The 110006-nt window shown below is 39.4% G+C and overlaps 1 protein-coding gene and 1 pseudogene across 1 annotated transcript; one reads left to right on the top strand and one right to left on the bottom strand.

The window, feature by feature from the left end:
- The first annotated feature begins 33240 nt into the window (after nucleotides 1–33240).
- Nucleotides 33241–106502, top strand: LOC104603165 (flocculation protein). The gene is made up of 12 exons (XM_010267124.3): nucleotides 33241–33591; nucleotides 43550–43599; nucleotides 59985–60103; nucleotides 72470–72830; nucleotides 74652–74840; nucleotides 89096–89378; nucleotides 89491–89606; nucleotides 89747–89807; nucleotides 89944–90025; nucleotides 93899–94041; nucleotides 105735–105825; nucleotides 105970–106502. Exons 1-12 carry the CDS (start codon nucleotides 33330–33332, stop codon nucleotides 106310–106312), a joined length of 2100 nt encoding a protein of 699 aa, XP_010265426.1. The 5' UTR covers nucleotides 33241–33329; the 3' UTR covers nucleotides 106313–106502.
- On the bottom strand, nucleotides 80428–81218 carry LOC148789835 (early nodulin-like protein 14 pseudogene; annotated as a pseudogene).
- Nucleotides 106503–110006: the final 3504 nt, after the last annotated feature.

The raw sequence follows: 110006 nt of genomic DNA, 5'->3' as shown, positions 1-110006 counted from the left end.
AAGATACAACCAAAATTGAAACAAAAAAAATAATGGGAGAAAGTAAGCTTCTTTTCCCTGAAATAAGCCTTCTTTCACCCCCCCTAAATGATTCTAAAACTCCAAATCTCATTCCTAAAGTGCTAGATTTGCAAACATTTGCAAGAAATAAGTGTGAATCATTATTTTTTTTTAATTTTTCAAATTTTGAAAAAATATGGCAAAAAGAATTTTTTTTTTCAATTTTTATAATATCTTGTTATTTCTTTTTTTCTTTAATGTTTAAATTTATGTTGATCTACATTTTGTCACATTCAAAATCACATTTTTTTTTGTGTTATCAGTAGATTTAAGAAAATTTCATGATGGTATTTAGGGAAATATAAATTAACAAAAATTTGAAAATGTAGTTTTTTCTCTGCCTATAAAGACTAAATATGTTTTAGATCTATGGATTTATCTATCATATTATAGAGCAATGGGAGTTTCTTCTTTAATTTTTTTTTATTTTTATATTTTAGAAATAGAAAATAAATAATAATTAATTATAGTTTATCATTTGATCACAACAATTGAATATATTATAATTCTATGGACGATATATCATATCCACATACCAATTGAAATTTTTTCTTTAATAATTAATTTTTGAATATATTATATAATGTTTATTTTTTTTAATTTTTGGAAATAAATAATTGTTAATTATATTTTCACTTAGAAGTTATTCTGATGCATCTTTTATGGTTGGATAAGAGAGTTGGGTTTTTCCCATCCCATAAGACATTAAAACTTAAGAATTATAATTTATAAATTATAGTTAAGCATAGGATTTTTAATGAAATTATAATTAACTACAATACATTTCTTCATAAAACCATTAAAATATATTAGGTTAATGTATATACACCTCATTAAGGTCTTATATTTAGTGTTACTGATGTATTTTTTATGATTTATTAAAGTATTTATAGTGTTTTTGAGCATATCTATGCGTATCTTAGTTTTCTTTGATACGCATACGTATCATAGGTGTATCCCGATATGTCTCCTTAAAATTGCCTTTCCAATACACTTAGCGTTTTCGATACTTTGAACCTTAGTAGAGAGCATTGACCCCTTACCTCAAAAACTATATTCAAATTTACGTAGTCGGTTTGACACCACAGATAATACCTAAAACTGGCCAAAGATGGCACTCAAAATATTCTTAAGAGATGAACGAATGGGTTAGTGCAAAAATGATTCTCAAGGCTCTGAAAATGCAATGAAACCTTGATCAATTAACTCCCGATATGCAATCTTGAATTGATGGCAATTGTTAGTGATATGCCCTAGGCTTCTATGATAATCACAACACGCATTCTCGTCATAGTGTTTTGGTTTATGCACCAGTGGATGTCTCTCTTTAGGAAACTCTAGATATCTATCTTTAACCAAGGCAGGTAACAACTGAGAGTGTGGACAAGGAAGTGGGGTTAACTCATTTTATATTTGTAGAGCTTGTTGCACCCTTGGAGTCTACTGTTGATGCATTGGTGTAGACACCCTAAAAGCAGGATTAGATGAAGTTATGGCTGCAAAGCTAGTTGGGTGGCCAGATATGAATTGTAGTTCACTCCTTCCTTGACACTTGGCTCTAGACTTCTTTGGTAGAGAGGTGGTTGCCCCTACTCCAATCATTAGTGGGTTAATCCGACCATGCCTAAGAGATTCCTCAATTCTAACAACTCCCTTCATTACATCACTTTAATCCTTAAGTGGTTGTGCAACCAACAAAGTGTGGTATGGATCTTTCAAAGTCTTGATGAAGAGTTTAACCATTTTCCTTGGGTATGGGGTAACACAGTTTGAATGCCACAAGATTGGCAACCACATTCTAGCACTCCTAGCCAGGCTTTTTTGAAACATTTGGACCAAAAGCTTCTCATTAGAACTATAATAAAACATATCTCCATAAAAGACTTTCAGGTAAGTCTGCGAGCAACCTTTTCCATCATATTTCCCAAAATCAGGCATCTTAAACTTCTCAGGCAGTTTAGCAACTGGGTATAAACATAATTCCTTGAAGTTTGTGATTACCGAATTATGCACTCCCTTTACTTGTCTCACTTCTTTCCTTAATTTTTCCATGCCATCCTTCCAAGGGGGCTAGGACATAGGAGGGGGTGGTGTAGTAGTGCATTTTGGGTCGTCTTCGCCAAATAGGGTCGAAGTGGGCTGACAGTAGTACTGTTTCGAAAAGTTAACAGTTGATTAGAATGGAGGCTGGTGTAACAAAGTAGTGAACACAAAGGGAGGGGGTGTAAAGGTGGTATTGGGTGTGGTAGATGTCGGGAATGAAGAGGACGTGAAAGGTGGGAAAGATGTTGATGTGCTCGGAGGTGTGAAGGTGGGAAAGGCTCCTGATGCCAGTGGTTGGGTGCTTTGATTTGTTAGGGGATGCAGAGGTGGTTCTAACTAGGTATGTTCTTCACAAAAAGCTGCAAATTAGGTTATTACCTCTTCTAGCTTCTCTTGAAGTATAAGGTAGTCAGTATATTGGACTGAGGTTGCTATCATGGGTTCTAATAAAGAGGCGGGTAAGTACACAAATGAGGAGGTGATTGTAGGATTACTCTGCGAGGAATCAAATTTCATGGCTCACACAATTAATCTAGTTATTATCCATTGGTGGTGTCCTTCTGTAGATGTAACTTGGTCAGTAATGGCATCTTCTTTTGCACACATTTCTCTTCTTCTTCTTATTATTATTATTATTTCCTTTTTCTTCTTTCTTTTTTTTAATAGTATCTCCTCGTTTTTTACTTTGTAATATATATATATATATATATATATATATATATATATATATATATGTTTTATATTATTTTTTATGTTTTTCTCCTTTTTTATCATATATATTTTTCATTTTCCTTTTTTGTATTTCAAATTATTCTTCCCTCATCATTTAGCTTTTAGTAATTTTCTTATTTTTTTCTATTTGGACATTTTAGTTTTTATTTCTTTTTCTTTATTCTCTCTCTCTCTCTCTCTCTCTCTCTCTCTTAGCCTTTGGATTTCCCCTTTTTTGTATTTTGGATTTTTCCCTTTTTTTGTTTTTTTGGATGTTCACTTTTTTATATTTTGGATTTTTCCATTTTTATTATATTTTGGATTTCTCTTCCATTCTTTGTTTTTTTATTTTGGAATTTTCCATGTTTTTATTTTTAGATTTTCCCATTTTTTGTATTTAGGAATTTTTTTGCATTTTCCATTATATATATTATTTTTTCACTTTGTATTTTTCTTTCTCTTTTTTTTTTGATTTTCCATTTTCATTCTTTTTATTTTTTATTTTCCCATTTTTTATATTTTGGATTTTCTCTCTCTCTCTCTCTCTCTCTCTCTCTCTCTTTTTGTTTTGTATGATTTTCTTTGGACTTCCCCTTTTTTGTATTTTTGTATTTTCATTTTCTTAAATTTTGGATTTTTTCTTCTTTTCTTATGTTTTGTATTTTTTTTTGGAATTTTAGATTTTTTTTTGCACTTTGGAGTTTTATTTTTATTTTTATCATTTTTGCATTTTATCCTATTTTTGTTGTTTTTCCTTTCTTAATATAGGACCCTCTAAAAATGATCATGTAAAATTTATCACACATAAGGTGATTGCCCCTAGAATCTAGGCGGCTAGCACATAAATGATGAGCATGGGCTTGGAGTGTGACATCTAGGTCATGGTTGAAAAGGCCACCAGTCTACAAACCTCCACCCTTACAGATTTCTTAGGTTAGTGACTAGTTGAGAGCTTTCCACTAGGCTCACCAGGTTCCTAGTCCTGATGGCCCAAGTGTACAAGACTCTCTCCTAATAGGACGATAGGTTCCTAGAAATCTAAAGATGCAATGTGCAAATGCATGCTTCATTCAATATGACAAGCACTATGGATAAACAAAAAACTTGAATATAAATTGATGTAGGCGCACATGGCCTTGATCAATAACATGCTTGCACGTGTTTGGCGGCGGCAGATAGAGTGGATCCAATAGGGGTGCGTGTAGAGAAGAGGTTGGTGTGCAATCCGGGACTAATGGCACGGTCGCATGCGACGACCTCAGATGACCGCACTCCTCAGGGCCAAACCGCATCCTGATCGTCCGAGCCCACCTACCTCTAGGCGGCCTCAAGTATAAATAGGGGGCAACCCCCTCAAGGTAAACATATGGAATATGGACTTAAGCATTCTTAACTTCCTTTGTGGCCTCGTCTAATTGTTCCCACTTCAGGCCCCGTCCACCTTGTGTTGCACCCATACTAACTTGACTGCCAGAGTCCCCGCCTCGGGTATCAACCCGGGGCCTCTGACGTTCTCTCTCCTTTGCTCCTTACAGGACCAGCCTTTTAGCCCTCGGCCACTCCAGGCCTCGGACTACTCAGCCACACCTCGGCTCAAAAGAAAATTAATAGTGTTGCCCTCAACCCATTTTGACTAACAACAATTGGCGCCATATGTGGGAAACGTCGCTAAGACCTCCCTCAAATTAAATTCACACTTCAAGAAACTTAAAAAATTAACCATTAAGCTTCAGCCAACATGGCAAGAAACAATAGGAATACTCAGAACCTAGTTGCCATGGACTAGTTTCATCAACCAACTTAATAACTTCGCACAGAGGCTGGACGAGGTGGGGTGCTAGGTAGGAGGCTGCCACCCCACTGGAAGCTTGTGGCACCATGGCGAGCACGGGTCTCTGGACCCATTAGCTATAGGCCCAGTCTGATCCAATAAGGTTGACCCCTCAGAGTTCGACAGCAGTCGGTGTGCCAGCCAAGCACTAAGGACATCACAACCGCTAGCAGAAGAGGGGAAGAATCCGCACAGTCTTGTGATCACCATCATAACCTCTGACGAGAAAGTTCCCGGGATGAAGGTGGGCAATTGGGCCACCATAGCCCCCCCTTCAAGTGCTGAGAACCAACATCGCGCCTCTCCTCTCACGTCTTGGACCTCCAAGACCTCCTAAACGACAAGCGGGCTAGAAGAAATGGACATGTACCTGCATCAGAGTACTCGGGGAACAAAGCCAATCCCTACCGAGTCTGAGAGAACCAGGACGGGGACCAAGCTCTCCTCGAACAAAGATTTGTTGACCTACAGAGACAGCTCAACACTATCAAAGATGAGCTCTGCCAAGTCAGAGAAAGCTAAGCTGAAGCCTCGGCTAACCAAAACCATCTATCCGGGAGGATGGACGCCTTCACCCCAAACATCATTCTTCAAGCCTCTCCCGCCGCACTTCAAAGCGCTTGCACTCAAAATGTATGATGGAACGACAAACCCGAACGACCACCTGAAAGTTCGAAGGCGCTCATGCTCCACTACGGGTACTCTGATGCCCCGATGTGCTAGATTTTTCATGTGACCTTCAAAGGGGCGACCCACCGATGGTTCTCCAGACTCACCCCTTGATCCATCGGTTCATGGGAAAAGTTTGCCAGCCTCTTCCTCGCCCACTTCATCAGTAGCAAGGATGCCAGAAGAGTGTCGTCTCATTCATGGCCATTCGATAAAAGCGCAACGAGAGCCCATGGTCCTACATCGATCGCTTCAAGGAGGAGCTCGAAGTCCGAGACCTCAACTCCCTGGTCTCCATGCACGCAACCATCAACAGCCTCATGTTAGGCTTGGCCCTCAAGTACTAGCCAAGACACCGCCGAAGTCTAAGGTGGAATTCTTGAAGAAAGCTCAGAAGTACATCGCCGCCGAGGAGGCCAGGGTCGGCGATTTCCAGGAAGGAGAGGTCAACTGCCATCATGGAGGCCTAGAGAAGAAGAGAAGAAATGGAGACAACCGTAATGACAACAGCAACAACAAGGACAACAAGAAGCCACCAGCCCTGGCCCTGGCTTACAACAAGTATATGCCACTCAACTCCACCCGATCGCAGATCCTCATGCAGGTAGGGAAAGAGGAGTATGTGAAATGGCCTAAGAAGATAAAGAGGAACCCTAAGAGGGGGATCCCAAAGAAGTACTGCAAGTATCACCGTGGCATTGGCCACGACACCAAGGACTGCTATGAGTTGAAAAACAAAATCGATTCCCTCATCCGTCGTGGTCATCTGAAGCAGTACGTGGAAGGTGAGGTCGGTGCCTCATCCTCATAGCAACAACAACAACAGTTAGCTGGCATCATAGACATCATCATCAGTGGCATGGCCTCGGGTTGAGCCTCAGTCTCGGTCTGCAGGGCCTACGCCAAGAAGTTGAACATTAAGGGCTGGATCCCAAGAAGCCGAAGCAGAATAAAGCCTTCGCGTTCACAAATGAGGACTTGAAGGGGATCTTAGTCCCCCATGACGATGTGCTCGTGGTGTCCACTGTCGTTGTGAACTTTATGGCGAAGAGGATCTTGGTGGACAACAACTCATCGGTCAAAATCCTCTTCTATGATGCATTTGAGAGAATGAAGCTGGCACCCAAGCGCCTCCAACCCGCCGACGTGCCAGTCGTTGGCTTCTTCGAGAACATGGTCAGACCTGAGGGAAGAATCACCCTACTAGTCACGGTAGGGACAAAACCTCGATAGGTGACGACGATGAACGAGTTCTTGGTCGTGAAGATTGGCTATCCCTACAATGCCACCATCGGGAGGCCGATCCTCCATGCACTAAAGGCAGCCATCTCCTCCTACCACCTTGCCCTCACATTCCCCACCGAACATGGCATTGGAGTCGTTTGAGGGGATCAACAAGTCGCCCGCCAGTGCTATGTGGCAGCACTAAAGGGCATGAATAAGGAGACCCTGCCACTTGAGAGTTTTGACCTCAGGGAGGAACCAGTGAACCGAGGCCAACCAATTGAGGACCTCGTCTCGGTCCCCCTGGACGAGGCCGAGCCTGAAAAAACAATCCGCGTTGGGTCCAACCTTCCCCTAAAAAGCCTATCAAAACTGGTAAGTTTCCTCAGAACTAATGCCAACTTCTTTGCTTGGTTTGCCGCTGACATGCCTAGAATTAACCCTTTGTCCATTACTCATAGGCTGAGCGTGGACCCGAGTTCTAGTCCGGCTAGGAAGAGAAAGAGGAACTTTGCACCAGAGCGATTTAAGGCCATGGGAGAAGAAGTTGACAAGCTACTCGACGCCAGTTTCATCTAAGTGGTACACTACCCTAACTAGTTGTCCAATGTGGTTATGGTGAAGAAAGCTAATGGGAAATGGCGGATCTATGTTGACTTTATAAACCTAAGCTGAGCTTACCACAAAGACAGTTTTCCTCTGTCGAGAATAGACCACCTTGTCGATGCCACCATAGGGTATGAGATACTTAGATTTATGGATGCCTTCTCCAGATATAACCAAATAAAAATTCGCCCCGAGGATGAAGAAAATACATCGTTCATCACCGAGCATGGCACTTATTGCTACAAGGTCATGCCCTTCGGCCTCAAAAGCGCTGGAGCCACCTACCAGCGCCTCATAAACAAAGTCTTTAAGCACCAGATGGGGAGAAATGTCGAAGCCTATGTAGTTGACATGGTTGTTAAGAGCTTGAAAGCTAACTCGCATACCTCAGACCTAGCTGAGACCTTCAATACCTTGCGGAAGCACAACATGAAGCACAACCCCAACAAGTGTGCCTTCGTTACATCAGGAAAATTTCTGGGCTTTGTCATCATGCAACGAGGTATAGAGGCAAATCCAGAGAAAATCCAAGCTATAATAGACATGGCGCTACCTTGGTCAGTTAAGGAAACCTAAAGGCTTTTTGGCCTAGTGGATGCCCTTAGTCGCTTCGTGTCGAAGTCAGTTAACTGTTGTTTGCCCTTTTTCCGAGCCATTATGAAATTGAAAGACTTTCAGTGGACAAAAAGTGATAGTGCACCTTTGAAGAACTCAAGTCTTACCTTGCCTCGTCGCCCCTCCTCACCGAGCCACTCCCAAGAAACGTGTTCTACCTATATTTCTTGGCCGGTGATGAGGCCATCAGCTCAGTATTGAATAGAGAAGATGGAGTGTAGAGACCAATCTACTATGTCAGCAAGGTTCTCTGTGACTTTGAGACCCGATACCCCAAGGTAGAAAAGCTAGCATTCGCCCTAGTGGTCTCAGCCATGAAGCTTAGACCATATTTCCAAGCCCACACCATCACGGTCCTAACCAACCAACCCCTTAAGGTAGTCCTCGCCAAACCAGAGGCTTCAGGACAATTGATCAAGTTGGCCATCAAGCTGTCAGAGTTTGACCTGCAATACCAGCCAGGGCCCACATTCAAAGCATAAGCCTTGGCCGACTTTGTGATGGAGTGCACCTTTAGCCGATCCCTTCACCGAGCCCCAGAAGAAGAGGAGGAAGAAAGGCTTCGACCGGTCAAAGGACCTCAACCCACTTGGAAGTTATTCCTCCATTGGTCATCCAACTCTAAAGAAAGTGGATTTGGCCTCATCCTCCTTACCCTAGACAACACCGAAGTAGAATACATGTTGAGGTTCAACTTCTCGACATCCAACAATGAGGCCGAGTATGAAGCCCTCCACACCGAACTACAGCTCACAAAAGACCTTGGCTTCCAACATATTGAGGTCTTCAATGACTCCTAATTGGTGGTGAACCAAGTAAACGATGAGTACGAGGCCAGGGTGTTAGATAGTTTTTGTATGCCCTTAGCTTCAATCAGAATGATGTACATTATGAGTTTATTGTAAATAAATAAAGTACATATTTGATTCATATTCCTTTGGTATGTTTCTGTGCAATACCCTTAAACTGGACACATAATGAGACTTGTGTTAGTTTAGAATGTTCACAGCCAGTGGGTCGGTCTAGGGAGACCTATCCTGATAAGGCTGACACTGATGTGCCACCAAGTCGGTTGGGGTGGCCTGTCTCAACCACCAGGGTGAGACCCTAGGCACATGTAGTGTAGGATTAATTGAATCTTTGAACCGGACCAGATTTCCAGTATTGCCCTGGACCTTGGAGATTAATGGGCAAAACTGGAAAGTTACACCCGACCCCTAAACTCGATTATGATACTACACTAGGTGTCAAATTGGGCTGTCTTTGATGTACCATCAGTGAGATCCTTAGCGGGGGTTAAAACCTGAGTATGTTGGGGCTGTCTGAGAATTCATCTGAGTGGGTGATCATAGTGACAGGATCAGCCCCTTTGTCAAACAAAGGTAATGATCGGGGATGCACTCTCTCTAATGGAAACCAAGACTGCCGGCAGCCGATTTCAATCGTTGAGATTTGTTTTGCAAAATATATTTTATATGAAATATAAAAGTATATATATATATATTATCATTTCTTAAATGTTTGCAAAGGTTTTAATTCCTGGGATCCATATAAGCACAGAGTGCAACATTGTTCCTTGCAGCCGAGGGAGAGGTTCTCTCTTGTCAGGCAGTGTTTAATCATTATGGGCTGAGAGGTTAAGTGTAAGACCATTGAGGATTATACCTGATGGGCTAATCTTGCATCTACCCACAGTCCCTGGGTGTTACAAGGTGGCTTGGCCCAGGGACCACTTAGGGTAAGTGTTGGGCCCATAGAGACCATATGATGGGTTTTAGGGGGTGCACTGTCCATAACAGTGTATTCGGCCAGGCCTTGTAACAAAGGCTGGGCTGAACCCATGTGGCTGATGTGTAGATCAATGCTTGGGTCCCACGCCATACAAGGAAGCCCAACTGGGCAACAATTAGGAAGGCTAGGTGAGCACATAACCTTAATGGGCCTAAAGCCCATTCCGAACTGGGCTATTTTAATGAGTTAAATGTGAGGCAAATTCTGAGATGGATTAGTAGATAGGATAGGGTCTTAGCCCTATCCACTCAGAGAGTCCAGATCCGAATGTGATTCAGATTTGGAAACCTCCTAATGAGATTAGGAGAAGGTTGATCTAATATGCAGATAAGATAAGGGTTTATCCTTATCACCTAAAGGGATGTCTGATCCAAATATGATTTGGATCAGCAACTCCTAATAGGATTAGGAGCTGATCCTTTAAGATTACAAAATAAGGAGGGGGCGGCAGCCTTTAGAAAAAAATAATCACATCCTCTTAAGAGCTTAAATCACAGAAGGAAGAATTAAGCAACCCTGCGAAATTCTTTCTTGCCGCCTCCTTGTTGTTGCCGCCTACCCTGCCAGTTCGATCTCCAGTTCAATGGGAGAAATCAAGATTTGATCTTGACATCAGTTCCTTGTGAAGGGACTGATAGGAAGTTGTGCTCATGTGCCATCCTGCTATTTCTTGCGAAAGACTAGGTTCTTGGAGAAGAACACTGCTAATTCTGCTCCATCCTACACTGCGCCATCTTCAGTGGGAGCAGTCTTTGGATCCTTCTTTGGGCGTGAACACCTTCGTTGGGAGATATTATTTCTCCATATCAAGTATAATCCTCTCCTACTGCTTTTGTTTAGATCTGGTTCAGTTTACAGTTCAAGATTGATCATTGAAAATATGATTTTCTAAATAGGGAATGCGATTCCCAATTGAAGGGAGAGAATCCTTTTTTGAAATTCGCCCACCTTACTCTACATGGTTTGGGCATCCTTACGATGGATCTCTCATCCCTTCACAGGGAACAAAGCATGGCCAAATACCTAGCCAAGGTGCAAGAGCTCACCTACCACTTCCAACACTTCTCCTTGCGACAAGTCCCACGATCCATGAACATGAGGGCTGACACCCTATCAAAATTGGCAAGCACCTCCGACGCAACTCTCGGCCACACTATCCGCGTGGAGAAGTTAGCTCACCCTACCATTGAAGAAGTCCAAATACTCCCAGTACGGGCAAAGCCATCCTGGATGGGTTCTATCATTGCTTTCCTCCTGATCGAGTAGCTGCCCGATGACAAAAACCAAGCCAGGCGAATCCGATGGTAGGCCACCCACTACACGTGCTTCAAGAGATTTACAAAGGCAACTGCAGCAACCACCTCAGAGGTAAAGCCTTGGCCCAAAAAAGCACTAAGGCAAGGGTATTTCTAGCTAACAGTTTGGACGGATGGAGTCGAGTTGGTGCGGAAGTGCGATCAATACTAGAAACACTACAACATTTCCCACCGGTTAGCAATAACCCGGTCGGCCCTCAGTAACCCTTGGTCCTTTGCCAAGTGGGGCATGGACCTCCTCGGCCCCTTCCCTTAAGCCATTAAAAACAAAAAGTACCTCGTCATCGCCATCAACTACTTCACTAAATGGGTCGAAGCCGAGCCGCTGGCTACCACCATAACTAGAATGATATAAAATTTCTTCTAGAAGAACATCATTTGCCGTTTCGACCACCCCCACATGCTAGTCACCTACAACGGGAAGCAATTCGATGGTGCGAGGTTCCAAGAATGGTGTGCCTCCCTTGGCATTAAGCGGCAGTACACCTCGGTAGGCTATCCCCAGACTAACGACCATGCCGAGGACAGCAACAGGACTATCCTAGAAGGACTAAAGACCAGACTTGACAGATCCAAAGGCCTTTGGGCTGATGAACTAAATAGTGTCCTGTGGGCCTACTGGATGGCACCTCGGACATCCATGGGAGAAACCCCATTCAACTTAACTTATGGCACCGAAGCCGTCATTCTAGCAGAGATCGGCCAGCCGACGCTTCGAACCGAGGTGTACAGCAAAGCCAAGAACAATGAAGAACTTAGAACAAACCTGGACTTGTTGGAAGAAGTTCGAGAACATGTGCAGATCAGGGTAGCAGCCTTTTAGCAGAAAGTATCCCACTAGTATAACTCAAGGGTGAAAGAAAGACATTACAAAGAATGAGACCTCATTGTCAGAAAATTCATGGTGCCCGAGCCCGATGTAGGCAAGCTTGACCCCAATTAGGGAGGTCCCTACAGAATCAAGCAAGTTGTCGGCTCCATCACATTTTGGCTCGAGCATTTGAATGGAAGACCAGTCCCTCGAACATGGAATTCAGAAAACCTCTTGATGTATTACCAGTGAATGTACTCCCTATTAGCTGAACAATGAGTACAAGTGCAAAGTTCCTCCCCCTCGGTAGAATGTCTTAGTATACATGTTCTTATTTTTGCCAAGTAGCCAAGACCCATTGGCCACACGACCAGCCGTACACCCTCGGTGGTCGGGACACACGGTTCCTTACAAACCATACGTCCACCCCGCCTTCGCACCATGGCAAGGAACGACAGGGACATCGGCTATAGGCATCGGCCAATAACCCCAGCCTATAATGAACAAGCACTAAAAATAACCTAAGTGATTCACCAAATAGGAAGAGCATGGTGACCTCGGCCAGGCATAGCTCGGTAGCCTTGGCCGTCCAAAGGATCACACCCTGATGAACTCCTAAGAAAGTCAAGCTAGGTCGGCCAAGGCATACACCTCGCCCCGACCCCTTGGTGGCAACAAGCCACCTTGCCACCTCGGATCCACTTGCTTTGCAAGGGCAAAGGTCTAGAGAGAAGCAACCTCAACACCTTGGCGACTCATCCCGACCTGGCCCAACCAACACCCCATGGGGATAAAAAGCAGGCCAAGAGAACTAAGGACATTATCTCCTATAAGCTCCCGGAAGCTCATGGCTGGCTTAAAGGAGTTGGAGCTGCCACCCATTTTTTAGAGGAAATAGACCCTCATTTTTCGATTCGAGAAACGACTTACTTGCCTTAATAGTGACTCCGTTCTCTGCCAAGGAAAGGCATTGAACCAAAAGGCAGAAGGGAGGTCTAATAGTGCAAATGGTGTTGAAATATGGTTGAATGCATGGCACTGGTACTGTATGTAGGGTTCCTATCAATACAATCTACACTATAGGGTCCATGAACTGCCTCTCTTCTTCAATGCAATGAATGCTATTTCTTGGTCCGCCTCCGTGTGGTCGTATGGGCTCCTAGTGATCCTCATTGGTTGTTGCTTCTATTGCTCTGCTTGAAAGGTGATGTGTCCATCATCAATCAACCTTTGAATTGCATACTTGCCAACACCTATCAGTTATGTGCCCTGAGCCTTGGTGGTAGGCGCAGTGGGCATTCTCATTGTACCCTCTTGGCTTAGGTTCTAGCGTTGTCTTCCATGTCAACAAACTCAAGTATCCTTCTTTCACCAATGCGGCCAATAACTGAGAGCAAGGGTATGGCAGGGGGTAAAATCTATCCTTTTCTCTTTTTGGATACGTGGGTTTCAGTCTGTTACCATCGGCGGCTGCTGGGGATAGGGTGGCTGGTATGGTCGTGGAGTTGGCATGGATGAAATGGTTGGGGTGTGAGAGGTGCTGGCGGTGATGGTGTAGGTTAGAAAAATGGTAGTTGGGAATTGCTAGAGTAAGTGGCTACAACAAAATTAGGCCGAACTTGTTGGTGAGGGGATGAGGAAATAGCATGTACTTCACTTTCGAACTTCTTGATGGGTGGTTTTCTAACAATGGTTTAGGATGGGCCGTTTCCCCTAATTGAGGGAATGATTCTTCCTTACCTTACGACTTCCTTGATCCTGGTGGCCCCCATAACAACCTCATTGAAATCCTTAAAAGGTTGGGCAAACAACATTGAATAATACTGCTCACCTAATATTTTTATGAACATCCTTACCATTTCTTCTTTAGGCATCGGATACCTCAGCTTTGATGCAATTTCCCTCCACCGATATGCATACTCAAGAAAATTTTCTCCTTCCTTAAAGGAGTTATGATCCAAAAAAGCTTCAGAAACTTGCTTCTAGGACTTCCTCTTTGTAGGGTCCAACATGGCGAACTAGGTTCGTGCATCTCCTATCAAACTCTTTTGGAACACTTGGATAAGGAGCCTCTCATTTGATCCATATTGGAACTTATCTCTATAGAAGATCTTAAGGTGGGTTTATGGGCATCCTTTTCCATCATACTTTCCCAATTCGGACAATTTAAACTTCTCTGGGAGTACTGCATTAGGGTATAAGCACAACTCTTTAAAGTCCATAGTTCCCAGGTTAGGAACCCCTTTCAGTTTTTGGATTTCCTCCTTCATTTTCTCCATTTATTCTCTCATAGGATCGTTCATAAGCGAGGTTGGATTGGTTGGGAGGATAGACAGGGAGAAACGCGAGTCTTCTTCTTCAAAGTCATCAACTTGGTTGACTACTAGAGCTGTGGGTTGCTTGGTGAAGATGGCAGGTTGTGGCATTGGAGTCGGCGATGTGGTGCCGACGATGAATATGAACGGGGTAGGAATCCAAGTAGTGGTGGGTATGGAAATGGTTTGAGCTTGGGCATTGGTTTGGGGGTTAGTATAATTTCTTTCTAAGAGTGAATCCACTCGAGTAGACATTTCTGAAAGCCTTTCTTGAAGACGGAGAAAATCACTATATGAAATAGTAGCAGGTGTAGCGGTTTCCACATTGGTCATGTCTTGCTGCCCTGAGCCCTCCGTGGTCGTGCCTTTGGTTGCCATGGTGCGGGCAAAGGAATGGATTACATTTCTATTGGTTTTCGTGTTGGCCTAGAGTAAGTCAAAAAATTATTCACTGGTTGCAAGAGAGAAGACAAAGAAATTGATTTTCAAAATTTGATGAAATTGATTTGATTTTTTTTATTCTTTATTTTTTATTTTCTTTTTCGATTTTTTATTTTGATTTTTTTCTTATTTTGATTCTATTTGATGGGTTGATTTGATGAATTTTGTAAACTTAATTTTGGTTCTTATGCTTTGATTTTGATTTTTGATATTCGATGAATTGGCTTGGAGAATTTGATGCTTTGATTTCAATTTTTGATATTGGATGAGCTGATTTGACAACTTAGTTTTGATTTTAATTTTTGTCATTTGATGAGTTGATTTTCCAAATTTGATATTTGAAGAGTCGATTCAATGAGTTTGATGATTTTGTTATTTGACGTTTCATTTGGTGACTTTTGGTTTTGCTGACTTGATGGTGTATTTTCCTAAAACAGTTAATGTGCAGTATTTGAGTGATACAAATAATGGCCCATAACAAAAAATAGTTCCTTCATTAATATTCATTACATCCACTTTTTTTCCAAAAAGAAAAGGAAATACAACAATCTTGATCAGCTGGAAGGAATGTCAATGCCATAATAAGTCAAATTGCCTTTGAATATCGCCATTCGATTTGCCACTGCATTGTATATGCTTCAATGCGGTTGACTATCTCTTCATATCTAATGTTGGCACTAGTAGACTCGTTGCTAGCTTGATAGAGCTGGCGGTGAGTTTTCTTGGTTTTGACTTTCAATCTTTGCTTCTTTTGAAGTGCCTCTGATAATTTCTCCATTGTTTCAAAATGACTTGCTTGGGCTTCACTTAACTTTTTCCTCTGACCTTCCGATCTCTCTTTTAATTCCATAATTTGTTTCCTTAAATCTGACTCTTCTATTTTCATTTTCTGATTTTGCTTGATGTGCTCTCTTATCTACTTCCTTATACAACCATTGCGCCTCCCAATCCTTACTTCTTGCTCCTCATTTATCCTATTTTGCTCATGAAGTTCTAGTGCTGCTTTCAAGTATGGATCATCTAAAGGGCGCTAAAGGTGACAGGAAACCTTGACTGCCCACCCAATCCCTGTATGCATGATCACACATTGGCTTGGAGGTTGGCAATAGAGTAGAGAATTCCCTTTTACTGAAAACCCAGTGCTCTTTGAACTTCCTTTCCATGTTCCCACAATACTTGATAAAATCAACCATGTCCCCTTTGATGTCATCGATGTTTAGAATGAACTGTAAGAAGCCTAGTTGCCTTAGGATTCGTACTGGGACGTATGGCGTTGATCCATATAAGCCTACTAGAACCATGCTCTGTCTTTCTTTTGCGGCTAAGTGAGGTTGATTGCACCCTTCTTGAATAGACAACCCAATGATCCAATTAACCTTTCCTTCCGCAGCCCTTTGCAATAACACCAAGTTTTGTTTTTTTGTCAAGGCTACTGTTTGTGGGTTAGTGCTCAATATTTCTTTTACCTTGTATGTGGGTTGAGATAAAAACTTTCCAGTGTGGATAACCAAATGTGGTAGATGTTGTATCAACTACAGTTGCAAGATCTGGAGGAATCCGTTGAATGGCCATGCTTTATGTTTCTGCAACATGGTTAGACCCCTCAAAATTTCTGCTAAGGTCATGGGAACCTAGGTGACTAATGATCATTCTTTGATTTGACGTAGCACTGTGACTAGTCTTGCATGAATCTTTTTGCGGTCAAGTGGGAAGAGGAGATGTCCTATGATGGCCATGAACAATGCAATTTTCTATCATTCCCTATTTTACTCTGGCTTATTTAATTTGAGGATTTGGGTGTTGCAATTTAGAAGAAACTGGATTGTAGTGGATTCTTCGTTTGTCGTCTGTAGTTGAGGCTTTTTGTATGCTAAGAATTGGCACAAGTCAACTTTTTACCCCTGCTTGGCAATTGGGATGGCAATCTCATCTTCAATGGACATTCGTAGGAGATAAGCTACCTCTTCTAATGTCGGACATATCTCAATTTCTCCAAAATAAAAGGCCATTTTTTCTTGATCTCAACATTCGAAAGCCGCCTTAAGCATTGGCCATTCCAACAACACTAGAGATAAGTCCATAACATTTTCCCAATGGGGTGCCCCTCCAATGGCTCTAATGTCATCCGCTTTTGCAAGAACTTTATGGGGTGCACAACATCCCAGATATTCGAAAAAGGTTTGATCCCTTTTTTGTCAAAAACAAGAAGAGGGTTACTGGCCATTATTATAACATTCTTAGTTTTTAAATGAAAGAACATGAATACCAATGAAGTATCGTTTAATACTAGTTAAAGGAGGATTAGACCTTTAGTCATACTTGTACTTACTAGATACCTCTAGACAACGATTATGCAATGGAGCAGAATATCTTTTGGTATTGGTCAAAGGGATGTTAGGTCCTTTACCATACACATACCTACTAGACATCCTAGATTTCAAAAACCACAGGGCAAAGCCAAAGTGCACTAATTGAGAGATGAAGTATCTTTTGATATCGGTTAAGAAAAGGTTAGACCCTTGCCATATGCATACCTACTAAATACTCCAAGAAATAAGGAAGGCCAAGATGATCTTTTGATGCTATTTCTCAAGAGTTAAACTCTTAGAGTTATGCATTTACTTAGCCTTGAGATGGGCATAGAATAGACAATAGTAGAAGTCAAAATGGCATTTTGATGCTAATTCTCAAGAGTTGAGCTCATAGAGTCATGCATCTACTTAGCGTTGAGATAGGCACATGATGAAGCACATAAGAGGTAAAAAATTGGCCTTTTGATGCTATTTCCCAATAGCTAATCTAATAAGGGCATGCATCTACTTAGACTTGAGGACAACAACCATGAGTGGCAAGATAAGCTTATTTAAGCATTTCTAATGAGAACTTTATATTTGGTAAATTTATTGGATTTTAATCTTGATTTCAGATTTGATTGAGATTTTAGACTTTGATCTTGGGTGTAACATTGATAGTTTAAAGGGTACTTTGATGTTTTCTTAGATTAGGATTTTCTTTTAAGGGATTTGAGGTTTATTTTGATCTTACTTCCAAGAATGGCAACCACATAGTGCAACACTCTTAGTATCATAGTCCTAATTATGTTAAGGTCATTCTATCCAACTTCCATCTAAGGCTCCTATGTATGGGCACTCTAGGAGCAATGCATAAAGTTGTTGGGGAAGTTCTAGACTTTAAGGTTCCAAAAAGGTTGCTAGCCTTCAAACCTCCACCCATGGGCAAATGGGATTCTTCAGTTGGTAGCTAGTTTGAAATTTTTGGGGGATCTTTTAACGACCAAAATCCGGGGGCACACACCTACTACCCTTCCTTTAATAGGTGAAATGGGATTCTAATTTTATTTACATAAGAATGCAGCCACATGTTTAAGTATTCAAGCAATCCTATAAGTTTTTAAGTGGCCACATTTGGGGATCTAGTAGCAGTTAGGTTCTCTCAATGCTTTAAAACAAAGAGAAGGAAAGAAACAAGGAACAAATGCAATTTACCGCTACCTACAACTAAACGAAACACATTCAGTTATAAAGAATGCAAAAACTATAAATTTTGAGAGATTACAAGAACTGTATGATTTTTTTGCTAGACCGAATGCTGGTCACAGTAGGCACTTAGTGCACTATGATAAGGGTGCAATGCAATAACAGGGGGTGGAAAGGGTAGATGGGTGCGATTTAGGTGCGATAAGACTAGAATACTGTGTGACAAACAGGAAGGAGGTGCAATGAGCATGTTCTAGTTTGCAATGAGGTTAGACTGAGTTGTGATGAGATTGGATTGAGTTTCAATTCAGAGCTTCTAGGTTGAATTGAAGGTGCGATGAGCTTCTGGGTTGCGATGAAGTTACGGGTTGCGATGAAGTTATGGGTGGCGATGAAGTTATGAGTTGCAATGAAGTTATGGGTTACAATGAAGTTATGGGTTGCGATAAAATTCTGAGAAGGTGTTATTCGGATTTCTGAAGTGTAATGAAATTGTGGAAAGGTGTGGCTTTTGGCTTTTAGGCTAAGATAGAGATAAAATGAGGTATGACTTTGAAGAAGAGGTGTTTTGGGTAGAACTCTAGTTGCGACTTCAACAAAGGTATAATCCTGGATGGAGTTTTAGGCGTAATTTTGGCCTAGTGAAGGTTTTGGGCATACACAGAGGAGGTCACCTACACCAGAGAATGCTAAAACGTGGTTTTGAATTGCGCTAGGAAGGTCTATCATGCCTAATTTTCTTGAGGTGTGATTTTCAATTGCCAACCAACAAAAACAGCCTAAGCCTTATAGCGCACAACAGCTGAGCACGAATTTGAGTCAAAATGTCTCTCCACAAAGATCCTTAAAGTCTCCCAATGGAGTCACCAACTATGAACTCCAGAAAGCTCATGGCCGAATCAAAGGAGTTGGAGTCGCCACCCATTTTTTAGAGGAAATGGGCCCTCATTTTTAGATTTGAGAAATGGCTTACTTGCTTTGATAGTGACTCCATTCTCCGCCAAGGAAAGGCATTGAACCAAAAGGCTTTGGGTTCCAAATATTGAGAGAGGGAAGGTGTTTGGCACCCCTCTCTCTAATCTATGTAGCAGCCCACTACGGGAGTAATTAAGGCTAAAAGTCCATTAAAACACGAACTAACAAGATTGCTCAAAGCTCCTGAAATCTGGCAAAAATGATTTCAACTTCACCCATAGTTGATTTGAGGTGATGTTATTAGGTCTTAGGTACAAGTATCCCTAACACCCTCGCCTCTCTACCTCTTTTTCTCAATCCGGAGGAAGCCGAGAATGCAAGATTCCCAAGATTTTAGGGGTTTAAGCAACCTAAAACTAAACTAAAAGCAAAGATATGGTGGAATGAGAGGCTTACCTCTCATTTACGACCTTGAAACAAGCTTTCCAGTAGCTGACAGGATTTCAAATGAAACTTGAGCAAGGCAGGAACTAGGCTGGGTGTTTCTGGTGTTGAGTCTAGAAAACAGGGGATAAGGCTTGAGCTTGGCTTCAAGGATTTCAGGGTGTCAAGCAAACAAAGTATGTTATAGGAGTTGGGAAACTTTCTTCCCTTCAAGCTTGAGCTAGGCCTCTATTTATAGAGAAAATTGAGGGAGATGGGACTGAAACTCGTCTAGCTACAGTGTATGTAGCTCAGTAGAGTTTTTTCACCACAATAGGTAAGGATTTTGAGAAAGAGGTGGTTACTTATGGGTTTTGTGCATCTAATGAAGGATTGGAGTGTGCCAAACATTACAGCCCCGTGTTTGGGGCTAACAATGGAAAAAAACAAATTTGAAAATTTTTAAATGATATTTCATCTTTTCTTGATTTTATGTAGGGGCTTGTTTGGCATTTTGAGCCTTTTAAGCCTATTAGGCTCAAATTCATTGGTCCAAATGTTTAAAGGGGGTTAAGTAAGGATCTGACATCAGTCCCCTCCCACTCAAGAAGCTAGGTTGAATAGCTGATGTGCCAATTCAATCTCGTGCATCAAAATGGTATCTCTTTAATTTAACGGTCCAATGGATGAATCTGGCTGTAAAATTTGGTGTGGTGGGGTTTTTAAGGTCTCTGAACATAGTGGTGAGTTCTAATTAGAAAAATGGGGTCGAGAAGATTGAGATCTATAGCTGATAAGTTCGGATTAATAAGATTTGCTGAAATAAAATCTTTGTTTAATGAAGGGTCAAACAGTGGAATTTTCGGAGGAAATTTGATGGGTATGCATTTTTGAACATCCTAAATCCGATGGAAGTGATGAATCTTTGATCAAAGGTGTAGATTTGCTAGTTCAGTTCAGATCACATTCTTATGGTTTTCCAACCAATAAGAGGGTCTGAAATGAAATCTTACTTTTTCAAGGGTCAAATGGAAGTGTTTGGTCGTGAAATTTGTGTGCTAGAGTTCTTTGGGTCTCTAAACATGGTGGGGGTCTAATTGGTCAAATGAGGTTATGATGATGGAGATTTGTGACAGGTGAGTTTTTAATCAATAAGATTCGCCAAAACAGAAACAAGGTTGGATGTTTGGTCAAATGAGGGAATTTTGGGATAAAATTTGGTGGGTCGGTATGAATCAGGATTATGGGGCTATTGGAAGGGTTTGATTGTGTTAGGTATGTACAAATCCTGGAATGTTGGCTAAATCCAAGAATTCAAGGTTGAAATCTTGTGTGATTATTTGTTAGAGGGTTTTGTTTCACGTGATAGATTCTGATCGAGGATCAGGTATGGTGATGTGGCATAATCAAGACCATCAAAAGGGAATCAAGTAGGTTTAACGGTGGACTTATAGGCATTTGGGCAAAAATTTGGTTTCTTAGGGTTTAGGCATGTTTTAAAGTGATTGGTGTGGTCCAATCAGGCATTCAGAATGTAGGAAATGGGTTAAAGAAGGAACTGAACCAAAATTTGGTGCTAACAGCTCCCTTTCCTCCCCGCCAAGGGAAGAGGCCCCGACCACCTCAGTGGCATAGCTCAACCTCTAACTCGATTTCTTAAGCGAACGACACAAGTTTCACAAAAAGTATGTTTTAGATGGAGAGGTCGGGCCCTTTACAAAAAACACACCAAACAAAAAATACAAGCAGATAGAAAAAAAAAAAAAAAATAGAGCAGCTTAAGTGACATCCTCGGTGGTGGGGCAAGAACCTCGATAACCTCAGCAGCAAGGACAGCAAAGTACTCGGCAGTAGGACCTTTAGCCAGTTCACTGGGAAGTCCGGCGCCAACCTCAGTACCTCGAGCTTCATGTCCTTGATCCCTTCCAAGTAGAAGCCAGCCTCATAAACGGCAAGGCAGCGTTGATAATCCTCCGTCATCTTCCAGATGTCTATGACATCCTTCGCCTTCTCCTCGGCCTCCGTCGCCAAGGCCTCGTTGCGATGAACACGCTCGAGCTCTGAGTTCTTCAAGGCCTCTTGAAGCTCGGTTGTACGGGCCTTCTCAACCATGAGGTCCTCCTCCAAAGTCCTTTGGACCCCCTTCTCCTCATCAAAAGCCAAGGTGAAGGCATGTCAGCCTCGGTGACCCGCACCTCGAGCCTCTCCTTTTTACCCTCGACCTTCTTTAAGTGATTGAAGAGGAGCCTGACTTGGCCATCCAAGCCGACGAACTACTGGTAGACCTACAACAAAAATACCCTCATCAGAAAGTTAAAGCCAAAAAGAGAGAAAAAGACAACGCCAACTAGAGAAGCGACAAAAAGAAAAGCATACATTGGCCAGGTGGTCCAGACCGTGGTCCTAGAGGGCGGCGGGGTTCCTATTCATCATCGCTAGACGATCCCCCTATGGGATCCCCCCCTTAATCAAAGCTCTCGCAACCCCCTTGGTGTCAAGGCAATCCCCCTCTCGGACATACCACTGGGGGCAAAACACCTGCGTAACCAGTCCTCCTTCTTCCTGTGGCTCCAATGAAGACAGAGGAGTGGAAAAAGACCCTATCGTGGCAACCTCGGTGCAACAACGGCCTCTCTCCCTCGCACACCGCCCTCGGCTGGATGGTCCTTGTCTGACAACCTCTTCCACAGAGGGGGTTGAGGTGCATCAGTTGGCCTCTTCTAGCCAATCTCCCGCTACCGGCTCCTCTCTTGCCTAGATCAGCCCCAGGTCAAATAGAGCCTGAGGTCAGGGCATCCTCTCAGCAGGTGTAGGCCCTCTCGGCATTTGCCTCCCTGCCATGCCCTCGCCTAGCACTTTCTTATTAGTCTGGACCCTCTCCAACAATAGCCTCTTTGCATCAACTGGCATTCTGCAAGAAAACGAAGTGAGTGCTAGTACCTCCAAGAAAAAATGAAAGACCAACATGTTAAAAGCTGACAGTAGGACTTCGCTTACCAAGGCGGGCGAGACTGAGCCAGACGAAAACCAAGGGAAGCTCCTCCTCCACTAGGGTCTTGGCTCAGATCGTCCCCAACACGAGAATGTGGGTTATCACGTTGTCTTCATCATCCCGAAGGAAAGGTTGTGGCTTCTCGATGGGTAAGTGCATCTCCCCCCATCCAGCATCCACGGCCGATCACTGGTGTCGGGAATCCTATGCCTGTAAGACTGAGGGATGTAGTACTTCCTCGCCAAGGCCTTCACCTGCTTGAAGTCAAGAACACTATCCTACTCTAAGTGTGGCAAACGCCTTATGTTCACCCCTCAGGCCACGTAATTGGCCATAGTCCTCAGGCTGGGCTCAGGGACTTCCTTGCTGTCAACCACGTCAAGTGACCCCGAAGACCCTTTAGCCTCCCTCGACCTCGTAGATCCGATGCTCTCATTGGGAGATTCAATACCCCATCGATTGCATTCAGAACCTACCGGGGCAGTTCCCTCCCGCTGCACCTCGATCTTGGGCTCACTCGTCGTGCCCCAGCTGCAACTATAGTCAACAGACTTTGGAAGGAGCTTACCCCAATAAGTTTGGGAGTTCATAGTATTCTGGGCTAGAGTAGCTAATGATACAAAGTCTAGAAGACTCTAAGGAAAGCCGAGGTCTCTCATATGCAAAGACAATAGGAAACAAGGGCACTTGGATGCGAAGGAGACTGGAAGCAAATGTGACCAAGGCCCCAATTTAAAGGAAAATGGATGGCTAGATTGCCTCCAATCCAACGACCGTCTTTGTGGTCCTATCCGGCGACCAACACACGTCGCTTGCCTCACGAAGACGAAATGACACCGGGTGAACTAACTAGTCTACTCGTTGCATCAACCAGTTTGCCCAACGGTGTTGAACCGGAGAACGCGTAACCCAGCTGACATGGTGCCCATCTTGCCTACGGACACAACCACATAACCCATCTCGCACACGGCTCCAACTCGAAGCCTGTCCTGGACACGGTCCTACCCCACCAACGCAGGGACCTATGGCGTGTATAGTCTACGGCTGTCACTGAAATCCATTTCCCACACGGATTACGACCTATCAGTAGTGAAATGAGACCCTCTCTACACACGGCTAAGTCATGACCACCACACCGAAAGTGATCCCCTTGGCAACTCCGGCCGAGGCCGATGCCACACAGAGACTCACCTCAGTACCAACAAGAAGCAAGATAGGGGAAGGACCTCTCTCATCCATATCTGGCACATACACCGAAGCCGAAGCTGAGGCCTCCAGACAACAAGAGCCTCCACGACACCCTTCAAAGAGAGGAGCAAAGATCAAGTCAACGCCACTGCACGCCATGCCAAGTTCATCTTCAACAAGCTGAAGCCCTCATCAAGAAGGCCCAAGGGCGCCTCCCAACATAGGCGACACACTCTCTTCGACCGAAGCCGAGGTCCTCAACTCAGACCCCCACCACAACCTCGAGAGTGGGGGGCAAATGATGTAAGTGCACTTGGCCCTAACCAATAACATGCTTGCATGCAATTCGGGACCATGGCATGGTCGCACTTGGCGACCTCGGATAACTGTGCTCCCCAGGGCTGAACCGCATCCTAACCATCCAAGCCCACCTACCTCCAAGAGGCCTCAAGTATAAATAGGGGGCAACACCCTCAAGGTAAACATCTAGAATCTTGACTTAAGCATTCTTAACTTCCTTTGTGGGCTCGTCTAAGTGTTCCCACCTCAGGCCTCGTACACCTTGTGTTGCACCCATACTAACTTGATCATCGTAGTCCCCACCTCAGGTATCAACCCGAGGCCTCTAAAGTTCTCTCTCCTTTGCTCCTCGTAGGATCGGCCTTTTATCCCTCAGCCACCCCAGGTCTCGAACTACTCAGCCACACCTCGGCTCGGAAGCAAATTGATAGTATTGTCCTCACCCATTCCGACCAGAAACATAAATCATAACCTAACAATTCAAGAAAAGGACAAGCTTGAAATAAGCACACAGTTGCAAAAGAACAATAAGAGCTTTGTCAATTCCAACACAATCATATATTCAATATGAAACAATGAACCAGGAAATAAACAACTTCAATTGTCACTAAAAGGAACAACTTCAAGCGATTATTTTGATTAAAGAAAGGAAAACCTAACTTTTCTAAGTTATGATCTACACCACACTTATTCTCAAAAGACATGACATCCCATAATGTAAAAAACAAGAAAAACAAAGGAAAAAAACTCATTGATAGAATCCCCTTTTCCATTTGGTTATTAGGCCTATGTTCCCAGGTTACCACTAAGATGTTCAATAGAGAATACCCCTTGTGGTTCTAAAATCAATACGCTTCTATTGTCCATCCCTTGGCTACGCTAATCACAGTTTGAGAAATAAAAATTATAATCCTTTGAAAAACCAGGACAAATCTTTGCAGTTGAGTCTTGAGAGCATGATTCTTAATATGCAAACTGATTTGGAGATAATCAGCAAACCAAGTGTTGTGTATGGGCCCGAGTGGTCAAGGAGCAAATTGGACGGTTGATAAAAGGGATCCCAATACGATCCTGAGGGGCAAAGAAAGCACAATGGCCGGTTTTACATCTGTAGGTAGGGGAAGAAGTGGTGGCCCGCCATGGTAACCAATTCTCATAGTTTGAGTAACACCATGATGTTTGCTCAAAGCCTATGACACCACACTGTTTATTTGTTTAATTCAAAGCTAAAAGGGGGAATGGACCAAAAAAAAAAACTAATATCTTAATTAATGGCAGTCAAGAGATAATGTAAAGAGCTCTACCTTGAAAGTTGACACTTAACTTTTAATCTCGTCCACCTAGGGACGAACAATATCAGATCCAAACATCAATATCTCATCATGGGGGAAGAGAAAAAAAAGGATATCTGTAGTTTTTATTTATGACATACCTTATTCTTCACCGGGTAAAAGAAACCTTGCTGACAGAAAGGGTCTAAATGTTATTTCTAACAGTCATAATCTACTCTTCAAAAAAAAAACCAGTCATAATCTATCATAATAGCGGAAAATTATTCAGAAGTCAGACTAGTTAAAACCCTTATTTTCTTGGAAAACAAAACTGATTATCAGATCTAAAAGGTGTCAAACATATAAGCTACAGCCAAATAAAAAAGATGGCCCACCTCAACACTCCAACTCAGGATTTAGAGATCAGGATTTAGAGATTTACTCTGATCGGGGTTGGTGTCTTATTATTGAAGGGAACTCTATGCTATAATTGAATTTAAGTAAAACACAAAAGTATTAGACAAACACCAACCCAGCTTCTGAAGTTCCAATAGAAGCAAATAAGCCATAGAGGTTTCAACTATGGACACCATTGAGAGGTCAAGTCTGGCACTAAAGCTCAAGTGGGCCAATTGACAAACCAGTTTAGACACTACAAGTGTATGACAAAGAGCCCAGATCAGCTTCACCGAATTCCCCATCATTGGTTTCCTTCCAAGTGAACTCCCATAATTCCTGTAAATAATCCTATTCAGTTCTAGGTTCAAAGTAGAGGAAAAGCAACCTCTCTAGTCGACCCACTTTGTATTTATATTGAATAAATTGAGTAACAAGAAAGATGTTATTGTCCCATACAAGTGATGGGACACATAACTTAAACTTTGAATAAAATAGACCTCTCACTTCTAATTAGATAAACCAAAAGATCAAAATACCCCTATTTCTGTTGACACTAACAATCCCCCTCAAGCTGGAGAGTATAGTCATATAGTGCCAACTTTTCACATATATAATCTACTCTGCCCCGAGACAGTCCCTTTGTAAAGAGATCTACCCACTACTTTCCTGAGTTCCCATGAGATGTAGTTATCACTCCACTAATCACTTTTTCTCTTACAAAGTGGCAATCGACTTCAATATGCTTCGTTCTCTCATGGAAGACTAGATTTGCAAAGATGTGTACAGCAGCTTGATTATCACAGTATAACATCATGGGTTTGTCAACTGAGAACCCCATCTCCTGTAACAAGTTCTTCAACCATACTAGCTCACATGTGGTATGAGCCATAGCCCTGTACTCAGCTTCTGCACTGCTTCTTGCCACCATTGTTTGTTTCTTGCTCTTCCAAGTTGCCAGATTGCCACCAAGGAAGGTATAATACCCTGTAGTTGATCTCCTGTCTGATACAAAACTAGCCCAATCAGCATCTGTATACCCTTCTATCTCAAGAGTTCCTCTATTTCTCTATAGCAAACCACGACCTGGAGCACCCTTCAGATACCTAACAATTCTTAGAACTGCTTCCCAATGAGGAATCCGACGATGTTGCATAAACTAACTCACCATACTTATAGCAAATGATATATCTGGCCATGTAATAGTCAGATAGTTCAATTTTCCCACCAACCTCCAGTACCTTCCAAGATCATCAAACTCTTTACATGCATCAATACTCAACTTAGCATTTGGTTCCATACTGTCACGACTTGTTTAGCACGTAACAGCCATGTTTCTTCAATTTGGTCAATAACATATTTCCTTTGACATAAATTAATTCCATGCCTTGACCTTGCAACTTCTATTCCCAGGAAGTATTTCAACTTACCCAAATCTTTCTTATTGAAGTGGTCCTGTAGGAAGTTCTTCAACCTGTCAATCCCATTACTATCACTCCCAGTTATGACAATATCGTCTACATACACCACTAGCAAGATTTTCCCATTTTTTGATTCATGGCTAAACACGGAATGATCCACCTGACACTATTTCATCCCAAAGTTCTTCACTACTTCACTGAATCCACCAAAACCACACACGTGGAGATTGTTTCAGTCCATAAATTGCCTTTTTAAGTCTACAAACCTTACCGTCCTCCCCTTGGGCAACAAACCCTAGTGGTTGCTCCATATATACCTCCTCAATTAGATCATTGTGTAGGAAGGCATTATTGATGTCAAGTTGCAAGAAAGGCCAGTCATACATTACTGCTAATGAAATCAAGACATAAACTGAACTAATTTTAGCCACAAGAGAAAATGTCTCCATATAGTCCACATCATACAATTGAGAATAGCCCTTGGCCACTAACCTAGCCTTTAATCATTCCACCATGCCATCTAGAAGATACTTCACTATGTAGACCCACTTACATCCAACAACATGCTTACTGGGAGGGAGAATAGTAAGTTCCTATGTGTAATTGTGTTGTAAAGTAGACAATTTCTCTTCCATTGCTTGTCGCTACCCTACAGAGGTATGAGCTTCCTGGACAATTTTGGGAGTGGAAACAGATGATAGCAAGGATATAAAGTGGCGATGGAAAGCAAAAAGGTGAGCAACCCTAGAGAATCAGATGAAGGTTTTTCCTCTCTCACATGCTTTACCTTTTTCTTGGCCTTTAAGAACACCTTCACCGACTTGGCCTAAGGCACATAGTTCTCACCATTCAACTTAATAGATGTCATTGAGCATTTAAGTAATCTGGAGACATCATAGCACCTGTTTTATTGTCACTTCCATCTCTGGTTAACACCATCTTAACTAATTCTCCTCACTTCACAAGGAAATCACTATTATAGACAAGGTATTCTCCTTTGACTATTCAACACCACACCATACACTACTCAACATAATATAATTATCGCGATACTACTATTGTCAAGAACTCAACAATTGAAAAACCTATCCACAAATAGCCCTCTTTGCATCACCAAATAGAGGGTATCTAGTACACCACCTCAACAACCACCACCACAATAGCCAGAGGCATATTCACCTCCGAAAACAAAAAACGACCACTCCTTTTTGGCCTCTTGTCGAACTTCCAATCAATCTAGGAGAAAAATAAAGAAAACTGATATGGCTGGTGGTAAACTCAAGAAGAAGAAAGGGCGATGTGTAAGGAAGAAAAAAGAAAAAAACTGGTGTCTTATTGCTCTAATACCCTGTAAATAATCCTATTCAGTTCTAGGTTCAAAGTAGAGAAGAAGAAGAAGAAGAAGAAGAAGAAGAGTAGAAGAAGGGTTCGGCAAGTAAAGGAAAAGTCACCTCTTTAGTTGACCCACTTTGTATTTATATTGAATAAATTGAGTTACAAGAAAGACAGTATTGTCCCTTACAAGTGATGGGACACATAACTTAAACTTGAATAAAACAAACCTTTCACTTCTAATTTGATAAACCAAAAGACCAAGACTTTCCAAGTAGGATCGTATGATTCTAGGTCTGTTCTGAGAAGACCAACTAATTCTAGCTACCTAAAATGGAACAGGCTAACTAACACCTCAACAATGGTTATGTTCAGTCTGAGATTAGGCTAGAAAACATGCTACCAGTCTACCAGAACAATTTCCAACAACCATAAAAAAAATCAAATTAAGGCCACTTCAGTTTGCCTATAGCTCACTTCCAGAGGAGACAAGGGTGATACAAATGACTCACAAATGCAAGATCAATGGGGACTCTGGCTTATGAAGCTAAAGAAACTCAACAATGGGGACCCATACTTCCATATGTACAAAAGAATTCAAGTCCTCTCTCAACCCAAGTTGCTATGTGCTCATAGTAAAAATTAATGACACCTCTCAGTACCCATTTCAGCCTAAGAAAAAGTTCATTGCTAGCATGCCCCAACAATCTTCACATGAGTGTGTTGTCCATCAATTACAAAACTACAGCTTCCTACCAATATGTCATGAGATTGGTACAACAAGCAACAATAGTCATAGGCTGCAACAAGGATCGTTTCTCAAGCATCATAAAGCTCAAATGGTTAAGCTTAATGGCTGAGGTAAGGGGGTCCAACATGCTCTTTCAAAGTTCAAATTTTGGACTAGGAACCATGGAAACTTCAGTCTGTGAATCATTGAATCCTTGATTAAATCCGGAAACATAACCAAAGGCTTCCAAAGCAAAAATCACCTTACAGGAGCCAAACATGTCTAAGATTGGAGCAGAGTCGGAAATCAATGAACAACAAATAGATTTTCATTTCATTTTTTTAGAAAGGAAGAAAAGAATATAAACTTGCGCCTGGCATGAATTGTCAAAGATCAATCACATTTTTCATGACAACTGAGCTAGTAGGTTATGCTATGAAAAACTAAAGTCTTTTGTTCCACCAACTATAGATGCACTCAAGGAACAAGATTACTCTTTGGAAATTTACAAAATTTTCACTTAACTTGGATATTAACTCCTAAATGAAAAAAGAGAAAATGAAGTAAACAAAGCTAGAGCAGGATAACCAGCAATTGGAAAAACCACTACCCAGGCTTTTGAAGTTTTCTTCTCTCTCTCTCTCTCTCTGAAAAAAAAGTTGACCACCTGATTGCCCACTTGCTCCCTAAAGCCATCTTTACTGTTACGCCCAAATAATGTCTAAACCCAAGGGGAGAGAATCTGAATTACTTTAAACGGTTAGCCATTGGAGACATTGCATTGTAACCACACTTGTTCCAAAATCCGATCTAAGTTTGAGGTTGCAATGTGAATAAGAGGCTTCCAGTAAGACAAAGGCCTGGATTCGAGAGTGAAGGCTACCCAGGAACTACTGCTATTTCCATGAAGTGCTTATCTTTTGTAGGTTCTATTTCCCTTTTGTTGAACAAAAGGATCTTTAAACCATCTTTTTTTCTCAAACAAAAAAAAAGACTCAAATTCTGATATGCAGATATAAATCTATGACTCAGAGGTTTGGGCAACCACTCACATGTTCCAACACAAGTGCTATCTTAATCTAAAACAAGTCATAACCAATAAAAAAAATCCATACATTATTTAAGTTGGTTCTTACCTAAAAAGATAACTACATCATTTCTAAGCAAGGAACAAGCATTCAAGAAATTCCTTATTATTGTATCATGCAGGCCAACAATAGAGAAAACTAGATTTCAAGTAGTTAATTAAGAAACTTACATCTTGATGGCCAAGCAATAGCAACATCTATTCCTATTCTAGGTTTAGATTTAACCACTTTCAAAACCAAAACCACTTTAGTTTACTTAAGAAAATTCAGGTAGAAAGGTGAAGAATGAAATGCTATATTAATCAATTTGTATGTCAACTCAAAATGTGACTAGAAAACTTTCATGAGTTTGAACTACAATCTAAGAGCAACTCTTTGGATTTAAAACAGGGAACAAGATAGGCACAACACCATCTCTCTTTCATATGACCACAATACCAAGATAAGGTAACCACTTATAGGTATCAGTTAATAAGTCTTCTTGACCTGGAGAGGCACCATAATTTAGGATAACATTTAGCCAAATTCTGTGCTAGAAGAGGTCCAAATGACAAGCTCCAAAATTAATTTTAGAATAAAAAATCAATTGGGTCTATATTAAATTTTCATATATAGAAACTACAATGCATAAGAGATAACTACAAGATTAGAAGTCTCTGAGTCCAACACAATTAAAATGAAACCAAGTCAGGAGCATCATTCATAGGGTGATATGAATCTTAAATTCAAGATAATCTTCAACCAAGTCTAAAATGATTCTTTTACCAAAATCATAAGAGATGCCACATCTTAACTCAAACGGTATGAATTAACTATAAATCAGAAAACAAGGCTACTAACAATATTAAGACTACAACAAGAATGAAAAAGAAAACAGATTAGATTAACTCCAAATTCAAAATAGAAAAACAAATAGGGAAATGGCAGTATACACATAACTCTCAGATGTCCCCAATGGAGTTGCCATTTTGTGAACATTAGAAAAAACTCTAGCAATTCACTTCATGGCCGAACAAATGGAGTTGTTGGCCAAGCAACACTCTCGGGTCGTGAACCATACAACTAATGGGTGCAAAGCCCATAATCAATATGATTAATTTAGATGTCACATGACAGTTGGACATGGGTGAATATGGGTTTGGATATGGGTATGGAGCACCCATTCTCTTAAGAGGATATGACCTATTTCTTGATAGAGTCCATATCCAAATAAAGATTTGGATAAACCTCCTAATTCGATTAGAAAAGGTGCTCCATAAAGGATAAAAGAAGACGACGAACTGCTCCAGAATACTTTACAATTCAGTTTTTTCTCTTCTCCTCTTGTTGCCCAAGAAACCTTAGTTCGATCTCAGCTCTTAGGACTGATCTTGATCACTTCTTTCTCTGATTTTTGCAAGAAAAACATAAAGTAAATTCATGCTCACCTCCCCAGTTGGATTACAGTTTTGTTGAAAACTGCATTGCTGAACCAACTTCATTTCAAGGTACGCGATCTTTAATGGAAGCGGGTTTTAGGGACTGATTTGGACTTGAACTACTACCTTGGGAGCTACATTTGTGGAATCCTTATCAGGTATACATCTCCTACTGTTTGGTTTCAAATCTGATCCGATTTTAGTACAAGATCGATCCTAGAAAAAATGCAATTTTTTAAAAATCAGAGAATTCAATTCCCATAAGGTTAAGAATTTTTTTGAAATATCGCCAGTCATCTAGCATGGTTTGGCCATCCATATGGTGGATCCTAACCTTCCTTCAACATCCACCTCACAACACTTGCAATTTGTATTGGGAACATCTCCATTCTTGTATGTTTTTTATAAAGCCCAAAGGTAAATTCATTAATCAAGCAACAAAAATCTCACGAGTAAGTACATTAGAGAGAAAGGGAGGGGATGCTCCTAATGCATTGATAGATGTTCCCAATGCATACTAGTAGTGTTATGAGGTGGATGTAGAAACCCATTTTGTGAAGAGGAATTCACAATTCGTTAAATTGTGATTTTTTTTGGGAAAAAATTATGATACCAGAATGACATGGTACCATAAGAGTATTGACCAATCAAAATGCCCCGTGAATTTTGACGAAAACCACTTGATGGGGTCACTCTAATGTACTAGTTGTTTGGTTATAAGGCTGCATTTGACTCTGGTCCATATTTGTTGGTGTCTGGATGGAGTATAGATGAACATCAAAAATCAACATAAAACCTTACTCACATCAAGTTTTACAAAATTGGCTTTAATCAGTACAAGGCCCGTTCAAACATTGTTTGAACAACCTTTATAGTCTTGCATTGGGAATACCTTTATACCTATGTACTTTTTCATGGGAGATATTCCCATTGCAAGGCCATAAAGGTTGTTTGCTGGTAGGGGTGTCAGTGGTATTCAAAAATCTGATTTTGTATTTGAGATTCGACAATCAAATCAAATTTGGATAATTCAAATATCTAACTTGTCGAATTCGGATATCCTATTCTTACCGAATAGCTAATCAGATTCGAATTCGGATATGATCTTATTCGATTTGATAAATATCTGAACTCTACCAATTATTTAATTCTTATATATAATATATAAAAATTTTAAATGTTTTATATAATTTATATATATATATAATAATTAAATTGTATAAATAATTTATATATTTATATACTTTATATAAATAAAATACTTATTTTATATATTTATTAATTACCTAAAATAATTAATTAGTTGAATTAGAATCAAATAAAAGATTCAAATATTTAATCAGATTTGAATTTAAATATTAATTTTCAATATTTAACGGATATCAAATCGAATTTGGGTATCAATTTTTTTTAATCGGATTCAAATTCAAATATTACCTGACTCGAATTCGATCTGTTTACACGCAATACAATTTCGAATATTTACATCCATAATCACACTTTCTAAATTCTAACTCTACTACTTTTACTTTTACACCGCAGCGGGCGCAGCCTTAGCATTTCCGGTATCATTTTTTTTTCGGTATTCATACCATGTCTTTTATTCTGCAAACTAAGGCGAGTGCAAGCCTGCAACTGCAAGGAAATCCGGACTCGGCTTAGCGTGGGCCGTGAATTACATGCGTCGTCCGTGATCTATATTGAATTTTGTGTTGAGATCCTGCCATAAGTGAATTTGCCAATTAAAATCGGCCACTTGTCCCCCATGTTTTATTCACACGTGTCATTTCCTACTCACGAATAAGGACAGAACCGTGATTTATCAGACAATTGATCACCAACATTTTTCCGTTTGTTCCCGTACTCTCTCCCTCTCTCATACATATTACGGTCCCTCTCTCTCTCTCGCTCTCTCGCTCTCTCGCATGGCTACAATTTTTCGACCTCGCCGGGCGGTGGAGGCCAGATCGGGAGGGAAAATCCTACGTGGCAGGCGAGTTGCAGGCGCAGCGTCTCCTTATGCTCGGCCAAATTCTCCTTCTCCACCTACAGAAAACCCTAATTGGCTAACAGGACTCATTTCTCCTGCCACCCGTATGATCGTAAATGGCGCCGGGAAATTTATTTCAGCCGTCTTTGGTTCTAGCAGCTCGTCGTCTTCATCTTCTGGCAGTGATTCGGGTTCCGGTATATTGTTGCTTTTTTTTTTTTAATTTCTCCGTTATTTGAGTCGCTTGTTTACCTTCCAGAGTTTCAATTTGCGGCGTCTGTGGTGCAGTTTTAGGGTTCTTGCTTTGTATTTACTTCTGTATGGAAAAGATTCTTGAATTGTTTCGTCTTGTTTTTGTAATTATTTAGATTGCGTTTGTTTCTCCGTAAAATGGGTTTGAGGTTTTTCAGGCTGAAATATTTATGTGATATTTTCATCTCTTTTACGATGAAAATGTTCTTCTGCATGCCATTTGTATCAATACATATACGAGAGTTGGAAAATGACATTTTTTCTATAAAGGAGTGAAGATAATAGCTAAAACATTGCACTCTGGAAAAACTTATGCCTATTTTACGAAGAAACAAACGGAGTCTTAACGGTTCCTGGTTTTGGACCGGAAATTAAGGGCGCAAGATGCTTTTATTTGTCCATGTTTCCTTTGCACACTTACTCAACTCTGAAAACGACATTGAACTCTATCCCCTTTAAATTGTTTGTAGACACGCTATATGGTTTGTTTTTCAAGATCTTTTTTTCTCATTAAGTGGGAAAGCATGAGGATTTTGAAGGGAGATAATTTTCCACTTCTTTCTAGGGGGTTTTGAGATCAATGTAAGAAAATTCTGTGGTGGAGAAATTCTTTCAGGATTGCACAAAATTTGAGTTTATTTGGTACTTTATATATCCATAGAGGCGAGAGGCTTTGCATTACCAATTATGAAGAACTTTTAATAAGTTTTCAAGGCACAGTGTACATGTAAATGCACATGAAAGGACTAAAAGAAATGGGAACTCCTGGCCAAAGGTGCATGGGAACTCCAAAGCAAAAATAATCTGGAGTTGTGTGCTGGGAGGTTTGGAAGGAAAGAAATAAGAGAATATTTGAGGATAAAATGAGAAGCAACAAAGATTTGGGGGCTGTAATCAGTTCAAGGATTGTTTTCTGGGTGTTAGTTTTGCCAGAATTTGAAGGCCTTAATAAAGAGAATTTTGCAACTATCTATCAAAAAAAAAAAAAAAAAGAGAATCGTGCAACTGAATTCTGGAACACTTTGAGTTCAGCTTGTATGTGATCTTGGTTTGAATAAAATTACCTTACAAATTCTAGAACACTTTGAATGTTTAATTTTGATGTCAATCTCTGTTGTTTTGCTTTTTGATTATCTATAATTTGTTAGTGGGGTGACTCCTTGTCAACCAAACCTTGTATTTTGCTATTTTCTGAATAATTTTTTTTCTTTATTGATCTACAAAAAAAAAAAAAAAGATTAGAGGTTGTTTATAGTCTTGTCATTTCTTGGTCTTGGTGAATGGAAAAGGTATATACTTCTTCCTTACTAAGTGAGGTCTAAGGCAAGGCAACTCTTCATTTCCTTCTTGTTAGCTTTGGTGGCTGATATGCTTGGTAGAATGAGAACTAGAGCCTATAGACTAGGGCCAATTCGGGGTTGTGGGGTGGGCAGGGAGAAAACTAAAGTCATCCATCTATAGTTTGTGGATGATATCATAATCTTTTGTGGGAAAATGAGGAAGGTGTTTGAGTTAGGAACCCACAACTATAAATTGTTTTGAGCGAATCCAAATCTAAAGGTTAATATGGGAAAGAATTATATAGCAGGAATCAACATTTTTGATCAGAAAAGTTAAATTTTATTAAGCATTTTATCAAACTTGATGTTACAAATCTGTAATCTGTGGGTAAGTTACCCACATCCATAGAAATAATAAAAAACAACTAGAACTGCATCCCCCAAAGCCAGTCTAACAATTTAGCCCAAAATAATTGCTGCCTATTTGCCCCTTGTTTAGCTAAAGCATCTGCTATGCCATTTGTATTTCTTCTCACCCATTTAAAAGTACATTTAATTCCCTTGTTAAGCTTTCAATTTCCCTAATTCTGTGCCTGTAAACCCAAGGATTTTGGCTGTGATATTTTGTCCAGGAAATAACCACCAGAGAGTCCCCTTTCACATCTAGCAACTGAAAACCAAACTTCTTTGCAAATTTCAGCTCTTGAAGCAGAGACAGTAATTCTTCTGTCAATGGATCTCTTCCTTCCGTGATCTCAATATGTCATTGAAACTTTCCAAGGGTTTTTTTTACCCAATTTGCAACTTTTATCTTAATGGTTTCTATGATCTCTGACACAGGCTTACTCTTTTCATTGAAAATTTTCCTGTTCCTTTCTTCCCAAATAGTCCAATCAAGGCTGATCTCATTGCTTTCCACAGAATCTTTCCTCTCTTCTTCAACTGTCTCAGGAAGTTTGGATCAAAGAGACTCACCATGACCTAGGGAGGAGTCCTCTGCAACCAAAAAGAGAACAAAACTGCTCCCAAACATAAAGCACAAGAGCATAGTGAATAAACAAGTGGGAAATACTTTCTCCACTAGCTTTGCAAAGGCAACAAATGCGAGGGAAAAGACATTTGTTTGACCTTCTTTTCTGCAGAAAGACACAGGTATTTAACTTCCCAAGAAACACTCCTGAAAGGGCCTGAATTTCTGGTGGGATCGGCTTGCTCCAAACTTCTTTAACTGGGTGTTTAAACCCTAGGTGGTAGGCTGAATTAGGTTATTGAAAAAGGAAGCACATGTGAAGATGCCATTGGTAGAAATTGCCCAAACCCTTGTGTCCTTTGTTCTTTGGTCCAGGAAAATTGAATCCAGCTTGGCCAATAGGAGTGTATTAGAGACTCACATTCCATCTCCGTAAGACCCCTTCTAAAGCCAAAGTCCCAGTTCAGCCCAGAGTTGTTGAAGATCACAAATTTGGAAATGGGTTCAGATTTATAGTTTGATACAGAAAATAGTAAGGGGAATTGGGTCTTTAAAGGTTGTTCTCCCAGCCAAAGGGCTTCCCAAGATAAGACTTTGTTCCCATTTCCCAGGGAGATGTCGAAGATAGGGGCCACTTTTGCATCCCAACCATTTTTCGACCGCCCATGTATACTTTAATCACCTTGTGCCAGAGCCTTTCTTGTTCTAAGGGAAATATCAAAAGTCATTTTCCTAGGAGAGCTATATTTTTCGGGAATCCGGACTAAGTTCCCTATACCAGCCCCCTTTTGTCCTTTGTTCTACACACCTGCTCCCATTTCACCAAAAGATCGTTCTTTTCATCTCCTGGTTCCCATAGGAAGTCCCTCATCATCTTCTCCAACTTTCTTGCTATTTTGAGTGGACAAATAATAAACAGGAAGGTTAGCCAATGCAACTTTGATTGAAGTTACCCACCCATGGAGATATGATTTCTCTTCCACAAAGCTAGATTTTGAGCAGATCTCTCTACAGCAGGAATTAACATTGAGTGAAACATTTATTTTTCTGAGAAAGAGTTAAGATATTGTGTTGAAATTATACTGTAAAGAACAAAAAAACATATATCTGTCCAGTATGCTCCATGTACAGCCAGCAACTATACAGAGAAGCCACCCAAAAAACTAGGTTCTCAAGACTAAATACAAGAGACAAGCAGACTCTGATATTAAATAAACAGGGTATGCCATAATCAAAATAATGATGATGTGGGATGCGTTTGAAGGAATCCTTGGCAGACAGCCAAGAATGCAGAGTAGCCATAGCCCAAACCACCACATCATCTAAAGAGCAGAACTTTCCTTCAAAAATCCTCCCATTTCTTTCTGTCCATAGAACCCAACACACCACATGAGAAATAGCACTCTAAAGCACTTTGCCCCTACCACTTTAAGCCCAGCAACTTCTGGGAAAATAGCAAATCAGGAAGAGAACTCAGCAAACACCAGCTGACACTCAGCAGGGAATAGAAATGACTGAAAAGTTTATGAGCAGCCTTACTATGAATGAAAGGGTGATACTTTGAGAGGCATTTGCCATGAGTGCAGTCCAAACCAGGAAGGGCACCTCTATTGAATCTTGCTGATTTGGGTGTGGATGTTGAATCTGAAGTAGCTGGCACAGTGCTAGCAGGTCTGAAATCTCCCAATCATTGAGTTATCTTCTGAATTTAGGACACCAAATCATCTGCCACCATCACACATCCCTATCCTCAGCTATGAGAAACAATGAAGGGAAGACCTCCATTAAGGCAGAGTTGTTACACCAAGGGTCTTGCCAGAATCTTATCCTTCTACCATCCCCTACTTTCAGCCTCACCACTTGAATGAGAATAGGAAAAACCTTCTCAATCCCTTTCCAGACCAAACAACCAACAGAAGAGGGAGTAGGCCCTGGGTCCCAACACTGTTTCTTGTACCAAATTTCTCCACAAGCTTTAGGGCTGAGAATTGAAAAGCCAAAGCCACCTCCCTAATAGAGCAGTGTTAACTTGTCTGAAGCTTCTCACACCTAGGCTTCCTTAGGTTACTGGTTTGCAAATAGTTTCCCACTTAACCTGATGAATTCTCTGCTCACCTTCCTTCCCACACCAAAGGAAACCCCTTTCTATTTTCTCCAGCCTTTCTGCCACATGGGTTGGGATTGGAAACAGTGATAAAAAATGAATAGGCAGGTTTGCTAATGAGATTTTTAACAGAGTAATCTTGGCTACCTTGGACAGATACCTAGACTTTGAGCCCCCCAGCCTCTTCTCCAGTCTTTCCACAACTTGGTCCCAAATGGACTTGGAGGAGCATTTTGCCCCAACTAGAAGGCCCAGAAAACTTTATGGAAGCTTTCCGACTTTATACATAAGTTCTGAAGCAAGTTCCTGGATGTCATTGACTTCCCCAACAGGAAAGATTTCACTCTTTTGGAAATTAACCTGTAATGCTGAAATCATTTCAAACTAGAGCAGAATCATCTGAAGATTGTTCAACTGCTCCTCAGCCTGAACAAAAAATAGTGTCATCCACATACAGCAAGGGAACCACTGTCCCTCCATCTGCCACTCGAAAGCCTTCAATGTATCCTTCAGCCAAAGATCTTCTAGTCATTCTAGCAAGGGCCTCCACCATGCATATAAATAACAGAGAGAGAGTGGGTCTCCCTGCTGGAGACCCCTCGACCTTTTAAAATATCCAGAGCATGACCCATTTACAAGAATAGAGAATTTAGCAGTAAACTCTGATCCAATTCCTCCACTTCTGCACAAAATTCATCTTCTGCAACACTGAGTCAAGAAACCTCTAGTTTACGTGGTCATAAGCCTTTTCCAGATCAATCTCACAGACCAGCTCTTTCCTCCCAATCCTTAATTTCGAATCCACCAGTTCATTGGCAACTATGACACATTCTAACAACAACCTTCCTGGCAGGAAGGCCCCCTGTGAACCTGTGATGATATCAGGAAGTACCTTCTTCAATCTGTTAGCAAGTGTTTTTGCCAGCATTTTATAAAAATATCCCACCAAACTTACGGGTCTGTAATCAGAGATATGAGTAGGATTTTATACCTTCGGAATCAATGTTATATATGAGGGTATTTAGACTACATTCCAAGGAAGCTCTGTCATGGAAATCACTCAGGGCTTCATTACATCTGGCTTCAGAAAATCCCAACATTTTTTGAAGAACAGCATAGTAAAACCATCATGTCCAGGGGTCTTCTCCCCTTCCAGACTCAAGATAACCTCCCAAATCTCCTCCTAGAAGGGTTTCTCTAACTCATCTCTCTGCCTACTGGAAATAGCATCCAATAAACTCCCATCTAGACCAGGATGCACTTGTCAAACTTCCTTGTATAACTTTTTATAAAACTTCACCACCTCCTTCTTAATGGAATCTTCATCTTCGATGACCCTTTCCCCCACCAGAAACTTCTTCAATGTATTTTCCCTTCGGAAATTTGCTACTACGTGGAACTATTTTGTATTTTTGTTTCCTACCTTCAACCAAGAAATTTTAACTTGTCGCCTCCATTTGACTTCTTCCTGATAAGCTACCTTATCAAAACATGACTTATCCTCAATCTTGGCTACCTTCTTCTTTTCAGAGAGATTCACATGCTCCTCTTTCATGTCTAGCTCTTCAATGGTGTTTAATATCTCTCTTTTCTTTACTTCCACCACCTTGAAACAATTGTTCTTCCATTCTAAGATTTTTTTCTTTCAGTAAATGTAGTTTCTTGGCTAAAATGTGAGATCCTGAGCCTTCTACCTCAAAAGACAACCACCACTCCAACAAAGCTTTAAACCCAGCCTCCTGGAACCATAGATGCTCAAACCAAAAAGGGCTTGGCTTTCTCCTCATACCCCCCCGCCCGTAACAAAATAGGTCTGTGATCAGACATTTGTCTAGACAGAGCTTCCTGATATAGGTTAGGGAAACTTTCCTCCCACTCAGTTGACACTAAGAACCAATTAAAGCTAAACTAGGGTAGGGTCACTCTGATTATTAGTCCAAGTAAACTTAGCTCTAGTCAAAGGTATATCTACAAACCATGCCTGTTAACAAACTCCCCAAAAGCTCTCATTCCCATAGAGCTCCTCAAAGCCCCTTTCTTCCCCTGTGGAAGCCTAATAATATTGAAATCTCCACCTCTACACCAGGAGAGATTACCCTTACTCTGGGTCCTGCCCAGCTCCTCCCAAAACACTTGCCTTTTGGATTCTTCATAGGGACCATAGACCCCAGTGATAATCCCCTTGAAATCTCCTGTCCCTAACACTTCAACGGAGACAGAGTATTCCTCAACAAGAGAATCACATATTGTGACAGTGTTGGAGTTCCAAACCACCAGTATCCCCCTTGCTGCCCCAGAAGGATTTAAACATCTCCACCCGCACTTCCCATCCCCTCAAACACTTCTAACCACTGAAACCTCCACCCTATTCAGTTTTGTTTCCTAAATTAGGATGACATCTGGCCTTTGCATTTTGATTACTGAAAAAATGATTACCCTTCTTAGACCTGAGCACAAGCCACGCACATTCCATGATAATCTTCATTGCAACATATAGAAGAAAGAGGCCATTACCACCTGACAAGATTCCCTGAGACAACTAAAACCTCCCGACCTTCAAATGACTACTCTTCTTAGTTTTGGCATTCACTTTGTCCCTTCCCTGCAATTTCCTATGTTCAATCTCTCTCATCTGCTTCTCAAAACCTATCATTGAGACACCAAGGAATTCCCCAAATTTCAAGTACTTGGAAAGCATCTAGTTTGAAACTAACTCACCTTCGGACATTGTTTTAGGCCGTTGCCACGATGTCCATTCCTCCTTCTTAGACCCATCTTCCATAATCTCCCCTCCTTCAGCGAAGCTATGTCTCGGGAGCCATACATCATCGACTCCTCAGACTCAACAATAGGAAGCTCCTGGGAGCTCTTATGCTCCTTTACCTTCTCCACCCTCCCTTGCATTAACAGTTCCACAAATTGTAGTGGAGATGTCTTCCCCCTGTAAGTCGTCACAACTCACATTGTAAGACACACTTCCTGGGGTCTGCTAGGGCTTCTTCTGAACTTTGGAGATCCCAAAATGCCAACCTCCACCGGTTCTTCATCCGTCGGTGAGTCCTGTTCCTCCACCACCAATCCTTTCCCTTTTCTTGTAATCAACCCTTCTTGGACCCCCTGTTGCTTCAACTGGAAATTTCTCCCTTCAGAAATCTTGATCACCCCTGGGTCCCTTCCAAACTTCTCCCAAGAGTTCTTTGAACTTTCCTGGTTCTACCGAGGGCCTGGCCAAAGTATTGGTTCGACTTGTGAACCAGGCCTTCCCAGGAGGCCTAACAGCTGGAGGATTGTGGGCCAAACAAAGCATTTGACTTTTGACCTCCCCTTTCCCCTGACATCATGCTCCTCTTCCCGGTTACTGTTTGAACCCTTGGGCCGCCTCTTGTGTTTAAAGTTTTGGGTTTTTCACTTGGCTTGTTCATCTCTTCTTGAACCACCTGGGATCCCCAAATCCAACAGACATTCATTCCCCTGTTAATGCCTTTAATTCCTCCTTACTAGGCCAGAACTTCTTTGTTGGTTCATTTGAAATTTGAACCTGAATCTGCCTGACCGCAACCAGGTTCTTTGTTCTATCATCTGATTTTCCCTGTTTGACTCAATCAATGGTTCACCTATTGTCTTCTCCAACCTGACAAGCAACTGTGCCTGCTGTGCGTCACCTGCCATTTGTTTGACCGAAATTGACCCCATCAACTACTCACTCTCTTCTATCTCTACGACACCCTCCCTATAGCTTGCAATCAACTCATCCCTTGTAATCCTCTTAGCTGATTTGTGCATATCCATTGTTGGCCTCACCAATGGTTCCAGTTCTGGCCAGATATGAACAATATACACCACTTCACCCACCTTTACATCCATTGTTGCTAGAATCTCTCCCCTCCACACCACCTATGTTCTCACCCATTCACATGTCACCAACTTGTCCCTGGAGTCGTTTGTGGCTAAGAAACCTCCACAAAAATCCCCTATCAGAGAGATAATTTCCGGAGTCCATAGAGCCAGCAGGAGACCATAGATACACACTCTAATCTTCGGTTCATAGTTGTCCATCCACGATGGCTCATTGGAGGTACATCCTGCACAAGCAGTCTGTTTGTCTAGTAGAAGCTTGTTTGCTCCCAAACACCACGACGAGCCATGTAGAATATGCTCTGCTTCCTTCTCAAAGGAGGCTATGAACAGAAACAAACCATTCACAAGCTTTTTAACCTTCACCTCCCCTGCAAAGCCCCAAACTTCTTCAGTCCAATTCTCCACTGAAAAAATGCCAGTTACTTCTGCCGCAAATCTATCGACAAGGAAACCCTCCAAAAACTTCCTTTGAAGGTTCACACCTTTCTCTGCCGTCTTGATTAAGAAAAATCCATCATTGCGGAAAAACCTGCACTCACCATCTGTTGGCCAGGCTCTAGTCTCAGTCACCTCTTTGAAGGAGATCCCCTTTCTCATTTTTGCTTTCTTACCACCCAGTCGTGGTGGTCTTCTCCTTGACATTCCATCTTGATTCCAACCACAATCAACCCTCTTCTCTGACAGCCAATCTCTGGCCTCAGTCCCCCTCCATTTTTGCAGGCACTTTAGGAGTTTGGTAGCAGATTGAACCCTCCATTATTTAGGTTTTCCTCTTGGTGGAGATCCCAAATCATCTACCTTTCTTGGATTAATATCCAAGATCATCTTCTTGGGCAGCAAACAGCATAAAAATTTTCTCCAAAAACCATTTAAGAGCTAGGTGATTCAAAAGGTTGATTATCACTATCAAATCTTCATGCAGTTTACCGATCCTACAACTGCATGGTTTTTAACCCTGGAGTTGACTGTTCTGTTACCAAGTTGTGGATCAATAATCAATTTAGTCTAGAAATCTAAAATTGATTGTGTGATTGTGGAAAAGAATATAGAAGAAGAGATAATCGTGAAAGAAGGAAGAGAATTTTGTGGATGAGTAAACGACAGAACCCCTGGCTGACAATAGTAAACAAGTAACAAATAATACAGCACTCTCTTTCAACAGCTTAGAACTTAGAAGATAAGCCAATGTTTTAGCTGATTCTTTGGCTATGCAAGTGTTGAATCTTGAATAGAGAGCAAACATTTTAGGCCTTTAGGGATAATTATAGGATATTACATTATAGTAAAAAAATAGAAAATGGTTAGATAACAACTTCTAGTCTATGTTTGGGGTGTTTGACACTAATATGTACATATTCATTATTTTCAATCATCTTCAATGAAATTTATCTGCTAACAATTAAAAAGACCACCTAAATATTTTGAGCGGGTGGATGTGGATCTTGGATTCAAACCACTCCATTCAATACCCTTATGGCTAGCTCTTTTTCTTCTAGTGTTTCTTTGAATTTTGTTTGAGAAAGGTCAATTATACAAGTTGGATAATTTCCATTTATTGCAGCATCTAGTGACATTATCTATGCATTATCTATGTTTTCTTACCATGATGGTAGTAAGTATAATTAGAACTTCGTTTCTGATTTGTTGCTTTTCTGTACCACTTGGTGCAAAAATATTATTTGTTTATGCAGATGATGAAAATGATGATTGTTCTACTGAAGGGGCTGAGGAGTTGGATCAGGTAATTGCATTATCTACATGTGTCTTTACACATGCATGTTATCATATGGGCTTGTTAAGAATATGGCTGGATCATTTGTCTTGGGTTAGCTGAATTCATATCTTAATTTAGGCAAAATTCTTTGCAACTAAATTGAGATGAAATAGGACATGGAATAAGTTAAGAGCAAAGGTGGGGATGGTAAATGGGCAGGTGATTAGATAGTGTGGGTTAACTGGTTAGTTAAGCTCAACAAAGATAACAGTTTTTTCTTTTGATCAACAAAGGAATTTCATTAATTAATTAAATCAGAAACTTAGTAAAGCTGTTAGAGCATTCCCACCAGATTATCAAAAAAGAAAAAAAAGAAAAAAAAGAGCATTCCCACCAGCCCTGGTTACATCGGATTGCAATTTTGCCCAAATTAAAAGAGGTCTGTCAACTCTTTGTTTTGCTAATACATCCTCAATCCCATTTGCAGTTCTTACCCAGCTGAACTTAGGATTAATCTTCTTTTCTAGGAGATCAATTTCCCTGAAAGCATGTCTATAGTTCCAAGGTGCTGAGTTGACGTTCTTGGTCCAGAAATGACTAGTTGTGAATCTCCTTCAATTTCCAGATCCCTAACACCAAGCTGTACTACTAGTCTCCTTCATTGTAATAGAGTAATCATTTCATCATTAACCGGGTCTCCGAAGTCATTTGATCCTGAATACAAAGCCACTTGCAATCCGTGGTGGTTTCTAAATATTCCTCCTATGCCTGCCCTTCTCAGATTGGCCATAGAGCTGTTATCAAAGTTTAGCTTCAACTTATCTACAGCTGGAGGTTTCAATTCCATTCTTACACTGTCCTTATGTATTCCTATTTGTGTCACTTCAGCCCATGTTCTTACTATGTCATTGGTTGAGAATTCTCAAAAGAGCTCCAAGGTTGTTATCCAATGCACGGTTCTAACTGTTATTGTCTTCAATCAATTCCTTCTTAGATCTACTATTATCATTAATGCTGTCTTTGGTTGCAGTGGAATTTGATTTGCACTAGAACAAATGCATGGGAGTGCAAATGAAAAAAATGCAAATTCTTGTTTAATTTTGTTTTGGGTTTTATTTGATTCTGTTTCATGTCTTAATTTACTTCATTTATACTGCAATCAAACAAAATAATCTAAATTTTGAAAAAAAAAAGTCAGAGTTTACACTCAAATCGTTTGCACTGCCATAATTTTGTATCAGTGCAAATTTATTTGCATTGCAACCAAACACAGCCTAAAGATTCTTTGGTTTCTTTCTTCCCAAATAGTTCACACCAATGCTGCTCTTACTACCCTCCACATAATCCACCCTCGTTTTTCTTTTGCTTCAGGAAGTTGGGGTTGAACAAGCTTACCATATTGTTGGGGAACCCATCTACAACCAAAGAGAGAGCAGAAGAATTCTCAAATGCAAGATACAAAAGAATAGGATATTAATAAATGAGGAAGGGTCTCACCACTAGCCTTCTTTTCCGCAGCACGTCACAAGTGTTAATCTTTCCAAGGAACACTTCCCATTACAAAGGTTGTACTTTAGGAGGTATAGGTTTGCATCAAATTTCCTTCACCGAGAAGTTAACCCCTAAAGAGTCTGAATGGACAAGAAAGTTGAAAAAGGAGGCACCAAAGAAGAGGCTATTAGGGGAGGGAGATTAGGTTCTACCATAAAAAGTTTTGATCCGAAAAGATATTTTCCAACTTTGATAGTAGGAGAACAAAGGAGTCACTCATTATCCTGTAAACCCCTCTTGAAACCATAATCCCTGTTTAACCGAAGTGCAGATGTCATACCAAATGTAGAAATAGGTTCAAGCTTGTAGTTGGAAAAAGAGTAAGGTACAAGAAAATAGGAAATTGCATTTTAAGGGGTAATGGCCTGTTCGTTTCCTCTCAACTCCTATCTCTTAAGAGGAATCTTTTAGCTTTAAGAGAAAAATGGTTGTTCTTTTCCTCTTATCTCTTAAAGTGCAATCGTACAACATTTTGTTTTCCAATGATACCCCAAAAAGACAAACAAAAACTCTCATATATGGGGTCAAAATGGATATTTGATAATTTTCAGAATTCAGAACAACATTCTCTGCATTCAGAGTTCAGAGGAAAGAAAAGTTCACCAATACCAATATACCTCTTAATGTAATTATTGCACTTTCAGATGTTAGACTTCAGAGCAAACGAACAGGCCCTAAGTCACCAACCGAAAGATCTTTCCTAAACAAGACTCTATTCTTACACCTTATATCAAAATGAATAAAATTAATAAAAGTTGGTAGTAACTCAATTATTGCTTTCCTATGGTTGGCAAAGTGTGAGGCACCAATTTTACATCCCAGCCATTTTCCAAAAGATCATGAATGCTTTTAATGACATTCTGCCATGACCTATCACTTTCTGTTGGAAATCTCTAAAGCCACTTTCCTAGTAGAGCTATATACCTCTTAGTCAGAGTCCCAATGCCTTGTCCTCCCCATTCCTTAGACTTAAACACCTATGCCCATTTTACCAAGTGATCTTTCTTTTCATCACCTGGTTCCTGCAAGTCAACCAAGAGAACGGGTTTATCCCTCAACTCTTTTAGATTAGGAGTAATAGAAATGAAGCCTTTTTATATCATAGAAATGGATGCTTGAATTAAATTTACTTAAGCATAAGCACATGGTTGATGAAACTTACTGAGACACACGATTTTGCAATACAAGTTATTCTTATATGATTCTCTCTTCTTACAAAATGAATTGGTAACCAAAATAAGTTTAAATGTCTTTGTACCTACCTTATTTATAGGCTGTTTGGTTGATGTGGTTCTTAGCCTTTTTTTTTGATCAGCAAAAAGACTTTTATTAATAACAGAGAATTATTGAATTACAATAGATATAGGTTGCAATAGTGCATTAACCCAATCTATAACCCAATCTACGGACACATACAAAACAGTTATAGTTCAGCCCAGTACAAGGTAGGTCTATTTGCCCCCTGTTTTGCTAGGGTATCCGCCAACCCATTTGCAGTCCTTCTGACCCAACCAGACTGAGAGTTGGACCTCCTTGCGATTGTGTCAATTTCTCTGTAGATAAATTTGAGCTTCCAAGGTGCTGATGTGATGTTTTTAGCTCAATAAATGACCAGTAGTGAGTCTCCTATTTCTAAGTCTGTTGTTCCAATCTGCTCAGCCATCTTTAAGCCTTGAAGTAGAGCCAAAGATTCAGCCTGTATTGAGTCACCAATACCTATTGGTCCTGAGAAGAGTGCCACAACTTCACCTAGATGATTTCTAATCACACCCCTGCCCTTCCCGGGTTACCAAAGGAACTCCCATCAAAGTTTAGTTTTAATTTGTTCATTGCAGGTGGTTTCCATTCCACTCTCAGATCTTCTTTGGGCACATCTGTTTGTGCTACTTCAGTCCAGTTTCTTAGAATGTCATTCATGGAGAAGTTTTTGAATAGTTCCATGGTCATCACCCAATGTGCAGTTCTGATTTTTATGGTTTCAATGACTTCCTCCTTTGCTTTGCTTTGCTTTTTTCCGAGAAGAGTCTTTGGTTTCTGTTATAATTTAGGTCTGCCTTAGAGTTTGGCCTGACTGAGTTCAGTTATGTAGAAGAAGAAAAAGTGATAAAGAAAGAGAGAGAGAAAGAGAGGAGAGAATTCTGGTTCGAACTGAAAGAGTTAACATGACTTCTCCCAGTCGGCCAGTAAGTATTTATATTATTATTAAAACATAACTGAAAAGACCTATGTGCCCTTACTTAAGTTAAGAGCACATGTTTCAACACAACATTACAGATCAGCAACATCAATCAAGGTATAAAGACAGAAATACCCCTACGCTAACACTCCCCCTCAAGCTGGTGAGTATATATCATATACTCCCAGCTTGTTACATATGTAGTCCACTCTTCCCCGACTCAAGCCTTTTGTAAATAAGTCAGCCCACTGATTTCCTGTATTAACATGTGTAGTGTCTAGTTCTCTATTCAACACCTTCTCCCTCACAAAGTGACAGTCAACCTCAATGTGCTTGGTTCTTTCATGAAACACTGGATTAGAGGAGATATGAACTGCAGCCTGATTATCACAATAGAGCTTCATTGGAGTGTTAATGTTGTATCCTACTTCTTGTAGAAGATTCCTTAGCCACACTAATTCACAAGCGGTATGCGCCATAGCCCTATATTCTACTTCTGCACTGCTTCTTGCCACAACCGTCTGCTTCTTACTTTTCCATGTCACCAGGTTACCTCCCAGAAACGTGCAATAGCCTGTAGTAGATTGCCTATCAGACATAGAACCGGCCCAATCAGCATCAGAATACCCTTCTATTTCAAGTTTTCCCCCACTCTTGTATATTAAACCGTGACCCAGGGCCCCTTTTAGATACTTCACAATTCTCAGAACCGCATTCCAATGAGGAATCAGTGGTTTTTGAATGAACAGGCTTACCACACTAACTGCAAATGAGATGTCTGGTCTGGTAATGGTTAGGTAGTTCAGTTTGCCCACAAGTCGTCGGTATCTGCCAGGGTCTTCAAACACTTCACCCATATCACTACTTAGCTTGGTATGTGTCCATGGGTGTTTCAGCTGGTTTGGCACCCAACAAGCCTGTTTCTTCCAGCAAATCAAGCACATACTTCCTCTGGCACAGGTTAATCCCATACTTGGATCTCGCTACCTCTATCCCCAAGAAGTATTTCAGTTTACCCAGATCCTTTGTCTGAAAGTGATCCTGCAGATAAGTCTTCAGCCTGTCAATACCAATGTTATCATTCCTAGTAATAACAATATCATCTACATACACCATCAACAGTATTTTTCCTCCTAGAGAGTCATGACTAAATACAGAATGGTCAACTTTGCACTGTTTCATGCCAAACTTCTTTACCACCTCACTGAACCTACCAAACCATGCTCGAGGAGACTGTTTAAGCCTATATATAGCCTGCCTTAGTCTGCACACTTTACCATCCTCCCCCTGAGCAACAAACCCTGGAGGTTGCTCCATGTAGACCTCCTCGAGTAAGTCACCATGCAAAAAGGCATTATTGATATCAAGCTGATATAGTGGCCACTCATACATGGCTGCAAGAGAGATCACAACACGAACTGACCCTATCTTAGCAACCGGTGAGAATGTCTCTGTGTAGTCAATGCCATAGGTTTGGGAGTACCCTTTTGCAACTAATCGCGCTTTCAGGCGTTCAACACTACCATCAGGCATATACTTAACTGTATAAACCCACTTACAACCAACAACTTGCTTCCGAGGAGGAAGAGCAATGAGGTCCCAAGTATGATTATGATGAAGGGCTGAGAGTTCTTCCATGGCATGGCAACCACCCTAGAGAGGCAAGGGCTTCCTGGACATCTTTAGGAACAATAACTGATGATAACAAGGTAACAAACTGGCGATGGGAAGCGGAAAGGTGAGTAAGAGAAACATAATTAGAGATGGGATGAAGGGTGCAAGTACGTTTACCTTTCCACAAAGCAATGGGTAGATCAATCTCAGATGCTAAGTGGGGGTCTGGTGCCGGATTCGTCGACGGAGATGTAGCCGGATCCGTCGACGAAGATGTAGCCGGAGTAGTAGCTGATGCACGTGGGCGATGTGTATACACATGACGGATAGGTGGGCGTTCAACTAGTGGTGGCACCAGAGGCAAGAATTTGGTCACGATTGGAACAAAGGGAGGAGGATCAACAACGGGAAGTGGGAGAGGAGGAGGTGATGAGGAGGAAGAAGCATCACCAGACCCCAAAAAGAACGGAGTAGACTCAAAGAAACTGACATCAGCACACACAAAGGACCGTCGAGAACTAGGATGGTAACACCTATACCCTTTCTGGGTCCGAGAACAGCCAAGGAAGATGCACTTGAGAGAACGGGCATCAAACTTGTCGTTCCCGGGACCCAGATTATGGACAAAACAGACACACCCAAAAACTCTCGGCGTAAGAGGAAACGGAGACAAAGTGGGAAACAAGACCTGAAACGGAGACTGACCATCAAGGATGAACGTGGGCATCCGATTAATCAGAAAACAAGAGGTAAGCACTGCATCACTCCAAAAAGGTTTGGGAACATGCATGTGATGCATTAGGGATCTTGCTGTTTCAAGGAGATGGCGATTCTTTCTCTCAGCCACCCCGTTTTGTTGTGGGGTGTAGGTACACGAGGTCTGATGTATAATGCCGTGTTGGTCCAGGTATTCCTGAAATGATGATAAATATTCGCGGCCGTTATCAGAACGAAAAACTTTGATGTGGGTACCAAATTGGTTACGAATTTCAGCATAAAATTTTTGAAAAATGGTAAACAATTCACTTCTTTCTTTCATTAAATAGAGCCACGTCATCCTTGAAAAATCATCCACAAAAATGACAAAATATCTATCCATTATATGACATTACTTTATAAGGACCCCAAACATCTGAATGAACTAAAGAAAAAGGACTTGACACACGGTTATCAACCCTAGAACTAAAGGGAACACGATGGTGTTTTCCAAACTGACATGACTCACAATCCAAAACAGAAAGCTGACTCAAGGACGGAACTAAGGACTTCAAGACTTTGAGCGACGGATGACCAAATCGGCAGTGCCACTGGAGAGGAGAAAGAGATGACTGGAGAGCTGTTGAAGTTCTACCACCACCACCGTCAAGATAATACAGTCCACCTGCTTCATGCCCTCCACCAATCTTCATCCCCGTCTTGAGATCCTGAAAGACATACATAGAAGGATAAAAGGTAATGGAGCAGTTAAGTGATTTGGTCAGCTTACTAACAGACATAAGGTTAAAAGGCAATTTAGGAACATACAAAACTGATGAGAGGGATACAGGATCTAGGTCAACATTACCAACACCACAAATTGAGGATGTGGAACTATTAGCAAGGGTAACAGATTGTGATGTTGAGCAATGAGATAAGGAGGAAAACACACCTGGAGTTCCAGTCATGTGATCGGAGGCTCCAGAGTCAATGATCCAGGGATTGGGTGTAGATGCCAGACAAGCCATACCTGAGTGAGCAAAAGTCGCCGTGTTCTGCTGTGATTGGATAAACCTCTCATATTCATCACAGGGAACACTCACCATCTCCTTCATGGGACCATCTGTGGATGTAGGAGGCAACTGGTCAGATGAATGATTCTCCTGTCTAAAGTTGGAACTTGAGTCACCGGTCGCGGCATGATTGGCCCAGGTTGAGGGAGGACCATGTAAATCATAACAATAGTTGATGGTATGTCCATCCATACCACAATGAGTGCACTTCCTCGGGCCTGAGCTATGTCCTCTACCACGGGCTCCCCCTGAATCTCTGCTCCCAGTACGACCACCACCACGATTATAAGTAGACCCACCATTGCCACTTCGGCCATATGCAGAACCACTACCAACACCACGGCCAGACTGAGCTCCCCGAGCTCCACCTCTACCACCACGGCCTCTCGATGCAGCAAAGGCAGATCTATCTGAGATATTAGAGTTCTTAGTAGATCCGATAGAAATCCTCCGAAGTCGAGCAAATACCTCTTCTAGGGACGGAAGAGCTGATCCCCCTAATATCTGAGCCCGTACTAGTTCATATTCAGACTTTAGTCCCACCAAAAATCTAGTCACATCAAGCTGCTCTCTCTGTTGTTGCTGAATCTTGACATCAGAAGTGAGAGGATGATAGACATTCAACTCATTACGTATGTTCCTCATGTTGGCATAGTACTCCTCAAGACTCTGATTGCCCTGTTGCAGATTAAAGTACTCTTGATAAAGTTGATAAACTCTGGTTGTATTGTCCTGCCCCGAATACAATTTCTTCGCATGGTCCCACACATCTTTGGCAGTATCAAGGAACATGAAGTTCACACTAATCCTAGGTTCCATACTGTTCCACAACCATGTGATGATTTGAGCATCCTCTTGCTCCCAGTCTTCATACTCGTGAGAGTCAGAGGAGGGTTTCTCCTCTCTGATGTGTTTTACCTTCTTCTTTGCCTTCAGAAAGACTTCAACGGATTTAGCCCAATGCACATAATTCTCTCCATTTAACTTAATGGAGGTAATCTGAACGTTCAGGTAGTCTGTAGGCACCATCACACTAGGTTTATAATCCTTATCGTCTCCCATTATGTTATCACCAATTCTGCACATTTGCTGAATTCTATTATCATTGAGATCTGCACACTACACACCACTAGGTCACACCTGTCACACTGATTGCAGCACTAATTGTTGCTGGAATGTGTGCTCTTTACACCACAAACCCTACTCCTACAACTACCTGAAATCTCACCACTATATGATCATATCTCTTCCTTCAAAATGCACAAAGAAACCAGCATAAACCCTAGCCTTACTGGCCGAAACCCTAGCAAATGGTCTGAAACACACCTCCTATTTATTCCATAACAGATATCATGCACTGAAATCCCTTACCTTATCGCTGAAGTAACACCCATGCGAGCAGGAGAGCAGTCCACACACAACAGCTGCTTCACACACAACAGCCACACACAGTTCGGCCCTCTATTCTTCCTCTACTAGGAGAGGGCGATCTCAGAAATCACAGCAACCGACCACATACAACCTGACTGGAGACATAGAGACCCCCAAGGGAAGAGGGCGATCACTCCTTTTCAGCCCTTTCCCTTATCTCCAATCGAACACAGAAAAAAAAAGAAGAAAACCCTAGATAGGGTGCACAGAGAATGAACCCTAGGCAAGCAGAAATCTAGGCAGATTTAACCTAGCTCTGATACCATGTTATAATTCAGGTCTGCCTTAGAGTTCGGCCTGACTGAGTTCAGTTATATAGAAGAAGAAAAAGTGATAAAGAAAGAGAGAAAGAGAGAGAGAGGAGAGAATTCTGGTTCGAACTGAAAGAGTCAACATGACTTCTCCCAGTCGGCCAGTAAGTATTTATATTATTATTAAAACATAACTGAAAAAACCTATGTGCCCTTACTTAAGTTAAGAGCACATGTTTCAACACAACATTACAGATCAGCAACATCAATCAAGGTATAAAGACAGAAATACCCCTACGCTAACAGTTTCTTTCCTCTCATATAGCCCATACCATAGCAGCTCTTGCTGCTTTCCATAAGCACTTTCCTCTTTTCTTCTGTTGCCTCATGAAGGAGGGGCTGAATAGACTTACGACATCCAGTGGGGGAGCCCATCTGCATCCAAATAGAGAACAAACAATTTCCCAAATACAAGAAACAAAAGAGTAGGATAAAAGTAAATGGGGTAGGGTTTCACCACAATCCTTACAAAGGACACACACATGAGGGGAGAGGCATTTGTTTGACCTTTTCTATAGCACATCACAAGCGTTTACCTTCCCTAGGAACACTTCCCAACAGAAGGCTTGTACTTTAAGAGGGATCTGTTTACACCAGATTTCTCTCACTGGGAAGTTCACCCCCAAAGGATCAAAGTGAGTGAGCAAACCGAAGAAAGAGGCACAAGAGAATAAACCATCAGGAGTTGGGGACCAAACAATACTATCAACTGTAGTTTGGTCTAAGTAGACCTTCTCAAGGGTTGATAACAAAAGCAATAGGGACTCACATCATTTTCCCTTAGCCCCCTTCTGAAGCCAAAGTCCCAATATATACCCAAGTCTGAAAGCATGCCAACCCTAGCAACAAGTTTGTTTTTAAGGTTTGATAATGAGTAGAGGTCTGGGAATTTGACCTTAAAAGGTAAATCCCCAACCCAAAGGTCTTCCCAGAATAAAACTTTATTGCCACACCCAACATCAAACCTGATAAATTGAAGAAAGGTTGGTAGTACCTCAAGGATTGCCTTCCAAGGGGAATTTTGAGCTAAATTGGATGCTAGTTTTGCATCCCAGCCATTTTCTCTTCACCATGAATGCTTTTTTGAACTACATGGAGGAATGGTTTTAGCTTTTTTGAACTATCCACCAGGTACACAACTCTATGGATTTGTTTTGTGTTCAATGGTTTCAATCCTCTCTAACACATAAGCCCTCTATGAACCTGTATTGGAATTTTCTTAGAGTGACTATCCGAGGTTTTGATTTTTCATTTAGAAATTACCTAGATAAGGCATACTCTATATAAATCGCAAGTGTTTTGGAAATGAACCTTGTCCTACAAATTCAGGGTGGCAAGAGGAAAACGTGGGTCCTTAATAATGTATAGAATCTATAGATTAGGGGTGATCATTTTCATCCTGTCCTGGGTGCAGCCCACATCGAGCCTACAAATTTCCGGGCCTGGTCTGGGCCCAACACTTTAGGTTCGACCCAGTCTTGGCCCTGCTTACACACACATAAATAAATAAATAAATAAATTTATTTATTGTGGACAAATAAATCTATTTTTTCACTGCAATACCAATTTCGGAATTTTTGGGTGATAGGATACTGCTATTATGTGTTTTTTTTGTTTGTTTTATTTTTCTAGTTGTAGGTGTCTTAAAAAATAGGATGTTAAGTTTTCTATAGATTTACTATTATTTCAAAATTACTTTTTATGGTAACTTTCAGACTTACTTTTTTTTTTATTTTTTATTTTTTGAGAAAAGGTAGCATTCATTTCAAGGTGGGTGGGGGGTGGGGGGATGTAAAGGAGCGAATGTACAAAATAGAAGCAAGAAATCAAGAATAGGCAAAGAATTAGCACTATACCGAAAAGCCTTTTCCTCTCCAGATTTAGCTAATGCATCAGCTGTCAAATTCAATTCCCTTGGAATCCATCTAAACAAGCAATTGAAGGAAGCCTCAAAGGGCCCAAATCCTAATTGGAGGCCCAGCCAATGGAGTTCCTAGAATCTTCTTCAACCGTAAGAGGTCTGGCCAGAATAGACTTGGCAACCCTCAGACCAACCAGCAAAGGTCTAACTTTAGCTTCAGAAGCATCTGCAACCCCAACATGCCCACTAAAAGCCCGAACCACACTGCCTTCAATTTTGAGAATTAGAGCACCAATGCCAGTCGCCCCCAGATGACTAGGACCTGATCTGCAACTGCTATCAAGCATCAGGAAAAAATCTGCATCAGACCTTGGATTGGGAGTTGGCTGAGATGAAATCAACAGAAGATGTTTGCAAGATTTGAAAATTTCAGATATAGCTCTACCTCTAATATATTCCAAAGGGATCGACTTATTCCCAAAACTTCTCAACTTTTGGACTTACTATTTATCTTAATCCTCATAATTACTATTTTTTAGTTAACTTTCTTACTTGCATTTTACTATTTTTAGCAATTTCTGCTGTCATTGGGTTAGTTTTAGTAGGATCAGGAAAGTGCTATTAGAGTTGTTTAGTGGTTAGAGTCCTTATTTAAATGTCTTAGGGTTATTTATAGATTGTCTTAGTTGGGATGGTCAGTTGGGAGGGATAATATGCTAGTCACTCATTTACAGTTTGCAGACGATATTCTTATCTTTTGTGATGGAGAAAACAGGGAGGGAGTGGAAAATCTGAGGTTGGTTGTGAAACTCTTTGAGAGGATGTCTAATTTGAGGATTAATTGGTCAAAGAGTTTATTGGTTGGAATTAATATTGAAGAGGATCAAGTGAGAGATCTGGAAAATTCCCTAGGCTGCGAGAAAAGTGAGTGGCCAATGAAATATTTGGGTTTACCCCTTGGAGATAACCCTAGATCTGCTAGCTTTTGGTCTCTGGTAGTGGAAAGGATTGAGAAACGGTTGGCGGCATGGAAAAGGAACTATATCTCATTGGTTTAGGGGGGAATTACCCTAATTTAATCAACTTTAGCAAATCTCCCAGTGTACTATATGTCAGTGTTTAGGATGCCACAAGGGATAGTGAGGAAAATTGAAAAAATCATGAGGGATTTTCTCCTTACATTCCTAAATTTTATCAGATATGACTTGTCTACTGGTAGCAAAATCAGATATTGGGAAGATGTGTGGATCGGGGATATTCCTTTGGGTGAGAAATTTCCTTCTCTTTATGACCTATCCAGGTTTACAAGTAAGCCTATTTCTGAGTTCCTAAGTCAACCTGTAGGTACATAGTGGTCACTAAGACCCTCAGAGTACAAAAGGTGTCAAACTAATACTACACAGACGCCTGCGATGAATCCAAAACCCATTGCACGATTGTGATGAACTCACACTCGGGACAAGTCGCGATGAACTTTGGCTAGCACGAATCTGCGATAAAGCTAAGATAAATATGGGTTTGCGATGAACCCCGAACACATACGGATTTCCGATGAACCTGAACACACGTAAAACTGCGATGAACCCGACACCATCACAGAACTGCGGAATCACGGTAGAACAGGAACAGATACCGGTTACATGTACGTCTTTAAGTTATGCATGCGAGTTTAATGAAAGTACACCTGCCAAACGATGACGTCACCCACGCCATGTCAATACAATAGGGTCACATAAGGAGAGAATCCGGAAGGGATAGGATTCTTTAATAATGATCTCTTAATAAGACCTCCTTTCCTAATAGGAGAGATTCTCTTTCCTAACAGGAAAGAACTCCTTCCCTGATGGCCTTAACCCTCTCTATAAAAGGGGGAGACAACATAATCATAGCTTTGACCTAGGGTTTCTCACAAGGGGTCTCTCTTCTCTTCTCTCTTCCCCACGTCCTCTCTCTTTCCCACCGCCATCTCTGGACCTTCAGAGACTTGACCTTCATAGCCTTACCATGGTGCCTACACAACCATCTCACCTTCCAGGGTTGAATTGGAACTTTGGATTTAACAGGAACCTTAGAGAGTCTGAACTTCTTGCAGTGTCCAAGCTGTTAGGATTGTTGAGTTCAGTTCGTTTGGGGGAAGGTGGGTCAGATTCTGGAATTTGGGGTCCTAATGCCAAAGGGTCCTTTTCTTGTAAGTCCTTTCTTCATTTGATGGTTGCCGCACAACCTTCTTCTCATTTTCCAGTCAAAGAAATTTGGTGCCCTCCTGTCCCCCCTAAAGTCGGTGCTTTTTGTTGGGAAGTTTCTCATGGTTGTATTAACACCTTTGATGTGCTTCAAAGGAAAAGGCCAAATTGGTGCTTGTCCCCTAACTGGTGTGTCCTGTGTAAATTGAATGGTGGACTGTTTTCCACCTTATATCTTGCCCTTTTGTCAGTTTTATTTGGAATTGGTTTACTTCCCTTTTTGGGTGCAGGTGGTCCTCTCCTGATAGGGTGGAAGGCTTATTCAACCTTAATGGTATCAGTGGTATGACAAGGAGGGGAAGGATTCTTTAGAGATACACTAGAGCAGCAATTCTCTAGACCATTTGGGAGGAAAGAAACGATAGGATGTTTGAAAGTAAAGAAAAATGCAAGGAAGCTCTAGTTGAAACAATAACTTTGAGGGTGGCTCATTGGGTAAAAAGTTTTAAGCTGTTTTAAGCTTTCAAGGTTGAAGATTTTTTCAGGATGTGGGGACTTATTGCTGCTTCATCGTCTATGAGACGACAGTTTGTTGAGACTTGGTCCCCTCCAACAGAGGATTGGAAGAAGCTAAATTTTGATGGGAGTTGTGTGGGTAGCCTGGGCCTTTCAGGTATTGGGGGGCCATTAGAGACGATAATGGTTCCATCATTGCCCTTTACTCTGGTCCTGTGGAGGTAGGTGATGTGACAAGGGTAAAGTTTCTAGCTGTAGTATATGGGGTTGAGAAGGCTAAAAAGTTGGGGATCAATAGACTGATCATCGAGGGAGATTCAAAAACTGTTATAAAAATGGTTGCAGAATGGGGAAGGGGTGACATGGCAGTTGAAGAATGAATTCAAAAGATTTAAATGGATGTCAAGGAACTTGTCAAATCAGGTGAGATGGGTAAGGAGATCTGCCAACAGTTTGGCAGATAGCTTAGCAAAGCAAGGGGTTCACAGAATAGATATGTTTTGGGCACACTTGTAATTTTGTACTGGGCCAGCTTACTATGCTGATTTCTTTTGTAACTTATTGTTGTATCCTAAAGTTTTTTAGTCAATAAAAGAGTAGAAATCACTGATTGCAGATTTAGTCGAATTTCTTGTGAAGGGAAAGAAGAGGAAGATGAAGATTTCAGCAGTAGAGAAGAAAAGAGTAGGAAGTCAACCAGGATTCATAGATTCACCCTAGCCACCAACCCCTCATTATATTTATACTTAAAGGATGAGATATTACAAGGATGCCCTTAGTAGGGCGGCTACTAATGTAGCTGAACAGTCACAACTTAAAAACATAAACTAATGGGCCTAAAGCCCAACAACTTCCTAACTAAATAAATTAAAATAAGAATAAAAACAACTAGGCCCAACTCAACAAAAAGTTTCAAAGTTATTGATAAAAAAAAAGATTGTCTTAGTCATAAGGCAACTTGAAGATGTTTTGGGTCAGTTTCCTAGTTGAAGTTGGAGACTTGGAGTCTGTAAAGGGACATCTGAGTTCATAATTGAGTCTTTAAATAGAGTTATTGTATTGGGAGTTTAAGAAGAGTTGATTTGAAGAAATAATTTGAAGAGGGGAAGAATTTATGGAGATGCACAAACTTATTAATACTAATCACCTCTTTAAAATCTATTAATACAACTTTATTTTTGCTGATAAAAAAATTTATGGAGATGCACAAGAGCTGCTGTTTGTTGGACAGTTTGGGAAGAAAGGAATCTTAGGTTTTTCCAGACACGGTTACCAAACAAGGGGCCTCTGTACTCTTGTCCAGTTTAGGATTTTGGGATTTACTGACCACCCTAGGGAGAACTTGCTGCAAGGAGCTAGACTTGGTTCACACTCATTATTTCTCCCACAAGTCTGTAGTTTATCCCCTCTTGGATTATTTTTGTGAGTCTGCAGGTGATCGTCCACTATTAACTTATGGACACCCTGCCCACAGCTTTGTATTTGGTTTTGTTCTCTTCGATTAGGTCTTTGATTATCCTCCCTAGAAACCAAATTGTACTCAATTTTGTTTGAACTCCTGGACTGTAGAAATCTGCAGAATAGAAGTATTTTCTTCTTTTTGTTCTTCCAGTTCATTGACAAAGAGTAGAGCTGTATTGGAAGTATCCTCTTCGCCTTCCCTTGCTTCATTATCCTCCCCCAAGCTGCCAACCTCAGACTCAGTCTTAGACACATTGTTGTCATCCTCCGATATATTGCAGTCAACACCAACCTCCATCTTACTCCTCAATCTCCTCTGGTCGAGCCCTAGAATATCTTGGGTTCGGGTGATCCTCTGTTTGTTTACCAGAATCCTCTTCTTTGTTCTTACTCCTGGGCACCCACTGTAATGATTTCTTAGTTGAGTTCTTCAAACCAGCCTTTTGTGTGCACTTGGGGAAGAAGAGAGACCACTATTATGGTCTCCCATCGGAGTCAAAGAAACCCGACTCACGTGACTACTTAACATGTCACATGAGCCGGTCCTCTCAGCTTTCTCATTAGAATGGTTCAACTCTACTTGTCTGGCTGTAAACCCGGTTGGGTTCGAGAGGGTTTTTAATTCCTTCTTAATATTAGGTGGATCCCACCTGATCAAAGCTGGCCCCTTTTTTAACTACCTAGGCAAAGGATAAATCCTTGTTCATATTCTCCCTTGGTTCAAGATTTTTTGAAAATGATTCTTTTTCAGGACCAACAGCAGAGAGATTTTTTGGATTTGACTTTTTGACTTCCATAGATAAGCTGACATTTCCTCTTCCACCTTTGCCCTCTCACCTCCTTCCATGTTGACTCGAACATGTCAACTCACCATCGTCTTTTTCCTTGGAGCATGCTTCCCACAACGCCAATTTGACCTCCGTTAGCAGCCACACCTTCCTCCACAGTCCATCAGAGAAGAGTTGCACAGATCCAGGGATGTCATCTGGTTGTACTCCTGCTACCTTCACCTTTACTGCATGCAAATCATGCATCTCAAAGCTCTCCATGATCCCACCCAATGTCTGAACAATCCTGTTGATGATTGATTCCTTCAAGAGGTTGAATGGAAGCCCCATCAGTTTTATTGCAAAGTTTCTCTCTCCAACCTCTCCCTCATTACAGGACATTTGCTACTATTTGACCACCACAAGTCCTCTGTTTTGATTGACATCAACTCCATTGTCTCATCGTCCACATCAAGTCAAGAATTGCTCTTTCTCACTAAAAGGTATTACTGCTGCCTTGGAACTAATCTTCAGCTTCTCCACATCAAGGATTTTTTCTGAGGGAAGTTGATTGCAATATGTAAGTTAAATGAATGGTATCAATGAATTAGGCAGCAGGGGCTAACCTATTAAGAGTCGTTCTGGCACAATTTTGGCTTCTGTATGCCATTCTTTATTTCATAAATCTATAGCATTTATGGCTATGATCATGAAAATTTTATGAACTTTGGTTTTTCTAATCATGCGATGTTGACTTTTTTGCATATATTAGAAGAATGAAAAGGCACTTGAAGAGAATACATTTGTCGAGAAGGAGCCACAACTTATAGTAGAGAAAAGTGAAACCAAACTTGCAATTGAACGAATGCTTATGCAGGAGACATTTTCAAGGTAATTTAGATTTCTATTGTTTCTTTGTTTGTCTTGTTTCACATTATAGTTGCTTATGTGGGACAACTGAGTGAAGGCCATGATTTCAATGTTTATTTGATTGTGATTGAAACTGCCTGGATTTTGAATTGTTATTTTTCAAAGATGCACTACATGAAAGAATTATAAGATGTATTACTTACCAAGAAGAAGTACCCAGCAGAAGGCATAACCCTTTTACCCATGTGGGAAAGAGAGCATAGTGTTACTGAGTATTGAGTGGTAAAAGAAAATACTCATGTTTGTTTTTTCAAGGTAAACTACTTGTGCAAGTTGTACATGCCGTCAAAGATGCATATCTGGGTGTATATATGCCTCTCTTGGTTATCATTGACTTTAAAGGGTATGCTTTCTGTAATGTGGATATGTATCACTTACATGATACTCATTTCATGAAAATTTCCTCTTTTCTTTGAGAATGTAATATCTAAAGTATTTTATTTGAATAGTGTTGCTGGCTGTTTCGTAAACTTGGATTTTTTGATAATTGTTTTTTTATTGCAAAACGAAAATGAATTTATTTAAAATAGAAAAATCTCAGTACACGACATCAACATGAAGGTGTGAAAAGTGGATATTGAGGGTAGACTTGAAGGAACTTCTAAGGAAGGAAGAAATCTCTTGGAGGTGAAAGTCTAGATGCAAATGGTTTCGAGAAGGGGATGGTCATACAAGTTTTTTCCGTTCTCTTGCAAATGGGAGAAGAAGGAAAAACTTTATTACTAAGGTATAGGTGGATGGGCAGGAGACTAGAAGAGAAGGCGGATCATTAAAGCTTTTGTAGACCATTTCAAAGCCATTTTCTCTAGAGTGGTTGAGGGTAGACAAGAGATGCTAGGCCTTGGACTAGGCTAACAAGTGATCAATCCTGGGCTTTCTACAATCGAGCAAATTAGAGAAGCTGTTTTTTAAATGGAAAGATCAAAGTTCCCTGGACTGGATGGGTTCTCTTTGGCTTTCTATCAAGACTGTAGGGAGTTCTTAAAACATGATTTACTAGAGGTCTTTGAGGAGTTCCACCAAAAAGGGAAGGTCTCACGGTCTCACCAGGAACAAATGCCACCTTTATTGCACTAGTACCGAAGAAGAAAGAGGCCACATCACTAAGAGATTATAGACCTATTAGTCTGGTGGGAAGTTTGTACAAAATCTTAGCTAAAGTGTTGGCAGACAGATTGAAAAAGGTCTTACCATCAGTGGTTTCACCATTTCAATGGGCCTTTGTGGAAGGCAGGCAAATTGTAGAACAAATCCAAGTGACAAATGAGTGTGTATCGAAAAAAAAAGGAAAGCCAGGGGGGAAGATTTCATTTGTAAATTTGACCTAGAGAAAGTCTTTGGCTATGTGAATTGGTCTCTCTTTCTTGAGGTTATGTACAAAGTTGGTTAGTGGGAATGATGGAGAGTGGATCAAGGGATGCCTGAGCTCGATGCATTACTCCATCCTAATAAATGGAGCTGCTAGAGATTTCTTCGCAGCAAAATGAGGCATTAGACTGGGGGACCCCTTATTCCCATTCCTTTTCACTCTAGTCGCAAAGGTGCTTGGCAGACTTGTTAGGCTGCAAGGTTGGTCAGCTGCCGTCTAATTATTTAGGGTTGCCTCTGGAAGCCAAATGCAATTCAAAAACCATTTGGAATCCAATAATAGAAAGAATGGATCAGAAATTGGCTACTTGAAAAGCAAGGTATCTCTCCAAAGGTGGAAAGGTAACACTTATCAAGAGTGCCCTAGCAAACTTGCCAACACACTTCATGATCCTATTTCCTATCCCTTCGGAAGTGGCAGAGGTTTTAGAAAAAAGAAGATGAGACTTTTTGTGGGTGGGTTGGAAGGATTCACATAAATATCATCTTGTTGACTGGGGTCAGATTTGTAAACCCCTATCAAGTGGGGTTTGGGTTAAGGAGATTAAAATCCTTCAATCTATCTCTGCTAGGAAGTTGGCTGTGGAGGTTTGCTGCTGAACCTGACAACCTATGGACAATAGTAATAGCAGAAAAATATGGGCTGGATTAAAGTGGTTGGGGTAGTGGTCCACCCATGTCAACCTATGGATGCAGTCTGTGGAAAGGTATATGCAAAGCTTTGAACCTTTTCAGAAGGGAAGTTAGATTTAAAGTTTGGAATGGGAGAAAGATTAAGTTTTGGTTGGATGCCTGGACAGGGGAGAATTCCCTTAAGGATATGTTCCTACCCTGTTCAATTTGTCTGAAGATAAAGAAGCAGTGGTAGCAGATGCTTTTGTGTGGATACCGTTAGAAAGGACTTCAATGATTGGGAGATTCAACATGTGGGGACTCTTTTGGTTTTGTTTCAGTCCCAGGTTTTGAATTTGCAGACTGGGGATGCACTAGTGTGGAAAGGGAACAAAAGTGGGGAGTTTTCAGTTAAATCCTTCTACAATGCCACAAGGGTTTTTGCTTCTATTCTTTGTAGCTTATTAGGAAGTGTAGTACTGTAGTCACATGTGTTCTCTTTATATTTTCAATCCTCATCATGATTCATTCATGGCATTATGTCATTCATCAAGCATTTCCATAAAGATCAATTTGGGACCAAATCAAGGTGTTTTTCGGTTTCTGTTAGAATTTGGGATCAAGTTTCACTCATAACTTTTACATAAGTTTTTAAACTCTTTTAGATTGAAGCAAACTCGACCTTTGTTAGTCTTTCTTTTTACAAGCCACCAACTTATAAGAAGACAATTACAACAAGAACAATAAAATGATAGCAATTTTCAGTATGTAACAATAACAACAGCAACGAGACAACAACAATCACAAGAAATGGGTGAAACCAATGTAGATAGTCCTTATTTCACTAGGTGAGAGGGAAGTAAACACAAAAAAGTGGAGATATCCAATGAGGATAAGCAAAACAAAAATGGAGAAATGACCAAAACAAAGAAAGACAAATAAGAAGCAAATCGAAACCCTAGAAAATCATTCCAGGAAAAGTGGAAGCTTAGATCTGCGACAGTGAAGAAGCAAAACGAGATGTAAGCTCGGATTTGAACCCTGAACATACCTGGGGCAAAGCTTTGGCAGTGTGGCGAGTGTCTTTCTCGTTCGAGAGGAAGAATACAAATGAGCTAGTTTTGGGTTAAAAACAGGGGAGTATCATGTCTTTTCAAAATTATTTGGGGGTATTTTCGACTATGGGCCAAATCTGAAATGCGTTAAGTGTTGGGCTGCAGTCTTACCGTTTCAGATCTGAAAAGGCATTTCGGATCATCCTTTTAGACACAAACCCAAATGCGTTTGAGGTCTGAAGAGCAAGTTTTTAGATGTGAGATGTCTGAAAAGTGTTATCAAATGCCTCCTTAGTCTGGAAAATACAGCTTTCCCAAGAAAATGGCTATAGAGATTTCCACTGGAATGAGAAAGGCTTTAGCACAAGGTGATTGTAAGTATACATAGGCGATTAGACAATGGCTGGGATGCAAAAGTAGCCCCTCACGCTCTATCATCATCTCCCTGGAAAGCAATTCAAGAGGTTTATCCTTTCTTCCTCAATCATATTCAATTCGATGTGGGAAATGGGAACAGGGTCTTATTTTAGGAAGTCCTTTGGCTAGGAAAACAACACCTAAAGACTCAATTTCCCTTGCTATTTACTTTTTCAAACTATAAATCTGAACCCATTTCCCTTACTTCTGGGAACATGTGTGGTTGGGTGACCTTCCGCTGAAGGAACAATTTCCCTCCCTTTTTAGACTTTCTATCTTTAAGGATGAGCCTGTGTCTTCCTTTTTGTTACCTTCTAGCTCAATTTCAGGTTATGCCTGGATCCTGGGGTTTGGAAAGAGTCTTAGGGAGGCTGAATTAAGTAGTGTTTCAGTTTTACTTCACTATTTGGATGGGGTATTCTTGAACCTGTCAGAGTCAGATTGTAGGATTTGGTGAATTGATTTTTCTGGTTCCTTTTCTTGTGCTTCCTTCTTTTCTGCTTTGACCCAACCTTTTAATAATTCATGTTGGCCTTTCCGGTGAAGGAGGTTTGGAACAAGCCTATTCCTCCTAGGGTAAGTGGTTTCTGTTGGGGAGTTTTCTTGGGAAGAATTAATACTTGTGATCTGCTTCAAAGAAAGAGACAAAATTGGTGCCTTTCCCCAAATTGGTGCATCCTTTGTAAGGCTAATGGTGATACTATCTACCACTTATTATTTCCTGCCCTTTTGCTCTTTCTATTTGGGAATGGTTCTTCTCTTTGTTTGGGTGCAGATAGAACCCCTTGCTGAATGTTCAAGGCTTGTTTGATTCTTCCTTTGTTAACTGGAAAAAGAGGACGGGGAGAACCCTTTGGAGGTGTACAAGAGTGGCAATATGATGGACAATATGGGAAGAAAGGAATCAAAGAACTTTTTCAGACAAGGAAAGGAGCAGAGAAGCAATCATAGAAGCCATTACTGTCAGAGTGATCCATTAGGTTATATCCTTGAGAAACTTCGGTGACATTCCCACAAATGACTTGCTTAGAAAGTGGAAGGAGGTGTCTGATTCTTCTCTCCCAAGAGCTGTTATTAAGGTCTGTTTGGGCTCCACCTCCTAGCAGGTTTATTAAGCTGAATTTCGGTAGTAGTAGTGAGGGGAATCCAGGCCCTTCAGGTATTGGAGGTTCTTTTTCGAATGAGGGAGGTGTTATTGCCCTTTACTCTGGGCCAATAGATGTGGGAGACTCCTTGAGGGCAGAAATCTTGGCTGTGATGGAAGGTATCCAAAAAGCCAAGGAGCTGAATATAAGAAGGTTGATCATAGAACAGAGAACAGAAGGTTTTGGGCAATTTCTACGGATGGCATCTTCACATGTGCTTCCTTTCTCAATAACCTAATTCAGCCTACCACCTTGCGTTTAAACCTCCCGGTAAAAGAGATTTGGAGCAAGCCAATTTAACTAAAATCTCAGGCCCTTTGTTGGGAGATCATTTTTGGGAAGTTTAATACCTGTGACTTCTTTGCAGAAAAGAAGGGCAAACAAATGCCTTTCCCCTCATGTTTGTTGGTTTTGCAAAGCTAGTAGAGAAAGTATCTCCCATTTGTTTATTCACTGTACTTTTATGCTTCGTGTTTGGGAGCATTTCTGTTCTCCTTTTGGTTGCAAGTGGACTCCTCCCCAGGATGTGGTGGGTCTCTTTGATCCAAACTTCCTGAGACAGCCAAAGAAGAGAGGAAGTATCCTGTGGAAAGCAATGAGAGCAGGTCTGAGTCGAAGATCATAAGAACCATTAAGATAAAATTTGCACATTGTGTAAAAACCTTGGAAATCTTCCATGATTTCTCCTTTAATGGCATTTTGAGATCATGGAAGTGGCAAATTCAACTCAAGAGAAAGAAAGGGTGGTTATGGAATGGAACTACCAACACCTAATGCTGTGAAACTAAATTTTGATGGAAGTTTTTTGGGAAATGAAGGCGGGCTGGATTAGGGGGTGTATTTCGAGGTACAGAAGGTGAGATACTAGTACTTTATTCCGGTCCTGTAGAGCAAGTTGATCCATTGACAGAAAAATTATTGGTTTTGTTTCAAGGGCTGAAATTCACAAAGCAGTTTGGTTTTCAGAGGTTAGAAGTGGGAGGGGACTCTCAGGTGGTTGATTCCTGGACCATGGCCAAACTCCTCAGGCTTACTGTCTAAGGATCAGGGAAATTGAAAGTTTAACTAGGGAATTGAGTGTTACTTTTAAATGGGTGAGAAGAACTGCAAATGGCATGGCAGGTGCTTTAGCTAAACAGTGGGCAAACAGGCAGCACTTTGGGCTAAATTGTACGGCTGGTTTTTGGTCACTGCAGTTCTAGTTGTATTTGGTTATTCCTATGGGTGTGGGTAAATTACCCACAGAATTGTAAACTCAAGATTTATATAATGTTTAATATAATTTACCTTTGCTGATAATAAAAAAGGCAACATGTTAGTACAAACTAATCATAAAGGCATAAAGGAACAGTATTTCGCATTTCTAATAAATCCCAGAACCTCTCTCCAAATTCTGATCTGGAAGCTTGAGCTAAATCTGGCAGCACCAGCACGAAATCTACAATTAGTTTGCCATTATGAGCCACCATTCTTTCCACTCTTTGGGCCTTGTCTTCAAACAATCTTCTGTTTCTTTCCGTCCAAATGCCCTAACATACCGCAAAAGGCATATAAATCCAAACTAAATTAGCTTTCTTGCCTCCATGGAGTTTTGTCCAATTAGAAAATCTCTGCCAGGTTGGTGGGTTCCTTGGGTGAAAATGTATTAATTCAAAAAGAGTGGAAAAGAAGCGTTAAATGAAATCAGCCAGCGTACATGATATGAACAGATGGCACACTTACTCATCATCATAGCACATATAACACGTACTCCTCATTGTGTTGGTGAGTGGCCATAGCTCGGGCTTCAAAAGCTTTGAAGGGATTGGACAAGGGGATCCCCTCTCCCCTCTTCTCATCATTTGCAGGATGGATATTCTGACCCAGTTTTCTTAGAGGATGGTAGAGTTGGGGCTGTTGGAGGGTTTTGGAATGATCTCTAGTGAAGGTTCAGGTGCTGCATTTTTCTGATGGAACAATATTTTCCTTGGAGGTTTCTCGAGTCCAACTTACTACTCTGTCTGGAGTCCTAATGTGGTTTGACCTAGTCTCAGGTTTGAAAATTAACTAGGGAAAGAGCTCCATTATCCCAATTGGTTAGGTGGAGAGGTTGGCTGAAGTTCTTGCCTGTAAGGTAGATTATCTATCATTGAAGTATCTTGGCCCGTTACTTGGGGCTAGGAGTTTTTCTTCTACTATCTGAAATCCAGGTTTAGAAAGGATGGAGAAAAGGCTGTTCTTGTGAAAAGTAAGTATTTATCTAAGGGGGGCAAAGTTTGGTACTTTGGTTGGAAGTGTGTTGAACAGTATACCAACTTATTATTTGTCACTATTCCCTATTCTTTCAAAAGTTGCAGAAGGATTGAGAAGATGCAAAGAGACTTTCTGTGGCAGGTTGGAAGGAAGAAAACAAAAGCCACAGTTTGGCGGGAACCATAGTTGCCTAATTGCCTAATTGCCGAACATTTTGTACTCAGTGTTATAAAATACTTTTATACTCTTAATCTTTTGAGTTTATAATTATAAAATACATTATTTTTTTTTGATCAGCAAAAAAATTTTATTAGTAACAGAGAAAAAGTTACAAACAGTTACAATAGTTATAGGTTGCATTAATGCATTAACCCAGTCTGCAAACACATACAAACAGCTATAGTTCTGCCCAGTACAAGGTAGATCTCTTTGCCCCTTGTTTTGCTAGGGTATCCGCCAACCCATTTGCATTCCGTTTGACCCAACCAAACCGAGAGTTGAGCCTCCTTGCAAGTATGTCAATTTCTCTGAAGATAAATTTGAGCTTCCAAGAAATGACCAGTAGTGAGTCTCCTTCTATTTCTAAGTCTGTTGTTCCAATCTGCTCAGCCAACTTTAGACCTTGATGTAGAGCTAGAGATTCAGCCTGTATTGAGTCACCGATACCAATTGGTCCTGAGAAGAGTGCCACCACTTCACCCAGATGATTTCTAATCACACCCCCTATGCCTGCCCTTCCTGGGTTACCAAAACAATTCCCATCAAAGTTTAGTTTTAGTTTGTTCAGTGCAGGTGGCTTCCATTCTACTCAACTTTTTTGGATACATCTGTTTGTGCTACTTCAGTCCAGCTTCTTAGAATCTCATTCGTGGAGAAATTTTTGAATAGCTCTATGGTCATCACCCAATGTACAGTTCTGATTTTTATTGCTTCAATATCTTCCTCCTTTGATTTACTTTTTTTCAGAGAAAAGTCTTTGATTTCTTTCCTCCCATATAGTCTATACTGTAGCAGCTCTTGCTGCCTTCCATAAGCACTTTCCTCTTTTCTTCTGTTGCCTCAGGAAGGAGGGGCTGAATAGACTTACCACATCCTGTGGGAGAGCCCATCTGCATCCAAAGAGAGAACAAAGAAATTCCCAAGTACCAGAAACAAAAGAGCAGGATAAAAGTAAGTGGGGTAGGGTTTCACCACAGTCCTTACAAAGGACATACACATGAGGAGAGAGGCATTTGTTTGTTCATTTTGTGTGTTTATATACTAATTTCTTTTTATTATTTTCTTATTTGTTAGGATTTAATCAACACAGACATTACTAAATGCTGTATTGAACACTCAAAGACTCCAAAACTTGAACCAGTAAGGAAGAAATTAAAATTTTGTCTAATCAACACATTTTCTTCTGCCACTTCTTCTTCCACCTTTTTCGTTTTTTCTTCATATAACAAAAATAGGGGTTCAGCCTATATATTTTTGAATTTTCTTTTCTTCTTTTTCTTCTCATGAATATGCTGATTTTCTATACTTTTAACATGAAGTTTATACTTTTCTCATGAAAATTGTGGATAATTATTAAGGAAATATGGTTATAGAACCTAGGGAACTATGCTAGGATATATGTCTTTTACTTGAAAAAATCAATCGCCTAGGCGACTAAGTGACAAGGTGCTCCCCTGTTGCCTAGCCTTGTCTTGGTGCCTTGAAAACTATGGTGGGAACAAATCTGTCTCCCTATTGAAGTGGATAGGCTTGGCATTAAGGAATCAAGGGGTTTAATGTTGCCTTTCTTTGTAAATGGATCTGGAGGTTTGGAGTTGAGTGAGAGGATTGATGGAGGAAGATAATTGCTGCAAAATATGGTGTGCCCTTAGGAGGCTGGACCTAAAATGATCCTCTTCCTTCCCATGGCTGCTCTTTATGGAAAGGTATTATCAAAAATTAGAATGCATTCTCAAAAGGTACCTCTTACAAGCTAGGTGATGGGGCACAGGCAGGCCTTTTGAACAGCTGTTCCCACAGTTGTGTTTGCTGGCAGACAATGAAGAAGCTTATGTGTCTGAGTCATATCAAAGGCAGGGTGGTAATGTGGCTTGGGTTCCCAGATTAGCATAAATTTTCATGATTGGGAGCTAGGGAGTGTGGTGGAGCTGCTCAAGTGGTGCTGGAAGCGGGATTTTCTCAGTCGGATCTTTTGCTAGAAACCTGAGACCCTTCGGTCACAGAGCTTTCGCTTGTAAGCTGATTTGGAGGCCATCTGTACCTTCAAAGGTTAGCTTTCTGCTTGGTATTCTGTATCAGGGAAATGCCTAACAACAGATTGATAACCTGCTAAAAAGAGGTCTGCAGATTCAAGACCAATCTTGTCTAATGTGTGTAAAAGCCCTGGAAAAGGTGGATCATCTCCTTATTCACTGCCCTACGGCTCATGAAATCTGGCTGCACTCCATCTGTACCTTAAAAAGTTAGCTTTCTGCTTGGTATTCTGTATCAGGGAAATGCCTAACAACATATTGATAACCTGCTAAAAAGAGGTCTGCAGATTCAAGACCAATCTTGTCTAATGTGTGCAAAAGCCCTGGAAAAGGTGGACCATCTCCTTATTCACTGCCCTATGGCTCAAGATATCTGGCTGTGCTGAGAGATGCAAAGCTATTACTGGGTTGCATCTCAGGCTGTTAGTGATCTTGGGTACCTCAGGGTTTGAGCAACAAAGGAAAGCTTGTGTGGGGTATGCTTGATGCTGTTGTGTGGACCAGTGTTTTTGAACCATCGTTGACCTGGACGATTGGACCATTCGGCCTGGAAACCGTCCAGGTGACCAGTTCTGTTTCACCCTTAACCCATTCCTGGACCAAAAACCATTGATTTGGTCAGAGAACTGCTGACCCGGGCAGTCGAACCATCGACCTGGACAGCGGTTTGCAGTTTAATAAAGTTGCAAGGAGATCAGAGGGGAGAAACTGAGATGAATAATCTCAGATCTGAGATCGCTAGATCCCAGATACAGCAGAGAAAGAAGAAGAAGATTGCAGATGTTGACCTGGACGGTTGGACCGTTTGGCCCGGAAACCATCTAGGCAACCAGTTCTGTTTCACCCTTAACCCGTTCCTGGACCAAAAAACGTTGACTTGGTCAAAAACTGCTGACCCGGGCAGTTGAACCATCGACCCACCCAGACAGTGGTTTGTGGTTTAATAAAGTTGCAAGGAGATCAGAGAGCGGAGATACTGAGACAAGAATGATCTCAGGTCTGAGATCGCTAGATCCCAGATACGGCAGAGAAAGAAGAAGAAAAAGAAGATTGCAGATGTTGAAGAGAAATTAGATCTCAGATCTGAGATCTAATCTGTGTTTCTGTTGCCACTGCCTCGCTGTTGCTGTTGCCATCGTCATTGCCAGTGAACGCCAAATCCTCCTCTTCCTTCCCTTCTTCCTTATTTTCTTTCTTTTCGCCCTTTCCTTTCCTTTTTTTTTCCTCTCTTCTTCCTTTCTTCCTTTTCCTTTCTTTCTTTCCTTCTTTTCTTCTTTCTTTTTGCTCAGCTGACAACCAGCCTCTCTTTTCTCATACAAGACTAAAAGTCTAAGAATAGGTAATAATATTTGCCCTAATAATCAAATCGTCCGAACCGGTCGACCCGGACAGTTGAGCCGCTGACCTGGAAACCGGTGGCCACAACAGTATGGACCGAGAAACAATAGAATTTTCAACAACACATACAAGTTTGAGGAGCTAACCAGGATAACCAGTTGTAAGCTTGGGTCTTGGGCTGCTGCCACCAATGACTTATCTAATCTGTCCATTGTGCAATTTCTGCGATCTGTTAGCCTATGGAATGATTTATCTTTGTCTCTTGCAGCCTGGCAGCTCATTGTGCCTGCCCTGTGTTTGCTTATTGTGGTGGTTACTTTTTAGTAAAATTACTTCTAAGAAAGGATATATTTAGAATGTGCAGTTTGGAGAGGATTTAGGAGTCACACCATTTTGGGACAAGATGATGGAAAGTTGATTGAGATGGTTTGTTTGGTCATGTGACATTGTGAATAGATGAACAATGACTGTACTGGTGAGGGGTGACTTGGTAGCATGGTGCTGCTAGAAGGTTCTAAAGATCAAAGGGAAGACCAAAGTGTGGATTAAATGGTAAGTCATGATTTAAGATGCTTCTTGATAGAGCAGAATGGTGGGAAAGGGTTCGTGTATCTGATTCAAATAATTGGGATTAAGGATGAGTTGAGTTGAACTTTAGTCTATTTATTAGTATTTAAAAAATATGACAAAAACCAGAAGATTAACATATAAATTGCCGTGTCTTTTTGAACTTTAAAGATACTCAATTGAAACTACATTTGTATGGATATTAGTTTGAGTAGAAATGAACATATATAACCATTTACAAGCATGTTTGTACTTTAAAATTTTTGTACTTGTATATTGATTATGTTTGTATCAACATTTCTCGAAGTTCCACACAAACATTCAACATTCAATTTTTATAGTTCTTCCGTCAAAGTGGAAGTCTTAGGCATAGTTGTATACCATGTTCTATTCCTTTGGGGGGGGGAGCAATATAATGTTTTCTTGGGGATTCCTTTATATTATACTTTTTTTTGCTTTTTTTTTGCATACATGTTGGTTGCCTTCTTAGGCAAGGAAAAGGAAAAGAGCAAAGAAGCACTGCATCATATGTTGTATACTCTGTTCTGTTTTATTTGTTCTCTAAATATATCATATTTAGCAGTATTTTTTCTGTGTTGATCCTTTGTGTTGATTTTATTGACCTGTTTCTTTGATTATTTGTTTGATTCTTATTACCTGAAAATTCATAGTCCTAAATATGCCTTTTTACTTGTTTGATTCTTGTTAATAAAATTTTTCTGTATCTATAAAAAGAACTTTCTACTTTGCTGATAGGAGTTGATTATATTGTATGTGGAATATGGAAATATATGATTTGAAGTGATATTGCTTCATGGAATTAATGGTATAATGTGTGTTTAAATGCAAGCCTCATTATAATTGGCCTTGTTTCATAATTTTCAGTACAGACCAGTAAGAAATTGAAAATATGGAACACATTAGTATGAATCAAAATCAACAAATCATAGCTCTTAATAAATTTTTATTTAATCATAAAAAAGTAACTTTTTTTGTCAAAAACAAAAAAAACCTGCCTAGGTGGTTCCTATTCTCACCTTGTCACCTGAATAAGTATGGTCTTAGGCAATTTTAAAAGTTCCCACTAAATGCCCCAGGAAAATCTCCATTACCCAATTTTTCCTTGAAATGGAATTTGCTGACCTTGTTTTTGGTCTAAACCATGCACAAGAACCAGTCATGAAAATGGGCAATTCCTTTTGTGGTTTAATTAGATTTGATAAATGATACAAAATTGCTGCAAAATATTTATGTTTATATTAGTAAAAAATGGTATTTCATTTAACATCTGCTTTTAATCTTTGAATTTCTGAATGGATGTCTTGGTATTTATTTCACCAGGGATGAGTGCGATAGATTAACAAAGATTATTCAATCACGAGTTGTAGACTGTCCAACCATTACAGAACAAGATGGAAGACAAAATGAGTTGGCTGACAGAATAATTGGAAGTAGTATTGCTTTGGCAGGTTCTTCAGAACTGCAATGGCATACAAAAAATTCATCCGCTGCATATTCTTTCTTAGCCGATAACTATAATTTGTCTCCTAGGGCTTCTTCACTTGAAGGAAATGTCACCAGTCTACGCAATACAGCTGTTATGGAGGCAAAGAAATGGCTAGAAGAGAAGAGATTTGAATCTAGTGCAAAGACAGTAGTGGACCATGGAACCTGTACTCTGAAACCTATTAAACAACTAAATGTTAGTAATTCTCTCCTATCTCTTTCTGTTCCTGTTTATCTTAATGGTAGCCTTATTAGTGAAGCTAGATTGCATGGATTAGTTCTCAGCTAACTTTCCTTCAACTCTAGTAAGCAACTACATGTCAGCGATTCTTTGCTTTCTCTTGGAGTTCCTATATCTTAGTAATTAGCTTATTTGGAAGCTAGATTATTAGGACTTGTTCTCAATTTGCTTTTCTTTTTGTTCTGCAGTACTAAGTAATTCCATCTACTTTTTACTGTTTGGCTAATGTTGCTTTAGGTTTGTTGATGTCTTTCCTTGTTCCATTTACATGCTCTAAAGCCAAGTGCAGACGATGTCTTGCAGATATGATGCTTCTTCCTATGTCTTCCATATCTTTCTAAGGATTGTCCATCCTCCTGAAAGCACTTTCTCATTTATCTGAAACCTTCTGCCTGTGGTCGTATGGTATTAATATTTGATTACGTTTCTTTTACAGGAATATAGGATATGGCATTGAGTATTTAAAGATTGTTTTTTCATAATTAAATGTCCTTTTCTTCAACTTGTTTACTTGTGACATTTAGGAGCTAGGGTACAGCACCGGTTTTCAGAATATTGTGTGTTAAGCTACTCACTACTCAGGGAACTGGGTCATCTTTCTGGACATTTAAATTTGAGAAATCCTTACCTATATGCTTTGATATTGAAGTTAGGCATATTTTTATTTTAGCATTTTCTAAGATAAAATTGTCTATGGTATCTGGAAGATCTCAACATTAATTTTTCTATGTAATATTTAATTGTTCAATTCTATCCAGTCAGGCTTGTGATTATTCTCAAGTAGCCCCCTCTAATTAGCTATGAGTTTTTATCTTTAGGAAGCATGGAGTTGTGTTCCTTTTGCAATCTGTTGGGAATTATGGTAGGAGAGAAACAGAATAATTTTTGAGTACCAACAAGTGTCATAACCATCTTGTCTCAATTATTAGGAGAAGAATTTTGGACTGGATCATGATTCTTCAAGGATTTGTAGATGATAGTAAAGACTCTTTTGGGATTGGTTTATGGTGAGTCTTAGAGTTGGAACTGGGGGGATGAAACTAGTTGTTTGTTTTCTTTGTTTATGTAACTTTTTTTCCTTTTGCTGGGTCATCTCTCAATATCTCCTAGTTGTACTTGTATTCCATCTTTTTTCATTAATAAAATTTATTTTCTTATTACCAAAAATTGGAGGCGTATTTAAAGATTGTAGAAGTACATATTGTAGGATGGTTTTCTGGTTGATATTGGGTGGATGAGAAATTGTAGGATGGTTTTCTTGGTTGAAGAGAACCTTGGTTATCTTTTTGTGGAGATCTGATAATTCTTTTTCTGGAAACCTTGCTTAAAGGGATGTGAGGCAGTGATTTTTTATTGAGGTTCATCCTCTCTGGCATGTATTTTTTTATTGTTTTTTTCCGGGGCTGTCATGTTTTGGGGATTGGGCATCCCGAGTAATACTTGTTATATTTGTTGAAATTTCTGGTGTAGCACATGAATTGAAGATGATGATAGGTTCTTCTAGCTAGTTTTTTTATGTTCTGCATAGAGATCAGTATTTTCAATTTATTTTCAGCAGCTTCATAGAAGTATTTATCCTATATTAAGTACAAGAATCTGACTAGGTTGTCTAGTTCAAGTGTAATCTGAAGATTCTATGCAAGTTATTCTTCAGTCCTCCTACCCATTGCTGATACCTCCTCGTTGAATTTTTGCAAGTTTCATTTGTTTCAAGTTATTCCTTTTCAAGAACTATCTCTTGGTCATTTCTATTTAATGTTAGATAATCCCACTCAGGTTGCTGAAAGGGAAGTTGAAGTTGGATCACCTGTGGATATGGCAAAGTCGTATATGCGTACCAGACCTCCATGGGCTTCTGCTTCTTTTAGCCATTTGGGATCCCAAAGTTCATCACCAACTGCAGTATATATGCTCAAGGAGGGAACCCCATTTACAACTGATGCTATTTCTTTGTCCTTATCTAAGGTACTTACTACTATAATTGCTGTCATACTTTTCCAAAAGTAGCAACTCTAATATGGTCTTATATTCGAGTTTAATTTTTGGGGCCATTTTGTAGTCCTTACCATATATAATTGCATTTGCATCTATAATGTGTGGTAAATATGCTATTGAAAGAATACTTAACTTTATATTGTAACATGATATAATGCCTCTGTTTTCTGTCATGATCTGTACGTGACTGGTGTCTCCCCACACACTTTATTTTATTAGTGTCATAATAAGGTGTATAATTGTATATATATGCTCATTTTAATATTATTATATTTTGAACATCTTCATTTCACCGTGTTAATGGTTAAGTCCTAGCGAAAAATAAAAGAGAAGAGAAGAAGGAGAAGATAGAGAGAAGCGACTAGAGAGAATCCAATATTTCTCCCAACTGACCAACTCTTTATTTATAGGTTTTGTGATCAAAGATACAAAAGGAGAAAGCTGCGGCTTCAAGTTTTCCCACCTGCGATCTCTCTTTCTTCTCTTTTCTCCTTCTCTGGGCTGCGAAATCTGAGGCACACAACCTGGTAACTGCGGTACTTTTTTATTTTTTTTATGACTGCCGCAATCCCTATTACAAGTGTTAGGAAGGTGCGGCTGCCCTAGGATATCAGTCTAATACTGCTGTCACCATGAGTGACAGCCCTAGTCGTGTGGTGGTGTTTACCCTCTATTGAGTAGTTTCAAGAGGGTTTGTGTGGATGTTTTAGTTGTTGTGTTGCTGTCATGGTGACTAATATCTCTGAGTTGTCAGTAGTGGTGTGAAAAGAAAGAAAAAAAAATTTGCTGAAAGGAGTGGCCGAATATCTCTGACTGGTAGTTCACATCAATGTTTTTAATCTGAATGGTAGCCGAGTCTGCCTGAATGGTCGTTTACATCAAATTTTTGATCTGAATGGTAGCCGAATCTTTTTGAAACATCAAGTTCTTGATCTGAATGTTAGTTTACATCAAGTTTGTTGACTGCTTGTGAGACTGTTATCAGTGTTTTGGAGACTGCTGTAGTGTTGCCTTGACAGCAGTATTTGTTTGGTGACTGAGAATTCAGCATTAGAAATAGGTGTTGATTGGGGGATATAATGGCAGCAACTGGAGATGGTGGTAGTGATCAGATGATAAAGAAAGAGATGCCGTGTAAACATTACCAACACCACAGATGGGAGAAGAGGAGCCATTGGCTAGGGTAACAGTTTGAGATGTGGAAGTTTCATAGAGAGAAGAAAACACACCTGGAGTCCCGACCATGTGATCAGAGGTTCCAGAGTTAATAATCCAGGGAGAGTGAACTATATATGTAACAAGCTGGGATTATATGACATATATTCTCCAGCTTGAGGGGGGTGTTAGAGTTGGTCGAGTAAGGGTAGAGTAGTCTTTTCATCATGTTTAAGTTGTATGCTGATGTGGCATTCCTGATATTATTTCTGTAGTTCTCTTGTCCCATACTTAAGTGGGGGTAGTTTAGTCATTGTACACTAATTACAACATAATGCATATTATGGTCGACTAGTAGGGTTAAGCCTCACTAGTTCGACTATTTCTTCTTCTCTCTCTCCTTCCTTGTCTACTGGTTTGAATTGCTGAAACACCAATAATACGAGAGTTGAGGTAAAATGGGGTAAGCAGGTCAGCTAATACTATGGCTGATTCTTTGTCCAAACAGGGGGTTTCTAGTGAGGATCTTTTTTGTGCTACATTGTAACTTGTTCTAGTATATTGGAAAGTTGTACTTAACTAGTGTGGAGAGGTTGCATCTCGTGCCTCTCCTTGGGGACATTGTACTATTTATCATTGCTGATTAATAAATTTATTTCAATTATCAAAAAAAAAGGTAACATAATTGGAAATGGGATGAAGAGTACAACTACGTTTATCTTTGCACGAATGCAATGGGAAGAATAAAGTCAAAAGGAGGAGAAACAACTGTTGGATCTATTGATGGAGAAAGAACTAGAGGAGTGGGTGCTTGTTGGTAGGTCTGTCAATGATACCCAAAATTCAGTGGCTCGATCCAACATCCGATCCGATTAATAATCAGATTGGATTTGGATTTGACTCCATCTGATTCGATTAAATTCCGAATCTGATTATGTTATAATATTTATTGATCTAATTATATAATTATATTTAAAATTATAAATAAATATATTTTTATATATCATTATTAGATATGACTTTATATATAATAATAATAATAGGTATGTTATATTTACATTTATTTATTATATATAAAAGTTAGAAAGTAATTAACTTCTTAATTTTTTTTTGTATTTGAATTTGAATCCAAGGTCTTCAAATCTAATTGGATTTTGGACTGGATTCATATGCAATTTTTTAATAATTGGATCGGATTTGGATTTTGCTGAATCTGATCTGAATCCAATCCGATTACAACCATACTTGTTAGTGAGTATACACTTTGTGTGAATGGTGATCGTTCAATAGTAACTTGCATTGAAGATGAAGGCTTGGACACAACTGGAACTGCAAGAATAGGATCTGGAAGAGGAAACATGGGTGGTGAGGAAGGAACATTGGACTCGTAAAGAATGGAATCGATTCATAGAAAGTGATGTCTGGACAAATAAATGAGTGCTAGGATTTGGGATTATAGCCAAGAGAGATGCATTTCGTGGAACATGCATCCAACTTATCCATCCTAGGCCCCAAATTGTGAACAAAACATACACAATAAAAAATTGTAGGAGTAAGAGGAAAAGGGGACATTGTGGGAAGCAAAACCGAGAAAGGAGAACGACCTCCAATAATAGACATGTGCATCCGATTGATGATAAATCAGGATGTAAGTACATCATGGTAAAATTCTTTTAGAATATTTACATCATGTAAAAGGGACCGAGTAGTCTCAAGCAAATGGTGGTTTTTCCATTTAGACACCCTATTATGTTGTGTGTATGTGTAGGAAGTTTGATGAATAATAATACCATGCTATTCCAAATTAAGCACGACTTTCAGCATGAAACTTTTGAAAAATGGAGAATAGTTCACTTTTTTCATTCATAAGATAGAGCTATGTCATCCTTGAATAATTGTCAACAGAAATTACAAAATATTTGTAACCATTGTATGACACAATTCTATTTGGACCCCAAATATCTCAATGGATCAAAGCAAAAGGGCTTGAAACTCGACAATTGACTCTAGGAGTGAGGGGAACTAGATGATTTTTCTTGTACTGACATGACTCACATTCCAAGGAAGAAGGATGACTCAACTCAATGTGGGAATAAGTAACTTAAGTACTTTAAGAGATGGATGACCAAGCCTGCAATGCCACTAAAGAGTAATGATTTTTCTTGTACTGACATGATTCACATTCCAAGGAAGAAGGATGACTCAACTCAATGTGGGAATAAGTAACTAAGTACTTTAAGAGATGTATGACCAAGCCTGCGATGCCACTAAGGAGTAAGAGAGGACTGAATTTTAGACCACTACCATCAAGATAATACAATCCATTAGCTTCATGCCCTCTACCAATCTTCATCCATGTCTTGAGATCTTGAAAAACACAAGGAGAGTGGTAAAATGTGGTAGAACAATTAAGAGTCTTAGTCAATTTGCTAACAGACATAAGATTGAATGAAAATTTGGGTACATATAAACAGAAGATAAAAATAATGATGAAAGGTCAACAATACCAACACCACAAATAGGGGAAGTATAACCATTAGTTAGGGTAACTGTTTGGGATGTGGAGGACTTAGAGAAGGAAGAAAACACACCTGAAGTCCTAGTCTTATGATTGGAAGCTCTAGAGTCGATAATCAAGTGGGAAGGTTTGAATGCCAAATAAGCCATACCTGAGTAGGCAAGGGTGGTAGTGTTATGTTGTGAGGAACCTAAAGAACATTTCCATATTCATTATGTGGAACACTCACCATTTACTTTGTAGATGCACTTATAGATGTAGAAGGTGTTTGGTTAGCTTGCTGATTTTCACTGATTTCACCACCACCACTTGTCACAACGTGGTTAGCCCATGTAGATTATAAGTTCATGACAACAATTAGCAGTATGCGCCTTTATTCCACAGTATGCGCACTTCCTAGGACCATTCTTATGTCCTTTACCATGACTTTCTCTTGAATCTCGATCTCCACTACACTCACCAATATGGTTAAACAAAGGACTATCTCGGCTTCCTTGAACTCCACGACCACTTCCTCTATTCCTATGACCTCCCCCTTTTTCCACTGCAAAAGCAAACTTGTTAGAGATAGTAGGACTCTTTGAAGGCCCAATAGAAATCTTATGTAGTTGGGCAAACACCTCCTGAAGAGAGGAAAGATCAGCACCACCTAATATTTGTGCTCTAATTGGCTCATATTCAGGGTTTAGACCCACTAAAAATCTAGTGACATCAAGTTGTTCCCTTTGCTGTTGTTGAATTTTAAAATACAATGTTAAGGATGATATTCATTAAGCTCATTCTGAAGGTTTCTTATACTAGCATAATACTCATCAAGGCTTTGATTTCCCTACTACAGATTAAAGCACTCTTGATACACCCTTGTAGTGTTATCTTGCACATGGTCTCAAATTTCTTTGGTTGCATCTAAGAATGTAAAATTCACACTAATTTTAGTCTCCATGCTATTCCATAATCATATCATAATTTGTGATTCCTCTTATTCCCACTCACTATACCCTTGAGACTTAGCTGAGGGTATTTTTATCTTTCACGTGTTTTACCCTTTTCTTGGCTCTAAGAAAAACTTCCACTGACTGAGCCCATAGCACATAACTCTCACCACTTAATTTGATAGGTGTTATTTGTACATTCAATATGTCATTTGATAGATGTCATAACTCTCTCCTGTCGTTTACATGGGTTTATGAAAATAAAGCCTTCAATTACTAATACCACACTACACTGTTCAGTACTCACCACATTGTACTACTAGTAGTCAATTGTGGCTGAAATACACACTATCGTAGGTTTTGCAACAAGATTCACTGTTGATCAACACTGCTAATAGGATTGAATTCCACTCCTAATTGGATTGAATCACCAGTCCAAAAACAAGGTATGGATGAACCGTTCACTAACCAGCCCTCTTCGAGTCATCGAGTAGAGGGTTTCTATGAATCCACTGAAGTAATTACTTCAGCAACTACTGGAGGCATGCTTACCTTCGAGCAAGAGAAAGAGAAAAAAAAAGATATAACAAGCATCAGTTTGTCTATAAGAAAATTATGTCTGGCCCTAGTCATGGCTTTGGTGAAGAAATCAGCGATTTACAAGCCAAAAGAAACATGTGAGAGATAGATATGGCCAACAAGGGGATCTTTGATGAAATTGCAGTCCACCTCAATGTGTTTTTGTATGCTCTTGGAAGACAGGAATGGATGCAATCTTGATAGCACTCATGTTATCAGTGAAGAGTGGAATGGAAGACGAGTGGTCAATGTCCATATCACAAAGCAAATCATTGAGCCAAATTATCTCACTGCATGCAGATGACATTGTTGTATATTCCGCTTCAGTAGATGACTTAGAAACATTTTTTTTTTTTCTGTTCAATGTATAGAAATCTCGTTATAATCTTAGTAATTGTGACAAACTCATGCCCAAAAAATTTCGAGAAAAATAACCAATAAATGAATTAAATAATCCCCTCAAGTGGAAACTTGAGATTTCCCACCAAACCTTCCTCTTTTCAGAATAAAACCATCCCCACCAAGCTCCCAAGTACAACCATCAACCCACCCTTCAAGCTTTTAGCATTGCTTGTTGGAGGCTTGGAGCCACAATGGGTTCCTCAATTTCTTCTGGAGATGGCGCCAAAGAAAAGCTAATGAACCTATTTTTTGAAGAAAGCACAATCACAATCAGATTCTGCCCCTTCTCATAGTGTCCATTGGCTCCGTTGATGAAATAGAACAGCCCTGATTGTTGTTGCCATCCTTGTGCTCAGCAATGGGGCTCAATATGTTGCAGCTTGAGTAAGTCTCCTTTGTCACTCGCAATATGGAATCCTTGTTGGTGTTGTACTTCCAAACCAGTGGGTCACCTATTAGGAAATGAGCTACTTCAACCCATCAATTGAGATGGTTGGACTTAAGAGGATGGGATATTCCATGCGTCGGTTTTTCTGCCAACCAAGATTTCTCTAGCTTCTAAGAAGCTGAAGAGGAGAAACACCAGCACAAAAGATGAAACTAGATTTCTAGAGAAAGCTATCATTGATTATCTCTATCTGGGCAACACAAAGCTTAGTTGTCTCAGAGATTGGATGAGTGGGAGTGAGAGTAGAATCAGTATGACTTAGAAATAGTTTGTTGCTTCTTGCATTTTCAAGAGACTAAGGAATCTCCTAGAAAAATACACCAACCAGTAGTAGAGTGGTGAGTGTCAGGACAACCTGCCCAATCAGCTTTAGCATAAGCTCTAAGCATCATAGTTGAAAAGGATGAGAAGAAGCGTCCATGTGACAATGTTCCCCTAACATAATGGATGATCTGAAGAACAATAGAGAAATGGGGTTGACAAGGAGCAGAAACGAACTTACTTACAATCTGAACTGCATAAGAGATCTTTGGCCAAGTCATAGTAGTAGATAAGACTACCCACAAGCTGCCTATGTAGCATCCAAAAGCAACTAACCCTCATCTTTACTTAATTTGTGGTTGAGTTCAAGGGAGTCTCAACTTGTTTAGAGTCAGACAAACGAACCATCTGTACCAAATCTGAGGCATACTTCTTGTTGATTGATAAAATACCCTTGAGGATACTGCTGAATTTCTAGACCTAAAATGTAAGTGACTGGACTAAGATCTTTCATCGTAAATGTGGCACTGAGAATAATGTGGCATTGTTAGGGAATTGGCTTTGGAGACTACTTGCAGAGAAGGATAAGCTTTGGGCTAAGATGCTTGTAGGCATTCATGGGTTTGTAGTCGATGGTTGGGATGCTAGATTATTGATTGCGATTACCAGAGTTACCCCTTGGAAGGCCATCCATTCTATCCTCACCTCTATCTTGCCTTTTGTTGTCAGGTATGACCTTTTTTCTGGTAATCTCATAAAATTTTAGGAACAGATTTGGGTGGGTAACCTCTACTTGAAAGATAAATCCCTCTATAACCTCTCCTTGAGAAGTGGGGGGGGGGGGGGGGGTAAGGGATTTAGAATTGAATGCTATTTTGGACTTGCTTCATATCCTTTATGGGGCTTACTTGGATTCCTCGAAACCTGATAGTCGTATATGGACCTTTCTTCCTTCGGTATCTACTCCTGTGCTTCCTTTTTCAGGACTCTTACTCAACCTTCTGATTCCTTTTCTTGTTAAGGAGGTGTGGGGCAATCCCATCCCTCTCAAGCTTGGAGGTTTTTGTTGGGAAGTCTTTCTGGAAAGAATCAATACCTATAATTTAATCGAAAGGAAAAGAACCAATTGGTGTTAATCCCCTTAATGATGTGTTATGTGTAAGGCCAATGGAGAGACTTGCTTTCACTTATTAATCTCCTGCCCCTTTGCAACTTTTCTTTGGGAAGGGTTTTTTTCATTGTTTGGGTGTAGGTGATTTCCTCTGATGAAAGTGCAAAGCTTGTTTTCTTCTACAGTTCTACCTTTTTAGGTGGCCAAAGAAAAGGGGAAGAGTGTTTTGGTGATGTTTGAGGGTGGCAGTGAGCTACACCATTTGGGAAGAAAGGAATGCAAGACTGTTTTCAGGTAAGGAAAGAACTAGAGGGGCTGTCGAAGAAACAATCATAGTGAGAGTGATACATTGGGTAAAATCAATGGAGCTGTTTGCTGCTTGCTCAACAGGTGATATTATAAAAAAATTGGAAGGAAGTGGCCAGGTCTGATTACCATAAGTCCATTGTAAGCCCTAGTTGGTCTCCACCAATGAATGAATAAAAAAGGCTAAACTTTGATGGAAGCAGTGTAGGTAATCCAGGTCGTCTGGTATTGGATAGGTGTTTAGAGATTGTGAAGGCAGAATTGTTAGCCTGTTTTCAGGCCCAGTTGGAGTAGGGGATTCTTTAAGGGCTGAGGTGATGGCTGTCATGGAGGGACCGCAAAAGCCTAAGGATATGAATCTAAGAAATCTGGTTATAGAAGGTGATTCAAAGCTGTAGTGGAGTGGTTGCAAAAGGGAGAAAAAGGATTTTGGGTTTTTAATAATGAAAAGAAGAGATTCAAGTGGTTGACACAAAATATGGATGTGAAATTCAGTTGGGTTAAAAGAACTGCGAATGGGTTTGCTGATGTGTTAGCCAAACAAGGGGTGGGAAGGGATCATTTATTCTGGGCTCAATTCTAATAGCAAAAGTCTGCTGTCGAGAGTTAAGAATGTTTCTCTCCTATTCTTGTAATTGTTTTATCATAATTCCAATGAATTCGTTTAGCTGAAACATCTCCTCCAAGAGATTGGATACTTGGTGATAACTCCTTTGAAGTTATATTGCAACAACCAAGATGTTGTTCACGTAAATCCAATCCTGTGTTTCTTGAGAAAACTATTCACATAGAAGTTGATTGCCACTTTTTAGATAGAAGTACTCAAAGGGTATTATATGAAGCCTGAAAGTTGAAAACTTTACCAAGAATTTGAATTGGGTGAGGGTGGAGTATGTAACAAGCTGGGATTATATGAATATACTGACTAGATTGAGGGGAGTGTTAGATGACATGGGTATAAGGTAGTAATGCAATTTTGTTCTTTTTATTATTATATTAGTACAATAGTAATTATAATTGAGTGTAATAATAGGGCCTGCTCGTTTGCTCTAAAGTCTGACATCTGAAAGTGAAATAATTACATTAAGAGGTATATTGGTATTGGTGAACTTTTCTTTCCTCTGAACTCTGAATGCAGAGAATGTTGTTCTGAATTCTGAATGCAGAGAATGTTGTTCTGAATTCTGAAAATTATCAAATATCCATTTTGACCCCATATATGAGTGTTTTTGTTTGTCTTTTTGGGGGTATCATTGGAAAACAAATAGCTGCATGATTGCACTTTAAGAAATAAGAGATAAGAGGAAACGAACAACCATTTTTCTCTTAAAGTTGCAAGATTCCTCTTAAGAGATAAGAGTTAAGAGGAAATGAACAGACCCTTAATCTCTTTCCCATTGGACCAATCTCTTTTTATTATCCCTTTCTCTTCTATTTCTTTTTCCTTTCTTGTAGATCTAATACCAGAAAACTTTCATCTGAAAGGAAGACCTCCGTAGACTTGGCCCATGGTTTGTAATTCTCCCCATTGAACTTAATGGAAGCCATATGCAATGCTGCACTACAAATAACACGCATGGAACCAACAACTAGGTTTAATCTTACCCCTTCTAGATGTTGTCATAGCTTAGTTTAATCATCCACACTGTAATGAACACTTCCCAAAACAATTCCAGCGACAAGAACAAGGAGAATGTTGACTTCACACCAGTAGCAAACCAATTCCATCTCCTTAATTGTTCTCTTTTCCATACTGGCTGCCACATACTCAAGTCTTCAAAACTGATCACCATTAAAAGGTGTACCTAGGCGCATAGGCGAGGTGAATTTCAGGGTATGCGCCTCGCCTGGGTCCTAGGTGCAGCCCTTTCAAAAGGCGCACGCCTGGTGCGCCTAGGCATGCGCCTTGCGCCTCAGCCCAGGCGTGCGCCTTGCGCCTCAGCCCAGGCGTGCGCCTTTTGAAAATTTGACGCTGTTTTGCTTTTTTTGAACATAGCGTCTAGGCCCTGGACCCCTGTGCCACGCCTCTCAAGGCAAGCCCAATTTGGTAATGTTGTTCATTCATTCATCCTAATAAAATGTTTTCTTAAAAAGCAATTAAAACTATAAAATCATTATTTTTTGTGTGAAAACTAAGAATTTAAGACCTAACGTGGACTTGTTTGGGCTTGCCTCGAGGGGCGTGGCACGAAGGCCGCTCGTAGAAATAGGAATGTATATGTTTTACATTACATTAGCTACGTGAAGTAATGCAATTGAGTGAAAAAAGAGATTAGAGGTTTTAAATGCTTGAAAATGTTTTATATGTTTGATTTTATTTTTAAATTCTCATTTGAATATGCTTTACATCTTATGTTTTTGTATTTTAATTTTAAATAATAGGTTTTTTAAAACATTAATTTAAAATTTAAGTTTATATTTTTATTAATATTATGTTTAATATATTTTTTTGAATTTTCTGACCTTTTTTTTTAATTTTCAGCATATTTTTATAAATTTATGCCTTGCTTCAAAAAGGCGTGCGCCTTGCCTTGTGCATCAATTGCAAATTGACTCCTGCGCCTTTTTTGCGCCTTGTGCTTTTAAAATATTGGTGTACAGACTATTTCCCTCTTTGATAACATCAATGCAGGGTCTAAATAACCAGACGAACAACTCCACTGTCACATATGGTCACTGTAACTATGCAGAAAAGAGAAAAGAGAACTTTCTCAAGGCTGCAATTGAGAGAAGATACTAATCTGCAGCAGTGAAGGCATGCCTTAGGTGCACCTAGGTGCACAGGCGAGGCACATTTTAGGGAAGGCGCCTCGCCCAAGTCCTAGGCGCAGCCCTTTCAAAAGGCGCACACCTGGTGTGCCTTGCACCTCAGACTAGGCGCGTGGATTTTGAAAATTTGACACTTTTTTGCTTTTTTTGAGAACCCCCTTTTTGGTAATGTTGTTCATTCATTCATCCTAATAAAATATCTTCTCAATAAGCAATTAAAACTATCATAATTTTTTGTGTGAGAACTAAGAATTTAAGACCCTAACAAGGACTTGTTTGGGCTTGCCTCGAGGGGCATGGCACAGAGGCGGCTCGTAGAATCAGGAATGCAATTTGTCACATTAGCTACTTGAAGTAATGCAATTGAGAAAAAAGAGATTGTGGGTTTATATGCTTGAAAATGTTTTATATGTTTGATTTTATTTTTAAATTCTCATTTGAACATGCTTTACATGTTATGTTTATGTATTTTAATTTTAGATAATAGGTGTTTTAAACATTTTATTTTAAAATTTAAGTTTATATTTTTATTAATATTATGCTTAATAATTTTTTTTGAATTTTTTGGCATTTTTTGATTTTTTATCATTTTTTTGAGCCTTGCTTAAAAAGGTGTACACTTCGCCTTGCGCCTTGCGCCTCAAGCACAAATTGACCCTTGTGCCTTTTTTTGCGCCTTGCACTTTTAAAACACTGATCTGCAGAAGAAAACTCATAGAATTGATTCTGCACTCTTAACACCAATTCTACCATGGATCTCGGACCTTAATCATACATGTAAGTAATCATAGGCCATACTTAACCTGTTCATGGGCTGGGCATGGGCTGGGCTTTTGCCAAAATTTGAATGGGCCTGTCCTGAAGCCCGAGCCCGGCCTGTGATCAGGTCTCCACTCTAAACACAATTATAGGTTGCTGTGATCAGTCCACAACCCTTTCTAGCATCAACTGCCGGTCACAAGTGATACTATGTAAATGGTGTATACTGTTAAAGGAAGAGGGAAAGTGAAGAGAAGGGTGAGAGAAGTATAGAAATAACAACTGGGAGAGAATAGGATGGTATCCCGCCAGTCAACCACTTATTTATATTTTTATGATACTTCAAAAGGACTGTTCTGTCAGGTCTCCACTCTAAACACAATTATAGGTTGCTGTGATCAGTCCACAACCCTTTCTAGCATCAACTGCCGGTCACAAGTGATACTATGTAAATGGTGTATACTGTTAAAGGAAGAGGGAAAGTGAAGAGAAGGGTGAGAGAAGTATAGAAATAACAACTGGGAGAGAATAGGATGGTATCCCACCAGTCAACCACTTATTTATATTTTTATGATACTTCAAAAGGACTGTTCTGTCCTTAATGAAGTGGGACTGAACTTAAACTATTCATTATAATAATAAGTAAAGAGACCAAACTACCCCTCTCTCACCTCTTACAGGTCTAGGTTGGAATCTATAAAAGGGAATTGAAGCCCATATATTGAGTCTATAACAAGAGCCATTGTAATTTAAATTTTGGAGTTAAATGAATGGAACAAAAGTTTGTTTCAGAGTTACTCTAGAAGTCTAGAATATGAATTAATCTTCTTTTTTATATCCTCTTTTTCTTTTAAATGTGCAACCTTCCTTCTCTTTCATTGTTCTAGTTTTAATCAGAATCTATTTCTTTCATAACTCATATCTTTAATCCCCCTTCTTTTTGCAACATATTCGCTCCAATGTGACATCTCCTTCTCATGCTACCTCACAAAGACTACAAGAAAATGTTTATGATGAAAGAATCCTTGTTGATGTAATGATCTTCAGTCAAATGATTGCCAAATATTAAGGTCCATTAAAGAAAGTTGTTTCAGTGCTTGTTTTTATTATCCCTAAACAACATTTATTTGGAGTGAATGCTCCTCTCTTAAAAATTTGACCAGGTTCTGTCTCTTTTATCACATTATATAACATGGCTATCTTCCCTGTTTTCTTGAATCATGATTCTGTCTTGCCTGGTGAGAAAACCTGCAAGGCCCCCCAATCACTGAAAAAGATTTCAAACGCAGTTCACCATTCAATTAATCCAACCTTGAACAATATTGTCAAAAGTAAATGAATGTGCACCTTGTGCAAAAGCACTGCTAGATGCACTTACCATTCCTTACCAAGGGTGAGATGAGTCATTGTAAAAGCGTATGCCTTTCAGGCCCAACCAAAGCACAGGGAGAATAAAATGCCACCTAAATGAAGGCCTCTTTACTTATTTGGGGTCATCAAAAGAACATTATTTTTGGATAAATAACAAAGACTTTTATTAATAGATATTAATAAAGAATGATACAAAAGGAGGGCTAAAAATTCTTAATCCTCCCAAGAATACAGTTCAGATTACAATATTGCCCAGAAAAAATTGACTCTTCCCAACCCTTGTTTGGCCATTGAATCTTCCAAGGAATTGGCACACCTCTTAGTCCATTGAAACTTGATTTCCATGTTTTGAGTGAGATGTCTTTCTTCTTCTCATTTAGAAACTTCCACAAACTAGAATCATCCTTCATTAGCCAGTTTACAGCCAATGTAGAATCACCTTCCACTATCAGTTTTCTGATATTTAACTCTTGAGCTCTTTTTAACCCTTCCAAAACAGCTAATATTTCAGCTCTAAGAGAATCCCCCCATCCAATAGAACCAAAATACAATGCAATAATTCGACCTTCACCATCCCTGAAAGCTCCCCCTATACCCGACGGGCCTGGATTTCCTTTGCTACTGCCATCAAAGCTTAGTTTAGTGAACCCCGAAGCTGGAGAGACCAAACTGTATAGTCTTCCTTGGAGCTGACCAAGCCACTTCTTTCCACCTTCTGATAATATCTCCTTCTGAATAGTTTTCAAAAAGTTGCAAAGTCTTAACCCAATGAACCACCCTTATGGAAATTAGTTCAATGATTACACTCTTATTTCTTTCTTTCTCATGAAAGGTCCATTGATTCCTTTCCTCCCAGTCTGTCCAACATACAGCTGCTTTTACACATCTCCACAGAATTTTCCCTCTCTTCTTCAGCCCCCTAACAGTAGTAGAATGGAATAGGCTTTGTACATTTGGGGGGGGGGGGGGTCCACCTGCAACCAAAAAGATAAAAAAACCAACACCAGATCTCTGAAACAAATGGGCAGGAAACCAGTAAGTGATAACAATTCTCACCATTATTCTTACAAAGGATGCACCAGTGTGGGGAGAAACACCAATTAGGCCTTTTTCTTTGCAAGTGTTAAACTTTTCAAGGAAAGCTTCCCAACAAAAAGCACTAATTCTGGGAGGAATTGGTCTACCCCAAACTTCCAAAACTGGAAAAGGGAGTCCAAAAACAGGTGGGGAATGAGCCAGTTCTTTGAAGAAAGAGGAACATGAGAATACACCCAAAGGAGAAGGGACCCAAATCCTACTGTCCCTCCTAGATGGGTCAATATCCACCTCATCTAGGATTTTTAGCAGGTCAGAATAAAAAAGAATTACATTGGTTTTGAGTCTCTTAGAGGAACTTTGGGTTGCTTGGACAAACATGATTTTTAAAGTAACCAAACCGATTTATTATCAACTTCCAGTGATATGCTAGACCTTTGAACATGGTGTGAACAATTATGACTAATTATATCCTGACAAAAGGGATACATGTACTAGGTGCTGGTTATATTATTTTCAAATTCCTTCTGATGTTCCATTTACCTTTTTCTTTGTTTTTCACTTGGGTTTGGCCAACAGAAAAGGAATTCTCTTGCTACTGGCTCATGGGATCTTCTGGATGAAATACGAAGAGTGCGTTTTAAGGCAAGACAAAATATTTTAGGACCTCTTGAGCCCAAGAAAATTGATCTGTCTGCTGAAGCTATAGAACATATTGGTGGCCAAGCTTCATCTGAAGCTCATGAAAGCAATGCAGAAGGGGCTGATAAAATCCAGGTCTCATATTCTTTGTCAGCCACAAAATGTGTAGACTCACCTGTTAACTTGCATGTAGGATTGGCTAGTAGTGATGTCTGTCCAGGTTTGATGCTTTTCCTGTCTACTCAAAATTCTTTACATATATTTATGTTGTGGAAATATACGCAACAACCTGTTTGCAATATTCTTTTAATGTGAAGGCATCCTATATGCAGACAATTTGAAGCATGGAACATCATCAGCTAACTTGGTTTTAGAAACTTTATGTGATGGGCCAGTAAATAATTCTTTGTCGACTAGTCTGGATATCCACATTTGCAACAATAATAAGGTATCTAGAACTAGATTAGAGCTGTTTCTTAATGTTGTTCTAGTGGGTTGATATCAATTGAAGAAAATGATTTTCCAAATTCTGAACATACAGAACTTGACCTTAATCTGCAACTAATTGAAATCATCTTACTTATGAAGGATATAGAAGATGCACAGAATAACAAGGAAGTTCCACATCCCATTCTTGTGCAACATGATGGTAATATTCTATGCTGTTAAAGTGCATCACAAGATTTCTTGTTCTTTGAGTTGTTGGTGCTTTTTCTGTTTTCTTGTTCTTTAGAATTCTCTTACTATAGCTATGATTTGTTTTTATGATGAACCTTCTACATTAGGTCCACAGGATTCCTCAGTAGGAGCATTGAACTCTGTAGTAGAAGTCCATTCCTCTGCAGATATGAAGCCTTCATTGAAATGGTTAGTTCTAATTTCTATTAACCTAGATTTCCTGAACCTATGATACTTGGATACCTATACAGGATGCTGTATGATGTCGGATACTTGAATTTTTAGCATAAACTCCATGTCCATCACTTTGTCCAGCCTTGTTGTATCTGAGCAACATAGACTTGATCCTGGATTGTTCCTTGCAATTGGAATGTATGCAACCATAACTTTTTTCCCCTCTTTTGGGTGGTATATGAGGGGATTGTAACGTTGTAAATAAAAGGGACAACTGTCTTATATGGAGTTGCAATAAAACAAATCTTCTGCTATAATTTCGTATCTAATCCAAAAACTAAAACGGAAAATATAGAGGAAAAGAATGAAAAGAAATCAACTAGTGCATAGGACTGATAAGGGAAGGGGTTGAACCATGGATCCTCCATAACTTCCTTTTGATAGGTAAGAGAAATATTTTGTTTTATATAATATTGGTAATAATACATCTGAAACCCCAAAATATAGTAGTTAGCCACAGCTAATCACCCCATAACATAGAAAAAACACCACCTTTATCTCCCTGGAACACAAGACATTTAATCCCCCAAAATTACTTCCTAATCAGAGAGGCTTTGATCTCTTGTTGCCAGATCATATGCCTAATTCCACTGGATGTCTAGGTGGTAATAGTCAGGACGAGTTGTATGGGTTCAAAATTTCTGTATTCATATCCTTTTGCTTTTCTCTGTTTTGTTTTTCCCCCTTTGGGGTCTTTCTTCTTGTCCAAATTTCTTCCCTATATTTGATGTAATTGAGTAGTTCACTTATCTTCCCTTTGTGAGGCCCTGATTTTCTTTGTGATAACCTAATGAGAAGAAAATTGAAAATAAACCATAAAAAGAAGTAAAATAAGAAGAAGAAACATGCTAACATGTTTTATTTCAATGTTTTAAACCTGTTGTTAAGCCGGACAGTCGAATTGTTGAATCTGTCACCTGGAGGCCAAAACAGTCAGGTTCAACTCCAAAATCTATCAATACCAAAAAAAAAAACAAAAAAGCTTATTGACTTGGTCAAAACCAATTCATCCTGGAATATTAAAATGCTGAATCATCCAACCCATTCTATGGGTCATGGTTTGTACAGTTAAACCTAAAAATATTATTTATATGTTAAAAATTAATACTTGCGCCACCTTCTTCTTCTTCTTCTTCTTCTTTAAATTTGTTAACCAATAATTTGACTGTGAGTGTACAACAGGAAGGAGGTCAGCTAATGGGATGAATGATTCTCTAGCTAAGAAAGGATCCAATAGGGATCAATTATATTGGGCTCAGCTGTAATTCTTTTTGTGTTTTTCCAAGTATTGGAGGTGAGTCTCACACTTCTCTTGGGATGCTTGTATTGCTGCATATATTGATTTCTCTAATAAAATTGAAGTTGCTTATCCAAAAGAAATAGATAAATAAAGGAAGAGTATAAAAGAACCCTCAGTCATATCCCTGTTTCACCAAATCATACAATAATATATCCATATACCAACATGTAATGGACCTATATCTTTGCACCTGACCAATCTATAGCTCAATATGTACCTCTACACTCCCCCCTAAAAGTCAAGATGGTGAATCTTGAGTTTTCCAATCATATGCAGAAGCAGACTATGAGCACTGGCTGGCAGGAGATGAAGGAACTCAATCACTTTGGTTCTGTCTGTTACACCAAAAAATGCATCAAGAGATGCTATAATAATGGATAATAATGGAAATAATAAGGTGGCTACCAAAATAGACCCTCTTGGACTGAATGAATTAAGATATGAAACATGATAGCTGACTAACAGATCAATACGAAAAGATCAGATGGAATCTGATAACAGCTCAGTTTTTATCTCAATTGACACCCAAGTCAAAATGTCAAATTCAGCTTAATGAAAAGCCCGTGATGCCCGACCAGATCAGAATTAGTGTACTTAACAGAGAACAATTGCAAAAACATACTTTAAAATACCTTCTTACATAATGGATTAGGCCTGAGAAAACATCTTTAACTGATCATACAGTTCAAAACGCTGTACGTGTGTGTGTAGTGCCAAAGTTCACCAAAACATTCCAGAGAAAAGATCTCCAGAACCTTGTGATCACACATCAAATCATACATAGTATGTCATATTTTTCAGATATCACATTAATCAAAATAATGTGCTTTACAGGTTACTGTTCTCAGTTAACTGAAATACCAGTAAAAATACTTTTATATTGTATCCCAAGAAGCAAATGGATACCACCCTACTATGTCCTGAATTCCTGATCAAATAGCAAAATCTGGATCAGGTTTTTCTGGCTTCCGGTACCTTTTGGAAAATCAACTATCTATTTGATCCTATCAAAACAACCAGATAATGAAGGAGATTGATGTTGATACTGACATTGATGCTATAAATTTTCAATAATGGCACTGAATAGAACGGGACACTGGGATATGATTCATGTAGCCAACCCATATATTTGAGACAGAGCTTAGATGATGCTGATGATGAAGCTTTTGTTTTGCATTTTCATGGACCATTGCTGGACTATTTAAAAGGTTATTTCTAAGACTCAAGATGCAAATATTGTTAGAAGAAAGTGGTGGTTTTGACTGATTCCAAGTCAACTACAGCTGCAGAATATTGGAAACTCTATCTTGTCTAATTGGATTGATCAGAATTTTGGGTATGATTGTGGTTTTATTAAACTAACATCTCTAGAATTTCAGATCAGTAAAAGCAGTGATTTAAAAGGTGTGCCTAGGTACATAGGCAAGGCGCATTTTAGGGTATGCACCTCACCTAGGTCCTAGGCGCAAACCCTGGTGTACCTAGGCGTGTGCCTGATGCACCTTGTGCCTCAGCCCAGGTGTGCGCCTTTTTAAAATTCTGCGCTTTTTCCTCCAAGAACCCCCTATTTTCTAATGTTTATTCATTCATTCTAATAAAATATCTTCTTAAAAGGCAATCAAAGTTATAAAATCATTGTCTTTTATGTGAGAAATAAGAATTTAAGACCCTAACATGGAATTGTTCGGGCCTGCCTCGAGGGGTGTGGTACAAAGGTTACTCATAGAATCAAGAATGCAATATGTTTTACATCACATTAGCTATTTGAAGTAATGCAATTGAGGAAAAAAAGGGTGTGGGTTTACATGCTTGAAAATGCTTTATATGTTTGCTTTTATTTTTAAATTTGCATTTGAATATGCTTTACATGGTATGTTTATGTATTTTAATTTTAGATAATAGGTTTTTTTAAAACATTTATTTTAAAATTTAAGGTTATATTTTTTATTAACATTATGTCTAATATTTTTTGAATTTTTTGCCTTTTTTGGTATTTTTTAAATTTTCTAACATTTTTTTTTTATTTTTTAGCATTTTTTGTAATTTTGCACCTTGCTTCAAAAAGGCGCATGCTTCACCTTGTGCCTTAGGTGCAAATTGGCCCTTGCGCTTTTTTTGTGTCTTGCACTTTTAAAACACCGAGAAAGGTTTTGAAGGTAGAATTTAATTGTTAGAGCATGACTGTTATTTTATTCTTTTAACAAAGGGTAAGTTGAGAGTTTTGAGGTCATATGAATTGTTTTCATTAATAAAATTTATTGTGTCAAAATAACCAGGTCTAGGAAAGTGGGATTAAGATAATGGAATCTGTTGACACTTGGTAGGTTTTGAAGTCCATTAATGTCTTGGTTTTGTCAATAGTCCAGTTCTCAAACAAACATGCCTAATTATTCTTGCATTGGTGTGGTTTTCTTGGCATTAAGTGGTATTAAAGTTCAGTCCATCTCTCTCTCTCTCTCTCTCTCTCTCCCTCCAACAAACATGCCTATCTCTTCACAATTTTATTTGTTTGGTTCCATACATTGCAGTGATGACAATGAAGTTGATGGCCTTGGTGAAATTCATGGATCTAATCTAAAGCCAAGTCCTCCAGTGAAAGAAACTGTACAGGCTGAGTGTTCTTCTGAACCACATCAGTGTTCTGCTCTGAAGGAAATTCATCCTACTGTAGGTATGTGCCACTCAGCATATTCTCAGTTGTTGAAAATATTTTCATACCAAAATGGTTTGAGTATGACATGAATTTTATTTTTGCAATTCTTTGGCAGTAGTAAGTTTTTCTTTTTAACATTATTCTACTTTTTAGGTATTACTGAACTGTTGTAACATGCTATTAGCCATTCAGTTGTAGACCTTTAATTCCTTGAAGGTGAAGTAGTTGTGATTGAGGACATTTTGGGGTAGACCATCTTTTTTCTTATGAAAAGTTGTAGAAGGGTTTTGGCATTTGGTGGTGGGGAACTTGGATTTTGTTGCAGTTTTAGTTATGGTTAAAAATGAAAAGGGGGAAAAGGGGGAGAAGGGGGAGTTGATAACCGAAAGGCAATTAGGGAGTTGAGCCTGTATCAATCTACATTAGTTTGCATAGAGCTAATTAGGTACTTATCTATAAAATGGGTTCATCACTTTTAAGGCACAACTTTGATTGATAAGACCAGCAATTGGAGAAGATGTTATGTAGGACAGGGAGGAAACACCCTACTAGGGTGTAGGTGGGGGGTAAGAGGAATTAAAGATCTGAATTATGAAAGATATTTCAATTATAAAATTGAGAAGACTGTTCCCATTGGTTGGTGCGAACAGTAATTTTTAGGGGAAACCATATGACCTTAGAGAGAGAGGTTCTCAAGGCAGCACCTAGGCAGGTGCCTTTAGAGAGTTGCCTTGCCTAAGCAGCTACATATTTGTGTATAAGGCATTATTTTTATATTTTTTTTGACTTTATGATATTTATAATATGGGTTTGACTATGATACCTGAAAGACACCATACTGGAAAAACTTATAACCAATTGATTGGTATAATAAAACTTGGAGCTTGTATTTTGCCTCATCACTAGATCAAGCGACAACTGATTGTTTCTTGCTTTTCCATGAAACAACATTGCCTCCAATTAAGGCACAGTAACCAAATGAAAATCTTCTATCATCAACAAACCCGACCTAGTCTACATTTGTGTAGGTCTCAACTTTTAGATGTCCATTGTTGGAGTACAACATTCTTTTACCAGGCCATCCTTTCAAGTAGTGCAGGATTCTATTAACAACTTGCATGCGAGAATAGTAGAAATTAGAGATAAAGAAAAATGGAGAGTGGAAATGGCAATAGGGTTCTGGCAGGGCACCCCTCTCTATCCCTACCCCATCCTTGGTAGGTTCGGGATGGGGCACCAGGACGAGGAATCCTCAAATTTTCCCCGTCTCAAGGCAACCACCTAAAAATAATCTAATCATTGGATATTTTACAAATAAGATTATGGGAATTTGGGATATTTTATGAATTGAATTATGACAATTTGGAGGTGCTTTAGAAATAGAATTATGGGATCCTAGCATTTTAAGAATTTGGGGAAAACTTGGAGATATTTTAAAAATCAATATTAAATCTAGGGATATTTTATTAATTTTCCATCAGGTTTGGGGAATTATATGCAAACCCCATCCTTGTCCCATCTTTGGTTCAGGGCAAAAATATTTTCCCTGCCCTGCCCTTTCCCCTTTAAGATTGGAGAAAACCGGTCCCATTCGGGGTGGGTCCCAGGTTTTATGGGGAAAATTGCCATCCCTAAATAAGAGAAACAAGACAAAAAGGGTGTAGAAAGTTTTTAGGGAAGAGAAAGAAAAGAGAAGTTTGGAAAAGGGGTGCCAAAAGTATTATGGCCACCCCACTCACTATTATTTATATTAAAAACTAAAAGTTTATACAATGACAATAATGCCCTCACTAAGGTGGCTATAACTGTAGAAGAACTGAAGGGTAGTTTTGTAATTCTATTGTACTTTATTATTCTTTCTTGTACTGTAATAGGCGTGTACTTTAGTGTACAACTCTTTAGTTCTCTTTGTATGGACAATCTTGTCTATTTACCTCAGATTAATATAAATATCTCTTTTCTGGGTTGGTTCGATTAGATTGATCAACCCTAACAGATCTGAACCTCTGCCGCATCTCTTGCTCTTTCACCTTCTAACGGATTGACATGGTATCAGAGCAGGCAGCTTTTTGATCCTTATCTCCTTTTTTATCAGTTTGAGAACTTTAATCAGTCAATTGACTCTGGATTGTTTCGATCTCTCCATAGAACTGTTCTCTATGTTTTGCGCATCTAGGGAGAGAGATTTCATTAGATTTCTCTCGTATGACATCAGTTTGCAATAAGAATTGAAAGGAAGTGTCACCTAGGGCCTCTCACCATATTTTGAATTTTTCATCGAGATCTGAGAAGTTTTGAGAGATACATCTCTTCTGGGCGGCTGCATCCAGACTTTCCTTTTCTGGATTGTGTATCAAGTTTTCTCCATTTGTTGGAACTTGGACAATTTTTTGGTGATTGTAAGAGGTTTCTATTATCAGTTTTTTTGACTCATAGTTTGATTACTACTTTATTGCTTGTTTTGATCAGTCTTTACTTTGTTTCCTTTTCATTATGGCTCTGGAAAAGAATAAATTTATTTCTGTTAAGTTCGATGGGAGCTATTGTGCTCTCTGGAAGTTTCATTTCCAGTATTTTGTTGAAGGGAAAAGCATGTGGGATTACATTGATAGTTCTACTTCCATGCCTGGCACCAGTGATGTCAAAGGGCTGAAACAATGGAGAACTGAGAATGCTCAGGTTACTTCATGGTTACTTGGGTCTATCCCAATGGATGTCAGTATTCCAATGAGAGGTCTCAAATCTGCCCATGACATGTTCGAATACCTTGAAAAGGTATATCAGCAATCGAATATGTCTAGGCAATATCAGATTGAAATTGATATCTTCTATGTTCAAGGGGAGAAGCGGATTCAGGAATACTATGCAGGATTTGTAAATCTCTAGACTAAATACGAATTGGCTCACTTTGGGGATCTGTCTATAGACTATTGTGTGAATACTATGAAGAAGCATCGCAATAAGAGAAAGACCATGCACTTTTTGATGCACCTCAGGCCTGATTATGAAACTCTACACTCCAGTATTCTCAATAGAGAACCAGTGCCTGAACTTGATGCAATCCTTGGATAGTTGTTAAGGGAGGAAACTCGTCTTCTTACTTTGTCTGCACTAGATCAGAAGAAGGAACATGGGATTGATACAGTGTTTTTGGCTACCAAACAGAAGGGTAAGAAAGACTTCTCGAAGTTGTAGTGTTATGAATGCAAAGAATACGGTCACGTGGCATCCCACTACAAGAAGAAAAACTTTTGCACCTATTGCAAACAGGAAGGACACATTATAGCAGAATGCCTGACTAGGCCCCCCAATAAAGGACAACATAAGGCTTATCAAGCCTCAACTGAATCTGTTTCTACTGATACTATCGCCTCATCATCAGCTCACAAGCCAGATGCTCAGGGAAATCTGACTGAAGAAAAGATTCGTGAGCTCATGTCTTCAGCTATTTCTTCAGTTTTTTCTGCTTTTGGACTGGCTGGTAAGTCTGCTTTTTTGTGTTCATCTCCTTGTCACATGTGGATTATTGATTCCGGGGCCTCAAATCACATGACTAAGGCCTCCTTCGGTCAGTCTCCTAAACCTCGCACCTTTGGTAACCATATTATTACTGCTAATGGTGATTCTTTACCTATATATGGTTGTAATGGTTTATCTTTATCCACTACTAAGACCAAATCCTTACATCTTCCCAAAACTTTCTTTGTGCCTAAACCGACTACTAGTCTAATCTCTGTTGGGCAACTTGTTGATGATGGTAATAATGTCTTATTTACTCGTGATGGTTGTTTTATTCAGGACCAACACATTGGGGAGCTGAAGGGGAAGGGGCGTAGGCTTGGGAGGCTGTTTGCTTTAGAATTCTAGACTAAGATATTTTCATTGGATTCTTGTTTTCTATTCATTATACCTAGTTCTTCTATTTCTTCCTATAATAATGTGTGGCACTTATGGCATAGAGTTTGGGTCACACTCATTGCTAAAAATTTGGATTATTTATTTTGCTCTGGTTGCTTGCCTATGCATACTTCTTCAGTTAAAAATGTTGATAAATCTTGTTTAACTTGCTGCTATGGTAAAAGTCATGTTTTACCTTTTCCATCTTCTATTGAACATGCATCTACACCTTTTTATCACATTCATGGTGATGTGTGGTTGTCTCCAGTTATTTCATGTTTGGGTTATAAGTACTTTGTGTTATTCATTGATGACTGTACTCGTTACACATTGGTTTATTTTCTTCGAAAGAAATTAGAAGTCTTCTCCATGTTTAAGAACTTTCATGCATGGTAATGACCCAGTTTAAAAGCACCATAAATATTTTGAGGTCAGATTTAGGGGGAGAGTACTATGATGGTGAGGTTGGTGTGTTTCAAACCTATCTTAAACAACATGGTATTCAGTCCTAGAGATCTTGTCCCAGTACTCCTCAATAGAATGGAGTATCGGAGCGCAAGAACCGACACATTGCTAGTATGGTGAGATCCTTGATACAAGACTCTCATGCTCCCCTTACCTTCTGGGTGGGGGCGACTTGCAATACTGTTCACCTCATCAATAGTCTTCCTACACCTATTCTTGAAAATTCTTCTCCCCATCAATCCTTATTTTATCACCCTTCAAACCTATCCATACTTCGTGTCTTCGGATGTGTTTGTTTCGTCCATCTCCCTCCCCATGAAGCACCAAGCTAATAGCTCAATCAGTTATGTGTGCTTTCATGGGATATAGTACGAAACACAAGGGGTTTCTTTGTTATGATCCCAAAGTCTGTCGGTTGCGCATTTCTCGCAATGTCATCTTTGTTGAGAATCTTTCATTCTTTGAACATATTTATAAATTGCCTGCACCATCCATTTCTATTCTTCATAACTTTGGATCTACAGGTGATTCTCCATTTTAGCCTCTTTAGACGTATTTTTGGAAGCATCTAGTTCGCCCATTGCTTATCTCCTCCACCTCAAGCAACAGTGACTAGTCATTCATCTCCATCCAACACTACTGTAAGTGCTGATTCTCCCCCCTAGGATTTACCTTCATCCATTCCTTTCCGTCGGTGATCTTGTATTTCTTGTTCACCTGATCGCTATGGCTTCTTTTTGAGTCATAGTTCCTTCTTAGCTGTTTTGTCATCCATAGATATTCCCAAGTCTTACAGCCAAGCCGTAGCAGTTGAGCATTGGAAAGATGCTATGGATTTAGAGGTTCAGGCTTTATTGGAGAATGATACATGGAATCTTGACTCTCCTCCATAGATGCCTCCATAATTGGTAGCCAGTGGGTTTACACCGTGAAACTCAAATCTGATGCTACTCTAGACAGATATAAGACCCATCTGGTCACTCAAGGCTACAAAGAGTATGAAATTGACTATGATGAAACTTTTGCACCTGTGGCCAAAATGACAACAGTTCGTTTGCTACTAGCCATTACTGCTCTCAAACAGTAGACAGTTCACCAGATGGATGTCAAGAATGCCTTCCTCCATGGAGAGTTACAAGAGATAGTTTATATGAAACCACCTCCTGGCTATTGTGACAATCCTCAGTTGGTGCGTAAACTAAAGAAATCTCCATATGGCCTTAAACAAGCTCCACGAGCTTGGTTTGATCGCTTCCGTACAGTAGTGTTGGAGGTTGGTTTTCAGCAGAGTGCTTCAAACTACTCCCTCTTCACTCTCAAGCGAGCTTAGGGATTGACTCTTCTTTTGGTCTATGTTGATGACATCCTTATTACTAGAGATGATGTAGATAGTATTAACAAACTCAAACTTCTGCTTAGTAAATCCTTCAAAATGAAGGATCTTGGGCCAATAACATACTTTCTTGGACTCGAAATTCAAAGATGTCATCGTGGTTACTTTGTCAACCAACAGAAATATGCTTCTGATTTGGTGACTCTTTCTCGCTTGACTGACTCTAAACATGTTGATACACCTCTGGAGCTTAACCGTAAGTTGAGTAAAGATGAGGGTGATCTCCTTCCTGCTGCTACCCTGTATTGACAACTTGTAGGTAGGCTTATCTACCTAACCATGACTAGACCGGACATTTCCTATGCGGTTCAGATTGTGAGTCAGTTTGTTTTTGCTCCATGTCAGCCTCATTATTCTGCAGTTCTCCGAATTATTCGTTACAGCTCCAAGCTTATGTAGATGCAGACTGGGCAGGTTGTCTTGACACTCGTCACTCTACTACTGGCTGGTGTATATTCCTTGGTGATTCTCTGATTTCTTGGAAATGCAAGAAACAACAAATGGTTTCCAAGTCATCTACTGAAACCAAGTACAGAGCCATGTCTTCAGTATGCAGTGAAATAATCTGGCTTAAGGCACATGAATATTAATCACTCATTTGCTATTCCTTTGTTTGTTGACAACATGAGTGCAATCAAGATTGCAACCAATCCCGTATTTCATGAGCGCACTAAACATATTGAGGTGAATTGTCACTTCATTCGTGATCTTCTCCATGCAGGCCACATCTCTCTCCCACATGTTTCATCGGGTCTACAACTTGCGGATCTCTTCACCAAAGCCATGACCAAATCCTGATATAATTTTCTTGTTGACAAACTGATGCTTATACCCCAACATCAGTTTGAGAGGGAGTGTAGAAGAACTGAAGAGTAGTTTTGTAATTCTACTGTACTTTATTATTCTTTCTTGTACTGTAATAGGCGTGTACTTTGTGTACAGCTCTTTTATTCTCTTTGTAAGGACAATCTTGTCCATTTACCCAAGATTAATATAAATATCTCTTTTTTGGGTTGGTTTGATCAGATTGATCAACCCTAACAGATCTGAACCTCTATCGCATCTCTTGCTCTTTCACCTTCTCACGGACTGACAATAACTAGAACCACTAAAAATGAAATAAAGAGTTGTCTGACCCAATAGAAAAAACATAATAAAAATAGTTGTTAACACTCCCCCCTAAAGTTGGGAATAGATATCAATCATAGTTTTCAAGGCACCAAGGCAAGGCTAGGCAACAAGGGAGCGCCTTGTTGCCTAGTTGCCTAGGCAATGGATTTTTTTAAGTAAAAACCACATATCCCAGGGTAGTTCCCTAAGTCCCATAATCATCTTTCCTTAATAACTATCCATAAAATTCATGTTTAAGTCTAAAAAATCAACATATTTATGAGAAGAAAAAGAAGAAAGAAAAGAAAATTCAAAAAATGTAGGGGCTGAACCCCTATTTTTGTTATAGGAAAAGAAGAAAAGAAAAGGTGGAAGAAGAAGAAGAAGAATAAGTCTTTGAGGGTTCAGATTTTGAGTTCCTCCCTTATTGGTTCAGATTTTGAAGTCTTTTGAGGGTTCAATACAGCAGTTAGCGATGTTTGTGTTGATTACCCAGCAGTTGGCGGCTGGGTAAGGTGAGCCTCCAAGGGCAACTTGTTGCCTAGGCACCTGCCTAGACAACTATGATGTCGATCATTCCCAACTTGTGTAAATCATGCTCAAGCTTGTTTCTAGTGGTTCCCTTGGTGAGAACATCTTCTAACTACAATGTAGGTGAAACATTAGGCAAGCAAACTTCTCATGAGGTGATCCTTTCCCTAATAAAATGTCTATCCATCTAAATATGGTTTGTATCATGTTGGACAGGATTGTGGACTACATAAATTGCAGCCTAGTTATCAAAATACAAGTTCATAGGTTTCTTTGCTACAATGCCAAGTCCTCCAACAATGATTGAAGCCACAACAATTTTGAGACACTATGGGCCATGGATCTGTATTCACCTTGAACACTTTTCCTCCATCAACACTATAGAAATGATGGCCCGAAAGGGCCTTAGTTTCTTTCTTTTTATTCAGTTATGTTTATGTTTTATGTTTTTGAGTAGTGGGCCTTAGTTATGGGCCTGTTTTTTGCATTTTTTATCAGGGTAAAATACAAGACTCCCCTAAAGTTTTTGACAATTATAAAAACCTCCCCTATAGTTTCACTTTAACAAATACCTTCCCTAAACTTTTGAGAAACTCAAGAAAAACCTCCCTTCTGTCACCTTCCCAGACGGAAAACGTTAGACTGATGCATCACTTTTTTCCAAATATTCATTCTACCCTTTTATAAATTATTTTAGATACAAAATTACTGAAATAACCCTATTTTAACTCAACAAAAATGTTAGAAGATGACGTTAAAGGATGTTTTTGTCAAGTTAAAATAGGGTTATTATAGTAACTCTATATGTAAAATAATTTATAAAAGGGTAGAATGTGTATCTGGAAAAAACTGGCGCATCAATCTAACATTTTCTGTTTGGGAAGGTGATAGGAAGGTTTTTGTCTAGTTTCTCAAAAGTTCAGGCAATGATTTAAAAGGCGCGCCTAGGTGCACAGGCGAGGTGCATTTTTGGGTAGGCGCCTCGCCCAAGTCCTAGGCGCAACACTTTCAAAAGGCGTACGCCTGGTGCACCTAGGCGTGTGCCTTTTGAAAATTGTACGTTTTTTTACTTTTTTTGAACCTAGCGGCTGGGTCCGGGGGTGGAGCCCCGGACCCCCGACCACGCCCCTTAAGGCAAGCCCAAACAAGTCCATGTTTGGGTCTTAAATTCTTAATTCTCACACAAAAAATAATTCTCCACTATTTGCTAATGTTCATTCATTCATCTTAATAAAACATCTTCTTAAAAGGCAATTAAAATTATAAAATCATTATTTTTTGTGTGATAATTAAGAATTTAAGACCCGAACATGGACTTGTTTGGGCTTGCCTCGTGGGGCATGGCACAAAGGCGACTCATAGAATTAGGAATGTAATATGTTTTACATCACATTAGCTACTTGAAGTAATGCAATTGAGGAAAAAAGGGATTGTAGGCATTACATGCTTGAAAATGTTTTATATGTTTGATTTTATTTTTAAATTTTCATTTAAATATGATTTACATGTTATGTTTATGTATTTTAATTTTAGATAATAGGTTTTTAAACCATTAATTTTAAAACTTAAGTTTATATTTCTTATTAATATTATGTTTAATATTTTTTTTTTTGCAGTTTTTGAATTTTTTGGATTTTTTTTTTATTTTTTGACAATTTTTTGCATTTTTGCACCTTGCCTTGTGCTTCTTGCTTCAGGTGCAAATTGGCCCTTGCACTTTTAAAACACTGAGTTTAGGGGAGGTATTTATTAAAATGAAACTATAGGGGAGGTTTTTATGATTGATAGAAACTTCAAGGGAGTTTTTTGTATTTTACCCTTTTTATTATTGTTTTAATGCTGGCCACCCTATTAATTAGACTCAGATTACAATTAAAGAATAAAAGATATCTTTGGAGGCTGGATAGAGGGATTGAACTACTCTCTTATTCCTTCCCTTTTCTTCCATCTTCTTCCTCCATTACTTCTATCTCTTCCAACTTTTGCAATCTTTTTCTTCTCTTCTATTTTTCCTATTTTTTTGTAGATTATTGCAAGTGCAATCTTTTTCTTCTCTTCCATCTTCTTCCCCTTTTTCTTCTCCCTTTCTCCCATTTTGTCAAGCCCGGTGAAATTCCTAATTTGGCTGTTTGAAGAGTAGTTTTGGCCTTAGGATAATAAGCCTTGACTAGTAACACCTTGTTTTGATTTTTTTTTTGTCTCCGTTTGGCCACTGGAGCAAACTGGAGGTGAGATGAAACACTCCATAGATTCCGGATTGGTCCAGGAGGGTCTATGGAGACTCTGTTGGGGGCAACTTCAGTGAGAGTTTTGTTGTCCTTGGCATTATGACTGACCATTATATCAGTTTGATGTTAAAGATGCCTTCTTAAATAGAGATTTGACTAAAGAGGTTTCAATGTTTTAAAACAGAGGTGTGACGTGAGGCGTTCCACTACCTAGAGGCATGAGGCATAGTTCAAAATGCTAGAGGCGTAAGCCTCCCGAACACATGGAGGCGTAAGAAAAATATTATAGGAGGAAGGGGGGATCTCATTTTTTCTTTATTTTTAATAAAAATATTTTATATTAAGAAAAATAAAGATGCATAACATTAGTTGAAAGGGGGGTCTTGTCGAAGCAGATGCAAATGTATATTCTATCAAATAAAAAGTATATGATCATCTATAATGACACAATGTGATCATCCAATAATCAGAGTTTAAAATTTCTTAACAGCCATAGAACAAATCATTAGAAAGATGAAGAGAGAGGAAGATGGGCAAAACCTTTGTTTCAATGGTTCATTGCTTCAATGAATGAATAAATAAAGAAAATAATATGCATACCTGACATAGATGTGGATCATACCAAGTGCTTCAAGCATTTGACAATTCAAGCCTATGAAACTGTTGATGTAATTGCTTCTCCAAGTTGTATCACTTTAGGTAACCAATGTGATGTTAGGTGTCTATTTTCATAATCCTATGAGGTTGGACCTTTATGGTCTATGGAGGCATAGAGCTGGTAGGCAGCAAAATAAGTGATGTGTCTCTCTCTCTCTCCAAAATAAAGAAAAAGGGAAAAAAGCAAAAGGTCTTTGCTTGGAATTTTGTTTGGGGTGTTAGAGACTAGTTGAACTCTTGTTGCTTCGTCAGTGGCAATTTTGTTAGCTGACATCCTATAAGAAACAACTAAGGATTTAGGTATTCAAAAGGCCTTTGTTCTTGTTTCTTTTAAAAGTTAATATATCGTTATTAGCACACAAGCAACAATAAAGGATTGTTTGAAACTTAATAGACGTTTATAAAGCTGTAAAATATATAAGGATATACAAAAAAAAAAAAAAAAAACAAAAAACAAATACTTGGATATCAGCTTAAAAAGGGGGGCAAGCCTGGGTTGCCTGTGCCTCGGGAGTGCACCCTTTGGAAGTGGTGTCACCTAGATTCAAGTGAGGCACATGCATTAAATGACACCTTGCTTTATGCACCTGGGTGCACTTGAAGAGCATCTTTTTTTTTTTTTGAAAAAAAAAAGGAAAGGAAAAGAAAAAGAAAAAGAGTAGCTGATATCATTAATGTTGAAATCAAAATTGTTGGATGGGCAAGCTAGGCATGATTAATATCCATGCTCAGCTTGGGGGGAATTTTGAGACTGATACAAAGCAGATCAAAATTAGAGTGGGTTTTTCTTTTGTATAATTAGTACTAATTTAATGGGAAGTCTAGTCTTTTTACTGTTATTAGGTGGGTTGTTATTGTAATTTTCTGTTTTCCCATGACATGTAAATATGAGGACTGGTAGCCCTAGTATTTACTTTTCTTCTTTCCTTTGTTCTGCTAGAAAGGATTTTCTAATCACAACAGAAATAAGAGTAGAAGCTTTGTTAGTAACCTTATCAAAAAATTTTCAAATAAGTGGCCATATTAAGAAAGAAATAGAAGATATATGGAATGGTAGAAAAAGAACTAAAAATGGTTACTGTCACGACTGTTGGGTAAGAGATAAGCTTCTTTCCCTGCCATAATAATCATATGAACAAACCCTTGTTAGAGATCATGTATTGGGCTGCCTCACTGACACCTAGTCCCTTTAGGTCTCTTGATCTTCCTTCTAGAAATTGGTATTCATGTATTGCAGGATGGTGTGGATGGATCTCAGTTGTGCACAAGTGGATGCTTTTTTTCAAATTTGTCTCATACCTTCTTTTTAATAAGTTCTATCAGATATCAATAACAGAAAACACGGAATGAAAGAACATCTTTTATACATTTGTTTCACAGCATTTACCTTAATAAAGTTTGTCATTTCTGATTTCTGAGTGTATTTGCAGATTCAAGATCACAGGATGGAAATCATGAAACACAGAAAGAAGCAAATGGATTGGGAGACAGGTTTACTGCCAACGGTTCTCCAGCATCAAGGTGACCCTTCCTGTAAAGGCATCTCACACCATTTTTTTGGTCAGTATCTTCTTGGCAGGCAACGGCAATGATCTTTCTACAGGATCATTACCTTTCCTGCATTATGTAACTTGTTCTAAGCAGATCATGGTGGTGTTTGTTCAGTTGGTCTGTAGGATTGCATGCAGATTACAACTTGAGACCTTCTGATGAAGGAGGTTCAAACCCAATTGATTTAAGTCATGACAAGTTGGATAACATCCCTGTTGAGGAGCCCTGTGAGCTTTTGAGTGAAGCTTCAATGGAGGTGCCAATTGCTGAAGAAACCGATAGCTTTGCTAGTGGGTCTTGGAACAGTTCAACTAGGCAATATGACGAGTCATTACAGAGTCAACCTCAAGTAACTGTAAACCACAATCCAGAACGGAGAACCAACAGCAAGGTTGAGAGGCAGCAGAGAAAGAGAATTGGGAGATACAATCGGAGAGGCAGGGGAAGGGGGAAATAATGCAAAATCGTCTCTTGTATGTACCCTATTGTATTATTTAGTGTACACTAGCCTGATAGATGCAAGGTTGTATAAGAAGCATGCATTTCTGTAAGTTATTAGAATTGATGTTCATTGGTTAGATTGTAGGAACTGTTGTGGTGAGCTCATTGTTTACAAGGAGTGTTGTACTAATCAAATGTTTCAACCACGTGCTACTGGCTCTAGGTCTCCTGATTTTGAGTTTGTATCATACCATTGCTCTTCAGTCTCCTTATTTTCCCTATTTTGCTGGTAAGTGGTAACATACTATTAATTCATGCACCATCTCATGGTTGGATCTAGATTGTAATGCATTAAGAATACATTGAGAAATCTTCAAAATATGCAACATATGGGTGCATATCATGCGAGATATATCATGTATTAGGTAAGGTTTAAAACATTGATATAATACATTCCATATCAGACATTGGTATGAGGTGTATCCTATCGGTGCATTGGATGTGTGGTACGCTAAAACAGTTGAGCTGGATTTTGAGTTGTATGTATTTATTTAAAGTGCTACTATATTGGTGTGAGCGTTGGAAAACCCACCCATTAGTTAATAAAATGAAGGTGATGAGACTTCCGAGAATGATTTTCAAAACTGTTTTTTGTTTCAATAGTGATTCTAAAGCCTGAGGCATGACTACACTAATCGGATGGGAGAGGGAAGGGGTTAGCATTCTTCTCTTGGGTCCAATAGGTGGGGCCTACATGAATATTCCAAATAGGCACAAAACTAAAAGGCAACTATCCAAACAAAATAATAAACTAACTAAAAGAAAACAAACAAAGAATAAATCATCATAAAGAAATTCCTCCATATTTCTTTTGTATGCATTTTTTCCTTTTATGCTTTTTATTTTATTTTTTTATTCTTAATTACATACATACATACACACATATATATATATTTCTTTAAATTTGATCAATGATTATCAATTATTCACCAACCTACTCTTTTTCTCTAAATCTACTAAATCTAGGCAAGTTGCCAATATCCTTTTAATTGCTATGCTAGTCATAAAAGGATCCTATTATTATCATTAGGATACTTATTTATTTATTTTGTTATTTTTGCTTTATTTCATTTTTTTTTTTTCAAAGTTGCATTACTCTCTACAACCGACCTCCCTTCCTTTTCATTCTACCAAACTGCAAAGAGCCTGATACCTCCTATTCTATCTCCTTTTCATTTCTTTATTGATTTTTTATCCTTTTATTCTATTTGTTGTCTTATTTATTTGCCTATTTCTTTTCCTATTTGCTACAGAATAAAAAACCTCATGTTCACTGGAGAGTTCAAATCGGTTACCTTCTCTGACTCCAGTTACAGTAAAAGCAAACAATCCAAAATAAAACAACGCTTCTTTGCATAGTTTTAAAAAGAAAAAACTAAACCAGGGAGCTACTTTAACCCAAAATTGAAAGAAGAGCACGATGTAAACTATTGATCGACCACTAACAAAACAGATCACATGATAGAATAATAAGTTCAGAACACGACATAAATGGTAAGTAATTAAGAAGTAATGAATTTATATTTAAATAATCTTCTGAGAAAATATGGTCGAAGAGAATGGAGTTTAATATCAGAGTATAAAAAATGAAAAGCTCGGAGGAACAAGATTCAACCCACACATGATCATATTCGAATCGAATCCATGAGCAAATCAAATGAGGGGGATGTGGTGAGGTCACTGAGCTGTCTGAACCAGCTCCGTCAGCTCTCCTCCCCTTCCTCAAATTGCAATCAACTCACTCTGGAAAACAAAGAGGATAAAAAAAAGAAAGAAGCAAACCTAAGCAAGGGCGGGAGGATGGGTTTACCTAGGCTAAGATTTTACACAACTTAATTTGGCAAAAAGATTCGTCACCAGTTCTGGGTGGGATTTCAGCCTGTGTTAGAATCAATGTTTAAAGTATCGGAAATGCAATGTGTATCGGAGAGAGAATTTTAAGAGACGTATCGAGATATGCTTAAAATATGCATGGATATGGACGAAAAATTAAGACACGTATGGATACGCTAAAAAACTCATATAAATCCTAAAAACCTATGTTAATTATAATAAATATGAGTTTTATATCACTATAAATAAGCTATTTAAACATAAAAATCCATATTTCAATGATTTATATAAAGTGTGAAATATTGAAACATAATTGGAAATTGTTGAAAAATGATGAAAGAATTAAAATGTTTGTGTATGCATACATACCATAGTATTTAAAGAATCAATATAATTTGTATTAATATTTACCATCTTTTAGAAAATAGGACTGATTGGCCTATTGGATCGGTTGGAAATGAAAATTTTGCCAAAATTGCTGACCTGACTAGTCAAACTTGAAAATTAGTGAATCAGTCATGGTTTTAGAAAAACAATTGATTTTTTAAATTGCTTTAGCACATTAATGCAAATTTCTAAAAGCCATAACTTTTTGCTTAGATGTCCTATTGTGGTGACCTTTGTTTGTATTTTGGGTAACTTTTTTATATAGGCGCCTTATAAAAAAATTGAAATTAAAATAAAAAATACAATTATATAATTTGAATATATTAGAATCCAATATATATAATATAATAATATATATATATATAATATTACGTCATCACAATTTGACCTCGGTTGAACCTCTAACCTATGAACCTCTCCCTTTTTTGGGTTGATGTCCAGCCCGGTTCTCAAACAATGATATTTATTATATATTTTAATGATGCATTTTAGCTTTTATTGGTAATCATCCACTAACAAACGAATGTAATTAAGAATTAAAATATAAATTTATATGACAAACACTTGTGGTATGGCATAATGGTGGAGTTATAGTCATTATAAACAAATGACTAGGGTTCAAATCCCTTGGTCCTCTATTTGTGATTTTTAATAGGCAAGTTAGTAGCATGTCAAATTCAAATTCGAATTTAAACATTGCCTTAAATGCACTATTCAATTTGCCTTTAATAGCATGCTATTAAATGGACTATATTGGGATTGTATCTGATACAAACCCGAAACAATACGGGCTCATATCGAACTGATACTAACAAAAATACATGAAACATACAGATTTTGTATGTTTTGTGTATCAGATCTTCAACGAAATGCAATTTATTGGCCGATATGGACCGATAAGTTACGAAATTTTAAGCCTTGGTTAGAATAATGCAACAAGGGAGATCTTAGTCTAATATCTTGGACAATGGTCATTGTGGTTGTTCTGTCTTTGTTGGGGATGGCTTCGGCCTTGAGAACAACCATTGCTGCAATCAATTTCGGTATGGCTCCGGCCTAAAGGAAACACTTGGACAATGGCTGCTACCGCCAAGAGGAAGGGGAGGAATAGTTGAGAATAGTAGTTTCTGGGGGATTGGAGGAAGAAGAAGAAAAGAAAGGGGGAAAAAGAAGAGGAAGAAAGGGGAGAAAGATAGAGAATGAGAGAAAGAGACCCGACCCCTTCTCACTACCGCCACTAGTTCGCTATCTCGAGAGCTCAATGGTGAAGAATAGTCTCTCACTCCTTCAAATGAAAGAAAGCAGGCTTAAGTATTAGGTTATAATGGCAATTCTGTAATTTTTAGGGGTTTAAAGAGCGATTAGGTACTTTTGCTAAACCAAGTGTAACTTTGGTTCAACTGGTCTAAGGGGTCAAACCAGGGTTCATG

Source organism: Nelumbo nucifera, chromosome 8 (assembly GCF_055504915.1).
Source record: "Nelumbo nucifera cultivar China Antique chromosome 8, China Antique-T2T, whole genome shotgun sequence".
Taxonomy (NCBI): Eukaryota; Viridiplantae; Streptophyta; class Magnoliopsida; order Proteales; family Nelumbonaceae; genus Nelumbo; species Nelumbo nucifera.
Note: the sequence above shows the minus strand (reverse complement) of the source record. Positions and strands in the feature narration are given on the sequence as shown.

Bases quoted from the DNA above. Each gene is read 5' to 3' on its own strand.
- LOC104603165 (XM_010267124.3), top strand. From the start codon at position 33,330: ATGGCTACAATTTTTCGACCTCGCCGGGCGGTGGAGGCCAGATCGGGA. The intron at 33,592-43,549 runs GTATATTGTTGC...TTGTTTATGCAG, and splicing joins TGGCAGTGATTCGGGTTCCG to ATGATGAAAATGATGATTGT. The intron at 89,808-89,943 runs GTAATATTCTAT...CTTCTACATTAG, and splicing joins CATTCTTGTGCAACATGATG to GTCCACAGGATTCCTCAGTA.